The 139,061-nt window shown below is 41.0% G+C and overlaps 1 protein-coding gene across 1 annotated transcript; it reads right to left on the reverse strand.

Moving 5' to 3' along the window:
- Window positions 1-27,411: 27,411 nt before the first annotated feature.
- Window positions 27,412-106,395, reverse strand: ANO6 (anoctamin 6). The gene is made up of 20 exons (XM_055808972.1): window positions 106,287-106,395; window positions 77,492-77,568; window positions 68,872-69,000; window positions 60,214-60,279; window positions 58,303-58,581; window positions 57,833-57,946; window positions 55,854-55,969; window positions 55,286-55,420; window positions 53,851-53,956; window positions 52,524-52,584; window positions 49,252-49,397; window positions 47,223-47,300; window positions 45,533-45,758; window positions 44,494-44,663; window positions 43,834-43,931; window positions 40,780-40,910; window positions 39,801-40,006; window positions 33,653-33,852; window positions 33,080-33,185; window positions 27,412-32,152 (listed from the first exon to the last, which is right to left on the reverse strand). Exons 1-20 carry the CDS (start codon window positions 106,372-106,374, stop codon window positions 31,946-31,948), a joined length of 2,739 nt encoding a protein of 912 aa, XP_055664947.1. The 5' UTR covers window positions 106,375-106,395; the 3' UTR covers window positions 27,412-31,945.
- Window positions 106,396-139,061: the final 32,666 nt, after the last annotated feature.

Genomic DNA, 139,061 nt, shown 5'->3' on the forward strand with positions numbered 1-139,061 from the left:
AAAAATATTGATGATTTCTCTTTTCATTTTTTTTAAAAAATCAGATTTGTATACCTTGGTTCATAGTACGTCTTAATCTCTGATACTAAGTTTATAAATCATTAATTAGAAGCAAATAATGTACACATTTCTTTTATATATTATCTAGTTGCAGTTACTTTATACTTTATACTATCTAAATTACACATGCTACTATTCTTTTCTTCAAGATATACGTACCATTTAGCTTCCACTTTGTTTAGTTTTAGTTAGCAAGTAACTATTACAGATTTATTGCTTCACTGGTCCGTTTTTTGGTGAGGGTATTTTCCTCTCAAAACCAGGCTCATCCATTTTCCCATGTGTAGCTGCAGATAGACCTCTACTACTGCAGAAACTGGAAAAGTTGTGGTGTTCTCATTCTCAGTGATCTTGGTGGGCATACCTTATTTTAATAGGACTTATAGGAAATGCAGATACAATTCAATAGGAAACATCCAGTTTAGGATTTAGATTTCCAGTTAGACCTTGAAAGGGTTTGAAGAAACTACAATATTTCATCAAAGTGCTGGAAGATCTTATTTCCTAAAGCATGAGGGGAAAAAGATAATATTTTATTAAATAAGCTCTGAACCACAAAGGTTTAGATCATCCAGCATGACTCTTTGAACAAAGCAGAGGCCAAAACTAAAAAAAGATGCAGAGACTTTGTGCTCAGTGTTCCCATGGAAGGGCTGGGCAAATTCCGGTCTCTGTGCTGAACATTTCAACGTCAGCTGTGGCACGGTGGGATCCAGGGGGAAGCAGAGCCACCACAGCCAGTGCCACCACCATGGCTGTCCTGCTGCGTGCTGTCCCCCTGCCCAGCCTCTGCTCTCGCTCCTGCTCTGGGAACAAGTACTAGAAGGTCCATAAAGAAAACTGAGCTTGTGCCTCTTTCCAGCAAGAAGGATTACCTCTGTGTTTCTCCAGACTCTGCAAAGGTTGTGGTTAAAGTACCTGGTTTAACCCCACATTAGTACAGGTCTGTTGAATATTGAGTTGGCTCTTTTATTGTCTTTCAAGCAGGACAGAATATAATCTGATGCGGTTCTAGGTGGTTGCAACAACTGGAAACACATCTGCTTTCTTTCCTGCATGTAGCTGTTGTCTATCCATTGCGAAGGACGCGGAGGAAGATTTATACTACTGTTTATTTTTTCTTCTGCCATGTTTCATAGTCTTATCTGTGTTTGGAAGTTCTCCAATATGGAAACAGCTAATTCACAATTTTCTGTTGCACATTATTGGATCTGCAGTTTTGGCAGTTCTTAAGAATCAATCTTTGATCAGCAGCTTAGATATTTTCCCAAATGCCTTTATTTAGACTTAAAAATATTATGCATTTATATAATGTATGCTATATATCAAACAAAATTCAGTTTTGCAAGGTTTTTCTGAGGTTACTTGCTGTGGAAGGATCACAGTTCTGATCAATCTGTTAGATCTACAGGTGTTTCAGTGTTTCCTGCCCTCTGCACAGTTTGCTGTTTTGTTGTGCATTTTTAGGACCCTTTTAAACTTTGTCCCCTAAATGATGCCCCAGGTGATTACTCCCTGGCCTTGTGCTAAAGGCAGCTCTGGATAATCTACCTACAGCAAGGGAACATGCTTCCCTGGAATTCACAGTTGACAGCCCAGCAAGTATGCTGTCTTTCTACTTAGACACTGTGCTGTTAGAAGATTCAAAAAGGTTTAAGAAAACACATGTTTATTTGACTTATCTTCTATTACGCACAGGGTTTCTCCAAGCTATATTTCTCTCAGCTCTCCGAATCCTTCACTCTGCAGAGCCTCTCTCGACAGCCCCCTGCCTCTCCAGCTGCATGTTGCATGGTGTGCAATGACCCTTCTTTTAGCTTTTCATTTGTTCTCTCACCTATAGTTTCCCCCGAAGGTTGCCTTTGAACACCTTCCTTCTGCTGTTCCCACCCACACACCACCTCCTGGGAGCTGGCTGCAGTGCAGTACAGTGTTTCACAGCTTTCACTACTGTTGTCAACAAGCCTGTGATGACAAGCCGGTTCTGAGATTTAAATTGTCTTACTTCCTTTTATGTTGGTAGAATTACAAAAAAGAGTGAATAAGCAAGCATTGTCTGCACACCACTCCTGATTTTACTGACCTTACATGTCTCTTCTCTATATAACGAGTCTGGCTGATTTGATTTTCCCCCGTTCAGAAGGTGTTCCAACCTTTGGACCATCCCCATTGTCTTTCGCCTACACCTGTACCATTTCTACAATGATTTTTCAAATTATGGGACCTGAAGTGTTGCCAGTAAGACAGGGTAAATTCACACCACCTACACAATGCCATCATTTTATTTCTGGTTTGTTTTTTATTCCTTTCCTATATACTGACAGTCTACAGGCTGGGTCTCTGCAATCACTTGGCGAAGCACAAGGGAGCAGAGGGGGCGATGCTGTCCGAATGTTTTCTCCCTATGATCATGGTTAATAAAGCTCTTGCCTGACCTGTCCTAAATTATACTTGTGTTATTATGCACTTGGAGTCCACTGATCTCTGACATTTGACAAAGCCATGTATCTTTTCTGGCTGCTGTTAACAGTGAGCTGAGAGCTTCCCACAGACCTACCAGCAATGACTCCTAGTTCTCTTTCCTGAGCAGTAATAGCCAATTTAAAATCCATTAAGTTATATATGTCTAGTTAAGGCTGTTTCCCTCCATATTTATTACTTTACATTTATTGACATTGAATTTTGTCTGTTATTTTACTGCCTGCATACTTAGAGCATGTTCATCCGACTAAATGTAGATGAATGGGCCCTGAGCCACTCACCGTGTGATCCTGTTTATTATAAGCAGCAGAAAGTGGCATCTCTAGGGCTGTGATTCCTCCGGTTCTAACATATATATCACATACAGACCAGGGGAATCAAGCCTTAAAAGTACCTGTTTCTCTCCACTGAATACGAAAGGACCCTCAGGTGAATCTTGCTTTCTCTAACAGCTCTCCATTCTAGACATCTGTGGTTAGGTAAGATGAATCCCATGTATATCATATTGCGAGCTGTCTATGTCACATTACAGTCAGCTTTTTTTTATATTGCCCTAAACTATTTTGTATCATCAACAAACTCTGCCATGCTGCTATCCACTTTTCTCGGATGATTTATGGGTGAATGGAGCACACAGCTTCATAGATGGTGGTGGGGCCACTCTGAAAATCTCACTTTTTTAAAAAAAAATGACCTTTTGTTCGTACCCTTTCTTTTTGACTACAAGGGCGCCTTTATTTAAAAACCTTTTGGGAGGGACCTTGTCAAAACCTTTTTGGAAACATGAGTATGTTGCATCAACAGCACTACTGCAGTCTGTGCTCTCACTGACCCATTCCAAGGAGCTCAATGGATTTATGAGGTAAGATTTTTTCCCTACAGAAGTCACAGTAGTTTTTTCTCCATTGTGTCACGTTTGCCCGGTGTCTCTTAGTTCTACATTTTGTGCTAAGTTTTCCAAGTCAGTGTTCCTGAGTCAGAATTACAGGTCTGTAGATCTCTGGAACTTTTCTAATTTTCTTTTCCAAAACTGGGTTCACATCTGCCTTTTGATTTCCTTAGCATCTTTTCAGTGATGGGTTGTGCACTGCAGTTAGAAGTTCTTTTGCAATCCTTTGCAGTCCTGGGGAAATACCATATGGTCCTGCTGATTCATTACTACCTATTTTATTGATCTGCCCTAAATCTTCCCCTACTACATTTGAGCTGCTCCTATTTGTTCTCACCAGGAAAGCCCGTGCAGTGGGAATCTCCCGGAGATCCTCTTTCGTGGTTACTTAGCTTTTTCTTAGTCCACTTAGCTTTCCTCTTTCTGGAAGCCCTGTGGGCCTTATTGATTACCCTTATTATTACTGTGAGCAGGCTGCCAGCTCACAGCGTGTTTGAGAAAGGTTTGACTACTTTTGATTCCTTTAGCCGGTTGTCTCTCAAAATGTTTTTCTGACCTGCCTCCTTATGATTTTACCTTTTGCTTACCAGAATATATTCTTTACCCACCTCCTAGCTATTTGTCCTATATGTTGTTTATATCAATCAATTATTTTTCTTTCATTTTGTGTTGTGAAAAACCCAATATTCTGTTCATAGAGGATAAGTGAAGTAATGACCTACATTAGGCACATATTATTTCCTGACTATTATGGCGAAGAGGTAGTTCACCCATTTCTGCTCACAATCTATACTTTTGCTAATGAGAAAGAATTTCCATTAGCCTGAGATGACTGAATGTGGGCAGCAGAGGTATTTGTGCTCTGGTACCTTTCCTTTCCATGCCATTTTTAGAACACACTCTGCTCCGTTAAAAAAAGAAGAAACACCTTCCATTTTTAAATGAATTGAGTTAATACTGTTCTCACATGATAGGAGCTTCCTCAGAGGAAGGTCAATAACATAATTAGCAAAACATAATTAAGAAAGTGGTGCTGAAGGACCAAGTTGCTGGCCAGATGCTTCCCTCAGTACAGCTGGGAGACCCATGGGGCTGTGGGTGACGTGGGTGTATCCCTGACACCAAGGGCCAAAATCTGCCCTTTAGAGAGCACAGCGATGCAGGGTGAGAGGCAAGGTCTGTCCTTTGGCTAGGCTTGTGGAAAAGACAGAATTTGGGAAAAAAAAGCTCTTGGGGCTGAATATCTGGCCCTTGAAATTCAACACTATTACATTTAAATTTATAAGCACTGGACCTTTTGATCAAAATAAGTACACAAAAGGCATCATTTATGTTCTTTATTTCAAAAGTTAGTTTTTCATCACATATTCATTTGTAATAGTCAATGTTTTTAATTTGTACTTTGATATTTATTTGGAGATATGAGCCTGACTGAAGCCTGAAGTGACATGTAGCCTACCAATGCAGTCCACACCCTCAAATTTTTAATCTTAATGAACCCTCTAATCTCTGGGAGGTTTTTATAGAGGGAATCACAACTAATTTAGAATAATAACCATATCTGAAAGTTTGGACCTTTGTGTCTGACAGGTCATAAAGTGAAAAATCAGCAGTTATCCAATAAATTACTAGCAATGAATTGTTGTCCTTGATCTATTAATTATCACAGGAACAGAAGAATTGCTGTATTTTAACGGACCACTAGCCTGATGAGTCTATTAAAATTTGTTGCACAGTGGCCGATTCTGTATGTTTCAAAGAAATATTCAACAAATCCCATGAAAATATTAAATATTAACCCACCCACAGGAACAGTTCTTAACTCCTGGCAGCTAGGGCCTGATTTATGGCACCAAGCATGGCAAAAGAAATCCTAAATGCTTTCCCACATCTTTTTCAAAAGTAACCCCTCTGAGTAACTGAAGGACCAACACATGGGTGCCACCTGCACATTGTGGTTTTGGTTTTGTTTTTATTTTTAAAAGAAGACTTAATAGCATTTCAAGTATTTACTTGGTATCTTCAGAAAAAGGACACTTGTATTTATCTCTGTAACAGATACTGGAAAGGCAGTAGAAAAGGGAATTTTCCCACACGGTTTTGTGGGGACAAGTTAACCACAGCATTAACAAAGGGAATGAAATCTATCTTACCTAATTTCGGCTTCTCAAACTCCAGCCCTTGCTCCATCAGAGCACAAGAGGGTTTAATAATACAGCTACCTTCTCAGTGCTGCTAACTGGATTAAGATCAACAACTAATTTTACATACAGGAATGTAATTTTCCAATTGCTAAGCACTATTACCTTTCAGTCACTACTATGTAGAATCATTTTTGTTAACAGATCAAAATCTCTGGGGATTTTTTTGTTGCTTGTGACCTTTTTTCCTCATATGATTCAATTCTCACCTGGGTATATAATACCAGTGAGACTGTAAACTCTAATAATTTGGTCATGCAGAGTGTATCTTAAGGTGTTTGAATACTCTAAGTATGGTTTTCCTGATGTTCATTGACTAACACGTGGTTCAAGATTTTATTTAGTGGCCTATGCCTATGATTGTTTCTATAAATACATATTTGGACATGGATTGAATTAATTTGGCAACACTACTTAGGCATGGATGACTGATGGACCATTACAAGTCATTGACTGTGGAGAAGCTTAATCAGACAAATTTCTCATTAACCTGAAACTGATTTTCCTCTTCATTATTGAAAGCCAGATAATTTTAATTTTCACTGTGAAGTTAAGGAATTAGTTATCTTATTGTGAAATATGTTTATATACATATTGAGTGTGTGTGTAGTTTCTATGAGACATTTATAAAATAAGGAATATATTGCACAAAAACATTTTGTAGTGCTCTGCAATCAGAAAGAAAACCCCAGTACATGTAAATGAACAGAATACTGTTCTTTTCCAGTGCACAAACGCATGAAAATGCTTTTCAAAGACTTCTTTTGTCAGCTGATGACCTTGATGGCTCTTTTTCTTTTCCAGAATTTTTCTATTTTCTGTGTTCGTGGGTTTGTTTTTTTATCCTGCCCATTTTTTTTCATTGTTTTATGTAATTGTTTCATTTTCCTTGAGCTGCTTCCTTTCTTAAAATACATGATTTTCCATTCCCTTCAGTGGTGGTCCTCATATTATATATAGGTTATCCTCAGATATATATATACACACAACCTTAGCTAGTAATCTTGCAGGTGGCACATTCTTGCCTCCTAGTAGTGTATTTATGTTTTTAAACCAGATCTGCTCATTGTGAGCTTTATTTCTCAGACCACTAGGTAAAATCCTATTTATTTATCATATTTGGCAAACATGCTATGCCAATATTCCATGGTGAGTAGTATGTAGGTAGCAGGTCAGCTCATTCCTTGTGTCATGCAAAAATGAAATAGTTACTTACATATTTTTTTAATTCATAACAGTGTGCTACATGTATGCCTCCCTCTACATGTGTGAGAGGGAACAATACTAAATGAGTCCAAGGTGTCCTCTTTCTTTGCAGTTGTTGGGCTTCCCCATAAGATTCATGTTGTAGGGAAAGCTGGAAGCCTAGCCCATCCTACATGCATATGGAGATGTTAAACCATAATTAAATACTCAAAATCTTGTCTTCACTGGTAGCTGATGCTGGCAGAATCTTAAGCCTCTAGGCACCTAAATTTCTGCCAGTAAAGTCCTTAATTTCTTGAATGATAGTTTGGGAATGTGACCGACACTGTCTCATTGCTGAAGGAAACTATGTGTTCTCAGATATCCACTAAATGTGATTATTTCTTCTATCAGATCAAGGTTTTGATTTCTTCTCTGGTCAATGTTTCATATCAAGTAACTGAATAATCATGAGAGCAGAAACCAGAATGCAGTCCTCTTCCACTCCTACTCCAAGTGACCAAATTAGAGGCTAATTTTCTGGCTTGCTAACCCAACAGAAATGCAATCGTTTCATAAAACCAGGAACAATTTCCTGGGAGGAACTGGGAGAGTGCCATCCATTTATATGCCGGTAGCCACAACGAGATCCAGGTTAAAATTGCCTTGGGTGGAGAAGAGTGGCCAAGGCTCCAACAGACCTGGCTGTGTGTCCTCACTGCTCCTAGAAAGCAAGGAAAGAGAAAGTCACATCAGCAGCTTCCTGGGGCTGAGGGAGAAGAGGCTTTCACCCCTAGCCCTTTAGAGCTAGCTAAGTGAGACAGTTCCCCATTCCTTCTGGTGCTTTCCTAGATCCTATTCAGAGGCATGGGGATGTCTCCACTTATTCAACAGGGAGCCTAGGTACATAATCCAGGGCTGGTTATTTCTGTGGGTGCCAAAATCTTGGATTCATCCCATGTAACAGTGAATCTAAATTACTGCCTGGAGCTCTCCATTGACTTCAGAGGAGCTCAGCAAGATTTTTCCTCCTGGCTGAGATTCCCAAAGTTAGTGGGATGAAGCCAGCCAAAAGTGCCAAAAGTTCAGAATTGCAACACTTGATATTGCAACATCTAAAGCCTTTTGTGGACTGATCTGCTGGGGAAATTCTGGTTAGGTAAACGCAGTGGTGTTTTACAATTGACTTTAATGGCCCTGGAAGTCATTTAAAGAATTCTGTACAAAAGCTAATGCTGCTACTCTAGAAGTAGGCATTAACTGCCTTTGCTCTGATAATATTGAGGGATCAAAGCCATTCCTCCTAGGTCTTGCTGTAATGAAAGATGGGTTTTAACCGTTCTTTAAAAGCAGTGAATCTTTTCAATTCTTTTTCTCCTAAAAGCTCTTTCTATCAGATGTATTTCGATAGAGTTAGAATCATGTCCCTGTTTTCTTACTAAATGTTCCTATTTATATGTTAAAAAACCTGGCAGGTTTGCAAGTACTGAAAAAAAATCTCAAGGGGACAGCATTTTTTAAATGGAATGGGATTTAAAGTGAGAATTCATGAATATCCCTTTGGCCGGGTATGACTGCAAATCTTACAGATTTGTGACACGTTCTTATTCAGCAGACTCCAGCTGGGAACTGGCAGGTTGTGCCTGTGTAGCCCTTTGCTCTCTGCATTGGTAGAGAAGGAGGTCAGTTCTTGAGCCTGGCTCAGCCCAGCCCTGTGGTGGGGAAGGATGTGGATGCTCTAGTGCAGGTAGGAGCGGGGGCTGGTGCTTGCATGGTGGCTGTAGTTACAGCTGGAGAGTAGGCTGTCTGCAGGGGTTCATAAAACCTGGATCACTTTCATGAAACTGGGCTACTGTCAGCCTTTTGGTTTGGTTCTTCACGAAGAACTTAAAGATCGTGGAAACCTTTCTGAGCTCAGCACTAACACACACATCACTAGATGTCTAGTTTAAGTCTTGCTGGTTACTTCTTTTTTAATGTTGACTCTACAGGTATCTTGAGAATATAAATCACCATATTACACCATGTGTCCTTAATGCAGGAAGCAATTACAACTACTAAGCTGAAAACATCTGCCTGAGGGAAGATCTTGTAGGCCGAGAACATGAAGGTGTTGCTGTGAGATAGACCAGTGATGGGTTGTTCCAGCACTGCCCTGTTATGTGGTTCAGCTCAGCTTGCTTCATCTGATCATGCCTCCATCTTACTTTTTTTCTACAGTGCCCTTAAAATAATGGATGAAAAGGGCTCCAGGAGCTGAGAAGGGCTGGAAGAACTACTGTCAGATGCCATGGGATTAGACCAAGCACTGCAAGGGTTATAGGCCAGTGTAAAGGATGGCACCACTCAAGATACTGGTTCAAATTTGTATGCCTGATTGAAAATCACTGAAACCTGAGAATACAGGCAAAGCTAAGTCATTATTACTTAACAGGAGGTTGGTTGTATTGCATCAGGTTTCCTTTATGTTACGGAGTAGTTGACAAAGCAGAGTCTTGCCACACCAACAGGCATAATCTAAAAGCCTGGAAATACTTCTGTATAAAGATGGAGGGACCGCAGCTGCTTGATTCAGAAAGCAGATAAAAATGTAAATGTATGAATAGAGTCAATACGGGGTGGAAGATGCACAAAATAATAAATGTACAGAAAATCAAGGTCTCCTACTTATTCTTGAGCATAATGCCAAAACAAGGCAATTTGAAATGGAAGTGAAAAGCAGCATATCCTGAGTGGCGTATTATTAATTTATGGTATTGATTGATGCATCAAAATGATGGATTTAGTAAAAATAAAAACAAGGAAACATCTCTGTATGGAGAACGAGAAGATCCAAACCCTGTTACACAGCACTGGATGACACAAGCCACAGTAACAAAAGGCAGCCCCTAAATAATTGCTAGTAGATTTCTTTTCCCTTCCTTTTGCCAGTGATCTGAACAAAAGTCTGAGATGGCCAGATCATTTCTTTGTTCAGGTGTTGCAATGCTGTACCGACAGGTTTAGGCATGATTTTGCTAAAGTGCTCAGTACAGCTTGCGTATATCCATATTTTCAGCTAAAATGTGTTTGACGTGCTTTCAATTGCATGCAGTATGGACAACCTGTTGTCAGCAACAGTTGCTTTTCACAGCCTAAGCTATACTGAGGAAAGTGAATTTGGCAAGAAACTTAACAGGAGTACCCTCATTCCTGAGGTAACTCCACTGACCTCGCTAGAGCTGCTCCAGAGTTCAGTCTAGCCTTGACCTGTTTTTCTGTGGTTTGCAAGTCATGTGCTCAAGAACTGTTTTTGTTTCTGCTGTTCCATCCATCTTTGTTCAAAGTAATAACAAGAGAATTAGAAAGGGTTCAGGAAAGGGTGACAAACATGATTGGAGCAGAGGAAAACTCTCATATCAAGGGAGATTGATAAAGTTGGAGTTGTTTCCCTTAGAGATGAGAAAAATAAAAAGGAGACATAAAAAAGGAGGCAAAATAATAAATAGTCTAGAAGGACTCATTCACACACCTCTTGTGATCTGCTAAAGGACCTTTAGAGGTCCATGACAACATAATCAAATTAAGCTGCTGCTACCTGCCTCTCCCTGCCAGCTGGCTGCGCAGTCAGGCTTCCCTGCCCTGTGCCTCTTCTGCCTTTTGGGCTATAAAGGCTGAAAACCATTAGTATAGGGAAGGTTGGGCAGGGACAGCTGTTGTCCCTGTTTCCCACCCATGGAAACAGGGGTAGACACAGAAAGTCAGAGAATATTCCAAGCCAGAGGAAAGAGAGATACTTTTCCACATAATACACAAACATCTATGGAGCAAGGCAATAAATAATATTTGAAGAGGCTGTGCTTTATTACAAGACTTTCCTGGGTTATAAGAGTTGCTGGTAAAGCTGGGTGCGGCTGTGCATGCTGGGGGAGGCTGCACGCTGCTTTCTCCATCCTGTAAGCGAGGCTGGGTGCCCAGGTGGGTGGTGGTAATTAGAGGACTCCTGCCCTCCCAGCCTGTTGCTGTAAGTCTGCCCCTTGTTACTGCTAACAGGTATGCTAGCGTGTTTACAGCAGCTCACAGCAATGGGGGCTTAGGAGGAATCATAATGTGGCACATACACTATGCCACCTCTGCTTAATGCAGGGGATCTCATATCTAATGCCAGCTGTCTGCTGTCGGGGTGGGATGGACAAGGTAGGATGGACCATGGCCGCAGTTCCTGTGCTCCTGGTTCTGCATCTGCCAGCATCAGGGCCATGGGGCCACCCAGAATCCGTAACAACTAATTTCTTCCCCAGTAGGGAAATAGCTCCTACCTTGACTCCAAAACCAGCTATGTGTTGTCCAGAAGAGAAGGTTTTGCAAATAATTTCATTTTAGAGAGGGATCAGTGCTTTTAAAATGGGTGCTCCTGTGCTGTTTCAAACTCCATGCTTTCTTAGTTACATCTTGTTCCTATGGCTCAAAAGATGACCTAGTACCTTTTTGGATCAGTTAAGGACCAATGTAACACCAAAGTCATCAAAGTTTGAAAGCCATAAATGGAAACAGGCAAAAATAACATGGCATGTATTGAACACGTATATGTGTATGTTATGTATCTGTCATATGTATATTGACATGTATATGTCTCCTTCTCTGGAGACATTCAAAATGCACCTGGATGCACTTCTGTGCAACCTGCTCTGCATGAACCTGCTTTAGAAGGGCAGTGGACTAGATGGTCTCCAGAGGCCCCTTCCAACCCTGACCATTCTGTGATTCTGTGATGCCGAGGGAAAAGCAAGGCTGAGGTGATTGAGGCTTCAGTCACCTGGGGAGTTAGCTGCCTGAGTCAAGCCATTGTCCTGCGTCATCTGAGCCATGCAAGTAGACCTAGAGTGTGTCAATGTGGAAAGCAGTAGTATCTCACAGAGGATGAAAGTGGGACAGAGTAAACTCAATTTCTCATGCATTTGCAGTGAACTGGCAGCAGAAACATGTAATCATGTTCATGAACTATGGTTCAGTTAGTGTTTGGTAACTCTGAGGGTGACAGTGAGATATTGTGAGACTAAGTCCTAAAATCATGCTACCTCTCTATTTTATAGGAAACAACCATCATAACAATCTCTGAGGACTCACTCAAATGAGTTCCCTAAGCAGTCGATGAAGCAGTGTACTTTCTCAGTAAATTCAATTTCACGTCAGTGTACTTCATTCAATGAATTTTTTTTTTTGCTGCATGGCTTCAGCAGCAGTGGGGTTGAAGAGTGCCACGTCCTTGCCTTTTCCTTGCTGATTTGCTCACAGCACACCTCATTTGTAACCCAGCAAGCCCCAGAGATGGTAAAAATGCATCTCTTGTGCCTGGGCTGGGTGCTCTGGCTGGTCCCTTACGGCTCAGCAAACACCTGCAGGGGTGGCTGCAGAGAGAAAAGAGGTCATTTGGGAAAAGCAAAGAACCAAGGCAGGTGCCAGGGCATCAGGACCCGCTTGCAAGGACCAAGCTCTGGAGATGGCAGTGGATGGATCGCGGCTCCCAGCCTGCTGGGAGATCTGAATCTCTGGGGCTTTTCTCTTTAACTTCCCTTTCTTCCTTAGAGAGTCTTCGAATTCCAGGAGTTTATTCTTGTTTTAATATGAAGGGACTTACACTGATCATTCTTGTTAACAGCTGATAATGGGAATTTTATTCTCTTGAATCTCTTGTGTTTTGAAGTACCATTTAGTTTTCAAAGCAAACTCAAATTTCTAAGCATTCATGGGAAGAAAAAAACTACCAGGCAACCTCTGCACTGCCTAGCTGATTTTATACAGCCTTCTCTAGTTAGCTTAAAAAAAATATTCTGAGTTTAAATATGTAGCATAGAGCCCTAGACACAGAGCTTTACGGTGCTTGTCACTTCAAACACGGTATCAACAACCTCCCTCTAAAAAGAACAGATTGTAGGAGTGCAAGGGACTCCCTTTTTTCCTTCTGCAGAGGGTCTTTTAAAATCAAAAGGCTCAGCTGCAGCAATTCCCCCAGCTGCTTCAGCCAGACTCCAGCGATGGCTGAGGCTGCAGGTGAGCTCCCCACAAAAACTGGGGCATCTCCCATGTTCAAAGAAGAGCAGCTGGAGCTGGATGGGGCGCATTCTGCAGACACATTTCCTTTAATTATTTTTAAAATTGTCTTTACCATATTATTTTTCCATATTTCTGTTCTATATTTCTTCTCATTTTTCTGACCCAATTAATGTCATTTCACTTGAAATGGTTTGTACAGTCATTAAGAGGGAATTTGGGGAGAGATAGCAGCTGTAAAGTAGATGCTGGGATGTTTTATCTGATAGCCCTCTGTGACTGCCCGTCTTTGTGCTCTCAGAGGCCTTTGTACACACTAACCTGACTTAGGTAAGTTTATCTAAGGAATTTAGGCAGTAATACAGACCTCACTTTATGGGGGCTTGGGTGGATTTGGGATGCTTACATGAAAATTGAGTATATATGCAGACAAAAATAATAGTGGAATAGAAGACTATGTAAAGGAATTGCCTAACACCCAGACAAAAATAACAGGTTTGTGTAACCTAGTATACATAGGATGAGCTTTCTGATGACTCCGTGCAGGAATGCTTGTTTAGGCCCCAAATATCAGGTTGCCAGTTTTTTTCAATTTGAATGTATCTGAAGAAGTGAAAGATCATTTGTAAAGTCAAGTGTAAAAATAATAGTGTTGTACAACAACTGCAATATTTTTTTCAGATGAACTGAAATTTAGTGTTAATGTTTCATTTTTTTTTAGAGCTATGATTAAGAATACATAAGCTTTTCCATCCTAATTCTGGCTCGCAAGTATTGAGCTGATGTGTTGCTTATTTATTCTTTTCTAGACTTTCACTTGCTTTTAAGAATGACTAAAAACTTCTCAAGGAGTCTTCAGTAGGAAAGTCACAGAAAACATGGCATAATCATCTGCACATATTGTGAGATCTTCCCAACTTGAAAGACTCCTAAGCCATGCTTCAAAATATGGATGTAAAGGTTAATTTATAAAGATATCTGGCAAATTATTTTAATAATGGCATTAGAAAGCTTCCCTGCATTGCTGCAAGTGAGGAGAGGCAGCTCTTTAGCGCTCCTGTCATACCAGTCAATCTCTAGAAATGTGTTTGGCCAAAACAAAAGAAGGAAGACAAGTCTAACAATCTGTATTTGTATTTTATTAACATTCCAAGTGTGTTGCCTTTTCATGTTAATAGGCTTTTAATGACTTTGCACGGGAGAACGTCCTGTTTAAAGAAAGAGGGAACAGCTGATAAGTTCAAATATAGGAAAAATAATCTAACATAACTTGTGTAGCATGGCAGCATATTGAAATTTATAATGTAACTTGTACTGCCTCAGTTGTGAAATGACCTCATCTTTATTCCTTTCCATACAGTTTAGTACTCAGCTGAAAGACTGTTGCTAATAACTGTTTATCTTTAATACCTTCACTAACAGCATTATTTTGCAGCCCATTTTCAACACAGGCTGCATTTTAGAAATAGACCTTATATTACACCACATTGCAATGGCCTCTATCCCAGAGGGCAGAAATAAGCAGCTTAAATAATTTCATTATTGCCTTTGTGAATGTTTATATGGGCAACTCTGAGACTTGTAGTTTGTTGGATGACAGGGCTGGATCGCTGAAGTGTGGGCAGGCAGCCGTGTCTGATCGCTATTGACAGCAGCAGTGGGGTTTTCGTCACATACCCCCCTGCAGCTGCCAGCAGGACCTGCCCCGCTGTCATTAGCATGGTGCCATTTGGAAACGTGTTGATGGTTGACATCAGGTTTGCTTCTGACGTATAGGCAGTTCTGGACTTTATTAAAGCAGCCTTCCACTTGAGCTGAAGGAACGAAGGATTGAGGGCTGGGGGAGGGCTAGATTCACTAAAAAGGAAGCACCTCAAATCAGAAGCCCGATAGATAAATGAGTACAGAAAAAAGTAATTCAGTTGCTGCCTTGCTCCTGTTCACCCTGTCTTTTGAAAGCGCAGTGGAACTCCATAGTGCACCTGTAGATGAAGAGCAGAGAGGTGTGTGACTTACAGGCTTTGCCTTACACGAGGAGGAACTGCTCTTCTAATCCATCAGACAGGTAGATTGCATTGCGTTTAGCTAGTAAAAGGTGGATATTGGAGGAAACAGTCAATTAAATTGCCATTTACTAGCCCTAGAGAGGTGTTTCTGAAGAAATAGATCAGAAAGGTGTGAAAGAACAGCCAGGTCTTTCATCGGCTCCTGGTTTTGAGTTTGGAAAAAAACCAGCAGCGCCTGTCTCTGGGTGAGTCACACAGCTTAGAGTAAGTCCCTTTAAAATCTTCTTACTCATTGCTGCACAGACGAGAGACATACACGCTACACGTGTGTGCGTTACGTGCCAGTGGCATCCTGGATGCTGCAGGGGACCTTTCCACAATGGAACCCCCCAGATGCCTCCTGGTAAAGCGGGGTCAGAGCCAAGGGCAGAGGGGAGGCTGCCTCCACCTCAGGACAGCCTGCAGCAAGCACATGTGCTCTCAGCCACCCCTTCACCGGCCCTGGAAATAAAGTGGGGTTGGGGTTATCCACTCCTTAATCCTATTTTTGGTTTTGCCAGTGTTTTGGATCCCAGCACAGGCCGGGTGAGGTGGCGGGGCCGGGGCACGGCTGGTGGTGTGGGCTTGCCACCTCCATGCCAGGGGGTGTGGACCCAGAGCACCCCGGCCCTCACACCTGCCCTCTCTCTCCCTGGCCCCTTCAGGAGCTGCTTAGCTCATTAGCACAGCAGATGACTAATCAGGCGCTGGCATTGTCTGCTTTTCCAGCTGTAGGGAAAAAACCAAAACAATTTGGATTCTGGTCTGGGGTCTCAACCTCAGGTTGCTTCTTCCAGGTGAAGCTGCGCTGTGGAGCTGGTGGTTGTTGCAGGTGAGGGTGTTGTGTGGGGCCAGGGCTGCCTGTCTCTCAGGACTCAGCAAGAAATGCCACCTTCTCAAGAGAAAAAAAGTTGTTTTTTCTTTTTCTGATTTCTTCCACTTTTCTCTCACTGACAGGTTTCTGCTTGAGGTTTCCCTTTTGATGAACTGATATTTTTTGACTGATATTTTTTCCTGAAGAACAATAGGTGGTGGTGAAAAATTCTCAGCCAGCTGTATCCAGGACGATTGCAAAACCTCCCGGAGAGCTGGTCCTGTTAGAGCAGCTTGTGGTTAGAAAACCAGCTTGAAAACACAGCCCTTGGGACTGGAACAAGCTTTCAGAAACTGCTTGGGGGTGTTGCAGATATGGTGGGTGAGTAGAGAGAGGGAAGCCCAAGGGCAGGAGGTCATCTGTGATGCCATACTGGGCTCCCACTGTCTGCCAGGGGAAATGGGAGGGGGCTGTGGTGAGTGTCTGTCTTGGGGTGGGAGCAGGGAAGGGCAGCGACCAAAGGGTGACTTCCAGCACTGGGACTTGCAGCTCTGATCCTGCTGGCCATAAGCTGGTGATGATGGGTCTGAAGGATGAGTTTGAAGGATGGGACCTTCAGTTTGTTAAAAAAAAAAAAAAAAGGAAAAAAAGGAAAAAATGGAAAGCTTGACTTTGGATGGTCATATCTCATGGAAAGAAAATCCAGACACTGGAGCAGCCCCCTTCTGCCTTTCATCGTTGGAAAATGCAAGTGGCTAGTGCCACAGCTGGCTGAAGTGCTGACCCCAAATCCCACCTGCAATGTGCCTGTGGGAGGAGTGGGAGCTGGTAGCTCAGTCTTTCCCCCTGCTGGCACCCATGCTGCTGTCCCCCACGGTGGGAACATGCTTTGCCCTGGGCCTTCCCAAAGCAGAATACTTGTGCTGGTATTAGTAAAACTAGTCTGTTTTTACAATGAAGATATCAGCTTCTAAAATAAATCCAGTCTTTAAAAAGCAATGCAAATCACTACTTCATTTCATGCAGTATAACACATCTCTTTTTATTTCTAAGCTAAAACATCAGTAACAAATGTAAACTATGTATTGGAAAATATTGCATACCTTTGTAACTGATGTAAATATCCAAGTGGGTTTTTTGGTGGGGTTTTTTTGGGGTTTTTTTTTGTTTTTTGGTTGTTTTTTTTTTTGTTAATGGCAAGATTCTTTGTGTGTTGTGCTTTTTCCTAATTTACAATCCTGAAAATTTGTTCAGTCACATTTGGTGTGTACCTAAGATTCAGATCTGAAAGCACTCAGATGTCTTGACTGAAAAGAACACCTAACATCTATGTAGCTTTTTTACCGATTGCTACAAAAGTGATGGAACTGTTTCCACCCTTCTACAATTATAATAAACACACAAAGTACTGATCAGGTTTTCATCAACCCCCCCAGCAAGGATAAAAACCAAACACACTTCTTGACAGATACAGAATACTGAAAATCAGCCTAAAATCAAAATGAAAACAATCTTACAATCAAATCTGTTTGACAACTAAAATTTTCAGTCCTATCTGCTATCAGCTTTTAGACAATAAATGATCCTAAAGAATATATATTAATATCACTAATGGGAAAGGGTCACATAAACTCTGGATTTTTTTATTTCAGTCAAATTGCATGACAAAACTAGGAAAAAATAAGCTTCTAATGTTACCTGATCTGCGTTATGGACTTGGATGTATTTTAGCAGCAATACTTTGGTCTTAGGGCTTTGTAGAATTATGTTAATTTTCACACTCTGAGATCTATGGATCAATATAAACATATATATATTTACTCATTCACACACTTTCTATGGAGTGAATATCTTTCACACTTTTTTTTTTGTCATCACTAAGCTGATTAATGTAAATTGAATCTGTTAATGCAAAATATATATTTTTTCTATTAACACACACAAATCCTTGCATAAAAGTTCTTGGCTGAAGTACAGTATTTCTGGTCCAAGCTAGGAGGAAAGAAGAAGAAGAGGAGGAGGGAAAAGGGGAGTAGGGAGAAACAGTTCTTCCTCCTGCCATGGGTGAGTGTCTGGGGCCCATCCTGGGATGCTGAAGGCTTTGTCTCAGATCAGACTTCCTTTGCTTCAAAACTGGCAGGAATCCACCCCAATACTGGATGGTAGCTAGGATAAGAGTTAGCTGGGAAGGACTGTCTGAGTTTCTCCTGATGAAATAAATTTATACTGTCATTTTAGATAATTACACATTGGCATAGGAACCTCAGTCTGCTTTCCCCAAATTGCAGGTGAAAATGCTTCACTCCAGTCTTTTCCAGGCTTTTAAATCTGGTTGTGGAAAATTTCCCAAGGTTTTGGGTTTGCCTTGGGTTATGGAATATAAAACAGTTTGAACTCTTAGAAACTCTCTGGGGAGGGAAAATATTTCCCATTCAGCTCTATTTAAAAACCCAACACAACAAACAAACCGACCAATTTTTTTTTTCCTTTTTTACTCAGTTTTAAAGACAGCTAAGAAATAGATAATTCATTCCTTAAAGTTGCCTTTTCATGGAGCAATTGAGGTACAAATGTTAACAGGTTAAACAAGCTGGTCTTGCTGTATTGGAAGGTGCTGCAGACAGCAGTCCCGCAAATAGATTGAAAAGAAAAAAATGCAGGGAAATGCTTGCCTTGAAATTAATCAGGTGTTTAAATAGGAGAAGCTGATTTCTGTAAAACCAGGAGTGCTTTTTAATCTTCCAGAGTGGTTCAAAGATTCAGTCCTCAAGTGGAAGAAGTCCTAGAGGGCTGCTCTAATGTGTTGGTAAGCAAAGGACACGGACCAGTGAATAAGAAGGCAGTGTCTGTTTTATAAATACATAGAGACAGCTTCATCTCTGTAATGCATTCATCATGCAGCAGTAAAAGCACTTTGGCCCCATGACTTGAGGAACATTCAAGTTTTACTGTTATAGCAGTGCATTGCATGTCCTGTTTGGTGTTGCTGCACACTCAATGTATCTCTTAGGCTTGTAAATGGGATCTGTCGGGGAGTATTTCTTTAGACTTAAATTATCACAGGCCAGATTTTTGAGGAGTGTCAATATGTCTGGCTGTAATGGAGTCAATGGGACCAAAGCACTTTACACTAGCTAAGGATCTAGTCCTTTGTGCTTAAAAATAACCTAATGAGGGAAGGGACCCATCTACCTAGTGCGAGGTTTTATGACCTACTTCTGCAGCTCACCTCTTCATTTGGGAAGGCTCTGCTGGACTTCTGCTTCTTCATCTCCTTGGTCTCCCCCAAACTGCTCACAAAAGCAAGTTCCACCAGACAGAGAGACAGCTGCTTCTGCATATATTAATAATACACAGCTCTATAAATGATTAATAAAAGATACCGGTGACTTTGAGTTATGGTGTAGTAATTCACACTTAGCTGTTTAGATGGCTCTCAGCCTTCATCCTGACATTGCACAAGGCACCCGGGATGAATGATTACCCTGTCATGCAGACTGTTGTTTCTAGTTGCTTAAATTGAGCACTGCACATATCAGACAGGATCATACAGCTGATTGTGGCTCACCAGAGAGACCTTGCCCACCCCACAGATGGTCAAAACAAAATGATCAATTTTTCAAATTGCTTAACGATGCATCTATGGTAATGCTGTTAGCCATAGACTGCAAGGGCTCCATCCTTTGGCATGCTGGAAACCTAGAGCTGGGCCAGAGAGGTATTTAAACTTGTGAGCGTATTTAATCACATGTGCAGACATTTTTGAGGATTCTATGAAGCACCTAGTGCAGAATGAGGTCATGCTGGCCCTCTGGTGCTGGATGTGGTCATGTTGTCTTTTTCCAGCTGTTCTCCACAGGAAGTCACTGCACTTTCTGCTGTGACTGTACATGTTCTCCACGATGTTTGTGTTTATGTGAGATCTATCCCTACAAAGGGAATACTTCATTTTGAAAAAGCTTTTCAAAGATGAGACTGTGTTAAAAAAAAAAAAAAAAAAGAGGAAAAAAGAAAACTGAGAAGTTGGGGTCTTAGTAAATTAGATTGTCCATGTGTGATAGAGAACAGAAGCAGAAATATAGCCTTGCCTAGTCACCTGCAGGCAACTAAGCCCGTTCTGGTTTACCTCCAGGTGATTCACCACATTCAGATGTCCACCAAAGTGTATCAGAAGGATCACACCTGAAAAGTGCCAGTTTTTCTCTGTTAATTACAAAAGCTTCCTGGGCTGGCTTGCTCAGATATAGATGTCTATGCTCCAGAGCCCTAAAACTTGGGGATGTGAGGCTTAACCTTTAAATCCCTGTTTTCCCATCCTCTATCACTTTCTGTTGGGGTGACACTACACAGGAGATGTTTTATATGCTGTGTCCTTAGCAGAGGCAAGTGAAAGGCCACAGTCATTGCTAACATCGTGTTCATCGAATAATATTCAGCATTAAAATGCTGTATTTAAAATGTGACTCTGCTGATGCGGAGCTTGTAGGGTTGTAAAATCCCCACAGAAACCTTGTCCCTGATGATGGTCTGCAAATGGGAGGTGGAAAATCTGGTTAGGTTGTCCCAAATGGAAGGATAAACTAGATCCACAATTGAAGCCTTGCTCCTCTTCAGAGGAGAAAATGGGGCCTCCGGAAAGAGTGTGGTGCCTTTGTGTTGGTTTCTGAGTGAAACAAACCTTTCAGGGGAAACAATGCTAATAAAGTCATCGCTTTGGCACATGAGCCCTGCTGGAAAGAAAGTCTGTTAATCCCCTCTATAGTCTCTCTATTTATACCCTTAGGCTGCACATAAACTGGCCAAGTACAAGAACAAAAGCTGACTAGAAATATCTCCTGTGACTGTTGTTCTCATGAGCTATTATCCCCTTTATTAAGGATCAGGCTAAGAACAACCTCTGTTAAGGACAATGTCTTGCGAAGAAATGTGATTATCATGCTGATTTAGGTAAAACTTGGCCCTGTGGCTGGCCTCTCCCTCTACTCTCACTGCTCATTTTTCTTATTGTGCTTTTAAGCGGTGGTGCCATCAGCCAGGCTGGAGGAATGCCCTGATCCCAGCCCTGTGCCTTGCTCAGGGAGGGGAGAGAACTTGGGGGCTGCAGGGCTTGCACTTGCACCAAGATCAGTATCAGCCTAGAAGTACAGTTTGTCTCTTCAGCCATTACTGTAAGATACTCGGTAGTATAGTTTTTACAATAAAGAGGGAAAAAATAATCTTGAACTATGTACTTGCGTGTCACCTTAGAGATGGGATCTTCTAGAGAAGGGCAAGGTGTGGGACTGTTCACCATAAAACTGGTGTCCTTTCTTGTGTTTCTTTACTTACAATCATTCTAGAAATTATTGTATTTTATATTTCATTTGTTTCTTTAATGTACCTGAAGCTCATTAATAATTGTTATTATCTTCTCTGAAGTTTTCATTTCATGAAAATAAAAATCCACTCCAGTGTCCAGTTTCACCATGACTGAATAGACATGTATCTGCTTGACCTGGAAGGCAGTAGAGCCCAGGTTCCTTTGTGTCAGTCAAATCCAAAGAGGAAAGCAGACCAAAGATGGCTTTTCTGATCTTTCTGATAAGTACATTTCCAGCAGTTTTTGGAGAACTTTGTCCGTGGAAATACATCATCAACTGGGAAGGTGCCTAGGAAATGTAGAGTACAAAAAAATCCAGTGGTTTTGTTAGAGAAAAAGGAAGGGGGTGGGATTCATCATACTTTGCTGTATTGAACATGAAATTTTGTCTTTGCAAAGCTGTCTGTCTCCATCAAGAATAACTGTGATGTACCTTATGTTCCTACATTTAGAATTGTTGCAAAGATCTGATTGACTTAATCTGTAACAGTTTTAAAAATGTTTGAAAAAATGTAATGTTTCCATTCACGTTAGAAGTATGATTGAGGATAAATTATTAGATAATGTGGAGTTAAGTAGTCTATGAACTGAGTGATAGAGATCCTTGAAGTAAACCAGTAATTAACTTTTTCAGACTATGTCGTTACAATGTCCTAACCCTTCCAGTACTGGACAATCAATAATTTTATATACAGGATGCTCTGACCTTTCAAGTTGCAATCCCATTTAAGGCCAGACAACAGGAATAAACAAAATCAATGCAAAGAACAACACATTAATTTGTGGGATTTTTGTACCTCTTGAGCCATGATGCTCATTTGCGAAATGAAAGTAAGCTACTCTAATGATAGCTTAACCATAGACAGGCCAGATGAAGCTCCTGGTATTTAAAAACAGAGGATGTTTATATTTAAAGAGATTAAATTCCTGTTACACTGGCAAGATAAAGCAAAAGATAATGAGATAGAGTGGCAAGTGTTTAGGCTTATGTCTGAGGCTGACCAGGGCCAGATGTTGAACTTAGATGTGGTGGTGCTGGATTCAAATGAACATGCTGCTGCTGAGAGAGTCCACCAATATGGGGTAGGGAACTGCCCTGATGCCATTTTGACCTTAAGATGCAAAGTGCAAGTATAGTCAGTCTTCTTTCTTTGCAAGACCAACTGAAAATCAGAAGCAACTGGAGAAAGCAAAGAAAAAAAATAATTGGAATTTTTGTACAAATGTGTCTCATTCTGGGATTTCAAAGTGGGTGAATTGGGTATTTCAAATTTGCAAAAAGCAATACAAATCAGAGTATGTTTACTAGGTCATGTACACAAATCAGGCAGTTCTAAATCTGGAGTGGGGAAAAGCAATCCGCCTCAGACTCAAGGTTAATGCGTGCTTCTGTCTTATTCCTGGGTGAAGAAGAGGGAAGTTGGAGACCCTGTTGTCCACCACACTGAATATTGTCTCTTTGGGCTTGACCATCTGAATCCACAACTCGTCTCTTGCCCATTAAATGAGGAATGATCTCCCAGGAGGGTGTCATACAGAGCCACTAACATCCATGTAGGAGCTACAGTAACAAATATGGGAGAACCACTGGAAATACCCTGACTGGTTATTCTAAGGAGTTTCTTTCTCTACTAAAAAAGCCCTATTTAAATATTTCATAACTTCTTTTACCCCTGAGAATTCAATTCAGCTTTTAATTGAAGGGAGATGTCTGGAAAATGGAAGTATTCCTCCTGAGCTGGTTGTTTGCCAGTGTTGTTAGCATCTCTTTGAGAAGCCACTTCTGAGAACCTCACTTCTTTGCAGGTCATCCAGCATCCTCCTGGACAAGCCTTGGTGGATGTTCAGTTTTCTTGGGGTTTGAATTCAGCCCACTTTCACTTCCCTTCTGGCCTTGGCTCTGCATTTTGAAGATACGTACTCACAAGTTAAGACATCACATATTGCTCACTCCTGCTCCAGCACAAGCAGGATTTAATATTAATCTTTGTTTACTCAACAATAAAAGTTGTACTTAATCTAAGATCTGTTAAATTTAATACTGATAAATTGAGCACTTTCTTAACGTATGTTCACCTTCTGTCTTATTCTATTATATACATGCTGTACAAATGTGATGCATTGGCTTTGTAAACATACAAGAAAAGACAAGGAGAAAAAAAGCATTTGCAAACCAAGTTACTTTTCTGTGAAGAAATGGAGCTGTGAGATCTGCAGTTCATCCTGTGCAAGGCTGAGGATGTGGCCTAACTGTGACACCTGGTTTGCAAAAATCTCTTTTTACGCACAAGATGCTGAGAGGACCCTACAAGAAGAAGAATCTATCTAAAGAACAAAGGTACATTAATAATTTTAATAAGATCAGGCACAGACATGAAAAACAAAACCCACATCACCAGCTCATGTTTGCTTATCAAAAATGTCCACAGCTGGTCCAATTAATTTGATGAGGTACAGAAATTAGCAAACAACTTACTTTAGACTCTGATAAGGATAAACCGGGTTGTAAGAAATGGATGGACCTGTATATCCAGGCCCATCCATATGGCAAGTACAGCAGCGAGAAAAAGTTCCAGCACTGTTCCCATATGTACCACAGATCATACTTTAACTGCTTGCTGCTTTGGGCATCCTTCTTGTAGTCAGGTCCCCATACTTGATGGAGTTTGTAGTGCAGGTGATACCTTGGTGAGCTATGCACACCTTCTGTGTGCCTAGGGCTGCTAAAGGCCATTGGAGAACTAGAGCAGTCATTGTCTTTGATTTAGTAGCTAAACCTGTTTTCATTATTTGGTCTCAAGTCCTGGGGACAGCCCAAATCCTCCAGTGCTGGAGCTTTCAATAAGACATTGTTTGTTCTGCTGCGCTGTCAATAAGATGTCATTACTTTAGCTGCAAGATAAAGGATTTGTTAATGGCTTCTCTTGGGGGATGGTGACGTTTTTTTCCCACTTATAGATCACTGGGGAAAAAATATGGGAGCAGGAAAGAAAGAAGGAAAGAAAATCAGTTCAGCTTATTTTTTATATTTTTGCTTCCGGTTAAGGCTTTAAGTTATGAAACAACACAAATGCAGCCTTTTTTATACAATGTGCATATTGTATACACCTTTTTAAGAGAAAAAAAAGTTACTTTAGTGTCTCTTTAAAAGAAAACTGCTGTGAGCTGTAACAGGTCTACAATTTATCGTTAATCTGGAAGTACGATACCCCACAAGAGGCAGATCAGATTTTGCCCTTCCCAGATCTAACTACGTAGTTACTAATTAACAGCAGATACGGCAAGAATTTTTCAGTTCTTGCTTTGGCATAGCTGCCAGTGCTGTAACCCGTGGGCTGCGTGGCTGGGGATGGATAGCTGCTGTCGCCCTCACCCCACACCTCTGCCTCTGGTTGAAACCTCCTGCAAATACCCCTGTCTGGTGTCACCTCTGCCCCAGCTGCACAGCAGGCTTCTGCCTTCTGCAGGCTGCCATCACAAAACTCCGTGGTCATCCTAGGGTTTTCAGAGACCAGGTGACATTTTGGCAGTTTTAGAAGTAACAATGCTGTATTCTTTGCAAAACCGCATTTAGGACAATGGGTAAGTGCTCAATTCTGCCAATTTTTAGCCATCTATATAATCTTCTACGTAGCTGGAGTTATGAGCATCCAGAGGGCGTGTCTGAACTTGAAAAATTCACTTGGCTTCAGGTGAAGCCTGAGCTCAAGGCACAATAGCAGCCCCTGAAAAGGGATATTCAGAGACCCAGACCAGGTGCCAAGGCCAGCCCTGCCTGTTTGCAGTTGTGCAGGGGACTCTTAAAGACACAGCCCTGACGGTTCAGCTGGATAACCAGCTCAGGCAGGCAGGCAAGTCCCTTTCTTTTTAACTCATTCAAATAATCCTGGGATAAGGAGTACATTTTAGTTGCATTTCGGTAGATTGCTGGGGCCAGAGGCTATCCTGCTGCTGGGCTGCCTCTCTCACTGCCCCATCCTCCACTTCTCACCCTGCATGACCCCTGCCAGGCTTGCCATGCCAGCACAGCCACCCATGTGGCCACAGCCACCCGTGCCAGCACAGCCGCCCCTGCCGCCATGCTCCCCTGCCCAGCATGCAGCTGCACAAACAGGACCTGGCAGGAGGCACTCCAGCGTGGCTGGGAGGAGGCAGAGCCCCTGCCTACTTATGCTGGCGTGGTCACCAATATATTTTCACAGGACAAGTAACCTTAAACCCTGGATCAGCCCTTGGTAGGCAGGTTGCTTTCAGCTAGATAAAACCAAAGAACATGACAAACCCCAAGTGCCGTTGCCCCTTGGTGGAGGGCATGGATGCTCAGGGCTGAATGACGGGTTGGGGGTATCGGTCGCTATTTCCACCGGCTTGCCAGGCTCTGGCAAGCAAAGATCCTGCAGTACCTTTGCCACAGAGGCTTACATGTAACTCTGCTCACTCAGAGCACCCAGACTGGTTTAGAAAATGGCTGCACGAATGCGCACAGCACAACTGTAACAGGAGACCAAATGGGATGGCAGAGAATGGGGAGGTAAGGTGATAGCCGCAGGTGGCTGTGGCTCCTGGCACAGCTTATTTAGCCACTTGTTGTGTCATGCCCACCCAGAAAATGAATTAAATTATTTGAGAGGCTCATGTGGATACTGTGTGACTACCTAATAACCCAGAAATCCTTGATATTTTGTTAATGCTATCAGAGTTGGGTGCAATTTCCCTTGTGTTGCACAATTTAGGAATTTGAGTTTGGTTTTTTTACCCCTATAAACTCTCTCTTCATATGCTAGAGGTGTTTTTTCGGTGTCCTGGCCTGTGCTTGCTGCACCATGGAATGCAGCACCATTCTCTCCATGGTCTGTCACGTGCTTTTTCTTCATTTTCTTTCTCTTCAGCATTTAATTACCATAGCCTACATATTTATAGAGAATAATATATCTTGATACAACTGGATGGAAGGCTTTTTTTCTTCATTGGTATAGACCAGGGGTCCTCAAACTACGGCCCATGGGCTGGATATGGCCCCCCAGGGTCCTCAATCTGGCCCCTGGTATTTACAGAACCCCTCCCCCCCACCCCGCCCCACCCCCCTGCCGGGGGCTGGGGGGGGAGCCAAGCAGCCGCAGGTGACTGCCTGCCACTGGCATCCGCGCGCCGGCCCCCTGGTTAAAAAGTTTGAGGACCCCTGGTATAGAGCATCTTGCAGTGTGAGACAGGCTGGGAGTTAAGTTCTTTACAGTTGGCAAAGCACCCATCACTGTGTGTATGTGTACTTGAAAGAGGACAGAGGATATGTGTTCACATGTGCACTTCCATACCCTGTGCTAGGACTGCCTGGAATAACAGAGAATAGATGAATCCATTCTAAAAGCAAGAGAAGTGATTTAATTTCTTTGCATTATTGCTGGCTGATAAACAGTAACTTTAATCTCAGTGATTAGCAGTGCTTTTACAGGACACTTGTATCAGAGAATGCAATAAAAAATGTAGAAAGCAACTTTAAAAGGCTCTTGTTTTGATACACTTCCAGGCTGTAAATAAAAAAATGCTTTCTTAAACTTTCCTGGAAAGAATTTATTATTATTATCAGACTATTAAGATACACTATTTTCTTACGAGGAAACTATTGCCCCAAGCCATGTGGAGGATATTTATGGCTAACTACATCCATATCTTTTCAATGTTTTGTGTACTTGTTACTGATTCATGGTTGAGGTCCATATAAATGCAAATAAAAATAAAGCTTACAGGTACCAGCACTGCTCCCCTGTATAGGAAATGTGGCCTTATTTAGTAGACTGCAAATGACAGGTGGGCATACCAGAGAAAAACTGAGGCTTGGTGTGAACTGCTGACATCCCTGGTGATGTGCAGGTGGAGCACAGAGAAGAGGTGGGGTGTACCAGGCATGGCAGAGCACAGCTTGCTTTCATCCGGCACATACCGGCTAGCCAAAGCAAGTGCAATTCATCCACTCGGTGACAGAAAGAATTAAAATTAAGCAAGCACCACCAGAAGTAATATGCTACTTTGGCTATTTATGTATTAAGCAGAAAAAATACTAAAGCCTGTTCTTTGAAGGGTTTTAAATATATCAGTCAATTTGAAAACACACCTTCCTTATAGATTTGGTCTGTGACAACACCAGATCCTGCCTGTAGGACAATAACCGTTGTTATGCTTCAAGACAAAGTTTCTTTTGTTCTCAGTCTGACAAAGGCAAATCGATGCAAGAGTGGCAGGACAGCTTGGGTACTGGCATTGGTATGACACATAACCCTGAGCCAGCAGAAAACAGGTTGGAAGTGGTAGTACCTCTGCTTCCACAACTATCATAAAGCTACTGAATGCAGATCGTGGGAATCCCTAAGGGAAATAAAAACAACACACCTCAATGCAAAAAAAGGTCTCTGTTTAAAATTACTCTCTAACCTTCCTATTCGCTAAATCTTAGAAAAGGATTTCCTCAAAGTAGAGAGGAAGAGTCAGAGCAGAAACAGAACGGATGGCTGGCTGGTTGGCTGGCAGGGAAAGACAGAGAGAATGGACTGCCTGGAGGTGGGAGCATCACAGACTCAATTCAGATGAAGAAATAAATGATGACTCTGAAACATAACACAGGGTTTATCATGACAGGAGTGAAAGGGTATAAAGACCTGAACTGTTTATTTGTATGAGAACATAATGGTCCTTGTCATCTACTTGGTGTGGAAAGGAATGACTTCCATCTAGAGGATGCAGAAAAAACAGGAGATAAATTTCAGTACCAGTAACAGTTTAATGGAAAAAGATTGAAAAAGAGGAGGAATATGGAAATTAGACAGAGATGACATTGCAATAATTTAAATGTGGCATTTGGCAGCAGCACTATTGTTCATGGGAAAACAATGGTAGTCAACATCAGATGTATTTTTATTTTAAAATAGACTTTATTTAATGACAATAAATATAAAGAAATCTTATTATTCTGAAACTAATAGCAAACATTATTAGAAAAAATACAAAAAATACATTCTTATATTATGAATTTTATAAACATACATGGAGTCTAAAACAGTGGCAACGGTCTGTAATTTATGGTGCTTGTTAAGGCAAGGAAATGGTTACTGGTCCAAATTCACCCTGACTCCAACAGATCTGTACAAAGTAAGAGTCTGGCATACATATCAAGTGTAAAAAAGAGTGAAATTGATTCATAGTTTAAAACAAATGTTAATTTTCCCTTCAAGCAGATTTTTAATTATTAAAGTGACCTAGTCTAAAAAAAAACCAAAGAAAGTTACAAATGCTCATATTTTGGCATCTGCCCTCCCCAGCATTTTGTTCTGATGCCTACGCAGAGCTCCCTGTGTACAAGCAGAGCACATTTCAGCAGTTGGAGGTAGAGGCTACAGAAACTACACAGCTTAAATCAAACTATTAAACTGCAATTATTAGGCACTCTGTTGGTTTTCCTCTTCTTTCTCTCTCATTCAGAATTGTGCTGTGAAAAACACTGTGCATATGGCAAACTGAACTGAATTCCTCGTATAATGTCTTCTGAAATGAAATGTTACAGCTCCATTAGCAAGGAGCATGGCTCTCCAGAAGCAAACCACTAGAGCAAAAAGTTATGTTCACTAGGTGATGCCCATGCAGTACTCACTGCTCTCTTCAGCCTAGCTCTGGTTTTAGCTTTCCGGACTAAGTGCCTGTCAGGGACCATTAAGTGCATCTCTAAAACCTGCCTTCTGGTTCAGTTTAAACCAAGAGGAATTCAGTCCATGCGCTCGGAGACCAGACTGTGATGGGAAGCACTGCCCAGAAAGTGGGGACAAGTGGATGACTAGTTTCAAAAGCACACCTTTGAGCTGAACAAAATGGTAATGTAGAAACATACTCAAACCTGATCAGGATTTTATTATAGGAGGATCCCAAGTCAAAGATACACATGCTTTGCTGATGTAGTATTTTTTTTTTAAATCATTATCTTAAAGGCAGGAATATAAACTCTCTCTGACACCGAATCAACTCCACCTTTAGGAAAAGCTGACAACTGATGTAAAAAGCAGCAACTGAGAGAGGCCACAGGAGCCAAACAAGGAACAGAAAGACCAGACACTCCTGAAAATCACCCTTAAGCTCTGCCACTGCTCACAGTGTGACCCCAGGCAAGGAACTCAAGGCACTCAATTCCTTTGTTTCCTAGTCTCTTTACCTCTCAAAGAGGGCAATAAATGCTTCCTTAAGACCAAACAATTGTCTGAAATGGTCCATTTCATGCTGCTTTTTTTTTTTCCTTTATCACAGGATGCCTGCTTGCCTTCCCCAGCCCTCCAGCACCACACCTGAAAAGGTACTTAAGGCACACTGGTGCTGTGATCACCGATGGGCAAAGAAAATGAAGATGGCATCTCTCAGCTGAACACAACTGCAGATGGGGAAGGGCCAGTTCAAAGCTAAAGTCAAAAAGCTCCAAGTCTGAAAGGAGCTGACTGGCCTTTCTAACTCATTTTGCACTGGGAAGTCCCGAGTACTTCACTGAAAAAATTGTGCCATGAAACAGTTTTGGATAAAAAATTGTTTTAAATACAAGTTTGGTATGCTATGCAGTGACAGTACCAGAGGCAATGAGCACAAACTGAAACACAGGAGGTTCCCTCTGAACATCAAGAAACACTTTTTCACTGTGAAGGTGACTGAGCACTGGCACAGGTTGCCCAGAGAGTCTGTGGAGTCTCCATCCTTGGAGATACTCAAAAGCCGGGCAACTGGCTGTAGGTGGCCCTGCTTGAGCAGAGGGGTTGGACCGCATGACCTCCAGAGGTCCTTTTCAACCCCAACCATCTGTGATCTGGGGAAAAGGTCAAACCAGTATTGAAGGGGTATAATTTGATAAGAAATTCTGTCTTTTTTAGAAACTTCTGAGTGTTTGTCCATCTGCCCAATTTATATTTTCTTCCTGGTAAATTAAAGTGTTGTCATAATTCTGATGAAACCAAAACAAATGGCAAAGGGTAGAATTTTCTGTGCAAAGAAGCACTGGTTCCATTGCTGCTCTGGGTGACTGCAATTTATGACTATGGTCTATCTTGGTTTTCTGACCTGTGTTTTTTTGGTCTTCAGGTGGAGTCTATACAACAGTGCCAGAAATGCAAGTGGTTCTCTGGAACCTGTGAGTTTCTTTCATCATCACTTGATTTTTGAACCAAGTTTTATTCTCACAATCTTTCATGCAATCATGCAAAGTCTTGCTGAGTGAAAGCTTGTGTACCATGACTGCTGAAAGGACTCCCTTGATGTGCTACCTCTTCTGGTTTAAATGTTGCCATTTCAAAGGATAGGCTTGAAGTACACAGCAGTCAGTATTTGGAAGTTTTGCTACAAAAATCAGATGTTTGTTTTCTTCTGATTATTAATGAGATAAAATACATCTTATAAATGCTACTTAGTTTCTGCAAATGAACTTCTTAATATGTAAAAAGCTATATGAATAATCTGCCTAAAAATTCTTCGTATCTATTACATTTAAGATTAGCACAAAATTACAAACACAACAGTAATCTGGTTTACAGAGTACAGGCATACTTTTGCTTTTTTAACAAGATTTTGTTTTTTTCAGAATTTGTAGAAATTGGTCCACAAAAATTGTTAAAAAGAGAAAGCAAGTTAATAATGTGGAATATCACTGCTGCAGACAAAAAGCAGAGCTCTGCATGCATGCTTAATCTGTAATTCCTTAACAGTTTGCAATTGGAGCCAAAATAGCCAAGCAGATCTGGAGCCTAATTTGAAGATGACTGATGGCTCTAGCACATGCATTCACATCTCATCCTTCCTAGTTATTTAAAGCCTCACAACATGGTTAAGGCATATTGAATGGTTTATTCCAATCTCCAGTTTGAATAGGTTTATGGTCTTGTCAGAATTCACTTTATTATGCAATGTCGCACCACAACAGGTCCAGCTGCTCATTCTTCCTATGTCAAAATCTCGGGGAAGAGCATGGTACCTCTGGTGTGGGAGAAATGTGAAGGACGGCCCTCTACAAATATTGATTTAGTATGTGAAAAGACTTTTAACACTCATTACTGTTACAGGTAGGAGAACTTCCAGGCTACGGTCATTTAGAGCAGAATGGGCAAGTGAACTAATGAAAGTACATTGACTGGGAAAAGAAAATGCCCAAGTTTTCTGCTCACTCAGAGTGCTGTAAAGTCAGTTTGTATGCATTGATTTCAAAGGCAATTCTTGTGTTTACAGAGAGATTGATGAACAGGATGGGCTTACAGTCCTGCTGCTTCTTGTGATCCAATTCCATGATTAATTGAAATATCTTGTTATCTATTTAAGTCTCAGTATGCATAGCTAATTCAGTGCAGCATATACAGCGCTTAGTATGTCAATTCCAATGGCTTAACAACATGATTTTGAGTTGTAGTTTCCTTCTCCTTCCTTCATGTTTTGGCTCTTCCTCTTCATTTTTTAGTTGGGGTTTGCATTAGCAAGTAATCAAAACTCCTTCAGAAGATGTGATGGTATTCTTATAACAAATCATTCTTGTTCTTAAGTTTTTATTCAAGTCAAACGAGATCTAATAGCCCATGTCAAATAAAATGGAAAGCATTTTATGCATTTAAGAATTAATCTGCATCATCTGAAGAGGATGAATAATTTTTATCTTCACATGTTAAAAAAATGTCCTACTAAAGCTGTTTAAAAAATTGATAACTCTTACATGAGTTGCAGTGGTTGCATTTGTCCAAAGGAAACAGGTAAATGAGCACGTAGCAGTTGCAAAAAACAATGTTTAGTCAAGGGAATTAATCCAAAGTCTTTGATTAGCTATTGGTAATATCTGGACAGGTAGTAGTTGGCTAAATACTGTTATTCCATAAAAAAACTAACTTATTCAGCTTTAGGTCGGAAAGTGCTGTCTACTCCTCTGATAATTTTGTCGGCTATTTTCCCCATGGTTTTTTTCACAACTTTGAGATCATTCTCATGCAAGAGTTTCTGTGTTAGGTACTTCTCTCGTTTGACCTTGCTCTTGGTCTTTTGTGATACATCTGGAATTACGTATGAAATAATAAACTTCACGAAGTATATGACATGCTGGGGAAGGTGAAAATTAAAAAATGTCAGTCAGGCTGAGCAGCTCATTGTTATTATTATAAATGAAATGTCACATTATCTCTTAAGACTCAACTGGTTCTGTACCAGATCTATCACAGTGGAACAGTATTTTAAGAAACAGATGACTAATGAATAATTGTCTGATAAACAAGAATTACTGATTTTCTAATCCTGGTTTTAACAAGGGCTTCTCTACCTGCTTTGGGGGAACCCTGGTATGCAGTGCTTTCTCCTGCACGGAAATATTGGTTACAGTTTCTTTTAAAATTGTTTTAGGTTTGTTCAAATGACTCTGGGGCAATGGGCTTTCCTCTGCTACAGGAACTCTGACGTAACCAGTTGCCTGTTTCTGATGACTTTAGTAGCCCTTAGATCAGGCCCTAAGTGCATTTTATAATGAAATAATATTTAATAGTCCTCTCCCTTCATCTTGGACGAACTCCCATCTTTTGTAAACCCAGATGGTAGCTGCAGAGGAAGAAGCAATTGCTTTTTGATGCTCAACTAGAGATTCACCTCTTGTAGTGACCATCTTTATAGACTTCACTCTGCTACTACATGTGAATTATGTATATGTATTCATAAAGCCGTGTGCAAACTTTGTCTGAGTAGATGTAAAAATATTTTTGGTGTAACTGTCCCTTCTATTTCTGATACTAAAAATAATTTTACAGTTCTTGAGAAAAGAAGCTGCAAACACATGGGGCAATTCTCAGCTGATGTCATACCTTCAGAGACTTTTTTTCTAATGGTGCTACACTTAATTTACGTCTCCCAATCTCTTGCCCATGCTAGCATACATAACCAGCTCTGATGGCTGTGCCTGGACAGAATGTCTGTGAAGGAATTTCTGCATGGATGGAAGAGAAGTTCAAACAAGTAAGGCTCAAAACCCTGTACGCTTACCTCCATGACAATGATGAAAGCCAGCTTGGCTGCAATGACATGCCAGTAGTATATGTTATGCTCATATTGGTGCTGGTGACCAGGAGGGTAGCGGAGATCCCGGTATCTGAAAGCAATGTGGGAAAGTCAGGAACCAGTCTCGGGCATCAATCTGCAGTACGGCGCTGTGGCCAGAGGATGGAGCAAGACATGTCCCAGCTTAATACATCCAGGAACAGTTAGCTGCACCTAACTACAGTAACGTGCAAAATCGTGGCTGAGAATAAGTTATACTTCACTGAAATGTCCTTTTTTTGACACTGTATTAAGAATTACTTATAGAACTTTAAAAGTGCCTCTTTTTTTTTTTTTAAGACTATCAATTATGAGAAAACCAAAAATAAAGTAAGAATTTTCTGAGCAGCACAAACTTATGGGTGAACGCTTCTACTCAGTTCTGCCATTCAAAACATGTTGGCTTCTACTGTCTTTTAACGTTTCTTACTGGATATCTTTAACTGAATTCGATGATTTAGATATTAAAGAATTATATTTATTTTTGTCATTGGAAAAGAATGGTTATTTGACACTTGCCTGCATGTTGTTTGGTTCCCAAACAAAGGGGAAAATGGCTTGCTTACATTCTTGAAGTCTGATATATTGAAGACAGAAAGTGTACTATTTATATAGCCTTTCATAGTGTGACCGCTGTGACTCCCATAAGGAGGGACCGAAAAGGACCAGTAATAAACCAGACGAGGAATCATGTCAGATGTAAAAGCAGTGATCATAGCCTGCATTTCAGAAAAAGATGACAAAAAAGCAGAGCAGCATTTAAGAAATAGGCCTTAATATGCATGGCTTTGCCATATACTTAGTATCTCACATGTTACAGTATGAGCTAAAAATAGAAAATACGTGCTTTTCCAGTCAGTGGTTCCCTCTGTAAATGAGCACGTAGTCACTCACGGGCATAAAACAATCTTTCTGGAATGTGCACTCTGTACAGTTTTTAAATTATGCTAGCTCTGTTGGATGCCTTAAAAAAGTTACACTGTAATACACTTTCTTCTTCATGAGCATGCAGTGGAGGTCAGCAGCCAAACTCACCTTAAAGTACTCTAAGGTAACCTTCTGCAAATGTGTTTGCTATCAGATGTACTTATGAGATGCTTAAATCCTGCCTGATGAAACTCATGGAAACAATGGAAGAGTCCTTCAGTAATATAACATTAAATTTCACCAGGAACCCTGAGGTTTGAGTAAAGGAATTAAATAACTTATATATATAGCTGATCCACCTCTGACCCTAGAAACATCCCACTCTTTCTGAGGTGCTAGCCAGCCCAAATTCATCTTGGCAGTTGTTGCCTCATAAATTTTAATGTCGGTACATGTGGAAACTGCTCTTGACGCCAAGATAATTTTTTTAGTAGCGGCTGCATAGTGCTGCTTTACATATGACGTGACCATTTGTTTTTATCTTGCTCCCTGTCCTACCCAGTCTGCTAGTCACAAACTGGGTAGGAAATTGGATCTGTGGGTTTGTTGTGGGAAGTCTTTTCTAAACTCATGAACTTCCCAAAACATCCTATTCTGCAGGGCAGGTTAACTATGTTTATTCAATCTACTCCTCTGCTATTGCAAATTCAAAAGGTTTCCCTGAGAGGAAGACTTTCCACTGGCAAGATCTGCAGCTGAGTGCCTGCAAGAGGCTGCCTGGCTAGCTCATGACAACAGGCGTCTCTGGTGGCTAGCACCTAGGAAGGAGTGATAAGCTGCACCCTAGGGCTGAAATAGAAGTCTTTTGTCCCATGGCAGGGGAAAAAGAATAATTGACAAGATGGATGGAAAGAACCAAGGCAGAGACATGGAGGAGAAAAGTGTCGAGTAGGGATCTAATGAGAGGCTTAGGCAGAGATGCATAAAAGGGAAGAAAAAAGCCATAGGAGAGGTATGGGACAGAGGAAGGTGCAAAGTTAAGCAGTAATGGGTAACAGAGGAGCAGAACCGCTGGTAGTATCTGTATTTTATTCCCCTTCATGCCAGTTTGCAATTCATGCAGTCTGTATTTCCTTATTTTCATGAGATGGGGCAAAACCTGTCCACCCTTGTGCAGCATTCCCAGCAAGACAGCCCCAGCCTGAGGAGATATTTCTAACAGTTGTAGGTAAAGGGGAACGGGAGAGGAGAAAGACCAAAAAAAACCCACGGACCCCTCTTGGACAGTTCTTCAACCACCACTTTGGTGGCAGTGCTAGCTAAAGCAACCGCTGTCCCTGCTGCCTCTGCACCTAGCAGCTCCCTCTGCCCTGGGCTGGCTCAGGCATTCCTGCCTGAGCGCAGCAGATTAGATCCTGGCACTGATCCGGCTGGGAATCCCCATCGCGTGTTTGTCAAAGTGCTGGTGCCAGGACAACACAAAAGACAGTAACAAGGGAAAAGACAGGGAAGGGAAAGGGCAGGGAGCTGAAAACGCTGCAAGATCCCCCTCCGTGCCTCAAGTAGCACCACTGCCAAATGATGAACATTATCCTACCATCTTACCTTTTGGGTTGGCTTACTTTGAAGTATCTAAGAAGCTAAACTCTAGTTAAGACAAAAGTTGCAGAAACAATACTTTTGAGACCGTGGTCCAAGATCTATATTTGGTTCTCCAGAATATTGTTACAAATGAGTTCAGCTGTGAGAAAGCTGATTTGGCAAATGAGAAAGAAAAGGGAGGCATCCTGAGACTAAAATAAACTAGTTTAAAATTTCCAAGATATTTTTTTTTGTACTGTACTCTGGCTTAAATCAAATGTAGTTGGCACGTGCTTTTAACAACTCTTTTTAAGCATTACATGCCAGTGTGAAATGGAGTGAAAATTATGTGTTGTTTATATTTACATGCAGAGTAGGTATTTTTGGCTGACAAGAAAGATACATTACCATGTCTTGCAGTTGCAGGGAGATGACCTCACACCTAGAATACTCTTGGTTTTAACTGATGTACAAGCATAAAAAGTTTTAGTTAATTTCTTTCTGTTCATTAGCTCACCCAGTCAGAATATATATGAACTAATAGCAACTGAACAGTAAGGCAAAAGAATCCCTTCTCCCTTTGGACCAAATGAGTTTGCTGCTGCTTCTTTGTATCATTTATGTTATTTAAACAACTTAATATTTGGTCTTACTGAATTTTTTTGCAAGGCCCCAGGTCTCTCATCATCCTAAATCTATCTCACTCTCCTCCCTGTTTTAGAATGATCTCCAGATGTGCTGCGAGGACAGAAATACAAAAGCTAATCTTACAGCATCCTCTCAGAGGAAAAACTTTTTTTCCTCCTGAATTATGGGCCGCACTTCAGAGTACTACACTGGAAAACTACAAACAAATGGGACATTCTCCACTTCCCAAGCCCAAACTGCAAAAAGTTTCCCACTTATACCATAACTAATAAAAATCAGTCTTCAAATCAACAACAGATGCTTTGGTATCACGCAATAGCAAGTCCAGTGCTAGAGTAGCAAGTCTCAAAACCTATGTTTTTGTGCAAAAGTTGCTTGCAAGTTACTAGCAGGTGTTTGCAAAGGTAATGCATGAAGGAGAAGATGATACACTACCCAAGTCTAATCAGCTGTAACACATAGAAGAGAAGAAACAGTTTCTGTGCACTAAGGAAAAATCAAGGCAGGGATGGTAAAGGAAAGAACGAAGACCTATACTAGATTCTGGATGTCAAACAAGAAAAAAAAAATACTTAAAGGAAGAAAACTGCTTTTAGCATTTACTGTTGTAAATGTACATGGTTTTATGGCCCACACTTCATTAGCAAGGAACACTGATCTCTTTGAGGTTCTTGCAACACCTGCAGCAGGGCCTTTTGAACACGATGGTCTCTGGTGCTGTGCCTGTTGCACGCTAATAGCCCCACCAATGTCAGCGGCAAATGCACTGCGTTCACACGGACCTTAACTGTTATCTAACACATGAGGCCTCCAAAAAGGGTGACTAAAAGAAACATGCCTGCAGTTACAGTCACATTGGGATTGAATGCCTGTCAAGGAGGACAGAGAGTAAAACCAAGCTGTAAATATATCTTTGTACATTGAGAACTCCATGATTCCAGCGATGCCTTGAGGGGTGTAGCACATAAGGAGGAATTTGGAGGGAAAAAAGTTGCAAATCAAAGATTAGCCTCAGGTGGGCTGTGACTGGGTAGTGACAGACACTTATCGCTGGGTCATTTTTCTGCAGAAAGCATGGCATGAATACATTCCTAACAGAAGCCTACACATGTATGAGTCACTGTAAGGTCACCAAAGCCACTTTAACTCTGCCCTGAATTTCATAAGAACTATGTCTAAGGTATTCATAACAATATTTTAAAGTTATCTGAAGATCTATATCCAATTTCTTATTTCACAGTGGTACTACAAGATCCAGCTGGATTGACTAGGAAAGAGAGCTTATCCAATAGCATAACATATTTGTTTTTCTCCCAGGGCACCAGAACTTTTTTTGCTTTTTAATAAGTTTTCTAGCAGCATAGTTCAAGAGAGGATATTGAGGCACCAGTAATGTTGCCTCTACTTCTAGCTAACCTGCTACGATTTGCATCATTTGATAGAAGAATTATCATTAACAATTTTTTGCACAACCAAAAGGGCCCCAAAGTATCTCTGGTGCTGCCTGACGTTTCTAACAATTTGAACATGTGCTACCAAAGCTGCATCTTTTTTTTTTCTTTTTTTAATTTTAACACCGGATTTATTAGTAGGCCTTGGATGTTCACATGCCTATGGAACAGCTGGATTTATGTTTGGCTTGCCTCAGCAGAGCAGTGCGAAACAGATGGAGCATATGCTCAAGCTTGTTGTCTGTCGCCCAGATTCTCTTGTACATTTTCCATCCTCGAGTTTCCTTTTTTCTTCCGACATTTCTCTGTGCTTAATTTTCTTGTTTTACATCCTCCTGAGTCTGCTCTCTACATCCTAGCTATGTTTACCATACCTGTTGAATTGCTATAGTGTGAAATAAAGTTCTGAACAAGAATAATGGTCATTTTGGGAGACCTTTGAATACCTGAAAATACATCTGGTAGCTGAGGCTGACACATGAAGTTTTCCTTATCACTGAAATCCACCCTGGGCTCCTATTTCTATACGGTACCACTCCAGCACCCCAAATAATGAAATCAAGCTACTGAGAAGATGATAACCCAATAAGCAGTCAGGTCATGGAAGCTCATCTATCAATTATTCAAAAATAGCTTCATCCTTCCAGCAGTAAAACAAAGACTTCTTAGAGTGGGGAAAAAAAGAGGGAGGAATATGCAGGGATGCTCATCTGGGTGTGGGAAAAGAAGGTACACATACTGCCTATCCCTATATTATTTCTGTAAAGCAGAATCCCTGGGGCTGAGACCCCAGACCAGCCAAACACCTAATGACTGCAGAAGGTGCCTGAGATATAGGAATATAAGTTCACGTCCTTACTTAAATTTGAAGTGCTCTCTTACTTGAAATAAAGTGCCCTAACTATCGAGTTAGTATCTATAGTAGAGTGCTCAGCTCTGTCTCCCTCCTCTTACCCAAAGTCCACCATTCTCCAAACAGGCAAAGCCTCCTGTGAAAGCCTAGGCTAAGACAAACTCTTGTCTTCAGACTCAACTGCTTTCTCCAGAAACTCCTATTGAGCACAATAAGGTACTGTTACTGTGACAGTAAGGTCACAAGAAGGTCCTGGAGGAAGTGACTACCTTTAAGTGTATCAGAAGGAACCCCTGATCTCACCCTTAATAGCAGAAAATGGTGACCTTGTTGAAAAAGGCTATGAACCATGGACAGTGTGGTGTTACTGTCCCTGCAGCAGAAACCAGTGGTCCCCGCTTTTTTCAGAAATGCCAGCAGTGAGAATTTTTTGAAAGATAATACATACTAGCTACTGTTTAAGAATAAGCAATCAAATAATTCACAGTGGTAAAGTTCAACGTATTATTTTTCTCCCCACAATGCTGGCTATCTGTAAGATCTTGGTGAATTAATGATATGGGAAATTTGAAAGGTCTGAATTTCATTGTTAGGAGTGTATTAATCAGAAATATTTTCCCCCTAAATATTATAAAGAAACTATTTTAAAATTAATTTTAAATCCAACTGAAAAACAGATTAACTTGCAAAGTATCAGAAGATTCATTCTGATCTCAAAAGCTAAGTGCTGCAATTTTGAGCACACATGGCATTATTAAGCACATAAGAAAGAAGCAGATTTTCTGTTTTAGGAGCAAAATTGCTTAAAGCCAAACTGAAATATGAAGGCATTGACCATAAGAATTGTAACAATTAGAAACAACAATCAGTTATCACTTAGCTAAATAGTAACGTATTTTTTTTTTTCAGAATTCAGGCATTTAGCTGTGACTTCTGAAAAGATCTCTGCACTATGCACTATAATTTTAGGAAAGATGCAGTATGGTCTTCATATGTAACAGATTTTTCTGAAGACTCTATCAGCTCTAAATAAAATCTATTTTCTCTAGATATACTATTTTAAACAGTAGCCATATTCTGTTTCCAAAACATCTGGAAAGTTATTGAGAGCCTATTTCACAGGCGCTGAAGCCTTAAGGGAATGATGCTCATAATTAATTTAGGAACATTTAAGTGTTACATTGCCACACATGGCATTCCCACATTTGGATTTAACGCCTGCAGTGCAGGCATTTAAACCTTTTGCAATTGTTGGCACCGTACTTACATTGGTGACCACTGCAAGAATGGCTATGCCTTGCATGATGGGCTGCCAGGCACCGATGTCTTGTGCCTTCTGTGGAACCATGCGCCTGAACTGTGTTGTCAGCTTCCATGCATCCAACCGGATTTCCAACATGTTGTTCATAAGAGCCAGGAGAGGAGCCAGAGGAAACGATGCCACAAACAGAGTGACAAAGCCAAACTGTATAACTGTCAAAGGGACAGGTTACATACATCGATAAGGCTTTTACTTACTGGAGATAAGCATGTATACTTTATATACTCCCAAGTATGGGAGAGAGAGAAACAAGAAAGGGTGGCTGAATTCCTAGCAAACCTTCTGTATGAGGAGATAGGAGCACAACAGTACGGAAAAAAACCTGCCAGGTGAAGGGGACAGGAAAGTGTTACAAGTCACAACACACCAAGAGGACCTATTCTGGATATTTAAACATCCATTTCTTTCTCATGTCTTCATCATGAAGACCTGGAAATCTAATGACTGTCTGTCTCAGTGCTGTGCTGCAAAGCCTGGACTAACATCTTATCGGTCCCCAGCTGCTGTGATAAGTATGCTGGCAATGCTGTGATGGAATGGATGGTGGCAACAAATTGGAGATCTACCAGCTGCCAAGAGACCAGCAAAAAGTCCTGGTGCCTGCAGACCCCTGGCTGAGCAGTCTAACACAGGGCTGTGTAGTGGTCAGGCTCCTGGATACATTTCTCAGAGGATGGGGCAAAGATGCAGCAGTACTCCTCCTTGTACAATCACGTACTCTTTCCTAGTTATAAACTGGATTAAGGCTTAGCTGCTTAGTAAAAGTTTGCAGAAATATCTGTAATGGTTATTCAAAACTTGTCTTGGAAAGCAGTCATCTCTCTTCTGTTTATACACTTAATTAAGCATTGCTTGTATGAAAGTTTTCTTTAGAGCATGTTTGTATCCAGCAGTGATAGTGAATCCAAACAAAACTGTTACTTACCCATTTCAAGATACTCATAAAACAGTCCAAGTTTTCCAATGGGCTGCAGGTGGTAGTCCTGTTCCCAGCGTGGAACAACTTTTTCTGATCTAGCAGTTGCACAGTATCTTCCGATTAGATTCTTAATCAAACTATCAGGCAGGGAGAAAAAGACCACTAACATTGGTAAAATAACTTAAAAAGCTCAGTAAATGGAAAAAGTTGACATTTGTGCCATTATAGCTTTGAAGAGTGGATTTAGTTATTCTTGAATTACTGAAAACTTTCTTCAAACATGTGTATAATCTTCTGTTGCCTTATCCTGAAATCAGTCCTATACAACCATCAATAACAGTGTAAAAGGGCAATATATTAGATTCATAGTGATTTATACTTATGTGGTACAGGTGAATGACCACATAAAATTCACGGTAATAAAAAATCAAGTTAAATGTAGGCCTGTGGATAGACAGATTAATTCCTTCTGATCACAAAATTCACAGAATCATAGAATAGTTGAGGTTGGAAGGCACCTCTGGAGGTCATCTTGACGAACCCCTCCTTGCACAGGCAGGGCCACCTAGAGCTGGTTGCCCAGGACCATGTCCAGATGGCTTTTCAATATCTTCAAGGTTGGATGGAGACTCCAGAACCTCCCTGGTCAACCTGTGCCAGTGCTTGGTCACCCTCACAGTAAAAAGGTATTTTCTTATACTCAGAGGGAACCTCCTGTGTTTCAGTTTGTGTCCACTGCCTCTGGTCCTGTCACAGGGCATTAGTCACTGAAATTAGTCTGTCTCCATCTTCTTTACCCTCACCCTTCAGGTAACTGTACACATTGATGAGATCCCCCTGAGCCTTCTCTTCTCCAGGCTGAACAGTCCCTGCTCCCTCAGCCTCTCCTCATATGAGAGGTGCTCCAGTCCCTTAATCAATGTTGTGGCCTTTTGCTGGATATTTTTCAGCAAGTCCATGCCTCTCTTGTACTGGGGGCCCCAGAATTGGATATAGTACTGCAGGTGTGGCCTCCCCAGTGCTGAGCAGAAGGGAAAGATCACCTCCCTCAACCTGCTGGCAACACTCCTCCTAATGCATGAAGATACCATTAGCCTTCTTTACCATAAGGGCACATTGTTGGCTCAAGCTCAACTTGGTGTCCACCAGGACCCCCAGTCCCTTTTCTGCCAGGCTGCTTTCCAGCTGGGTGGCCCCCAGCATGTACTGGTACATGGGTTGTTTTTCCCTGGGTGCAGGACTTTGCACTTCCCCTTGCTGAATTCTCTGCCCATTTCTCCAGCCTGTCAAGGTCCCTCTGGGTGGTAGCACAACCCTCTGACTTACCAGTTTGGTGTCATCAGCAAACTTGCTGAAAGTGTACTCTGTTCCCTCATCCAAATCATTAATGAAGATGCTAAACAGGACGGGACCCAGTAGTGATCCCTGGGGTACAATGCTAGTGACTAGCCTCCAACAAGACTTCATGCCACTGATGACCACCCTCTGGGGCTGGCCATGGAGCCAGTTTTCAGTCCACCTCACTGTCTGCTCATGCAGCCCTTACTTCAACAGCTTCTCTATGAGGCTTTTATGGAAGACAGTGTCAACAGCCTTACTGAAGACCAGGCAGACAATATGCACTGCTCTCCCCTCATCTACTGAGGCAGTCATGTCATCATAGAAGGTTAGCAGGTTGGTCAACCATGACTTCCTCATGGTGAATTTATGCTGACTACTCCTGATGACTTTCTTGTCCTTCATGTGCCTGGAAATGGTTTCCAAGATTAGCTGCTCCTTCACCTTCCCAGGATCGAGGTGAGGTTGATCTTCTCATCTGAAAGACTTGCATGAGAATTTAAGAAAACTGATGAATTGGCTGTAGCCATTTTCAGCAGTCAAGGAACCATATTAAAAAAAAAACAACCCAGGGTTGGAGGCAAATGTGTATTGGCAGAGAAAACCCCAAAATGGTTTTCTTTATACTTGCAGAGATGCAGAACGAGAGAGCAGTAAAGAACCAGATCCAGAAGTAATACTCAGCATTTCAACACCTAGATGTTACTTGTCATCCTGGGAAGTAAATTAAAAATTCTGGTCAGACGAATATATTCCTGTACACAGAAGGGGGAGTCAGTTCTCTATGCCTGGAGCTGACCTCTACAGGCATGCTTATGTCTAGGGGCCCTTCCCCAGGTGGAAGAAGACCTTGAAAGGAAGGACAGGTCTACAGGTCCATCCTGCAACCAGCAAAATATACGGAGCATTGGGGACTGGAGGAACCATAGCTCAGCGTAGCAAGCCAGCCTCAATCCTACAAAGAATTCATTACATGCTTTGAAGTGGAGTCACTGTGCAGCAAATGAACACAATTCGTGGGCTTGGAAGAACCACTGCCAGAGGGAACACAATGCTGTGAGCTGATGCTTACAGCATTCAGGAGGACATGAGCAAACTGGGAGTTCCCTACTCCAAGCAACATAACAGCCACCGATCAGCATAAAATAAAAGACAAGACCTGGGAGAAGGAACAGAGTCCTGGATAGTACCTTAACCTAAATTAAATGGAGACCATTAGTGGTTAGCAATTTGCTTATTGTTTACATTAAAACATGACATTCCAGAGATCTGCCCCATTGAAAGAGAATGTATAGGCAGTATGAATATAAAATATGACTGTAAAACTAAGCGAGTTAAATTAGTGACTTATGTGTAACTTTTAAAAGCCCAATGTAGAACAACACATCGTTCCATTCAATATTAAGCAACAGCCTTTAGTATTTTCAGAGCTTCTATTGCCTCAGTTTTAAATATCCAACTTGAAACACATTGAGTCTGATTTGCAGAACAAGGAAGCATTTCTGAATAGAACGAAAATGAGTCAGAATGACAGAGACAGGAGCTCAGAGCTATCAGACCTAAAATACTGAAACTGTCTAAAAAGGCCCCAAAAGACTAGTCTTACTCTTTTAGAATACAAGATGCACCTATCAAATTTAGTGACCAAATGCCTGAGCGCATCAAGCAAAAGCAGTACCTTTCAAATATAAAAGAACAGATTACTTATTTGTTTGAACTCACGGAAGAAGCACTTCTTGAATGTTGTTCCAGATTGCTTTACCTCCTACTATGATGGCAAGCTGAGTTGTGAGTTCAAGGAGACATCCACCTGGATCGCACTGAAGGTTGGGAGAGACGTGAAGAATTTTTGAAGTTTGACAATTTCCCAGGCATGAATGAAGCATTTAAAATAATGCATTCCTGGTTTATTATGATAGCATTTCTTAAGGCAATACAAGAAGACTATTTAAGCAAACCTTTCCGGTAAGGTATGCAAAAGCCAATTCCAGGCCACATACGGTAGGTTGACAGGACACCAGTGAAAGAGTGAAATACCAGGTGAAGTCAGGCAGCTCTGTACTGCGCTATCACCAGGTGAGGGTCACCCAGTGGTACAGGAATGCTTCTGGTGATGTTCTGCCCTTCCCATGTGCCAATTCACAGAATGCTGGACCATGGGAAAATAAGCTTGTCTGGGCACATGTAATACATTTCTAAGCCCAACTGATCTCACGTGATATATGCTAGGGGTCACTAAGGAGGCAATTGGCTTGGGAGGCAGTCACTTTTTTAAACCCTCATGTTAAATATGTACAAACACGTTATACATTCCCAACTGCAGCAGAAAATCCAGACTAGTGGCTCCTGCTGTTTAAAAACAAACATGTCATACATTCTTACCTCTTCATTGCGATACTTTCCTAGCCAATAAACTGGATTTCCAGGGTGACCTACAAATTTGCCCTTAAAGAAGGCTATGTAGAAGCATGAAGAATAGTAGTTGACAAACTGAAACAAGAACATCTTTGTGGTCAGACTGTTTTCATAGTCAGTCTGTGTCCTTGGAAGCTCTGCAATTAAAAAAAAATAAATAATAAAACCCCAAACCTACAAGTAACCTACAAGCTTCTTTACAGCCTCAGCTGAGAGTATGCATGTGTATGCCTTGTATTCCTTAATATGACTGAGAGCATTATAAATTAGATTGTACATAATCCCCATGTATACTGTTACCATTATGCTAATTCTAAAACTATATGGGTTGTAAAAAGGAAAGACAATAAAGAAAAAGGACAAGCAAAAATTCTGATAACTCAGGGAAAAAAAGCACCCAAATCCAGCACACTCAGGAAAGATGCAAATGTAACACTTTGAACTGATGAAACAGTATCAAATAAAACTATATTAAAACACCGCGCTACTTCACACATCTAAAGTAAAATAGCTACTTTAATGTTGATGGTCTGGGTATAAAGAATAATAATATTTGTGACTGTTTATCTATTTAATAACATGGAAATGGTATCTAGCTTTGGAACAGTGACCTTATTTCATTTATTTACAAGAAAATAGCTATTTTCCCCATAAACAAAAGCTAATGTAATTGAATGTGTTATGCGTTACTGATCTGTTTTCATAAAACTTGGTTATTATAGTAATTTTCTTTGCTTTGTCTGTTTCAAAAGCACAAAACTGTAAACAATTGATCTTTCATGCTGGCTATACGAGGAATTTTCAGGCAAAGAGCTGAATATCATATGCCTTTGATACTGAGAAAATCTCTATTTGAAAATTTCTAGGTGGTATTGTGTGATTTGGTGGGAAAATTCTGAAATATGTGGTACAGGTTCATTTATTGGAATTCTTATTATACATCTAGATGCTATTTTTTCTTGCTATTTTACCCCAAGTTTCTATGTGAGGTACAGCAGCAGCTTACCAAAGTCAGTAATCAGGATTGCCACTTTTTCATAGATGACATTGAGAACCATAATGACTATAAAGCTGATGAGCGAAGCAGTTACTGAAGTAGCTGTCTGTGGAGTCAGGTATTTGCGGATCGCCTCTGTTCCACTAATGTGCTGTGACAACGTTGCAGAAAATGCCAGGAAAACCGAGAGCCTGTAGACAATGATTCCAATAACTGAAGCAATAATCAAAAGAATCTGCCAAGGGAATGCAAGAAAGATGTTAATGTTGAACCACTGGCTTTAGGAAAAAGCGAGTTTGAAACATTTTCTACAATAGGCAAAAGAAAACCAATTGTGTGCCTGTTATTCCATCACAAGAGGATGATCAAATAAGATAGAAGGCAATAAGTATAGAATCCATAAAAGAAGCCTTTTTTTCTTGCAGCATAGTCAATCTGCTGGAAAGAAAAGAGATGGTCTGTTTTATGACTAATAACAAGGTCTGTACCAATGCAAATCAAGACATTGAGATGCATAATCAGATCTTACGCCTTGAGGCATGTGATGGAAGAAATTTCCCTCTTTTGACATCAGGCAATTGGCAGGATGGCAAATGTACTAGCAAGTCTGCACTGATTATGGAGGGGGCTGTACCTTCTCTTTCAGATGATAATACTACAGACTACAGACCCCTCAAAGGAACAGACAAATTTTAAGCCAAGTCATGTAATCTGCAGGAGTTATAATAATGACCCAGGTACCCCATCTTCTTTTTCTGTTTCTCCTCTTGCTTTTATTTCTGGCTAGTTCTCTAGTTTTTATTCAGATTGAGGTCCATAGAGCTGTGAATCTTTTTTTCACTATCTCTGCAAACTGCCATGAATCCACCTACCTCCCCTTACCCTGCACATAATAAGAGTGTAGTAACACAAAAGACCAAATCTCTTCCCTTCAACCCTAAGTCCTATTTAAATGCAACAGCAAGCTAGCCTTCTTTCCTTTGTGTTTCAGATGTGTTAATACTGAGGGTCTCCTTGGCTGCCAGCCACCACTCTGCCTCCTATCTGTCTGTTATCACCTAGGAAAAGTTCTTTTCCAGCTTCTGTTTGTGCTACAGGTGAGGAGGACATGCAGCATACTAAAACTCTGAGCTTTTCAAGGTAACCTCTCTGGGCATGTTCACCATGTTATATCATGGCTGCCTGGACTGCTTTTAAGTTTTAGTTGCAATTAAAGCAGTGGCTCTAGAAGATTAGAAAGCACCCGGCTTTGCTCTGTTAAGTGAAACGAAAAACCTGAAAGACGCCCAGGACTATGAGACACAATACTGAAGCAAAAAGCTGGAAAAAGTAGGATAGAAATTGGCAGGGAGGAGAGCATATAAACCAAAGGCTTTCCCCTGCTTGCCCCCGCAAAGACGTTAGTCTTAAAATGATGAGGGAAAAAAACAATGGAGCACATTTGCAAGCACAACTCATGAGCTACAGCTGCAGGATATTTTCATACATATTTTCTATTCTATTGACTGTATGCTAATGAGTATTTGGTGACTACAGCTATGTTCTTCTTGTGGGCCCATACCTTATGGGCTTGGTTTATGCATCAGATGGAAATCCAACTGAAACTGTTCCATTCTTTCATTCAATTCAGGATAATTGTTTTTTTTAGATACTTACTAGAGAAGTGGACTAATGAGGTGAACAAATAAGAGAACTTTACCCAGAAGAAGACAGCACTTGTACAGAAAGCCATCCGTATGCACTTCCCACAGGCAGTGTATGGCACATGTTCTTCTTGCTGTAAAAGATTTAGAAACAGATCAAGGATGCACCCAATCTTTTCTTCATATTTTTTGTTTTGCTCCAATTAAGCCCTTTATGATATTAAGGGCAGAAAAAAGTAACAAAGTCCCCGGTTTTGTTTCCTTTCCTGCTTTATCCTGGAAATTCACATTTATTCATGATGTCAAAAGTCTTGCCTGATTATAGGTGTCTTTTGTTTGCTGCTCATTCTAAGATAAAAATGATTTCCATAGAGTCTGAGTGTCCTCAGCTCTTACTGATTTCAGCTATGACAGGGTTTCTTGGCTGATCATGGTATCCAAGGTCATTACCTTTCAAATTAGTTGTCAAAACATTGTCTAAAATTAGCAGGCACTAAAATTTTGCTCCTTGATCTCCATATTTCTCAATTTATCCCACAGAAACAATGGGATGGACTTGGAACTGTGTCCAGTTCTGGGTTCCCCCATTCAAAAAACACAGGGAACTACTGGAGAAGGTCAAGTGGAGGGCTATGAAGATGATGAGGGGACTGGAGCATCTCCCTTAAGAGGAAAGGCTGGGGAAGCTGGGCCTGCTGGGCCTGGAGAAGACTGAGAGGGGAACTTATCAGTGTCTACAAATACCTTAAGGTGAGTGTTAGGGGGATGGGGCCAGGCTCTTTTCAGTAGTGCCCAGCGACAGGACAAGGGACAATGGGCACAAACTGCAACATGAGAAATTCCATCTGGATTTGAGGAAAAACTTATTCACTTTGAGTGTGACAGAGCACTGGAACAGGCTGCCCAGAGAGGCTGTGGACTCTCCTTCTCTGGAGACTTTCAAAACCCGCCTGGGTGCGATTCTGTGCGACCTGCTCTGGGTGAACCTGCTTCAGCAGGGGCTTGGACTAGATGGTCTCCAGAGGTCCCTTCCAACCCCAACCATTCTGTGTGTGATTCTGTGTGTGAAACAGGAAAATGCCTACCTCAGTATGGTGGCATGAAGATCCACTGAGTCTTTATAGGATCTCTGAGGATCAAAATCATGTTTTAGCATAGTCTTCACTCTTTGAACTGTCTGAAACAAACTTTCTAGCTATGACTTTAAACATTAAAGGTGGCATAGGTTTATAAGCTTTTAAACAGAACCAGGTTTTTTGTAGTACAAGATATAAAAGATCTATATAGGATAGTTTCAACTCTGGCAGTTAATTTTGAAACTTTTCAAGTGCTCTCTAGTAAACATTAGTATAATGTGCATGGAATGTGAAAGCAATGCAAATGATCAGATAAACACCGGAGTAATATATTGACAGAGAATAATAAAAAGTGAAGCTGAGCTGGAGTGAGCTACAGAAGCTAAAGCTACTCAAAATGTATAATAAACAGAGATCTAGAATCCTCATAAATATGAAACCTATTTCATTGAAATGAGGATTATCCTCGTCCCAGTGAGTTTGCTACTATTAATCATAATTGCATCCACATGTACCTAGCAGTACCTATTTATACATGTTTGAAAGAGAAACATCTTTGGTTAAAAAAACAGTCTTGGCATGATATATAATGTAACATCTTTCCATCTATTTCACCCTTTTTTCCTGATGCATTCTTAGGCAAAGATAGCAAATGCTCTGTGATCTTGGCCTCTGGCAGCAACACTGAAATCATTTCTTGGGGGATTTAATAAAGTAGGCTTAGTCTCCTAAGCTGGGGATGATGCCTACTTCTGTTTATTTATGACACAGGAACCTCAGCAGTGCAAGCTCCTCGAACAGGAAACTACTCGAAGGTGCCTACAGTTAGGTATAAATTCCCTCCCAGGCATCTGTACTTTATAAGTTCACTATTTCCAGGCCAGCTCATCAACTATCCTTGAAGCACTGCTGATTTATACAGCTCCAGTCCAGATTCATCATTTTCATAGTGTCCTCCCACAACATGTCTATTGCAATAGGCATCATCAGTTATCAAAATATTCCTTACCTGTGTGATTTCATTCATTACTACATGAGTGCACCGAGCTTCATACTCAGGGCGAACTTGTTCTTCTTGTTCTAAGTACTCAACTGTGTCCCATTCATATTCCAGTTCAGCCTGCCGTCGCTTCCAAAACTCCAAAAACAAAGTAACTATCCAGAGATGGACAAAATGAGCAATACCATGTCAGTATTGGACACATCTTGACTCCCTGGTCTACAACACGTGGCTCACTTTTCCATACAGCTTTCCACAGATACAGAATAAAACCCTTCTTGGCTAATGCAATGGTGAAGATAACTGGATCTACTCCTTTATGCAATTACTGCTTTGGATATACATATACTTTAATAAGAGAAACCTGAGGTAAATGGTGTTGTAAGCACATGCTAAAAAATGCATAAACATTTTCATTTGCTTTCTGCCTAAGGCCAGAATATGAGCACTTTGGATTTCATATTATAGACTGCTTTTGGGAAAAGTTTATCATGGGATGCATAAGAAAGCAAGTTGGTTGGATAAGTGAAGACAAAATGTTGGAGAGTGCATGACTTCTGGGAAAGAAAAACTCAGTCTGCCAAAAATTGCCACAGGGAAAAAGCTCGTGTTCCTTCAGTCTGCAACTGTATGGACACATTATCAGTTTGCAGAGTACAAGAACCAATAATGGTTCAGGTAAAGCTGCTTAAACACAGCTGTCTTTCTTCCCCTGCTAGCACGAATCTGAAGGAGCTGCAGTTTTTTTGCATGGCACGGAGCTTAGAAACTCCCTGCGCTGGGCCAGCAGTTTCCTTGGACTGTGCTCCTACAACGGGAAGCACTGGGGGGAGCATCCTCAGATTAAATGAGTGCTGTGGCTCTGCAGCGCTGCCTCCAGGAGGAGTTAGTATCTCATCACTGCACTCATTACTACAATTGTCTGGGAGTAATTAACCCTAAAAGTGGTTTTTTTATTAGTTTGGCCCCCTCATCCTGAATGATCAAACATCAATGGCATGCAGTTACAAGGTTATTTCCAAAATCAGGTGTGGTCAACAAACCCCAGACTGAAGCACTTAAAACCCAGAAAACGCCGTGGGCTGGGCTGTGAGATGACCTTGGCATCTGACACAGGCAAAGCCCCAGGAAACCCTCCTTCCTCGATTATTCAGGGGCCTCTTTCACAAAGCCTTTGCTACTTTGAGCTTAGAAGCACAAAGGCCATTCCAAAGCAGTGGGCCAGAGCATCACACCCGCCTTCTCCAGCGGAGCAAGACCAGTCTTACAGAAACCTCTAACTGCTGCCCAGCCCCAACCACGGGAAGCTACAGGCTATACTGATTTGCTCCAGCTGCAAATCCAGCTGCTGCTGGGGAGTCCAGAGGTGCAAGGCCTCCTTCTGTGACAGCCTCCATGTTAACAGCAAAAGAAAGGCACGTAACATGGGGACAGCTCTCAGTCCAAATACAAAGAAAACCTGCTAGCTAAAATAAAGCAGCAGCCGAGCTGCATCTTTCAGAGCAGAGAAGGAGCTGCTGCTGGATTTGACATTTTTCTTTTGTTTTGAACTAGTGTTTTTTAACAGTGGAAACAAATAATGTTTCAGAATCAGGAGATCCAAGTACTAGTTCCACCTTGCATTGGTAATTGGTGTACCCTTTTGTGTGTCCCTCAACACTGCTAGTCAGTATGGCCCAGGCACTCTGCCTCTGAAGCTGTGTCACCATGGGCTGAAAAGAAATGCCTCTATTGGAGAACATTTGCTTGTTTAACTGATCTTGTTAAGGGAGATGATCCAGTGAAGTGGAAGCTGCCTCTTGTTTGTGACCTTTGCCAATTTAGTCACACCATCATGGGAGATGTGGCAGAAGTGTTGGTCCAGAGCATTAATGTATAGAGGCCAAATTCCCTGGTTTTATAGTGTTTTAAGACCTTTGAAGGGAATACACTATAAAAAATGCAATTATTAAAAGTGTATTGATGATAATGATGCAATAATATATCTAAAAATCTAGTATTATTTTAATTGTTTTGGACCAGGAGGTCTACAAAAGTATTAAAGCAAGATGAAAATTACAGCTGGAACTGCACCAGGACCATGGGTCATTTGGATTCATTACAATTTTGACTGAATTCCTGTAATATAATTCACCTCTTTATATAGTGGACTTATGACAAGAATACTAATAGAACTTGCAGCCATCACTATAACCATGCAGCTTAACTTTGTAATTATTATTCCTGGAACCATTCTTCAAAACAGGAAACACAATTTTAATTAAAAAGCAAATTACAAATAAATTAACTGTTCAGATGACAGGAGAAGATTACATTAGTAACAAACTTTTTCATTTTCTTTTATTTAGAGAAGTTTCTGCTAGTATTTTGATTTTAGCATATATATTTAAAACAAATCTCTTTGAAATGTTATGTTTCATCTTGTATTTCTTTAAAGCAGTAGCTATTTTAAAGCACTTTAGGTCATCACAGGAAAACAAGAATACAATGCGTTTTACAAAGAAAGCAGATTATGTATTCCTGTCAGCCTACATTTGAATTTAAAATGTTACATGAGTTTGTTACATGGGTTTTTTTATCTATAGTGTCCTGTATACTGATGTAACATTATTTTGGTAATTCCTGGATAAGACTGCAATAAAAGCCAGTTAACAAAGTTGCTAGTATGAACAAATGAAATCATTTCTGGGAAAATAAACCCTGCCTAACCCTTTGAACACACCACAAAGTGGTTTCACCCATGGGAAACATCCTGGTTTAAGATACATTTTCTCTGCTAAAAGATAAATATAGTGCTTGTAACTACTACACTTTTTACGATCAGTTTCTTAAATAAAGTCAGGAGGAAAAAAATCCTGGGAAATAGAAAAAATGACTATTTTTCAATTGCCTTGCACAGTCATGCAGCTGTTAATAGGCACAGGAACCTCCCAAAACCCTCTGGAAGAAAACCAGCTCCTCTGCCAGATATATTTCAGCATGTGGCTCGCTCCTGCTGGATGAACACGAGACAGCTCTTACCACTTCTTTGAGATTTTTCTCCAAGTCAAACAAAACAAAACAGACACCGAAGGCCACCTTTAAGTTCTGCAATTTTTTGTTTTCTTATGATGCTAAAAAAGAGTCCCTGTGAATGTACATGTCTTCTATGGAACTACCTACTAGTGAATTCCTGAGTGCTAGAAAATGAAGTCATTGCAAATTTATCTATGTTTTCTTGGCTGATGCTGGGGACTTGGCCAAAATTAGATGACAAACCACAGTTGTTGAAATCGACTTACCCCATATTCCCATAAATACTGCAAAGACCAGTGTTCCAAAGCTATCAAATATACAGAGTTTCTGAAAAAAAAAAAAAAGCAAAAAAAATGCTTAAAATATAACCAACCATTTTTTTATTTCTACACTGACCCACAACAGAAGCTGCTTACTGAACATGTTGATTTTTAGCTTTTATGTAGTTTAATAAACAATCTTTATTGACAGTGTTTCCTCAATTTCTGTCAATGTACACTACCCTCCAGTAAATTAAGGAAATTAAATGCAAAGCCCAGAATCCAAAATACAAGCCAAATATGCAGCGAGAGGACAGTAAAATGCATTGCTATCAAACTTCCTTCCATCTGTTGCATCAGAAGAGGAAAAACAATGCTTCTGGTCTGGGAACTCGGTATAGAGTTATGAATTTTTAATACAGCTACAAAAAGGCAATGGACACATCTGGTTCTCATGAGCAGGATGACAACAAATCAAGCTAGTTAGTAAAAACACATTCCGATGAGATACCTCTGTGGTCACAATTTGCCTTTCCTTTCCATCAGAGCCTTTTCCCTGTATTCTTATTATTTTTACCCTTTAAGTGTGCTGGAGCAACACATTAAAGCTGGGTAAAATATTTTGATGAATAGCTGGAAAATTGCAGTTTTGGGAGTGACTAGATCTATGGAAAGGAATTACAAAAGGCTAACATTAGCCTACTGAGACAAGGCAATGGAGAAAGAAAGCGAGGTTCCTCTAGACAGGAACTCAGAGCAAGAGTCTGGCTGTGTCGTTGTTAACAGGACACGGCTGTGTCACAGCTTCTGGCATGGCCATCATCAGCTTCTCCTTGTACCCATCTCCTCCTTGACAACAGGGGTCAAATTCAAGGCACAGATCCAGATAACTTCTTTGGGGACGGAGGGGACAGAATTCAGAATATCAAAATATATTTTAAATATTTCCTTAGCAAAATTGATTCAGAGCAACTGAATCAAGACTTCAGTAACTGAGTATTTTTTCCCCCCCAAAAAAGGAAGAAGTACCCCCAAGTGAAATTAAACGGTTTCATTTTCAACTAAAAACCCACTTTAGTCCTGTATTGAAAATTTGGAGGCTACGGGAAATAAAAAAAGCCCAATCTTTTAAATCTTGGATCAGACTGAAGCGATTAATGTTGTTGGTTTTACTTTTCAAAGTTCAGTCACTGTATCAAAAGGACCAACTATTTGCACAGTTTCAGCAATTCTGCAGGGTATTAGTGGAGGAACAACAATGGTTTTATACGTAGTACTAGAGGAAGTGGAACTACAGTTCAATAGCATGTCTGTAAGCTGTAAATGTAGTTACCTTGGATGATTCACAGGTGATGCTGAGGTTCCAGTAGGTACATACTTTATCACACTGAGGGCACATTAAGATATTACCTCCTATGTTGGGATCACATACTTCTTGGCTAAAAACAAAACTAGTCAGTCACTCACCAACACTAAATTCTTCAGTCCTTTTTTGCACGAGGCCACTGCAATAATCTCAGGGAATTGAGAGATAATTTACCAGTGATGTGCTCTCAAGAATCTGCCCCCACCCACCCCAGCAACACATCCCCATTTCCATTCCTAGTCCTCATCTCAAAAACCGATGACACAAAAGGAAAATAATTTCTATCCCCTGTACATGGTGGTAATTCTCAAAATTGTTCACATTAAAAACAAAACAACTCTTCAAAGATCCCATGTTCTTCAATAGGAAACCCACACTCGCATGCTCACACGTGCTGTTACAGCAAGTCCTAGAGGAGAAGGAAGAGGAACACTGACTAAAAGAGCAAGGAATAGCTGCAGGACCAAAAGGGCTACCTAGTCCCTGTGGTCGTCTAAAGAGGATCAGATTCAAAAACATGCAAAGGGGGGCTGCTAGGGTGATTCAAGGAATGACAGATCTGTCTCCTAAGGGATGGCAAAAGAGTTGTGTTCTAACTAGTACATACAACCCTACTATGGTGCTGGCTGAAAGGTGATGGATGTAATTGCCTTCTATAAATATATCAGTGGGGTGAACACCAGGGAGGGAGCTGAACTATTTAACTAAATGAAAATACTGGCATAAGGCTAAATGGGTATAAATTGGTCACTGGAGTGGAGGTCTGGAACAGCCCTTCATCACGTTTAAAGATAAACACAATTCCAGAAGCAGGTACACAGTGTGATGGCCTGTGGTTGATTTGGCACAATGACCCAGGTGTTTTTTCCTGGGTCATGGTGCCATGGTTGAATTTTGTCATTTTCTGATGAGGGAATCTGTGACATGGCTATCCCTTGCCTCCCAACATATCCTGGGCAGCTGAAGCCCCCTGTGCTGTTGCTCTTCCTCTATTCTTCTCTCAAAGTAGAGGAAAGAAATTTTGGGGGTTTTATCAAGGTCTTTGGATAAATCCTTTAAGGATTACCACAGTGAAAATAATGTGTTATGGCAATTTGTATCGACTTCTGATCGCCACTCTTTTCTTCGTGTTTCTACAGTAGGTGTGGTGAACCTAGTGCAAAATATAAATAAAACAATGAAATAACAAACTTTTGGATGTCTATCACTGCAGTGGTCCATGGACACCCTTTATTCTTGTTATCTCAATTTTATGCCTTTACTTCAAATCCACACCCACTGTTCTCAGGCCCTTTCATTTTTTTCTCTTTTCTTATGCAGTGTCTTGCAAACCCTGCATGGTCCCTTTTGCAGGGGACTGATCAAAATTGCATGTGACATCAACACAGGCCTGATCAGGTACCTCCATGTGCAGTCGTCCTTTGTCAGGCATCCATACAGAAAACAGCCAACTCCTACAACTGCAGCCACGATCAGCATATTAGTGTAAAAGCCCAGCCAAGCAAAGTAGATTCCAATTTTCTCTCCATAATATTTCCTGTGGAAGAGAAAGGGTTTTTCTGAAATGCAAGTAAATTCACATTTCTGTTTCAAATGGCTCTTCATTTCATACACCTTGTGTCAACTCTTATTGTCATATTCCTCTGGTTTGAACATGGGGATTGCAGAAGTATTGCAGCCAGGTATCTCTATCACCACTTTTATGCTTTTACAAAAGGATAGGAAGACGGCAGAAAAAAGGAACAAAAGAGAAATACCATGCCTTGGGGGAAAAAAAGTAATTGAAGTGGTTGCTTTTTAATTAACTGGCTTATCATGAAACCAAACTCAAAGTATGCTCCCATGCATGAGCTGATATAGATGTACGTATCTGCCCTCAGAACTGAGCTGTCTCTTTGAACCCCTCAAGCCAGGCCCGTTACGTAAATTCCTAGTTCCATCTGCATTAGTCCAGCCCCAGTCACACCAACCTGATGAAATCCAGGGGCTGCAGCTTGAAAATGTTCTTAGGATGAGCCCATTCCCTGTAGAGAAGATACCGTTCACTTGGGCAGTTGGGATCAGTTGACAGGTGCCTAAAACTAGACTGCAAAACAGAAAAGGCATGAGAAGAATACACTGTTAATCTAACCAGCACAAATCAGCTCCCATCTCCACAGATCCTATGCCATGTAGCCAAAGCCTGGAATAGTCTTTTAGCCCAGTCCAACTGCCAGCCAGGAAAAGGAGCAGGAAGGCAGCTCTGGGACTGCACCAGGATTCAGGATAGAAGGTTGTCAGAATGGCACTGAATGCTAAAGCAAATGCTTTACATATGTGAGCTGAAAATAACAGAGACTCATCATGAACTTAAATCAGAGCACATGTCATCATCTTGGCACTTAGGAATAGAAAATAGCAAAAGGATCCATTCTAATTAGAGAACAGGACCAAATTAAAATGGATTTTAAGTAGCTTTAACAGGCTAACATGCTTTGCTTCAAAATAATATTGTGCTGGACTGAAGGCTGGAAAGTCTGAGTGATAAATCCAGGGCTTCAAGTCTCTGTTTTAAATTTAAAAGAGAGTTCACATGGAGATAATCCTTGTGGGTTTTACAAGGTAATTTGAAAAACTATTTCAATAAAGCCTATTTTATTTGAGGGAATTCTCTGTTCTATATCTGTGATGCAACAAGACAAGTGACATTTGTAGAAATCTATAGGCTACTTTTGCTTTTCAGAGTAGCTGTGATACATAATTTTAATTGTATAAAAAGACAGTCATTAACTACTAGTCATACTGAGCCCAAATTCCCCGTGCCAAGATAGAAGTAGCCTGCAAGGCAGGTTTTAAATCTTTAAAAGGAAACCTTAAAAACGGATAGTCACGAATTATACTAATTCTATCCTGTAAAGCTTTGGGTTACTTACAAGAAACATGATTTGTCTTGATTCTGTCTTAAAGATTTCCTTGAAAGCCTTGGAGGCCTCCTGAATATTTTAAGCCGAGTTCAAACGGCTGAAGCAGTTATCATTCCTGACCTCCGATGTTCTCAGCGTCTTCTCAACAGAACACACCTCAGACACAGAATGGTGGCTCTGATGGGGAGGAGGGGTGGGGGTGTATAATAGATATAATGCAGAAAATCAGCCCTCAGTCTTTGCTTACTGTATGCCATTTGCAGCCTCACATGGAGTTTTTCTTTAATCAAATATTCTGAAATCTGATTTTTTTCTCCTTAATTTTCTTTTCCTGTGTTATTGCTAGCCTTTGTATACAAAACATTTTTCAGTATAACTTCCTTCTTTAAATGCTGTAATTTAAAAAGCTTCAGAAGTGTAGCTATAAAAGCTGGATTTCTTATTATTGCAAGGTGAAATTCAGCCTGGTTAAGCTTCTGCTTGCATGACACTGGCATCACCGGTGAGGCGTTGGTCTGGTTGGACAGAGCCTTCCTGCAGAAACCCGAGTTTCCCTGCATGTATGTTGCAATGTTTGGAAACTGTGGGAATGTTTCTCACTGTGTGAGACTGTCATGCATCCTAAGATGAGATTTGTAGTCTACATCTTTATTAATAATGCTGATATTTGATAGGAAATTTCATGATGAAAACCTGAATGCTAGAAAAAGGGGCAAAGTTACAATTGATTTAGAACTGATGATACAGTGCGTCATGGGAACTATCGCTCAGGCCAGGCACTTTGCTGAACTACGCCTCCCAAAGAATATAAGTTTAATGCCTCCTAAATGGAAGATATTGTTTTTCAGTTATGGAGCTATATTTTTAACCAACAGTGCTTTGGAAGAAAAACCCTTTAGCTGAAGTGTCCTGTTCTACTATGTGGATATAATAACCAGTCAAGGAGTAAGGCACTCAATAGTGCTTGTATCTTTAGGTACAAACCCCACAGACATAGTTCAGAGCCCTATTTCCAAATACGTTTTAGTTACAAGCACTGGACTTACGTCATGGAGGGGAAATGCTGCTTTGTAGATTCCAGTGTCCAGTAGTCTGTTAATGCCAAACTTTTTCACCTTGTTTTTGGTTGCATATTCAACACGGGACAGGATAAAATGAACCTGAAATTCATAAAAATTTGTTGTGCCTCTTGCAAATCTGAAAGTAATCATACACAGCCATACCTGTCTCAGTATATAATCAAGTTAGGAGGGGGTAAGCAATGCAGACAAAAGTAATTGCACAGGGTATATGAAATATTCGAATTCCTCCTCTAAATTTAGGTGGAACAGAAATGAGACATATGCAAGGAATGTTTTCCTTCTGGATTGTCCAGGCTGTTTCATAAATGACACGGGACTACTGCATTCTGAATATTTCTAATTTTTCAGGATACTTTCATGAAGATAATTGCACTGATGGGATTAAAAGAATCTTTTTTTAAAGATTAAATGCTAGAGATACTCCATGAACTTACAATTCGGCTTCTGGTTGCAGGATTGAAAAATGTGTCTTTGTCTTGAATATAAAAGTTGGACAAACGTTCCTTTTGAAAAGGGGCAGTGAAAAACTCCTGCTCAGGTTTGATGATATTTTCATCCACTCTGAAGAGTCGACTAAACCAGTTGAAAGCTGAGTTTCGGGTCTTCAGGTCATTGGGTTGCAGAGGCAATTTGATGTGCATAACCTCGGCATACGTGCATAGCACTTCCCAAGGTGCATGCACTTTCACAAAAATGAGTTTTTGATCCAAAACCTGAAATGAAAGAATATTAAAAATATCTGTGTAAGAAAATGAAAGAAAAGGACTTTTCATAACACTTCTTAAACTATCCAGAATTTTTTTTCTCTTTACAGGTCACAAATGACCTACTCAAACTCGCATTCATTGTCCATCTTAGCAAAAATATCATTAGCTTCTGTAAAAGCACTGACATGAGGTGGAAACACTCTGGTATATAAAGGTATATAAAAAAGACACCTAAATCTTCCCTTAACGCTTAGTGTTTACACCTCTGCAAGGTATTTTACAAAGCAATTTAAGTTTAACAACGCTTCCCCCGTATGGGTTCATTAGCAGTGTTTGTACCTGTAGCCTGGCAGGGAAGCTGTGGCTTTGGAGCTGTCAGTGGCTCCCCAGCAGCTCAAGTACAACCCCAGGGTGATGTGACTTGATGGAAGCAGGTTAGGCACCCACGGGTGCTCCTGGGAAACATGAATTCCCAACTTCATTGGGAGAATGGGGAGAGGGGAAGGGAAATCAGCTGAGACTGCTATGAAAGACAGCACGGGGCGCATTTGCTCCCAGTTACATGCCCAAACCAGCACCTGTATGCAGTGGGAACCCTGACAGCCACTCTCCTCTCCTGTATACACACCACCTGTAGACTTTCTATTGATGCCCTGCATTAGTGAGCCTCAGCCACATGAAATGACATTATGCAGTGTGTTGGCTCAGGAACATCAGTCAGATGACCTAGCCTGGGGAAATCCAGTTTCAAAGGTTTTTCTGTCATGATCGTGGAAGAACTATTGAAAACTGCAACATGTAAGCAAGCAAGGGGGCCATGTCAGACTTCCAGCAAGCGGTTTGCTTTCTTACGAATGTGAAGAGCCAGACTGCATCCCTGCATGTGCAGCAGGAGCTCTCACTGAAGAAATCAAGTAAATACCATGATGCCGTGGATTCTGAGTCTAATCTGGGAGGAAGGGGCAAAGTGACCTTTTCTGGAGCTCAGTATAGATTACCAAACAGCAAATACAGACTGAAAGTGATTGTCCTGGACGGAGAGACCCGGACGGATGGCTGCAGCCCTGCAGGACAGGAAGGAAAGGGGCTCTGAGGGGCTCTAACCCTCCCTGCAAGAGACAGGAGCTCTGGCAGCTGGTGTGCATTACAACAGCAATCTTGAACTGCCTGCAGGTGACATCACGGCCCAAAATATACAAAGCATGAGAGTTACAACCACTTGCATAGTGCCAAGCCTTGCGAGGAGCAGGGTCATGTACTGGAGCCCTGTGCTGCTCTTCTGGCAGGGGTGCTCGGCCCTGGGCACCCACTGGCTTCCCACGCATCCTACACAGCCAGAGTAGGGGAATAACCTCTCCTCATAGTATAGCCAGTAATATTTATCTCACAAGTGCTGAGCAAACATGACCCATTCAGTCTCCCAGCTTCCCATCATTCATTTTGCAGAGGAAGGAACAGACACAAAATTTAAAAGATTTTGCATCAGACCACAGAGACGCTAGAGACAGAAAAAAAGGTGGGCCTTTTTCTCCTGAGAGGAGAGAAATGTTACAGTAAATTCATATATATTCAGTTTCCTTATTCCCACAGGAGCAGCTTAGCTCTCAGACACAGCTGTTCACAGAGAAGAGCACTCACCGATCTCGTTGCTTCAAGTTGCAAGCCGTTGCTTATCAGGTTTGATTCATATATTTGTCTCTTCCTCTGTTAAAAGGTATTGAACACTGTAAAACACCTGTTCCAAATTTCACAAATATGTATGCATAGAAGAATGGAATTGCCTCCCCAAATGAAAAATTGTTGAGTTGTTATCTCTATAGTCTACGTAACAGCTAATGTGGCGATAGGTAGTCTCACCTGCTTATCCTGACCAGGTTTCTTTTGTCTAATATGCAACACTGCTCTCAAATGCAGTTGTGGGGAACTCACCCTCTCATTTTCTGGTACATTACAGAGGTAAAAATGTGCCCCACAGTTTGAATTTTGAGAGCAATTACCCCCAGTCTTCTTCACCTTTAGTCACTACGTGAACTACTGACGGCAGCCTCCCTCACCCCATTAATCTGCCCTTTTGAAAGTCTTCATCTCAAGGGCTTTCCATTCCACTTTCCTTCCAACAATCTGTAACTTTATTCTTCTTTCACACTAATCATGAGTTCACACAGTGGCTCAGACTGCAGTAGCCCTCTACATTTTAGCCCATGGATAAGCATCCCCAAAGGAAGAAGCTGAGAGCTGTAGCACTTGCAGAGTCAGTGGTGCTATTCTAGGAGCATTCAATGTCCCCGGAAGGACATCACAAGTTTTCCTTGGTAAACATGAAATTCATGGATCATTTTAATTTCACTTCACAGTTACTAGCACTTGGCAGGTAGTGAGTTACAAAAAATATGAAATGTCTTTGCAATCTTGAATTTGCTTCTCCACACACATGACCTCCCCGCAAAAAACACACAGAGACAAGCAGCCTGTCTCCCCTCAATATGCAAAATATACAACTCCATAAAGGATTTATAAGAAATTTTGAAACTTAACGTGAAGTAATCAAATTTAAAAGCTATTTGCATCAACTGGATAGTTCCCCAATGAGCTATTTGTTCATGTAAGTCAAGGGTAGCCAGCTCTCCCTGGCCTACGGAATGCATGTACCCTGTGCTTAAAGGGTCCTACACCTACCACTACAGCAACCTAAAAGAATGGTCCAACAGTTTCTGTCGCCTGGTTCTCTACATCCAGACTAACCCCCTTAAGATATGTGCTTAAGATCCAGACCTGTTGCTACTGTGAAGGACCAGAGTTAATGAATGACCCTCTAGATAAAGTCTTAGGAATTTTGATAGGTACATGGAAACTGGTCTTCAGGACTAGACACGACTCACTCGCTTGAGGGAGCAAAAGCCAGATGCTTCAGCAAAAAGGGCAAAAATCTTCAGGAGTTCCATGAACAGGTCAGTTGTATCTCCATGTAAGTTTCATCCAGTTCTTTAATGTTTAAAGACTGTTGTAAGTCCCCAAAGAATAAAAAACTATTTTTTCAAAACTCCAGCAAGTCTTGGAATTAATAATAATAATAAAACTGTATAATAATATAAACAGCCGACTCCATTTATACTTTGTTAGTTCTCAGCTGCAGCACCTGCATGTGGCAACAGTTACAATGGACTAATTTCATATTTTGTTAAAAGGTGGGGGTTTTATCCCTTTCAGGTTTTCTGCCTCTTTATTCTACTGAGTATCACCTTATTCTTGGGTTAGGGACAGGAAGATCTAAATCTTGCCATCTGTTTTCTTCTTTCATCAATACTTACCACATTTCTCGTTATTCCTCTCTTTTCTCAGGGTAAAACCACAATTCCAAACTCTGATAGCATTCTTCATGGAGGTATTTTTCCATGTCCCATTAATCCACTTGTTTACTGGTGACAGTATAATGCTCTTTATATTTTTTTCGTTGTGTATAGAACATTGTACATCTATATGTAATATGCACATCTATAATATATTGTATGTATCTAATGCTTTCTATTGTCTAGTATTTTGATGGTAGCTGAACCTTGAAGAGGACACAGTATTTCTGTTTCCTGTGACATCCAAGCATCTTCCTTGTACTAACAGCACTTAGAATCCCAAATGAGAATGAGTTTTTTCCTTGCAGTAACATATTTCCTTGTATTTTTCAATGTTTCACACATAATAGTGCTCTTTATTCTCCTTCAAAGCTAAAGGTTCACAGTCATCCTGGCTTCTAAGGAAACTACATAATGATCTCCTTTCCAATTTTTATTATGTCATAACTTTTTCCCCTTACCAGATCATTAATATATGTAGTACACAACACAGGAGTTGTTACTTAACTATTAGCTCTTCTGCCATTTCATCTTACCTCTCTGCTTCTTCCATACTCACATGGTTCTTTGTAAAGTGAATAACACTCAATCATGAAAATATTTCAACCTGAGTTCTGCTTTGTTTCAGCAAACAGAAAAGACAGGGGGCAAAATACCCTTTCATTTCTTCCTAAATAGCACAAAGATGGATGTGGGGCAATTCTCATTTGTAGAGGTCTAATACTTTTTTTTTTAATCTTACCATTCAGATTGCTTTAATAATTTATTATGGCAAGGAGTTCCCCAAATTAATTTTGCCCTCCATATCTTAGAGGAATGTTGACAACATTAAGGTTTCTAATAATGCATTAATGCAGGTAGTGAGAAACAAAGCCCCTGGGAGACTTTGCTAATTAGGGGCTTTGCTATTTTATATAAATGATTGAATTATGCGTATGATGATCTATGGAGGAGCTAGACTTTTACCCAGAGGAGTCTATAGTGGTTTTGCATTGACTGGGGAATACCGCATAAAGACATGATAGCATATTATGTTGGAAGGTGGAGACTGTCCAAAGTTTATTTTAGTATCTGCTATTTTGCTAAGCTACCTGCAAGGCTAAGTTGTAATAATAATGTAATCATGATCTAAAGCTGACACAGATTTTGATGACTGAATGGCTAGCCAACAGACTAACACCCTATGGGATGCATAATCATATACAATCTTAAGAAAGTGAAAGCATAGTGTAAGTAAATGCCAAGTATTACAGGCATGCAGAAGGATTAGCTCTTGGGAGCTGCTTTTCCACCATAATGCTTTCAATGTCTGGTGATTGTCTTGCCAAGCTGAGGAGACTAAAAGATTGTGGGTCTGGAAATTGGTAGCAGACCACTAGCAGTTTTTTCCCCTGTGTTTTGTAAATGGTAGGGAGCACTTGCTTCGATTACGGTGACAGAAGAACACCAACTCCTATTGTTGTTCAGTTTCTTTTGTGCAAAGAGAAAAGTTCCCCAAAACAATATCTGTGTGGCTTCAGGGGAAAAATCCTAACAAGGAAGCAGTGCTTGAATAGCCATCCCTGTCTTACCTGACAGGCAACAGATAAATCACAGTCAGTAAGAAAAAGAGCATGGGGCCCAAAGCCTCCCCCATGGAGATCAGCTAAAGGGAGTGGAGAGGATCGCTGTATCAATACCAGCTGCCAGCTCTCAGTTTCTTTGATGGTATTTGGAAGCCTTCCTGAAAGTCCCAGCTGTCAGCATCAGGAAATTAATTGATTGAGAAGCTCTGCTTCTGTAAGCTTCTTCCCCTTATGTTTGAAGATAATCATAGAAATGTGAAGCAGAATATGCTATAAAGGCTGACACAAAAATAGTAAACCCAAAGAACTCCAAATACATATTTTCTGAGATACCCACTGATTTTAAGCCAGCCTCGTGATTTTCTGAAACTTGATTCATGACCACACAGAACTGGCCATACTGCTGTCTAGCCCTGCTCTCAACAGTGGCTTTTAGTTACCCTGTTTGGAAAGACCCATTTCTGGGCTTATGAATGTATGTTGTAACTTCAGAGTAACTCCCTCTTTCCATTTGTCTTCCCATCCTTCTGTCATCCTTCCTTCCATCCGTCAGGCAAAGAAGTAAAATTTGCATTTGGGGTTGCCTCAGGAGCCGAGGTTTTATTTCAGTGAGTTCCTGCTTCAAAACCAATCCAGCCAGCAGAGACCAGGGCAGGTGTGGCTGCTCTCCTCCCAGTGCCAAAGGTCCCTTTCATTCTTACTGTCAGACTTCCCGGTTAGGTTGGCTGAGCCCACCACAGGCATGTTGAGCCTCATCCTCTACTGCCTCAAATCTCTGCACAAAATGGCATGGAGGTACCTTTCTTTCTGTAAACCCAAGCATTGTTCTCTCACCACAAGAATGACACAGGCTAAATAGTGGAAGAAATACAATTACTTTTTGAAAAGTTATCAAAGCTTTTTTTGTCGTTGTTTGTTTATTTAAACTAAACAAGACTAGAGGCAGGGACTACTCATTGTTTGCTTACAAAGTAACCGTGCTGACATTCTCTGTAACACTGTACTTAAAAAAAAAAGAAAAAGTGTGCAATACTCTCTGTGAATTATAGTTTTCATTTAAATTAAAAAAAAAAGTATCTGTGTATTTCTGTGAGGCACAGGTTACTTCATGGCTGGAAATGAAGATTTTTCCCGCATTCCTACTTCAATTACTGACAGTCTTTCTGTTTATTTTTGTTGGGGGGAAGCAGATGATTAGAATGACATTCTGCATCCATTCATTTTGAATTCACCGTTCTGGAGCTGACCCTTTAACTTTTGACAATGAGCTCCTTGAGGACCCCAACAGATAAAACTGGCATTTTGGAGCATTCCTGGAAAGACTGGTGATATTTAATTTCTATTCTGATGGTAACTTATCCTGACAAACAGGGTACATAAACTGTAGATTTAAAAAACATGCTTTGTGCAGGAATTTCAGTTGCTTGCAAGGTACAGTTTCTGAAATCTGCTCCTGACAGTTTGATTTTTGCTAGTGCTTCCAAAATTAATTGTATACCAACTTAATAAGGTTTGGAGTTGGAACCGAGTTGCAAATATGAACCTTATCTGCTAACTTTTGGATCTGTAAATTATGTTAGAAACTTCCATGAGGATGCCATTTCATTAGTTTGACTTTGCTTTCTTTAAACTAGATTTCAGAAACAAGTGAAAATGAGAGAAGCACAGCACCACTGAGCATCTCCAAGAGCTTCAGAATCCCGTATTTTTGTTCCTTCTACCCAGATCATCCCCATGTTTTTAGTTATTTCCTTATGTCCTCTGAGATTTTTTCCCACGAATATGGCTAATTAGCATAAATCAATGCTGGGCCATTTTCTCAGTTACACTCATACAATTATTTCGAAAAAGGGTGGAAAGCTATTCAAATCAAATATAACAATGGTCCCAGGACCCAACTTCTCTTGCTGCAGAAGAATAGATGGATCTGTGCCCCATTTCTCTCAATCCAGTAAATTGGATACCTAGGCAGAGGTCTGATTTTCAAGTCCTTCTGACTAAACTCAATAAGCATTTCGGGACTCTCCACTCTCAGTATCATACAAAACCACACAGTGCAGCACCCAAAACCTTGCACTTCAGAAATATAGATCTATAGATGTCCACTAAAAATTTAAATTCTGCCCTGACTTCCACATCATGGAATCAGGTGTGGTGCAGAGTGTGTCAGACAGAATTTGCCCCAGCGACTACACTCGTGGTCCCTACATGTCACAGACCTGTAATGTTGCACATGGCCAGTGGAGACCGTGCTGCTGACCCCAGTGAGGTGAGGATTTCACCCTATGAGAACAGACTTCACTGGATCTGCTATTCTTTAATAAGGTGGGGTTTTCAAATCTGTGAAAAATAAAGCTCTGGATAATAGCTCTATAAAACTGTCAGGGGAGTCAAAGAATAAGTAGCATGAGTAAGGAACCTATTCAGGCTTAAAGCACCTTGAATTACACAAGATACTGATTATAAAATTTGACATTTTCAGTTCATCATTGATCAGAGACAGACATGACGTATGCAATATTTAAAGCTGATAGTAAATGTCAATACTCCTCATTTTGGTTGTATTTCAGCACAAGGGTAGAAGTCATTTGCCCCAGGAAAAAATACAACCAAATAAACAACAGTGTCAGTAAAGACAAGCTATCAAGCAGGTTTTAAGCCAACACTGTATAAAACCTGTATATATCTTGGGCAGCATCATCCCCACACCATTCTGGGAACTGTAGCAGGCCAAAATGTTAATTTCCTCCCTGGAATTCCAAGGATGCAAATCTTCCCTTTCCATCTCAGACATAAGGTATATGCGTTTTGTTTCTTCTTTTAAAATACTCTGTTCATATTTATTTCTTTTGTTACTTCTCAGTTTCTCTCAGTCCTAGTATGAGTGTGAGGTAGGTCTCAAGGCAGTGTCCTGCATCCCACTCAGGAGGAGGCGCAGGAAGAAAAATGTTATAGTGTTGCCAAGTCTGTGCAGTATTTGCTTAGGGAATGAAGATCTGCAGCGCACACAGCCTCCTCCTCTTGCATAGCAAGTGATGTCAAGTGAGACTAAGGACCTCTCTGTATTTGAGCTGATTAAAGTGTTTGTGTGCTTGGAGCTGACCTGTACCTGTCCCATCCTAAGAAGTCAGAAAGCTTATGCCTATTCACATTTTAAAAGACCATTCCTCCAACAGATAAAGGAAATGCATTTCTAAACTGATGACAACCTGTATGTGAGGCATTAGAGAGCCAGCCAGTCTTTCTCAGTTGTATCGCAGGAATCTGGTTATGACCAGATGACTCATTTCAGCTTACATGACAGACTCATTGAACAAAACCCTCTCCTCACTCCCTCTTCTCTTTCCTCCACCTTTAGGTGCCCTCTGGCACTTTACCTTGTGTGCAGTGTTTTGTCTGTTTCGCGGACAGCTTTGGATTTTTTTCATTAGTTTTCCAGCTCAGTGTCTGTCTGTTCTTGTGCTTGGAAGTCCTCTGTAACTGCCATTTCATCCTTGTCTCTTTCTATGCTTTCTGCTGCCCTTTCAGCACTGTACCCATGCCCAGTACCAAAATTGTTGCCTGTGCCTTCCACGGTACCCCTATGATTTCAGATTCTCCCTGTACATGGAAATCCTGGCTCTGGAAACTGCTGTCACCCCTGTTTTCAGCTTCCCTCTGACACATCCACATCACCCCAATCACGTGTCTCAGTCCCCTGGCCATATTTGTGTCCACACAGTCTTTGGTGGCCACCCTGCTGCCAGGCCGCGCAGCCGGCTCTTGTTCAGCTTGCTGTCCACCAAGACCACGAGGGCCTCTTCCACAGAGCTGCTCTCCAGCCACGCAGTCTTCACCTTATCTGATCATTACCCTAATGTACTCGTGTTCTCACATCTGTTGCATGTAGGTAGACTGCTTCCTCTTCCTCAGTGTGCCACTGAACCAGTGTGGCTGCAGATCTTTGTAGGGCTGAGACCTTTGAAAGTAAACTTTTTTTTGCATGCACTAGCACATTACACACAATCTCCTGGTCTAATTATTCATGGTTTTGTTCAAGCTAATGTCCTAACATTAATGCTGCACTAAAAATACTATTCCACTGCTCACATTTAATTTCCTGTTTGGAAAAGAAACTGATTATATTTTTTAAGTACATTTGGGCAATGGCCAAATATTACAAACATAAATGTAAAATGCTAATTGATAAAAACAATTGTTTCCAAAGGGGCAGCTTTTTGTTTCTAATTACTTCTTTCAATTAATTTTTATTGCTGATCCTGTGATCATGTGTAATATAACATCCACCCACGGCAGGACTCCCTCAGACCCTGCTAACGACATTCCTTATGGCCACCCTGTTAATGCCAACGACAACACTGTGTAATGAATATCAACCGACTTAGCTACAGGCCTTTTTACTCCTACTCTTTCCTAACTGCAAATCAGTATTTGTGTATAAGCTGCTTTCAGTGATATCTTTGTCCTTGCCCGTCTCTACCACATGCTGCTGCTGGAACATGGGGAGCTGCTAAATCCGAGGAAGAAGTGGGTGAGTGGGAGAGTGCAGACGCTGAGGGGACTGCGGTCCCGTGGATGGGTATTTCTCAGGCAGTTCACAACTAAAATAGCTCAGTCGCATGGCTGAGCTTGTTTCTGTGAATGTAGACCACTGACAGAACTATTGAAATAATGGAAACATCATAGTTACAAATAATCTGTGATTGTTGTTCGCAGGTGCTAAGGAGCATCAAGCAGTCACTGGCCTGAGTCAGAAATTGTTTGCAAGGTCCCTAGGAAGGGCCAAGCTGTTGAACTGTGAAGGGAAGGAGTGGTACAGGGAGAATTTCTGGTGGCAAAATGCTGTACAATTATTTCCCATAAATGACTTACGTACTTGAATGTTACGTACATTGGGCAGAATGTCAGCAGCTATGTTTGTAACTGTGATCTGGAGCACCTGGTCAGCTGCCTCCTAGTATGGGTTCCTCTGAACACCCTGATTTTAATACCAAAGTCCACTAGGGGCCTTATTCAATCACTGTAGGTACAGAAAACTGCTCCAAGTCTGCAGATCTTGGTGTGCAATTCTAACTGGGAACCTGACCCCAGCATTTTTCTGCTCACATCTCCTGAAGGGTTCCCTCCCAAGAGGATGCTCTGAGGTGACTGAGCACACCGACAGACAGAGTGTGCCACGCTCTGCCCATTTACACAGCAATCTGCTGGCTTGAGCTCACCCCTGCCTGTTTTCTGCTCAGTTTGATGGGCTTCAGCCTCCCAGCTCCCAAGAGTGCTGTGAGGACAGGGCAATGCAATTGCCGTTCTGGGTGAGGGCACTGTCCTTTCTGCCCACTGCTCTAACACTCAACAAATTATTCGGATTTATATGCAAAATAACTTACCTTTTGCTTTTTACGATCACTCCTCTTATGAGTAATTTTTTTACTTTCATCTTCATACACCAAAACAAAGTCAATTCTTCGTTGCCCATCACTGAAGAACAAGGAGTCAGGCTTATCATCAAAATCCACCTGGAAGGCAGGTAGCACAGGTTAATATGAAGACTTTTACTTGCCAGTTCCTTACTTGCTTCCTGTTATACAGTATTTCAGTGAACAGAGAACTTCAACATATATCAGACTCATATAACAAGAAGCTAAAAAGGACAACAAAAGTAGCATGGAGTAGAACAGAAGAAAAAAATACATCCAGAGGAGTTTGGCAGTTCTCTGCATAACATAAAATCAACAGAACTTTGACCTAATTTCGTTCTTTAAAAATGGTGTGTTAGCTTTTGGCAGTGGGAGGAGCACTGGGATGCAGCACCATTACCAAATAATGCATCTGTCAAATAATTTGTATGCCATCACAGATACACTGTTAGTTTGTCTACAAGACATGTTGTTGCCTGATGGAAGTCTCAGAATTAGTGCATTCCCATCTGTGCCCTTACCTACCAGAAGTTTAAGCATCTCTGTAATCAGTAAAAAAAAAAAAAAAAGAAAAAAAAAAAGAGCAGTTTTATGTATGCTAATACCCAAACCCATCATTGCCCAAAGAACAAACAACATGGCCAGGCTGGAGATGAGCTCTCAAAATGGACACATTCTATGTGGATTTATTTCTCTTTTTATTTGCAATATCTCAGCAAGGAAAAAACATTATTGTATGCCTCACATCCATCATGTTATAATAGATGCCAAAATCAAAAGGATTAATATATCCATAAGCCATTATCTAGTCCCTGGAGGAAAGTAGGATAGATTGTCATATCCACTAATAACATCTTAATGTGTTGTTTCATGTGTGAAATGATACAGACATTGATGACAGGGGAACCTGAATGCTCAAGTAATGATTTTGTAGTTTCTTAGAGTACTCTGAGGGCACTGTCACATGTAACTAACCCCCCTTTCAGGCAATATATAGCTGTAATGTTATCAGAATCATCATGTTATGCAATGAGCACCAAACTCTCAGGTACTTGGCCAAATCCATCCCTGGTGTTAACGAGGGCAGTGCCACTGAAGTTTATAGGTATCAAATGTTTGAAATGGGACTCAGCATTGCATTAGTGATGGTAAGACCTCCAAAGCTGGCATGACTCCCGTACTGACTGCAGAGGAGCCTTGGCTTCCAGATGGCTGGGCATGCAGGGTGGCCTAAGGCCAGGCAAAATGATCCACAATAATCTCTTGAACATGCTGTGCCTCTGGGGACATGGAAAAGATTCTCAGATGTCCTACTCCTGGAATTTCCCTGTCAGTGCAGGCCAAACTTCATGAGGGATGCCAGATCCATTTTTGTGAGCTCTGGGATGTCTGGTCCACAGAAAGACACATGGAAATGTGGTTATGGTGTCAGAAACCCCTTAAGTACAGACTGAAATGGCTGTTCTTCAACTGCGATAAAACTGGGAAGAATGACAGTCTACAGTGAGGAGCATCCCTGTTCCAGGGAGCATACAGTGTTTTAGGAACTACATGTGTCAGTGTTTCCAAAACAAAATTTCCCAGGAGTTTCACTCTAAACCTCTCCCTGTAGGCTATTTTTCTACTGTTTATTGGCTGAGTCAAAACAGGCAACCAAGATGTGTCTCCCCATAATTATGACACAATTTCCATCTTTTAAATAAACACAGGGGAGTTTAAACTCACTGTTTTTTATGTTGTATGTACAAAGGCTAGGACCTGCTGCAAAGAGGTCCTGTTAACTCAGTTGCTTCAAACAGTGTGAGCAGATTCTTGGTTAGAACAGTTTTCTCTGAATCCCACCGGTGACTAGAGATTTGTGACAAACCTGACATCAAGCAGCTGCTGACATACACACATGCATATATATATATATATATATATATATATATATATATATATATATGCTGACATACAGCCAGTATACACACATATTGCACACCACTTCCACAACCTGTCCTAGGATTCAGAAACTACCTAGGCAGTCACCAAATCAACATACAACTCCATACAGTGCGAATAAAGTTTTAGGGAAAAAAAAAACCCGCTCCAAACTTTCAGATGGCATCACCAAGCCACAGTGACACTGAGTATCTCTATCACCCAAAGCAAGTCACAGATGTGAATTTCTAAATTCTTGAAAGTTAGCGTTGGCAAAGTCCCATCAAGCAATTTGACTTGACCCTGACAAATTTTCCTCTTGTGGAGGACTACCCATGGGTATCAAATGCAGCCCCTGCTGCAACCATTTCCAGTCTCCTTTAAACAACAATCATGATGACTTCACGTTGACTAGATTCCCACTGGGAGGAAAGCATTGGCAACAGCCAACAGCCCCTGTTGGGAGGCAGCCTGAGAGGTGCTGGGGCAGCAGCAGAAGAGGGGGCGTGGGGAGCTGAGCCCAGCCTTGCACAGAGCACTGTCCTGCAGCCCCTGCTCTTCCCTGGGCTGAAATTGCTCTGTGTCACAATGCTGGAGACACAGAGCCCAAACCTTGTGATAATGAGTAACAAGGGCAACTGTGGCCACTGCATAAAGCAGAAGGTTTTTTAATTGGGCTTCTTTGTCTTTTGAATCTTAGAAAAAGCATTATAGTAACTTCTGTTTAACAAGACAGAGTTTAGTTGTGAAATTCAAGCACTCCAAAGTGTACAAGTAGTAATAGCTCTGAGGGTTTTCTTGCTACAGCTTTCAGCTCTTTTTCCTGTATGACCTGTCCACAGGATAGAGAAGAAATGGCAGACAGCAAACATCAGATCAAGTTTTGATCTAACAAGTTTTGATCATAATTTGTGATTGCATAACTTTACTGTCTAAATAATTTTCCTTTAAATGTAGTCTTCTTTAAGCTTATAAAACCAGTATGGTGCAGTGATGCTTAGCTTAACTGGATTGTCACTAACCAGACCTGTTAATCAGTATTCTGACTCATGAATTTACTTGCATACTTGACACATACATGTTACCATATACATACACCTTCCTCTCTCTCTATATATATATATATATATCAAACTATGCATGTATATTTAATGGAATATAGGGGATAGAGTAATCATTATTGGACTGCATGAATCCAGATACACAGAAGTTTATACTTACAAAGCTAACTTCTTAAACGTAATCTCTACTGCTTTTAAACACAAGGGTATTGTTCAACTGACCTATACATAGATGCTTTATACATCAATAAAATAATAAAGAATTGACTCATTAAGCCTGAATACTTAAGAGATCAAGATTAAGACCCACACAAATCAATCGTAATGTAACATTAAATGTTGCTCAATTAAAAGTAAGACATAAAATACAAAAGGGAATGTAATAGTCAGGGTTCTGATGGCCACATTAACTTAGATGTGTGATGTATCTTGTAATCCCTACTGGATAGTTTGTAATGAAAAATCATATATTATTCAACATAATTACCAGGGGACAAACAGGACTGGAAGCCAAAAAGATGTGCTGTACTCTGAAGTTAATAATTCCTTTGAGACAATATTTGTTTTTTAAAAAATATGTAATATTATTTGACAGTATTATAAATGTTATTATCATACAAATGCACACAAGCTTGTGTGCATAGAAACATAAGTTAATGGGGCTGAAATTCCAATATGTAATTTTTCTTAAGTATTAGCAGCAAATTAGAACCCAAAATAATGAACAGGCCCATTGATACTTCTTTGTTTTGGAAGAAACAAACACAGGGTCTATTTACCGCGCTAATTTTCTTAGCCTCAGGATAATCACATTTTAAGTACTGATGGAGACAATCAGTTGTGTACTCTAATGTTATAATAACACCCTAGTGGACAGCAGGTTAATATTGATTAACATCATTAATAACTAAAAACAATAATACATTTAGCTGTAAAATACTAATTATATTTAGCACATACACCGCAGTGCTTCTGAACTCTCCAGGTGCTGTACAATCAACCACTTGCCTACCTCTGAGAGACAGGGAGCCATTAGCTACTTTATTAACAGAAAGAATCCGAGGGAGAGGAGGGCCTGGCTGTGGATAGCTTTTTGGAACACTTAGGTTACACCTATGTGGGTTAGCCACATTCATGTAGGTGTACCTCTGCGTTTCAGTTCAGAGCAGGGTCAGACCAGGTGAACACCGGTGGTTCTTTGCTCCAAGGAAGAGACTGGAGGTAACAAAAAGCCCAGAAACATGTACAATGCAGACACCACCTCCTCAGCACCAGATGCCTTATTCTACAGACCCACTGCTTGGGGCCTCACTACCCGTGGATGTACAAGCAGCAGGTGGGATCCTGCTGGAACAGGGAAGTTCTGCACTGATGTAATCACACTGAAGGTCTCCGGGCAGCCCTGAGCAGCCCTCTGTCATGCACACTCCCTTGCTTACACCCCCTCTCTTCATCCTCCCTGACACTGGCCCCCTGCGGCAACCTCGGCAAAGAAATATGGAGCTTTCTGTGCTCTTTGCTAACCCAGCACAAGCAGTCGTTGGTAAGCAGCATCTGCTCTCCCAGCCCCCAGGACGGAGTGGCACTTGGAGAAGGGACAGGTGGGACAAGGAGACAGGCTTGCCCCTCCACACTGGGCTGTAAATACTGAAGTAACTCAAGCGACCACACCATGGAACCAACCTCTTGGAACTCAGCCCCTTGTTTCAAAGTTCCTCAGCAGGGAGACTATCATGTGCTCCTCCACACGTATAACCAGGCTTGCCGGTATCTAAGGGGAGTTGCCGTGTCTTACTCTTGAGACCATTCCTGTAGTCATGGCTACATGTGATGCCTGCAGCTGAAGATGAAAGGAGTCTGTGCTAGTGGAAAACTCCCATCAGCAACAGCGATGCTCCATGCCAGGGAAGTGAAAACGGTGGCGTTACAAAGAAACCCGTCTTCACTTTTCCAGGCTTCTCTGGGCATTATAGTGTTAAACATTCAGTGGGGGTAATGGTGGGAAGGGCAGCACGGAGAGAAGCATGAAGAAAAATATGTGCACAGGAATTGCAGTTATTTATTGTTTACTACACACTGAACAAGCACAGTATTGTAAGCCGATTTTTTTTAAATAACAAGAGATTCTGCAGGAATGACTTATCTAACTGTAAGGATAAAAGGAGTGCTTTATTTTGTCTGCATAAGCCTTTGGTGTGACTGTCGATAGCACCAAATGAAATCATTACTGGAGGGATAAACTACTTGTCTGCAATCTCACATAATTTTCAGATACGCTTCAAAACAGCTTCCTGCAGCACACCAGGGAATAAATCAGTACTGGGAAACAGGAGAGCAGAGTGGAGCCTGTATTACATCACCTCTGCTGACAGGCACCTGTAAAAAATCCTCCCACCAGGGCACGGTGACTGTCTTGCAGGTTACACTTCTGTTGTGGGGTTTACGTAGGTGAAAATTTCAGAGTGCCTGTTTAGGGGCAGAGTTATTTCTCTCTACAGGTCTCGGGGAACTTCAAATCAAGTAAATAAAAAGGAAACAAATTATATTAACAGAGTATCATGAAAGATAATTATTTGTAAAATGCTTTGAGATCATCTAAAGAAAATGTCACAGAAATATAAAGTTCTTACTATCACAGCTATATAACAAGATCTTTCATTACTTCATGTTCTGAGTGACCAATACAGACACCTTTCTGACCTTAAGACCAGCACAAGCATTTACTTCTGGAAGATATAAGATATATATACAATACATGACATAACTTCCGTAAGGTAGATCTTTATTTGCATATCACATACTAACGTTAGTCTGTCTCTATAGGGCCATAAAACCCTTGTGCCTCTTGTGACTCATATTTACTAATAACAACAGATGACTGTTTTAGTTCTGTTTTTAGCAACAATGAGATTATTAGCAAGCACTTAATCAGAAGATTTTTTCATACCCTCAACATGCAAAGAAAATTTTCCATGTAACAAAGTGAACTGAGACAAAAGACAAAGCAGAAAAATACAGGGCATCGTTACAGTCATACATTTCTGTCAGCAGAACGTGGTTGGTGACTGGCCAGGCATCGGGATGCCTTGTCCCCTGAGCTAAGTTTGGACCAGACACCCACTTGACTTCCTGTCTGAGCGTCAGGTCGCTGCTGGCTGCAGGAAGAATTCCAGCACTCCTGATCAGAGACAGGCCAAACAGCCCTAATTTTAAAGAAAGGTGAGGACAGTATTCTGCTGAAAACCTGCTTTTCAGCACCTCCCATCTTTCTTGGGATGTAAGAGCTGGGGAATTCACTTTCCTGGATTTCCCTAAAGCTTTCTTGCTGTAGAAATAGTATTTGAGGGGCAGTACATAATGGACAATTTGAAGAAGTTATCCTCCCCTCTGCATATGCTGACTCTCAAAAAAAAAAATCTTCCTGTTACATCCAAATTCAAACTATCTACCCACAAAGTAAGTAAGACTGCACAATGAAACATCTGGGAGCTGGAAAAAGCTCAAATTAATGCTGTCTATGCAGTTTAGCCTTCCTTATACATATTGTTTATGATCCATGACTTAATTGACAGCCACATGCCATACTTCTACCCTCCTTGTAGTAGTTATGGAATACTCCTTTTTCTCTTCCTAATTCAGGGTCTTTTTTTGTTACATCTCATCTAAATAGCCTGAATGCTTAAAACAGGGATTTTGTTCTGGTTGTTCCTGTGGCATTCTCCTCATAGAATCTCAATGTTCTGTAAATTTTGAGAAATTTAATTTTATAAGATCCCCCAGAAGAGAAAGTAACAGTATAATCCTCATTTTAGCAGCGACCACATAAGGCCTCTGGAGATCAATACCAAAGACTGTTTCCTAAATCTGGAATTCCAGCTTGAGACGCCAGGACAGTGACATCTTTCCAGAGAGCTCAGCAATTCCCTCTTCAAAAAGCAATCCACTCAGTTTCAGGTCCGTATGTGACTATTTTGAACTAATGCAAACAGGGCCACAGATTTTCCCCTTTGACACTCAAGAAATAAAACAAAAGCTGGATATGACTTTGCAAGTCTTGCACAGAACTCTGTAGCAGAAGCAGGGATAAAATCCAATTATCTAGGACCGAACACAGTTTCTTTAGCTGTAAGAGCCTTTCATTCCTTCCCTGCAACTTCCTGCCACATTTACACCTTGCCGAAGTAGTACAAACAACATCCTCACAGAATTTGGGCTTTTTTGGAGATTAATACCCTACTCATGTGTCAAATGAGGCACAGAGTTCTCACAGCAAACTTAGCATGTGATCCTCTAATTACAGACAGCACCATAAGAAGAACAGGACCATTTTTATTAGCCAATAACTTACTCAGTCTTGGCTACTCCAGGACGACTTGCAAAATCAAATCAAATTTCCAGAATACTTCCAGCTGCAAAGCATGACCTAAGTTTAGACAAGAGACACAGTATTTGCCCTTTGTTCAATCATTTAAGGTCAGTTTTCCACTTCAGTTTCCATTTCTAGCTACAGTTAGCACTCACCCATGTAACAGCCAGGCTCAGCAGATCTCAATTTTATCTTTCTGGCCTGTTCGACCCACTCTAACTGCCCAGTGGCCAACAAGGCAGACCTGACATGGAAGGGGCAGTGCAGAAAAGATGCTGCTAAAACAGAGCAGAAATTACAACTGCTGCTAAACATGAGTAACCAAAAATAAAAATTGATTCTGACAGTCAATTTTTGACAGTAGAAATAAAAATAAATTCTACCAAGACTGTTTGGAGGAGGCTGTTCTAACCACAAGGTATAGGACATTCCAGCTGTTTTGATGCTATTTCATTTCATATAAATACGTAAAAAAATATTTCATTGAACCACAAGGAAAGTCTAAGAAGGATTTTTATAACACGCTAGTCAGGGCACTCAGATGGGAAATAGAAGCTCTTGGTTCCACCTCATGCTCCAAACAATGTTTAAATATTTTTGCAGACACTGAAGCAGCACTAAAGAAAGAACACTCTGCTGCAAAACACTGGGACAGGAGCAGAGGCAGGGAGGCGAGGGTACCCAGCTCCCAGAAGGAAGCTCATTTCCTGGGACTCTGGGTATTTGTTTCCTGCAGCACACCTCCAGGTCTTTTTTCTTCTTGCCACTTCAGTCTCTGATTGGAGCAAGGAATTTCTTGGTATCTCCAAGCTTTCTGTAAAAACGAACCCTGAATTCACAAGTTGGGCAACTAATACCTGTGTATGAATCTATAGGGTAGGTGTGTTTCTATGTAGGGTGTGTTCATAATTAATCTTTGTATACACACACAGAAATACTACACATGCATGTACAAAATTATATATAGAAAGGAAGTGTACATGTGTGTATCAGTTTATAGTGAATATATTTTGGTCCCTTTTAATTGAGTCCAGTGCCTGTGTCAAACTGCACTTTCACATCTGAGTCAATGATTTCAGGTACCTTTAGGGAAACAGATACAGCAACTCTGATTCAGTCATGCTGATGAACTGCATGTGCTGCGAATGCAAAGGAATGCTGACCTTCTGGAACAGCAACAACTGACTGTTGCATATCTATACGAGAAAAGATTACAGGTAGTCATAGTTAAAGAAATACCCACCCATTCAGGAGTATGGAGGTTTTGCTGATCCGGCACAGTTCCGTAAGTGGGAATAATCACCTGGTTCAGTTCCAAGACTAAAAATAAACATAAAAAATCAAAACAATTTAGCAATTTGTGTAGTAGGCAGTTGTTTTTTTTTAAAAAATTATTAATGGTTTGTGAAGAAGCCACTTTATTGCACTTAATATTTCAGAAACAGAGTGTTTGTGTCTCACACTTCAGTTATAACCAGCAGAGAGCAAAACATAAAATTCACCAGGATAAAAAGTTAATGCTAGGAGAGCATCCTGACCAAGCTACGGTGATGCAAAACATCCCTTTGCTAGTATGTGTTATTTAGTGCTTCAGAAACTCTAGCAGTTGTTACGCCTATTTTCAGTGAATAAGGGTACCAGAACTGGCCCCATCTGCACAAATGACCCTAGCTCGTGCTGATTGTACTTGTCAGGCAATAACAAATAACAGCACCAGAGAATTATTCAGAAATCCTGGAATGGCTGTGATACAGGCAGTGATGCTGTAACATTCCCTCTGTAACAGGAATGATTTTCATATAACCTAAAACCACACCTACAAGTTCAATGTGTATTGAAGTCGCAGTTACTCCTCACCCATTTTCCCAATACTTCTTAATAACCAACAACCTGCAAACTGAATTGGTTTCTTGAAATACACCATAAAATAAAAATGATATCATTATCAAGCACACTGGGAAAACTGGCCACCAGATCAAGCATTGGATAACACACAAATTCATCCTAATGAGGCTGCTGGAAATAAGTTACAGAAGCTCTACAATCACTGCAAGGCATTGGTTTTACTTTCTTAACAAATATTTTGGGGTTTTAAGAATAAGTCAGATATCCTAAGGCTGAAGATAACATCAAGCAGCTGAAGGGAGAACGCTGCTTTCTGCCTATGCATGGCAGGCAGATGGACTCCATGTGTTATTTTTAGACCCTTAAAATAGAGAGGTGTCTTAGCCAAGTCTGCCCTACGCTGAGGAAAGGGTTGTGGATGTTAATGGTAGCTAAATGCCAGTGTTTTCTGGAAAGGATAGCTTCAATTTATCAAAAAATACTGTAATACTATAAGAAAACCCCCAAACCCTAAAATAATCTAATCTATAGTACTCTTAGGATAGCTAAACACTCATTAGACACAATGCCAGGACAAACATAACTGATATGCCTGGTTTTGGTTGGTTTTGGTTTTGCTTTCGTTTGGTTTTTATTTTTTTGCTTAATTTCATTGGTATGTGGCCAAATTCTCAAGAATTTTTAAGAACAATTTTTTTCACTGATGATGCTAATTTATACCAGCTGAAGATAAATCAAAACACTTAGAAACAGAGCACAACAAGAATGGTCTTTCCAAATCAACAGAATTCTCTCATGGCCTCTAAGCAGCTGAATTCTCTGGTTTAAATACTCTTTTCATAGAGTTTGGTAGGCACTTTGTTCCAGATGTTGAGCTGTCAGTTTCCACATCTCTGCTGTGGTGATAGTGTATACTCTAGGGAAGAGCCAAAAGCCAGTCCATTCATTTTTCCATCAACATTGCTTCAGAAACATTTGAGTCCTAACCCAAAAGTTGGCCCAGTTGAATAACCAAAGTCTGTGAACTCTCAAGAACATTAACATCTTTAGAAATGTTTCCCAGAATTTAAAAAAATGAGCAGGAAAATATGGACTACTGCAGCACACAAATGTCACATGGTCAGACCATAATATGAGGACTCAAAAACATGAGCATATCTCAGGAGCTACTGCAAGATCTCTGTATATGTGCATCATCATATTTTAATGGATCCATCTCAGACTAGTGAGACAAGGGTAAATATATATTCCTGATGTCAGTGTGATGGGCATTCCTTAGGGCATTCTTTATTCTCTGCCCGCACACAAATACATTCAGATACAAAGTGCTTCTGAAAACCCACAGAAGAGGAAATATTTCTGCCTACATGTAATGGGCAGAGTGGAGGAGAAATACAAGCATCTTGCATCAAAATACAGATATCTGCTCTGAAGCCTGGTGTGCCATTACACCAAACAAGCAGATGTGGACATAGACATGAAGACTTCTGCCAGCCACTGAACAAGAATTACGAGCCACAGTAATGAGAATCATGAATTAAAATGACCTTTCTGCTAAGTCTCATGATGTGTCACTCATCAGTGCTGCCTAGGAAGAAATCTTTCCAGCCAGAACTGAAGAGAAGGGGGAGACATGGCATTCACACCAGGAAGAATAACTCGAGTTCTCCGTATCCTGATGGATCTGAGGCTGGCCAGCAGTATCCTCTGAAGAAATTTATATATGAGTATAATTTGCTTCTATCTCAGTGTCTGTGGTCAGTATATCTTCCCCATGATATCTATGGTGTGTCACGCATACTTTATTGTTTTAACAATATGTACCGTCTTAACAAATTTTTACTTGAAATACTGCTTAGTACCTGGACCATTGATCCAATGAAAGGACTCATGGAAAAGCGCCACACTTATTTCTTATAGGACATCATCCCAGAACTTCTCTCAAGTTAAATATAGATTTATGTTTGTGTGAAGCCATAAATACAAAATCTTCACACTACCTGAATGTGTACTTCAATAAGATTCGTTCTGGCAGTGGTTTGCAAGGACAGCTGTGCTGATCTGTGCAGTTTTTAGCTGGAAGAGACCATTCCAGTCTCTCAGAAAGACAAGAATGGTACCTGCAAACACTCAGCTTTAGTAGAAAAAGCTGCACCCACACAAAGTGCTGCACCCCCAGGATCACTTCCTTTATTTCTCTCACCTCCCCTCCAGCATTATGGTAAGGTTAGTTTTAAATATGGAGGACAAGGAAGAAAATTGCAGCACAGAAGTTTGGAGCTGGACATTAGGAAACACTTTCTAACCGGTAAAACAGTAGAAGAAACTTCCAGGGAAGGCAGATGAGGTCTTCAATAGCAGAGATTCTTCAGCACTGGTTAATTAAATGTCCTGGAACAATTTAGGCCAAGTTGCACCTGGCATGAACCTTAGGAAGATGGCCTAGATGAGCTTCTGAGGTCCTTTCCAGACCCAGTTTCCTCTGAGTGTAAGCCTGGTCATAGTGTTCTCATAGTTAAGTCCAAAAAAGACCATTGTGCTGAGATTTTATATTAAAATAATAGTTCTGCTTACCTATTTCTTCTTCAGAAGCATTATCACTCTTGTTAATGCTTGGGTCAGAGCACATCAAGTGTAGATGCTTATGTTCTACCACCCAGCCAAGTAAAGCAAAGAAGGTGCAAGGGAACAAAAGAATCTACTGGATTCGTGCCAGCACGCTCTGATTTTAATTGACTGATACATTAAGTTCTATCTTCAAGCAATCCTGGCAACACATGCTTTTGTCAAAACATTTTACCTAATTTCTTGGAATTGTAATCATAATTTTGAGTTCCTGCTCAGTGATACCAGTTGGTCTTTGATCTAGTCCTTACAAAAGATGCTGTTGTAAAAATTGTAAGCACTGAATCTGTGCGTGCTACTTTACAAGAACACCTCAGTTGTCTCTGAACTGCCAGTATATCAGTGGTATTTCCAGATGGCCGGAGACTGTTCTGCAATCCAGGACACTGAACTGCGCTGTCAACATTTCACACCTTACCTCAGATATGCCTATACACAAATACTAAGAAATCTATGTTTATCCCATGCTGCTGCTTTACAACCTGTGTACATCCCATGCTTTGGGCCAGGCCATGGAAAATGAATCCTGCTGTTGATTCTACCAGTCGTTTATTTTATGACCTTTCTGTATGGCTTTGCTTTCTCACAGGTTGGTCAGCATTTCTGACTGGATTGAATAAAGACCCTAAAATTCCTTGAGGGTCAACATAAAAGGCTGTCTTTTCGTTAGTTAATTGATGTTGACAGTGAATGACTTTGTAAGTCCATGATTTTCCCATTGAATTTTAAAGGCTTTCATGAACATTACTACTAGCAATCTCTGTCTATTGCTATGGCAGAGGTGAGATGCTATGGCACACTGATAGGCATGGAAGCTGCTCTCCCTTTGGAATAAATATAATTAAACCTTTCTTTGGAGTCTGAATTAATAGAAGCTTCCCAAAGCACAGGCAGCAGTTTTGAGACTGTAAATTAAAGAGCACTGAGAATGGACAAAAAGCAGTACCCAGAAGTGAAAAGAAACATGCTGTCCAAAAAACCATTAATGACAAGAAAACCACAAAGATATTGGATAAGATGATGTTTGAAAAGACCACTGGGCTTCACTCTATAAGCAAGGACATTGCCAAACTTGCCTGAAGTTGCCAAACTTTCCGTGCCAAAGCAATTCTTGGCTATTATTGATTTCATCTAATGGAAATAATCAAAGGTGAAAAAGGTCAGCAGCACTCTTTAAGCCTGTGTATCACCTACATAAGCCAAATTAATAAGCACAGAATTATTCTGAGAAGTCAAAAAGGTTTTACACCACCAAACTTATGGTATCTGGTACTTCACTTCCCTCAACAAACCTGTGAGACATTGCAAAGGACAAGATCTCAACCCTGGCACTCAACGTGGCACCTCATGAGTAATCCTGAATGTAAAGCCAGGAAGCTATGTCTGCAATCCCCAGGCATTGCTGCTTTGCTGTAGACTTTTACTTTTTTTTGCATGTTACCTTTTACTTCTCTCAGAGTATTTTGTAAGAGTACTGACTGTCTGCCACAGAAGTTTTAAAAAATCCCAAATCCTGTTGTTATAGTGGGAAAAATAAATTAATATAATATTGTGCTCTTCTAAGTACAAAACTTACGGGTCCAAGAATATCTGCTCAGGCCCTCAGTGGGATTCGGCTGCTGCACAGAGTACCTCCTCCATAAGCAGGGACATTTATGGTTACAGAAAACGAGCTGTTGCAAAGCTAGACCGCAGAGCTGGGGCATATCAACTTATCTGCATTACCTGGCTGCACGCACAGGCTGTCCCTCAGGAAATGCAGGTGGAAGGCATGGGAGGAAAGAGTAGCAGGCATTTACCAAAGGAGAACACTGAATAGGTGGCGTGCTTCAAACCCACACTCTAGCTTAGCTCACAGAACTGCCCGCACGTAGCCGTGCCTTAGACAACAACAGTCACTGCACACAGAAATGTAAAAACAGAAGTACATAATTAGACACACTTAGGTTTTTTAGACCTCAGATAGATTGCAAGGAAAATTAATACAATAACAAAATACCTAACTGACTGGAAAACACCAGGAAATATTTATATGCAATTGTTATCTAAAGAGACACATTTCCTAAAATATTTGTTTGACAGCCTCGTCACTGCATTAGAACAGAAAAAATAGTCATTAGTAATGTCTGTCTGTTCTAATGAAAATCAGATGAAAAGCACATATCAGGTTTGTCACTGTGAGGCTCAGAGACCTGGCTGGAACCACTTTGTTCCCATCTGCTGGGATAAACAAGAAGATCCAAAGATGGTGGGCTTTGCCCAGATACTGCTTTCTAAGCAGAGCTGATCCTGCTCACACGGCTCCTCAGAAAACAGACCAACATTGTGGTTGTATCTCCCCACCTTGGCAGGCTGCAGTCGTGCTAGCAGAAGATCAGTTTCATGATATCTTCATGCACGGCACCCAAGAGGGAACCAAGCAGAAAGCCCCACCGCACAGGTACTGTCTCAGAAGTCATGAGAAGGCATGAGGTAAAATAATTACAAATTTATGCCGTGTTTTTTTAAATGCCCCAGAAGATGCAAAAGGCAGAGAACTGACAATATGAGGGAGTTTCCCTACTGAGCAAAGATTTTGTTTTTCCAAATCTTAACACTTACCCAGAAAGTGAAGACATTGTTATAAACATGACTTGGAGCTCTGGGGCTATGAACAAAGAAAACTTTGAATATATGCTATTCAGACTAGACAATTGCTTTCCTTCCTGTTAATGTATATCAGATTTTATATATCAATATATTAATTAAATATTAAAATTAAAAGCTTATCAGATCAGAACCTGTCTTAAGGGCTGATCATAGAATAAATTTTTTTTCAGTTCAATGTCAACAATTCAAGCCATATGTAATACTTGATGAAATCTGAAGTGAAGTAAAACCATTGCAAAAAAAGTCGAATTTTCCTGGAAACAAAAACTGTTGGACTGCTATACTGCCTTTTGACAGCCATAATCTCTTGCTGGTGCAGAATATTTCTTTATTGTAGTTCATTTCATATGTTCAGTTCTTTGTATAGGAATACTCTCAGAGTTAAGAACCTAGGAGTTGAAAAAGCAAGAATATGTATTTTCCTTTGTAAATACATAAATCAAAGAAAGAAAGATACAATGAGATCCATAGCTCCAAACCAAAACTAATCAAGGCCTTGAAGTTCAATGTGCTAGAAGAATTACTTTTAAATGTAAAATATTCTTGATAGCCCTGATCCTTATATATCAAAGCACATATATTTTGTTTAATCACCTAAATAATTTTAATAATTTTAAACAAAAAAACCCCCATCAAATCTCCTTAGCTAGGATGATATGTTAATCTAATTTATTTCACTTTGCAGACTAAATGAATAAACACAAAGAGTTAAGAAAAGAATGTTTTAGGTTATCCTTCCAAAATGTACCTCCGATCTTTTCACCTCACTCCTTGCTAGCTGGAGACATTGTCATCATCGAGACCTTTTTGATGGTTAAAGGTCTGTCTGGTCCAGACTGGCTCTTCTCTGGGATACAGTCTTTTCTCCACTCACATATGAGGGCAGTCACTAAGATCATAAATTATCCATGGTTTCACCTCATTCCACCAAAATATCATTGGCTTGCATTTAGTAGCATTCATTCTTTCAAGTTCAGTTATTGATTGGAATGTGCTTAAATTTTTATTTAATATCTATAGGCCTTATTTGAAGAATACATGCTATGAAACCCCATATTCTTCACTTTCTGAAGTGATGTATTTGAAAAGAAATTATTTTTTTAATAACAGACTATACTTTATAATCTATTATTTGTAGCTAACAAGAGAACTGTACAGCTGCTTTCCATGTGAAAGTCTTGTTCTCTTCTTACAGTCACCTGCAGTCTTACACCACGTGAGGAAACCGACAACAGTAACGCCAAAATGGCTTCCCAAGCCACCAACAAGTTATGTTCCTTGTGCACTCACACAGAGCAGATCTGCAGGTATCATCAATCCAAAACTTAAGCTATGCCACAAAATGAGAAAAACCTTGATTTTAATTTTAAACGCCCAAGCATACCCAATATGAAGCTATAGATGTTGTTGGATCACAAAGGATGTGAAATGGCTATCTCGGAAGATGATTCTTTCTTGTTTGAAAGACTGTTCTTTACATTAGATCATTTTATTTTACAGCTGTGCAACCAAAGGGCTGGGAACATGTGGTATGAGTTTCAAAAATAAGTACTCTGTCATGACTAATCTTAAACAGAAAAACATTTCATTGGGAACACAATACAGAGTATTGCTAGTCCAACACCCCATGTCCTGAATCAGCCAGCTTAGAGTCGGGGTAGCTCACCAAAAATAATAAAGCAATTATCAGTCAGTACAGAACAAGAAATTAGACTTTGTGGAAGTGATTCTGCTGATATCAGTGTCTAAATAATTAAGAGGCACTGGGCTGGAAGGTTTAAGGGGCTCAGTAACAAAATTGTCAGATAGTTCTTATGGGTTCAGAGATCAAAATGGGACACTTGCCCCAAACCTGTAGCAAAACTCCTGAATCATTTCAGTGAGACCTGGACTAGCTCTAGCTTCAGTTTCCAAAAAACAAACACCGGGCTAATGATATTTTTGTTACAATTCTGTGAATCCACAGTAATCTGCTGAAATGCAGATGCTGGCTCCTGGTTTTCACTGCTGCATCGCACACATGCCAGAGCCAACCTGTCTGCATCCAGCCTGCATATCACACACCAGCTGACTGTAAATCGCTGCAGAAATTCAGTTGCTAATTAGACTATTCTAAATGCTTTTTCTGAAGCTAAACAATTTACCCACCTTCAGCTGAAATAGCTGTCAGGAAGAATTATTTTGGCTCTCATCTGTCAATAGGCAATATATAGATACAGAAACAATTTTTGGTTTCAGAATGTATTAACAAGCCTATCTGCTATAATTTTAAACAATACTTGGTACGCTTTTTGGTTGTACATGCATACATGTCAAACAGCTAGCTAGCTTTGTCAGAATATAAAATAATGGAATAAACTGATTAAGTCAGAAGGCTTCAGACTGATAATTTTTTCAGGCATTAATCTCAGGTTGAATATGGGCTTGAATCATTCTCTCTTATCCACATACACCTTCTTATAATCAGTTAAGTAATTTACGTATACTAAAATAATGCAACAAATGAGCCTTCTTAAATTTTTCAGTTAAGGGCTGCTCTGTTTTAATTATATATGGAATCGGGTAGAAAACTGCTGTAATGATGACTGCCAAATGAGCTTGGTTTGTTACTGATTCAACCTATGTCACATTGTTACAAACTGAGGCACACATACATATATACTTTATTTCTTTAATTTTTAACAATAGTGCAAACATCATAATTCCTGCTACCAAAAATGAAAGTTCTTAGTTTCTAGGGTTAAGAAAAATAACTACCTCAGTCGCAATAAAGTATCAGCTAGGTCACTGAAACCAGCACCAGCTTATAGACAACTTGGATTTTTAGTTTTGTTAGTAGGTTCTGAGATTAAATTTTCTTTATTTGGAGTAATCTGATTAAGTCTGAAAAAGGGATCAAGAAAAACATGCTGCTGTTCTTTTCTTGCAGTAAATAAAAACCAGGTGGCAGGGGATGAGATCCACTAATTCTAAAAACCCAAAGGGCATTTAGGATATGCAGAAGGTGTTAGGCATATAAAGTTACAGATAAATTTCTGCTGAGGTATTCAAAAGTGTCCATGCAGATTGACAGTTTTTATGCAAAATTATCTCAAACGTGGCATATGGCCCTTAGTGACCAGAATTAATCCATCAATTTCATTAACTACAGTTAATGTTTCCCTTGCATAATAAATAATTCCAAATGCAAAATGTTTTAGACATGCACTTTCTTCTTAAGTATACAGCATATTTAAGGTATCTAATAAACATGTTTGCATGTTGTTTTTCTCTGTGGTTAATTAACTCTATTTACCAACAAGATGCATCTAAAGACAAGTTCAGACTAATTAGTTATCTTGTAGATAAGAAAGAATTCATTCAACAACAAATTAAAAATCAGAGTATCATTGAGCTATATACTTGCTGAAATGATTGCGTGTCTATGGAACTAAAGAAGGGATGTGAGCACCTAACGCAGGATTTGGGAGTAACCAAAACATTCAGGTCCAGACATACAAACCAAAATGGTGGCTGTGCAGCTGCTGGCTAACAGGAGCCTCCTGCCTCACTGTCACACACTGTGGGCATTGCCCCTGAGAGTCACTAAGGACCTGGCTGGGTGTAGCCCCTGTGGTGCCCTCAGCAATGTCATTATTCAGCAGAACCCAAGGGTTTTACTGTCTTAGCTGCTCTACTAATCAACAAGAAAACTCTCTTAGAAAGCCTTAAAAAAACAAAATTCCAAACATGATTAAAAACTCTATACAGGTTACTGCTTATTACAACCCATAAATTAAATCACTAACTTCAATCATTCCACATTGATTAGTACTGCTCTACATGGTAGAAATTGGTTTTCAGCGGTCTTAACCGCCCCCCCCCCCCCGAAATTTATAGTCAAATGTGACAAGTGAGCAGGTCAACAAGACTCCAAACTCAAACCCACAAACACTGAAATAGTCCTGGTTCAAGACTGCCTGTCATCACTGATGCTTTACTTTAAAGACAAAGGAAGGGGTTGGATCCTGGTCTTCCCATTTCAGAAGTGGTTCTTATTACATAAATGGTAAAAGGTACACAACGATACCAGTTGTTCTAGCACATGAGATACTGGTGGATTTTAAATCACAGAAAGTAATTTTTCATTATAAAGCCCAATTCGTTATTGTTCCTTCAGGACCCTACCTTCTTTTGTAGACAAGTTGGGGCTGCAGAGGGGATGACTGCGGCCAAGGAAAAGAACTTGTCTGTCTAGACCTTTAACTTGTTTTTGCAAAAGATGGATAGGATATAGAGACTGTAAGAAGACTGAAAGGAAGAAAGGTTATCTGATTGTCAAAGAATTTGTGTGTGGCCTTGGAGAAGTGGCCTATGCCCCAGCCTCAGGATCTAATACACGCGATGCTGAGCAAGCTACTTGAACAAAGTTTTGCCTAGCTTTCCACTGCACAGTTTTCAAGCAAACTCCCCAGGGTATTACAGCTGGGAAGCTTGGCACTTTTACAGCAGAGCTGGGCATTTGTCACTAAGTTAGCTGGAGATGTATGTTGCAGTACTTGGAATTGCAAGATTGGGAAATGCTCTTATTTCTGAAAAATCAGTCCCAAAGCTTTTGTGATTGGTGAGCACTTTTTGGACAACTTTGTATGAAACGCAGAGAGTTTATCAACCACAATCCAGAATGGTGTTAAGATCTGATTGTACAAAAGTGGCTGAAAATGAATTATTTTCTTGTGGCCTTGCAGCAGACACGTTCTAGGGAGGCCTGCCGGTGGGATGTGGGTCTCTCTGTTCAGTGTCCTGTCTCTGCACAGCCCATTCAGAAGTGTTTTACATTCCCTACATCTTATCACTTCAGCAGCCTGCATTCCTGTCACTGGGGTCTGGATTCCTGAAACTCCAGCTCTCCCTAAAAAGGGAGTAAGGCAACCTGATACTCACATCCCTGTCGGATACTGTGCTCAGATGTGGTAAGAGCACCATAGAAACACAGAGGAGGAAAGGAATTAAAATGTACGCTGTGCAAGGCTTGGGTAATTTGAGTTAAACAAGGCTTGGAGCCATGCTCTTAATGAGGAAGATAAAAAGAAATCTGCAATTACTACCAGTTTACTGAATGAGGCTGTGGACTTAAGAGGGAAAAAGAACAGTGAGTGTGTAATTAAAAACTGTAACATGCATGCAAACCAATGGTAGGAAAATTGAAGTTGCCTAGGCAACACTGATGCTGATGTTGCCCAACTTCTAAGTGCTTGACTTTGTAACCTTGATGTTAATATTTTTTAGACATAATATATAATTATCTGCAGCCAATTAGGGATGCTATGGCTTCTGTTGGTAACCGGTAATATTTACATTTAAATATAGAGAAAGATTACTGCTGGCTATACTGTATTATTTAATTATACAGTTAGTTTAGAAATGAAATTATATCTGAAGCATTTGAGAGATTCCCTTGAGCAGAAGTAATGGAACAATTATTACTGCAATTTGGCATGAGGAAATTTTGCTGAAAGTCTAGAATTTCACCTAATCAGAAAATTTGATTAGTGGTCCATGTGTAGGAGCACTCTGCGCTGCTGCTGAGTGATTTCAAAATGCACTGTAAGAAAAGTAATCATAATAACTATGGACACCCTTCCTTATCAACTTGTGAATCAGATTTATTAAGTTTTAGAAGTTAGTTCAGAATAATGTAATTAGTGTAAATTCAGTACCATGAAAAAACCCAGTGTTTTAGCTTATTACAAGCACGATGAATAAAAGGTTCTGGTTTCTGCTGACAATTCAATTCATAATGCCTAGCAACTACAGCTGGGCAAGGTCTGACAGCTTCATGCCAAACAGCTGTGGCTTTGAAGACACAGAGGTTTCTAAACTACTTTCTGGGTAAAGAGGGATAAACAAGAAAGACGCATGCATACAGCTTTCTAGTAACAGTAATGTGGGCAGACTGATGGAAAGTAAGAATACGCTCTCAGTCTGGCATTGAAAAGTCCACTGTACAGGAAAAAAACAGATGCATGTGAAAATACCAACTCAAGAAACTTACACACAACACATCTGGAAAATATGAAGGCAATAAAAACAAACTCCAGAGTGATCACAGGCATTTTTCCCTGGACTTTGAGAACCTGGAAGTAGAAGGCGATAAGATCTCAACAGTCATTACAGTCCTCTTACAAGACAAGGATGGAAAAATGCAGTGGATTCCTTGGGAGAGAGGATCCCATGCTGAAGGTCCTGGTCATTTCAGTCACTGGTAAAAAGCCCCCAGCTTTAGGTAACATGAATGCACAGATCAGGCACTGCACATCTACCAGACCACACTTTGAGCTTAGCAGGGTTGGTAATGCTACCAGCTTTCCAAGGTAATGCTACCATTAGACCGCACCTTTGGCTACAGTCAGCCTCTTGTTGGGATGGGTGATCTCTCATCTGGCTTGTCAGCCTGACTGGTGGCTTGCTTTTTCTATCAGATATAAGAAAGGAATGCACCACTTGCCTGCAGTCATTGACCTGCAGGGCTTAGCGCTAGTGGACAGACAGCCTGCTCCCAGTCTGGAACTTTATGTTGTAAAGGAGTCTTTGGCTTATAGCTTGCCTTCTGTCCATGTTCTTGCCTTGCCTTTTGACTGCAAGGTGGTTTTGACTGCAGGTGGTTTTGTGCAGGGTCAGTGACTTTTAAGAAACAGAGTGTGTGTGTGCAGCCAGAGGAGAACAAGGGCACCTAAGAACACAGGAATGTGCTTATGGATCATCTCAGTGGTCCACCTAGCCCAGCCTCCTGTCCCCAAGGGAGACCAATGGTGCTCTGGGCCAAAACCACCACTTAATCTTCTGAAGTGTAAGATGAAGGCATGGAGACAGTGAAACTCCCATACTACACGATCAGACAGAAGCCGTGTGTTTTTGTTTTACATCACCTTGTGGCTTTTTAATTCATACATTTCTCTCTACAGCTTTTGAACCTGCAACTGCTTCCTACACTTCTTGGCACTGGGAAGAGTGAGGAGTAGTAAGTTTTTATTCACCTCCACTCCATGAGGTGGCATATTAGAAATCTTCTCAGATATCTTATGTATTACTACACACTCTGAGGCAGATGCCACAGATACCTGAAGAAAAGTATCAGCAGTGCTGCCCATGGGATACTGAGAGTTTTTTGAGTGCTTGATATGCCGCAATGTTAATAATGTACTGGGGGTATCTAGTTATTATGTCACCCAAAGATTGGTGCTTGTAAGCGGCACATATAGAAGGATCATTCCCTGTGTAATGTCATACTTCAGATTTCATTATGGTCACCCACCACTATTGTGAACAGCTCTTTCAGAGTGGGAATGCTGGAGGCAGCTTTAGACCCACCAAAGCAAGCACATGACAGTGCGGTATAAAGTGCCATTTCTAGTTTTCTCTAACTATTGTTGCACCTTCCTCGAAGACTGGACATCCCATAGCAAGTAAAATTTTAAAGTACAAGTCTCCTTTTGATTGGCAGGTAGCATAAAAATGTGGAAAATAGGTGTTTTGATAGTTTATCTCAGGAGGAAGAAAAAGAAGTCACTAATGATGCTGATGAAAAATGACTGGCTTTGAATCTTGGATACAAGTCAGCCATAACAAAAACAAGCACTAAGAATAAGTAGGAAAAAGGCAAACAGATATTCTCTTCTTTTCCTCCTATCCCACCTATACCACAGTGTAATTCCAAGAAATCTTAAAAAAAAGCCCACAAAAGAGGAGATGCAAGCTTTGCCTTGGAAAGCATGGAAAGACATTTTACTTTGGTGCCTATAAAGAGTCCTGCTAAACTGTTTTATGATGTTATGAACATACGAAATGGCAGTAACACGGCAACAACCATCAGGCTTGCTCATTTCATACAACACACAGATCTTCATGAGAGTGCAACCAGTGCTGAGAGACCCACCCATACCCCTCTTCACAAACTCATTTCCACTGAGACTCTAATTCATTTCTTCAAAACTGTGGAAGTGAGAGGATGTAAAAAATCTGTTTTCAGTTGAAAAAACCCAAGCAGCCTCTAAAGAGTTGTTTTTCATTTAAGCTTAGGTAAGATTGCTTGCACATCTCATTATAACAGTAGGGAAAAAACAAGTGTGATGGGCTGGTAGGAGGCTAGTCATAATCCCCTGACATTGGCTATGCTGAGTTTTGTTTTATTTTTTAAGAGGACACCACAGTGGCTGTACTGCAGATTCTATTTTTTGTGTCAAGGGGGACAAAAATAACCATTTGAAATGTGTGAATCCAGCTCACAGACTGTAGGGCAACAAGGTACCAACGAGGCCATCCTGTCTGGTCCCTGTAACACAGGCCAGTGGATTTCACCTTCTGTCTCTTGCGTCAACTCCAACTTCTGGGTGAAGGCAAATAAACTTCTCCATTCCAAGGATTTTACTGAATTGCAGACTGAAAGAATGATATCAAGGAGATCTCTTAAAATACAACAAATTAGGATCCAGTAAATCCATCAAGAAAATTTTCTCTTTACATTTTATCCTAAGTATGGACCTCATAAATCAGTAACTTGACATATGGAAAGACTCATTTATAACTTACTGAAAAAGTACACAAGCTGTGAAACAAACGCTGCAAGCACACGTACAGAAACAGAAGAATCCAAAGACAAACCAGTATCTGCATACTGGGGTTTTTTTTAGGTCTAACTGTACTTATAAACCAAAACTCACTGTGACGTTATATTTAGAGCTCTGAGTTTAAATGCAAACTCCATTTTGGAGGGGTTTAGCACTCAGTCCTTCTAACTGGTTATTAGCTGTCTTGAATGTTGAGTTAACATGTTGATGGAGATGTTGCAGCACACTAATCAATCCCAGTATTATCTGCTACAACAGTGAAAACATGACATGCTGCTTTCCCTTCATGTGGTGGAGGCAGGACACAGAAGGAGGAGGAGAAGAGGGCTTCAGGAGTAGCAAACACCAAAAAGTGACAGCAAGGAGATGATAGCTGTTTAGCTGTGCCAGCTACTCTGTAATACATGCTGAGGGAACTGAGAGGGGCAGTCCCAGGTGGAGCATCTCTGGTGGCCCCATCTCCAAGCTCTCTGCAAGAGGCATGACCTAGCCTTTAATGAAAAATAAAAATATCACGCACTTGAGGAATATTTGAGGGACAGCTAAACTCCAAGCCATATTTTTGTGCTTAGAATGAACAGTGCAAAGTATCTCCACTAATCTCAATAGCAATGTACATTCTAAAAAGCAGGGATACACATTTGAGACCAAAACCTTTATTGAGATTTGCCTTGCGTGACTTCTTACTGTCCCATATCAAGGGGACATATTAGACAAAAGTTCACAGATACAGAAAAACACACGTTTAGAGCAGTACTGGCACTTCCATTTCCTTTGTATTATGAAAACCAGCAAAAATAATCAGTTTAAAAATGTGGAAAATTCTGCTCATACGCTTTCAAAGAAAATGAGATAAACAGCAGTGATGATCCTAAGAAACATGTATAATTTAGCATTTCAACCTCCCTGAAAGTAAACTTTGCTCACTAGAATGCAAGGATCTTTTTAAATATCAAATATACTTTTTCTCACTTCTGAGACTTCAATTCTCTACATTAGTACAGTTAGAAAGCTGCCTGATCATGTAAAACAGAAGCTTTTAAATCTTACTATTGTCATATTTTTGACCTGCATTCTACATAGACAAAACCTTAAAGGCTGTAAGTGTTTGCTGTACCAGCCCCCTGCTGCACATAGCACTGATGGGATATGCTCATGCTGAACTTGCACAGCTAGATTTCAATGGTCACCCTTCCTGTAGCCACAGACTTTGGTTTAGTTTAGTATCTGCAAAGTGGAGCAATAGAAGAAACATGAAATCGCCAAATGACTCCTCTGTCCCTGTTTGCTGCAGGTTGGCACTTCAGCTGTGCAGTCTGGACCCTCAGAGCACCTTATGTCACTTCTGAGTAATATTTCTCTTCTGCATGTGCCAGATTTGCTCATATGGAGTCAAATGGCACTCTGAAGGCCAAGAGAATCACTGACCCTAAAGGTGACACAATAAAACAGCAAAGAAATAGTGAAGGCTATGAAAAAAACCTGAAAGATTTATCCTGAAAGTAAACAAGATTTCTATGGAGTTTATTTTTGAGTACAAGGTGTTCCTAAGAAGCATCCTGCTGAGAAGAATGGCCAATGGGTTTGTTCAGTGAACTGGACACACTGAGAGATGCAGAAACTCCTCTGATGGACACTTTGGTCTTATCTTAAAGTGCAGGATAAACATCTATCCCCAAAATGCTTGATGAAACTCACCTCCATTCAGAGCAAACAAACAAAAAGAAAGACAAGGATACACTGACCACAACTGATAAATGGAGTACCGTTGTTTAGACAGATATGTATGTTGCCATCATGAATAGCTTTGGAAAACAAACCGCTGAAAAAAATACAACGGTGAAAAAAAACCCACTGTGAACTGCAATATGCAGTCTCTGGGGTCTGAGACTGCAACATTTACACCCTTAAATAACTTAATGGATGCTGATGGTTCCACTTAACTCAAAAGGATTGTTCTTGTGTTTTTGTCACGTTTGGCTTGTAGTATGTCCCTACATAGACTGGCACACACAGATGAGCTACAGCCTGCTACCTCAGAAGCTGATGCTGTTGTGTGAGGACTATAGGAGCAAGCTGCAGGCAGTCCTGTAAAAATCAGGATTCCTATCATGTGCTGAGAGGAGTACATGGAATTGTGGCAATGTAACAGCTATCAGAAGCACTACACTACTTGGGTCCAAACATAATAACATATCATTTGGTTTATGTGTTTTCTTTCCCCGGGAAATTTCAGAGGAGTTGTTAGTGATGTCTTGACTTAAATCAGCTCTGTTAAGCTACAACATTGCTGATATTTTAAGAGGTACAAAGGATAAAACCAAGAAAGCTGTTGATCATGTTTGTGTAAGCGCTCTGCCCTCCCTGCCTAGATCACATGTGTGCCCAGCACCTGGCCTAATAAACTTGCATATCTCTGAAGGCAGATTTGCTGCAGCACTGTGACCTAAAGCTTTGGTCAGGACTGTAGAATTAACCCTCTGGTCAAGAGGGTTACATAAGCTGAGGGGTATAGAATGTTTTTATATCTGCTCCAGCACTGAAGCACATCATTACACAAATGTGCCTGGAGTTCCTCCAGTCCCTGAGCGCTGTCTTGAAACTGAAGGGGGTTTCTTCATTGCTTAATATAATGTGAGGGTTTGGTTGGTTGTTTTTTTTTTAAAAAATCCCAGAGCAGCTAACCCAAACCAGCTGTCCTTAAGCAGGATACACAAGAAGACAAGCCACTTTTACTTTTGCCATGAGACAGACTTGCCAAGACCAACTCCAAGCATACTGTTAAAATTACTGACCAGTTACTAGGGGAACAAGTGTACCCTGCCTGCAGTGTGTTTTACAGGAGGACAGGCCATGTGCAGCAGCAGCTGCCCCAAGCTACAAACACAGCTTTTTTTAGGGGCCAAGCTGATCCCGTGGTTTTCCTCACCAATGCCAAGCCTCCAGGCAGCTATGGAGCCTTTTCATTGGGACTGAAATGATTAACCAAATTGTAATTGCAGATCACTGTTTGGTTAGACTTCAATGCCTATGGATCAATAAGCCATCTAATTAGAAATCTTAAGTTTGAAATATGTTTAAAATTATACCCATTGCTATTAAATCTACATGTCTCAAAGGAGATGTATTTGAATTTCTGTAATGAGTTTTTCAGCATGTTTGTTTTAAAGTATTTCCTGCACTTAGCTGTTATACAGTGTGTTTACAGGAGAGTCCCAAAAAGACGCTTTTAATTACTGTGACTATGAAAATACTGAGTTTAAAGTAAAAGCCTACAGGTATTTTTGAGATACTTTGTAGGTACAAAGGCTTGTGTATGTAAGCATTCTGTGTTGTACCCAGAGCTGAGAAATAAACTGTATACTTTTTTTTCCTAATCAGGAAATACTCTGTAGTTTTAGCAGTTGAAGGACTCCTCAGATTTTTCTTGGAACAGCTGCAGCTTAACAACCAACTTCTACCTAAAACCACCTTCTTCTGCACATGAGAGAGCTTTGCTCTTCTTGCAAACATCAATAAACCTACAAAAACCTACAAAAACATCTGGAACTCTACTTGGCCAGACTGCATTGCTCTTTAAGCTTTTTCTCTCATGACCTTATTATCAGTATTAGCAAGGAACAAGATAAAAAAAAATTAAAATCCAGCATTGACTCATTTATTCTTCAGGTTACATTGATTTATTTTTTTTTTAGGTTTTTATTTTTTTTTTACTAAAGAATGTATTACACATTTAAGTCTTACCAAATATTGTAGGAGTTTTTTCTGGACTGTTTGTCTTAAGCACAGCCATCAGTTTATAGATTAAATTGTGCTTTTGTGCAAATTCCTTCTTGTCTTTTATAGACAGCAGAATAATTAAATGAATTTAATTATTTTTCCTAGAATAAATCAGTATATACAGACACGATGAAAGATTTAATAGAGATATTTCCTCCATTAGGGATTAGTTCTGCATTCTCTACTATGAATAGCATTTACAAATATAATGCTATTCCCACTCTAGCCAACAGGACTGCTCACAGGGGTAAAGTGTGCATTGTTTGACCTCATCCTTGTTCATTAATGCCTATAAAAACTCCATTAGACTACTTAAGGAAAAAACACATAGAAAGAGAACACTAATAATTCTACTAATATTGCACACAAACTAATAAAACTCTCTGGCAAGGCCAGAGCCCTCTGGATCATCATCTCAGTCTTGTTTTGTTAAATGTTATTATCTCTAACCGCAGTGCCAAACCTACAGCAGTGGAAAATTTTTGCAGATAATTAACAGTATAAAGATAGTCTTTTTTTCCCTGCTGGATAAATTACCATGAACACATTGTGATTTTTACTGTATATTAAAAATATGCATGAAAACGCCACAGATTACTTATTTCAATTCAGTGCACCTACAGTTATATTACCTTAGTCCCTTGCTGTAGCTTATTTTCCTGGTGAACTGACTTGAAAGAATCTTTATGCCACTGCTTATGAGTTCCTGGCCAGATAAGTAAGTGAATAGCTACACTGGTTGGCTATACACTTGCAAATACTGTCACAAGTTCTTCCTCTTTCCCTTTTACTTTCTTTCTTAGCCTCTACCTGGATCTCAATGGATGTTTTGCCTTTACATCCACCTCCTTACTCTTTCCATCACTTCCTTATTGTACCAGACCCTTCAGTTAAGGCCCCGGTCTGTGCTACAGGAGTCTTTCCACTGATGCAAGTTCTAGTCTGGTCAGCACCACCACAGCATAGGAGACTCAGTGCCACCCCAACACAAGTGCTTCTTTCTCCCACTCTTCATTACAAATTCTCTTCCCTGCCCAGTGAAGATTCCTCATCTGACTATGATTTCCCAAAGTAGTAACAGTTGAGGGACAGGTCACGAGTCTCTGCTGCAGCAGTGGAGCCAGAACCAAGATCTCCCTGTAGACACTGTGAAAGCCAGATGCCTTAGCAGAAGATCCACCCATGCTAGAAGCCACAGGACAGAAACACACCATGGAGGCTCAAGTTATCAGACATTTAGCCTGCTGCAGCAACTGCTCTCAAACAGTACTTGAACAGAACAGAGGTGGTGGCTGTTTCCTACAGAAGAACACTGGCACAGCAGCTCATTCTGATGACTGTACTGTAAACAGTCTCCCATGCAAATATTTAATGTCCCATAATAAATCACACCTAAAAAATGCCGGAGAACCTGACTAACCAGATTAATAGGGTCAGGGGAAATCCGTCAACAAAAATCTGAAAGGAAGGAACACTAGAAAAGCAAAGCAAAATCTGCTGTTTGTGGCAGCTCCTACACCACTTAGACACACACAGGTCTATGAGGCCAGATGGGATCCACCCCAGGGTACTGAGGGAGCTGGCAGAAGTGCTCACTGAGCCACTTTCCATCATTTATCAGCAGTCCTGGCTAACCAGAGAAGTCCTGGTTGGTTCGGGTTAGCAAATGTGACGCCCATCTGCAAGAAGGGCTAGAAAGCGGATCCTGAGAACAGGCCTGTCAGCCTGATCTCAGTGCCGGGGAAGGTTATGGAGCAGACATCTTGAGTGCCATCATGCAGCATGTACAGGACAACCAGGCGACCAGGCCCGGTCAGCATGGGTTTGTGAAAGGCAGGTCCTGCTTGATGAAACCTATCTCCTTCTGTGACAAGGTGACCCGCTTAGTGGATAAGGGAAAGGCTGTGCACACTTAGACATCAGTAAAGCCTTTGACACCATTTCCCACAGCATTCTCCTGGAGAAACTGGCTGCTCACAGCTGGGATGGGTGTACTGTACACTGGGTAAAAAAACTGGCTGGATGGTCGAGCCCGAAGAGTGGTGGGGAATGGGGTTACATCCAGCTGGTGGCTGGTCACAAATGGTGTCCCCAGGGCTCCATATTGGGGCCAGTTCTGTTTAATATCTTTATCAGTGATCTGGACAAGGGGATTAAGTGCACCCTCAGTATGTTTGCACACAAAAGCAAGTTGCGGGGTGAGTGTTCATCTGCTTGAGGGCAGGAAGGCTCTACAGAGGGATCTGGACAGGCTGGATTGATGGGCCAAAGCCAGTTGTATGAGGTACAAGAAGGAGAAGTGCTGGGTCCTGCGCCTGGGTCACACCAACCCCATACAATGCTACAGGCTGGGGGCAGAGTGGCTGGGAAGCTGCCCTGCAGAAAAGGACCTGGGGGTGCGGGTTGACAGCCGGCTGAACATGAGCCAGCAGTGTGCCCAGGTGGCCAAGAAGGCCAACAGTATCCTGGCTTGTGTCAGAAACTGTGCCCAGCAGGACAAGGGCAGTGATGGTCCCTCTTTAATTGCCACTGGTGAGTCCACACCTCCAATACTGGTTTCAGTTTTGGGCCCCTCACTACAAGACAGACACTGAGGTGCTGGAGCGTGTCCAGAGACGGGCAACGAAGCTGGTCAAGGGTCTGGAGCACAAGTCTCATGAGGAGCAGCTGAGGGAACTGGGGTTGTTTAGCTTGAAGAAAGGCAGGCTCAGGGGAGACCTTACCACTCTCTACAACTGCCTGACAGGAGGCTGCAGTGAGGTGGGGGTCGGTCTCTTCTCCCAGATAACAAGCAATAGGACAAGAGGAAACAGCCTCAAGTTGCACCAGGGGAGGTTTAGGTTGGATATTAGGAGAAATGTCTTCACCAAAAGGGTTGTCAAGCATTGGCACAGGCTGCCCAGGGAAGCGGTGGAGTCACCATCCCTGGAGGTATTTAAAAGCTGTGTAGATGTGGGCTTAGGGACATGGATTAGTGGTAGACTTGGCAATGCTAGGTTAACAGTTGGACTTGATGATCTTAAAGATCTTTTCCAATCTGAAGAATTCTATGTTTCTATGAATAGTGGTTTAGTTGGAAATTATTTAAGGTAAACACCAAATTGAAGGGTTCAATCTTATTCATCTTTATACAATATTTTGAAACTAAGCTGCAATTTCTACCACATGAAGCATAAAATCAATTAACAAATGTTTATGCTCCAGCAGACTTGTAACTACACTGCTTAAAGTTCAGTCATTTTATGTTCTAATATATTTTTGTTAGATTTCCAATCTGAATCTGGTATTTACTAAAGAAATTTCAATGTGGTCTCTTTCCCAAACCATTTGGTCTTCCTGGTTCTTCCTGCTAACGGCGTCTATACCAGTCTGAATCTTAACCTTTTACAAGCATAACTCACACATTTTATTAATATGGCTATTTCCATTAGCAAAACTATGTAGGCTCTGCCTGTTTTGCATTCAGTAATGTTGTGCCCTTCAGCAGGTCAGCTGCTGCACAGGAGATGGCCCATCTATACTGATAAAGTTTGGAACTGAAAGGCTTGTGAAGAGGAGGCTGCTCTGACACGGATGCAGGGTAGGAATGGGAAAAAGGGATCACAGTCCCATTTGATGGTATCATGCAATGGAAGGATATGTGTTGGGCTGCCTGGTGTTAATGAAAGAGCAAATCTTCTCCTTTCCCTGCCCTTTGCCACTCAGCAGTCCATCTCTGATAAACCAACAACTGCTTTAGGTCAGTTATCTTCTCATAGGCATAGTACAAAACTGTGTACATACAAACGTGGGGCCTGAGCACACCTCTTGAGCTCCTTGGGGAAGGTACCTCATGTATACGTAATGAGTCTGGGGAGTGAGTCTGAGTCCTGCAGAGGAGTGGGGACTGCCCAAACACTAAATCTTCTTTGTCATGAGGTTGAGGACTTTTTTTTCTAATCAGCCCTAGTGATGCTTCAGGATCTCACTTCTGAAGTCCATGCAGGGAATTGTGCCTACATGTCTATTGCTGTCATCAAATGCTTGAGTTTGGGACAGGTGAGAACAACAGTTAGAGATAGTTCCATTGAATCAAGCAATTCAATCATCCTTTCAGATGCCTATATAATTCCTCAGGAAGCAATCAAGACACTCCTCCTGTCATGAAGCCTTCAGAGAGATGTGGGACGTCTGAGTAAAGTGTGAGGGGTGAAGACAAAGGATTCTGTGCTCAGACATCTGCATTCTTAGACTGACTGATCAAACAAAATTTGCTATTTGATGGCAATTTGTGTGACTGCCAGTTTTCATTTCCCAGAGACACTGGCAATAAGAAGATAAAGGGTACGTTGTCCTTCTTTACAGCTTTGCATTCCTACTACACTGCCACTGATACACTGCAATGAAAAATAAGGCCAAAGCACCATGAAGACTTAAACTGTCGCTGTAAGGCGGTTTGGGGGGGATGCTCCTTTTGGTAGCCAAGCTAATTTGTGCTGGCTTGACTTGTTTGGGACATTACAGCCTATGGCTTTCATTTCAACTTCCAGATTCATCAGATCTGAGCCCTAACAAAATGTTAACAATGTCCTAGCAGGCTCTCGCTGCGGCCAGCGCAGCAGATGAACACATATGCTCTTCAGTGGGAAAACTGTTCTACCTACATTCACAGTGAGCCTGGATTTGAGTCAACCCCCCCTAAAAATTTACAAGTGATATTAGGTCCATGCCTCGGTGAATATTTTTAAAAATTTATATTAGAAATATCAACCAAGTATCAGCGTAATAACATACATATTCTATAGAGCAATACTTCAGACTGTTAGAAAGGACCATGCCAGAGACCATAGCAATAGTGACAGTCCTGCAAAAGCAAGCTGGTTTTTTCTACTCACTAAGATACCGAGCTCAGCACTTGCATAATATTTCTGTCCCCACCTTTGTTTCCTGAATATAAGAATAATACACAATCCAACCCATGGCACCATTCTTCACTGCCCTCATCCTTGACATTCATATCCTGTTAAATGCATTATCTTGTTAAACACAACTGCAGCAGCTCCATATGCTTAAGGCCTGCAGCATCTTTTTTAAAGATCTCATGTCAAGCACAGGATATTTAGTTTTATTATTTGTGCGTTATTTATAACGCACAAAACTGAGTAACCCTTTTTCCTGAACCAACCCCAGTTAATCCCAAACTTAGGCTAATGCTTTTTTATTTGACTTTTGAGGGAGGTACAAGAACGTATTATCTCAAACTAAGAAAAAACAGTAAAAGAAAAAATTAATCATTTTTTATAAGGGATAAGCTGGAAGGCATTACAAAGACTATTTAATTTATGACAAGTAATTGCTCTTACAGAAAAGCACCCTTGTGTTTGTTCCTTTTTTTTTACCATAGCAGAAAACATCCATTTTAGTATCAGTTCCCCCTTGGGGTTTGCCACATGTCTAGTGGCAAACCAGACCTTAATTCCACAGCATGCAACCCATCATTTTCTAGGAAACAGCAGGTACTAAGAAATACTAGGTTGAAGTGATTTAAATGATAACAACTTTTTTGAACTTCCTATGCATATAGTAACAGATGTTATTACGTTTGAAAAGGTCCATTTGTGTGGAAGCACAACACTTGTTACAGCATGCATACATCCATTCCTTCCACATCTCTGGTCTCCTGAAATTCAAGCTCTCTACCTGCAGTTTCATATACTGCGTAAATTGCAAATCAGCTGATAACTAGGACATTCTTTGTGCGTTTTCGATTGCATTACTTTCAATAACTGTAACACTATGGAACTGCTGGAGTTCTGTACCATGTAACAAAAGCCTGGCTGTTTCCTACATTATCAGCGTTGATAAGTTTTCTTTTTTACAAATGATAATGCTTGAAAAGTAATTTACAAAATCTAAGATGTTGAGGATAAATGTGTATCGGGTATTTGTCCTTTTAAAAGAACTTGAGGGTTATGTAAATAGAGGAAAAACTTTAAGGAATGACCTGTGATAAATATCTGACATAAAATTAATGACTTAATAACCAGGAAAAGAAACGAAACTATTATTATTAAAGTTGTGCAAATGGCACAAGTTGATAAAATTGCAGATAACAAGTCCTCCTACAGATTGTAGACTTATCTGTAAACTGCACTCATATGTTCAGTACAGCTAAATCCAAAATACAGGAGCAAAGAATACTATCAAAGTACAGGAAGTTTTTAATGGAAAACTGGGGATTCTGTTATGGTAGGAGAACTTTAAAAAGAGGAAAATCTGTGAAGTTTTTCAGTTTCCTGAATTCCTGCCTGATTCTTGAAATATTCTGGTCTCTTCCAGAGTTTATGAATTATAAATAGCTGCAAAACTGTAATTATATTGTATTTAAATATTTATACTCTCACTATTTGCTTTTTAGTAGTTTTATAGAAAAATCATTAAATCAGAATTAAAAAGTGAGTGGTACCAGCAGTGTACTGTTCAAATGCAACCATACTTGGTGACAAGGTTGTTACTCCTGCGTGACTTGCATTTGGTAAAAGTGAAGTGGGTGCAAGGTCAGAAAATAAAATTACTGAAGTATGAAGAGAGGAAGAAATTAGGTAAACTATCAAGGTAGCAGATATAAGAGGAAGGACATGAAGGCATGAAAGGTAGTTTTCAGTTTTGACCACTAGTACAGGCCAGTGTTTCCTGGACTTCACCATGAAGGGTCTCTTCTTGTCTCCTAGATGTTGTACAACAACAGCACAGAATCAGGGAGCAGAAATTCTTGATTCTCAGCTCATCGGATGTACCCATCCCACAGTCTTCTTCAGGACAGTGGCTGACTGAAATGTGCCCCAATAATTTTTAAGTTGATTACAAGACAGAGAAGAAAAAGAAAAGAAAACCAGGTGTGATAAGAATGGACTGAGGTAGTCTTACTCATTACTGTAGGTAGGCTGAAAAGCAAGATACTGTCCTTTCAGGAACAGAATCACATTTTTTTAAAGAAGCTGCTTATAAAGCCTTGCATATTACAAGACTATGAGATCTGATCCCTGCACCTGCTGATGAGTAGACCACCTTTAAATTCCCCACAGTGTGGGGATTACAGTAAATAGATTGCAGGACAAAGCCAGATTTTTCAGTCAAGGAATCCAACTGTTCAGACTTTCCACTGTCTTCCGAAGACTTCTACAGAGAATTGACCATTCTGCAGCATCATGAAGGCAAACACTGGAGCAATTTGTAGAACACTGTTGGAACTCTACATCCATATTGGAGTACAGTATATGATATCAATAATATTTGTAGGGTCATATGAGAAGTAGGTCAAGTTAATGAAGCTATCAAATAGGAAAAAATAGAAGCTCTAGGCAGACAATATGATAAAATTCAGTATATGCCATGAGGAAACAAGCAGAGGACAGAACCGTTAGCAAAACTAATGAGGTGAAGAATAGCTATACCTGCTCTTCACCATTTGGATTACAACATCATCCCTTAGGACAGGTTTCCAGTGGTACAGTGGGCTGCGCAAACCCGGTTATTTTAGGGTGCAACTCCACAACCAGTGTTGCTTGAATAATGCAGTACTGTTGTACTTTTTTTACTGTAGTTGGTAAAAACATGTGCTGAACAGCAGCATGAAATCCTTTTCAGAAAGAAGAGCAGGAATCTTCATCAGCACAGTATCTACATTGTATGACAAAAAAATGTCAAAAGGTGGGGAGATGTTGTACACTCAGGCTCAAGGAACAAGTAGGAGATATATTTGAGCAAAACCAAGACCACAAAGAATGAGCAAGATGCTAACATATCCCAAATAAAAGTATTTCATGCAGAATGGTTAGTCAGAGTGGATGCGTCTGGATATTGTCTGCAGAAGTTAATTTTCAGAAAAGCACACTCTGATATTCTGTAAATCCCCAAACACAAGCAAACTAATTTATATATGGTATGAGGTTTGGCACCAGGGAAAGAAAAAACTTCACAGTTTATGGAACCGTCTGACAGTTTCTAGGTGGAAAATAATGGGTTTGGAGAATTTTAAATGCTGTGGCAACTGCAGGTCAACGTCCTTCCCACCATTTCTGCCTGGTAACAAGATATCTCAGAAACAAATTGGTTCCACTAATGTAACAATCCTCTTGAAAACAGTCTGACTCCAGAAGAAAAAGTTGCCCATCTAGTTTAAGCACTGGAAAAAAAAAGGGTTTAAACTTGTCAAAAAAGCCTAACCCTTGGACAAGACTCTCAAAGCACAAGTCTGACTGAAATAATCCATTTCTAAGCTATGTATGGCAGGCAGCACAGCCGTGGTACCTTCCTGCGGATTGGGACTCATGAGTCCAGCTCTTTCCCTCAACACCTAAGTCTGCCTCTGACGTGAGTGGTTTGCTAGCCATCAGCAAGGATAACCAAAACCAACTGTATGCCAATATGAGCCAGAGCACTCCCTTTATGTGCCATGACTACAAACTTTGATATGCCATAATAATGCTTTCCTGATGAGCCATAAACACTTGGGATTGATCTCGAATACAACTGGAAAGAGTTCAGAAGTCCTACTTACTTGCTAAAACAGGGATGGCTGTCTTGGGAAAATGCAGATGCAAGTGGTACAATAAAATTGGAGATAATGGATGATTTGCCAGTTCCTCAGGCTAATAAAATAGCTCTCCTGTAATTATACATAGCGTAAAAACCTCGATGCATGCATTTTGCAAGGCAGAGTAGCATATGTGACAGACCTGGGCATGTAACAGGCTTTGCATAACAACTCATGAAATCATCACTGCTCAATTTTTAGCCAATTTTGCCACATAGCATGAGTTGTTCCTAGCTGCTGTATCCTGCAAGCAGAACACGCAGCTCATTATTTGCTGGCTCTGCGAGCCAAACTAACCCCAGATTTGATAGTCATGAGTAGGAAACAATTCAGTTGTTCTTTGGAGTGAAGAATGGAAAGAAAAAAGGCATGTGTTGGTTAATAAATTGCAGTCCTGATTCACCCTTTAATCTGGGGAGTGGAGTCAAAAAATTCCTCTGCCTCACTTCATATGGAAAACTGAATTTGTCTTTTGGACTGTTACTGTAAAGCAAGGGATACTCCCACGGCATCTGAAACAAAGGCTAGTAATGTTGGAGGAAAGACATCCCCCTGATTTCCACAGACCGTTGGGTGAGGCTCAAACTTTATACACTTTTGGAGGGAGCTAATCGAATAAAGGAGGCAAACTGTAGTGGCCATTATTAAGGATTAGTATTTAGAGGCCACCAGAGTATCAGAGAAAGCTAATCTCACCAGAAGTTTTTACAAATGCAGAAATCCAGCCCCAATATTAAAATAATACCAAAATCCTGTACTTCTCTGTAAAAGCATTCACAACCTTTTGAACAATAATGAGCAGGAACCCTTTTAATTTGTATACACAAACCTACCTCCTACTTGCTTGTCTAACTGATGTTTGCCTGCACTCCTTGTTTGTTACATCCATTTTAACCGGTTAGGTAGACGTACAGGACTTCAGAATGCCTTGGGTACCACAGCTGAAAACAGCTTGTGACCTGAAGTAAATCTGTGTCTCTTTAGTGAAACAAACAGACCCCTTCAGTCTGACCCGGCCGAGAACCAGCCCCTTTTGGGCTGTTTGCTGGAAATACTTTAATAGAATTCATTCCCACAGTAAAAACAACTGTCATTGTCCTGGGCTGCTGCTGTTGGGATACTGCTGTTGGGATACGAGTAACATACATTTTGAATGTAGAACTCTCAGCTTATTTTACGGTCTACATTTCTGGCAGACAGAATATGCATTCCCTCCCCCCCCCCCCCCCCCCCCCCGCTTTGTTTAAGAAATTACTATCTTTCTATGCTTTGCCAATTTCCTCCCTTACGTTGTTTTTTTTGGGGGGGGGGGTTCATCTTCTCCCTCCGTTGCTTGGCTGCCAAGCTAAGGCAGCCAGCCGGCAGCTGGGGGGATACAGCCGCTGCCCGCCGGCGCTGCCGCCAGCCGCGGGGCCCGGTGCGAGGCGGTGGTGCCCCGCACGCTGCCCGGGGACCGGCGGGGCGGCACGGGCTGTGCCCGGGCTGGGGGCTCCGAGCGGCGCCTAGGGGCTCCGGCACCGCACTGTGCTGGCTGCGAAGCGCTGCCCTGTGCCACCTCACGCCTGTGCCTCCCAGGAGAGGGGAAGGAACGGGCAAAGTTTTCGGTGCTCCCCCGCCAGCTGACGCTGGGCAAGCAGGAGCGCGGCGGCGGCGCTGGGCGAGGGAGCCCCGCCTGGGGCGCGCCGCCGGCACGGACAGCGGGGCGCGTCTTCCGCGGGGGAATCATCAGTTGTAGCAGCGGGGGGCGAGCTGCGGGGCGAGCCAGCCTGCCACCCCCCGGCCCGGTCACTGCCCGGGGCGCGGCGCCAGCAGGTGTCCTCCCCACCCACGACACCGGTTCCACGAGGGCACTTCCCTGGCTGCAGCCCCCGCCGACCCCCGCCTGCCCCGGGGGGCGCCTCCGCCGCGCCGGTCCCCGCGCTGTCCCGGGGCGCCCGCCCCGCGCCACCCCGACTCACCGGTCTCCCCGTCATCGTCGTCTTCCTCCTCCTCCTCCTCCTCCTCCCCCTCTAGATCCAGCAGCACATCTTGGTTCTCCGCATTCATCCTCCCGAAATTGCGGCCCCCCGCGCCCGCTCTCCCGCCGCCGGGGAGGCGAGCCCGCCCCGAGCCCTCCCTGCCCCGGAGGCGGAGCGGCAGCGGCGGGGTGGGGGCGGTGGGGCGGGCGGGGCGGCCGCCGCCACCTTCCCGGCCGGCGAGTGTGCCCGGTGCCGGCCGGCGGCCCTGCCGGCTGCCGCTTGCTGCCCGGCCCGCTGCGGGCGGCCTCGCACTGCCCCTGCCTTGAAGGGCTCGGCTGGAGGAGGGGGCGCTCGGGGGTCCCGGCCGGGCAGCGGTGTGCCTGCCGAGGCCGCACAGCCCGCCGCCTTCCAGCCAGCAGCTTGCCGGAGCTGCCGGGACGCGTGGGAGGCACCTACCGCTCCCTGGGCAGAGGGGCAGGGACCCGTGTTAAAACGGTGCTCTGTAAGCGGGCACCTGTACGTACTTCACTGGCAGCATCCTGAATGATGGAAGGGGAGAAGCTGGAAAAACATTAATCAGTGTGTGTTCTGTTCCAGTTTTTTTGCAGTTGGCCCTATCATAGAATTCATACCATGATAATATCATAAGCCGATCAAAGGCTATCTTAAAACTAATTAGTGAACTTTCAGCAGGATCCAGGCTGAAGATTTTACAAAGCTTTCTCTGGTTTCATCCACAAGTTTAACATCTGAAAACCGGGTCAGGAGCGAAACCTCTGGGTCTTTTAAAAATATGTCAAATTATGCACCCAAGTGCTGAAGAACTCACCATTACTAAATACTTCTGAAAATGTGAAGCCCACATACATAAAAAAAACCCAAACCAGTAAGTAATTGGCAGAGCTATTTGGAGAAGGTAGCAGAAGTTGGAGGGGAGATGCTGAAGGACTGAATGAAAAGCCCATCTCTAGAGCTCCACTGATGGGTTCAACCCAGCTGACTGTTTCACAGGGGTGGGGTTGTCCTCATCCCCATCTCTTTCTCCACATGCAAACTCAGATTTTGCAACACAGGGAATGCAGGGTTGCCAGTCACCGTGCAGAAATGCTGTGGGGACAAAAGTACTCCTGAAAAGGGCTTTCACTGCTCGGCAATATGCCAATCTACTCACATGTATTGGTTCCAGGGGGAAAGTAGAGAGTACCTAAAACTGAAAAACATCTGAAGGAGTGCCCAGAGAGGAACTGGACTGAGCTTTAATAGTGGGAAGAAATGGAAATAAGACCAGAAGAATGGATTGAAGAAGTGGGGGAGTTGTGTTTGGGGAAAGGAGAAAATAAGAAGGGCAAGGTAACCTTCCCCACCTCCCCCAAGCAATAAATACCCTATAAGCAATCTACTTTCAATCTCTAGTCTATTGCTGATATCAAAATGGCCCACAGGACCCAGGATGTCTAAAATACACAAACAAGAATGTGGATGAGAAGCCATTTGTCAGATAAGCTGGTCACTTGCTAACATGGTTATCTGTTCTCAAGCAGCTGTGGGTTAGGGTTACAGCAAGTCTAGGTTCAAGCAAGCAAGTCGAGAAATTTAACTGGGAAGTTTTGGAGCAACTCTGCTTAGAAAAGACCCCCTCACACTGATCGCTTGAAGACAGAAGTGGTCTGCGAGGGCATAGAAATCATCAGAACAGAAACTACCTTCTTGTGTCCCAAGTCAGAAACCTGGTCACTGCCCTGTGAGGCTGCCCGTCTGTCTCTGACCATCTCAGCCATGTGCCTTACTGTTATGCCCACTTGTCAGGTTTCACACTCAGTGAGGTTACAAGGAGAGAGTGAATTACGCCACCCCTTGCCAGGACCATTTACTCCAGGCTGACTCAGCTGCAGACACCTCATGGTTTCAATGTGTCCAGCAAAAGTTGCCATGACATCTTTATATTGTGTAATACTCAGCTGCCAGCCTTCCTTGTGGGTCCTCCCCAAAATATGGTCCCATTGGTGAGATCTTACTTCATAAATGATGGGAGAAGGTGAGAAGGGATTGTTACAGACAAGGTACAGCTCTGTTTAGGACTGTGACATGAGATTTGTGCACTCTTGGATACACACCAGGGACATAATTGTTACTTTGGTTATGTACTTCCCATTTTCACATTTAATGAATGAAAATGTAATCAAAAAGCTGCAAAGTGCAAAAAACCAGTGTACAAAAGAGGAACATTTCAAAACCAGGCTATACACAAAATGTGTTTTTTTAACTCAATCCTACTAAAAAATACAGGTAGAGGATCTACCTCTTCAGTCCTGTTCTCACTGCAGGATTTCTCCCAGCAATTACAGAACATGAAGATTTTGTAGGCTTCATTCAGACTGCAACAGCTGAATGTTCACTTTCATAGATTACTTCAGAGCCAAGTTTTGCAGTTATCTGAAAAGGCAATGGGAATACTGTGTGTCTAAAGTTCCCATAAAACCTTTTGAAAATTCATAGCTATTTTTTTTAAACTTCATACCCGATGCAAATATTTTCATGTGTACTTTTGCTGAAGCACCAAAGCTTCAGAAGCTCGGTTTTGTTACTCCTGAAACACAGATATCAAAGAAAAACAACACAAAGGCAAAATGCAACAGCACCACCCTGCTGCCATCTCTTTGTCAGATGGATAATAACTTAAGATCCACTCAAAGAATTGCAATTGTGTAACCTCTAGCCAACAAATATTTTTTCAAAAGTAATCTGAAATGAAAAAGTTGGGCTGAAACAAATTCTCCCCCCCAACCCCGTTCTAGCATGGCTGTTTTCGATTTCAGAAATAAAAATTTTTTAACATTCCTGCTAGTGAGAAACAGAGCAGAAGTCTACAGAGCCGGCAGAAAAATCGCTTCCACAGGTAAGGGTTTCATAGCAACCATAACAACATAGGTCAGGAAGAGACTAAAAGAGATTGTTTAGTCCAGTGGTGACAAAACTTTGGCACAGGCACCAAGTCTTTAACTGACATGGATCTGAGCTGGCACCAGGGTCTCTGAGTCACAGGGTCTTTGACAACGAAGCTGGCGCTGAGCATCAGAAATAACTGTCGATTGCTGGTCTGCTCCAGCCCCCAGCAGTCAGACAGGTTTGAACATATCCAGACACTGGTGACAAATATTTGCCGGTCATGTGCTTCACTATCTCCGGTGACAAGTCAGTGAGGTCCCCAGGTAAGCTCTTGCCAGAGTTTCACTGCTCTTGATACACAGCCAAAATAAAAACAGCAATTGAAGCTGTTTTATTCCTGTCCTTCTCCCAGCATCTATGAGAACAGCTGGTTGCTGTCCTCTTAATAATAAGATACTACACATGGACAACTATCACTTTAATTCTTCTGAAGCTTTTCTCATCCAGACTAGACAAACCCAGGTCTTTCAACCTTCCAGCACGTACGACTATCTGTGCTTTCCTCTCTGCTAAGAAGTTAGTGTAAAAAGCTCAGCGTGAGACTCTGGAAGGAGAAGACAATATTATTTTATTATCAACTAATTAACCCAGCTTCATTCTTCTACACTTCCCATCTTCCTCTTCCTTGGGGCTAATTCTTCTGCTGACAGGCAATGTGTGGTCTTGTTTTACTGGAGTGCAGGCCTCCTGGGCTCAACACTGGCAACGGTCCTCAATCTTACTGTTGTGGACTATGTCCTCATCTATGAATATAGTTAATTTTTTACATTGTCCTTGTTTCTATGCAACTGTATGCACTCATACTTCATTTCTGCCATCTTAACATTTCCATTACAAGTCAGTACCTCTGTACAGCTTCTTTCATTGCCTAACCATTCATTTTAAGTACAGCGCCCAACAACAAATGCTGTATTCTAGGTAAGAACTCAGCCACAGTTGCCATTTCCCATTTCATTGATTCGTTGATTTTCTGCTCCTAAATGGACATTTTTGCCCTTATCTTTGTTATACTTCCTCATTTGATCAACTCTTTCTCATCTGTCAAGATCATTTTGAATTCAAATATTGTCTCCCACAGTGCCTATGAACTGCTGGGAGACAAAATCCATACTGCTTGCACCATAGTCCCAGTAGAATAAAGACCATGAGCATCAAGAAAGCAGACAGTCAGCAGATTTGGAGAACTGGTAGGTCAAGCGTACTTGGAAAAAAAAACAACTTGGAAGAATTTTGTGGGAAAGCTATCAGTTATTGAAAGATACTATATTAAGGCCACTACAACAAATGATATCAGTGTAGAGAAAATTTAGGAAGAATAGCAGGAGACAAATATCACTGTGTGAGGAATTATTTAAGGATAGAGAGGTCAAAGTGGTCCATCACTGTGGGATTCATTGCAGAGCAGAGCACACAGCCATCTTTCATTCTGCATTCTTAGTTGGAATGAAAGAAGTAGTTATCCCAGAGACCAAACAAAGTCTATTATTTCACATTTCATAAAACATTAGACTTCTTAATAACTGCTGGAATATCATACCTTTGTGTCTCAAAGCGGTGAATTTTAAAGCATTACTGAAACTGTTTGAAACTCAGGAACAGAAGAGAGACCATTTGAAATACTCTATTAGATAGCCCACAAAGCCCCTGTTCTGATGCAGAAATAAAATCAGAGAAAAAGTAAAAACAAATAAAATAGTCATTCCCTACAAAAAAAAAAAAAAAATCCCTTAAATTGTGCAGAAATTTGCTGCGTTAAAAGTCAGTAAAAGAAAACGTAGGAGAATATACTTCCAGGTCACCACACCATTCTTTTTTCCTGGTACAGTTAAGTTAGTGCTTGCAATCTATTCAAGTCTGGAGAAAAATGACTGTGAAGAGTTTTGAGATCATTTTGTTTCACAAAGCTCTTGTGTTTGTTTAGTTATGATTCACAGACAGGGAGAGCGGTGAAGCATTATGGGAAATTAAAATTACCTGAAATCTGTACAGCTCTAGTATTTTTCTTTTTTCCAATTGTATGTAATCCTCCCAGATTTCTTAGTTCTCCCTTTTGCATGCAACCTCTAGTCTGAGATGACAACTTCAGTCTCTTTTGCCCTCTATTGAAGTGAATTGGTAATAACAATTGCCAATAAAATGTGAGCTACAGTATATAAAAAAGGGTATAAATAATTGATCTCAGACCAGTAGCGTGTGTAATTACTTTATGTACAAGTCTCAAAAGTGCTGCCAAGTCTTCTGCTGGCTCCTACCTATGTGTTCATTTTACCTTCTTTCACTAGCTGTCCTTAATATGGGATGTAGACATGGTAACTACATGGCAAACTTTTTGTCTGTTATTTCTAACCTGTTTGATACAAAGCTTTTAATTTTTAGGAAAAGTCTATACATGGCCAATCTTAGAATAATAGACACAGAGTTCAGGTACTTCTATTTTTCTAACACAAATGTTTGAACTCAGATAGTTCAGAATATTTACATTTCAAGGAGTTGATCGAGTTATTTCAACAGGTGATTTAAAAAAAATTGCATACAATCATTTTATTTGCAGTGTGCTATACTAGTTTTATGACACTTTAATTATACTTACAAAAAAACCTAGTCCCATTTCTGTCTGGATATCCTTAAGTCACAGGAAATGAGTGTAGCAAATCTTACCCATTTTTCAAGAGAGAGCATGTTCTCAGTCATTCTACCTTACTCTGCAAGCGCACAGTAGACTACAACATTACCATAGGTAGGTAGTGTGGAAAGCGGTCACCCACATGGGTTAGTTAATTCAGGTATGGTACATTACTAAGATGACTAGTCCTTTCAAAGCTGGTGCTAGTATCTCTGCGTGTTGCTGATCTTTGCATGGGGATGTACCAAGCTGCTCCGATTTAGCTGCAGTATCTGGGCATCATGTCCAACTGACGGAGAAGGTATGTCCCACACTTGTGGGACTGGAAAGAGATTTTGTCTTAGTGCTCTGAGAAGATGCAAAGAGCTATGGTTAGCACTGACCCGCACCCCATGGAAACTGTTAAATTAATTTGAGCAGTGTAGCGCAGCATTGCTGTGTTCAATGCAGGTACAGTCTGGATGGGAAGGTAATGGGGAGGAGTACACACAACCACATTGTGTAACTGAGTGCTCAGACTACACTGGGCAGTGCTGTCAGTGGGATATATCTCATCAGAGTAAAACCCTGAATTTACCTTTTGACAAATTTGCATATGGAAGTTTAAGGTCAGAAAGGGTTGTCTTGGCACAGTCAGATTAACTTAAATCACATCCCGTCATCATTACCATCTCCCCTTACTGCGGTGGCCAATGCACCCCACACCGCAGCTAATGTGCATTTTTACTGTTCTTCCAGTGGGACAAGCAAGTCCTTCCTCCGCAGGCTTTCAGAAAGGCTTTGTGTTTGTGATAAGCAATGTGCTTTCAATGACTGCTCTTGTACATCTCCCCCACCACCTGCGAGCCCAGATTTTCCATTAAAAGTTGAACTGAGAGGAAGAAAGGAATTCTGAAATCAACCCCACAATTAGAGAAGTGAAGCCTTTATGTCAAAATACTTTACAGCCCTTTTAAGAATAATTTGGTTCTATCCTGTGGCCATGAAGCAATCTTAAAATAACTTGTCAATACTATATCCTGCAGGGATAGAACAGGACCTTCTGGCTTTCATGAAAAACCTGGCAATCAAGCTTCATAAGGCTTTACTTATATCTGAAAGCATGAATATAAGCACACAAGAAAACACTTAGCAACAGTTTCATTCACGTCTGCAATTTTGATAATCAGTGGTTCCCCCCAACAAGTAGAGGAAGATTCAAATTCTTTTGGCTCCTTCTCTTCTGGCAGAAAGGAAACAGCTTTCTGCTATTTCTGATCAGACATGTTTTATCAGGATGGGTAGCTTTCTTGCTGGGGATGGTCTTAATTTGCAACAGTCCCTCATCTAATCTTTAGTAACATCCCCGTTGCTGGGTTGTTCTGCTGATAGATGCTATGCCTGTACTTGCTTGTGGTGATGTAATGGGTGTACATTTGTAGACTCCACAATGCATTATGTGAGAGTGTTCTGTGACAGGCTTCAATGCTGGCACAGGAGTTGCAGGAGCACATATGTCTGTGCCTATCAACTCCTCTTCCTCTCCACTGCAAATGGAAAGGGTCTTGCCACCAGTCCTTTCTTCTCCTCCACTGTGCCATGTTGCACGTCACTGTATTTCAGCTTTACTCCAAGAAGGAATTATGCAGACAGGCAGATAAGGAGAGTCCTGGTCCTCCTGAAAGATGTTGAAGGTGGAGTTCTGCTCTGTGCTGGTTTGGAGCCCCAGGAGGAATATCAATGTGCTCTGCAAAGTCTCTTTATTGCACTGGAAAGAGAAATTTTTCCTTCTTCACGTATTTTCCATGCAAGACGCAGGATAGGAAATAACTTTTATTTACTGCTATGAAGCATTAAAAATATATATATCTACAGAGTGTGAGATTTTCCTAACTTCAGGGTATGACTTGGCTTTAATCAGTTTCTTTTTTCTCTCCCTGTGTCATTTTGCTCTTTTATTTTCTGTTGAAAGTGAGCTTATATGATGTGGATAACTGGCTAGCTGAAAAGGGTCACATAGACATAGTCCAGCTGGCTGGACAAAAATGCACATCGCTCTCAGCTTATCTGAAGTAAAGCAAAATACACTGTCTTTGGCTGTCCTTGTTACACAATAACAGGAAGATTTTGGTGGGAAAAGAATGTTGCAGGTGGGAACAGAAAACTACAGAAGAGAAACTAGGGGTGGGCTTGGTATTTAGGCAACTAACCAATAATGAGCTTAACTTTTGTAATATGTATGAGCTAATTATAAGAAGGCATAAAAGGTGACTGTAAGGGACAATAAACGAAGTCTGCTGATCACTCATATTGAGCGACTGTGTCTTCCCTCCGTCGCAACAAATGGCGCCCGAACAGGGACCCTAGAGAGGGCTGAACCTGCGAGCCACGGTTCGACGGAGATTCGGGTACCGGTCCTGAAAGCAGCGCAGGAGGCGGAAGGGCACAGTCCCCGCGCCCGGGAGCACCTACAGAGGGTCCCGCCGGCCACGCGTCGCCGAAGTCTCGCAAAGGCTGCAACAGCGCTGACGAAGGTATGGAGGGACAAGCGACGTACGATTCGCTCATATGCTTTTTAGAAAAGCGGAGCGTTCGGGACATAGATTGTAAAAAGGCATTACCCGGGTTATTAGCGTATGGGATAGCATCCGGGTCCCCCGCGGCAGCGGCGAGCGGCGGCGCGCAGCCCGGCAGGCCCCGTCCCGGCCGCGGTTTCTCTTCAAGGCGCCCCCCCCCCCCCCCTCCGATCGGCGCCATGGCGATGCAAGCGGCCAAGCGAGCTGACATCTGGCTGCCCCCAGAGGTCAATCGGATCCTTTATATTCGGAACCTGCCGTATGAAATCACAGCGGAGGAAATGTATGATATTTTTGGGAAATACGGACCTATTCGACAAATCAGAGTTGGAAACACTCCTGAAACAAGAGGAACAGCTTAAGCTTCTGAAGGAAAAATACGGAATTGAGTACAAACCCACCAAAAAAAGTGCTTCAGATGTCCCCTACAAGAAATGGGTTTCTGCCTTGAACTAGCAAACATCTCTGTGCTTAAAGAGAAGCCTTTTTGCCTTGATGGAGATAATTTATTCTGTATTCTGTATTTATGCTGTATTCTGAATGTGGAAATTGGTTGGGACTAGGAGGCTGGCTTAAAGGCATTTTGCAAACGGGATTATTATTTTTGATCGTTATTGTAATAATAGTTTCTTGATCAAAACCAGCCAACACTATTTGTAAGCATTAGGCATATCTGAAGAGAATGCCTTTATTTGAATCAGCAGTTAAGGTGTAGTTTAATCTGAGGCTGTGGTTTTATGTGCTTCTGGTGAATTTTTGAAGTGATGAAATCAGAGATACAAGGTATACTAAGAGTTATGAGGTAATAAGGTAATAATCTAAGTAAGGGTGCTGTCTTTTATATCTACAAGTGCAACATGCTTTTATGTAGCAGAGAGAAACTTTAACAATAATGTTGCTTGAGCGAGATGTGCATGTGACAACTTGGGAAAAGGGATATCACAACTGGAGTGCAACAGTGTTTCTATGTCTGGCAGAGTGAAATCTTTCAAGCCCTGAGTTTAGACAGTCTAAAATAAATTGTTAGTATTCAGAAAACCCATCTTAAGCCTCTTTTGCTTACATAGTGTTATGGAAGTCAACTGCTATTGTAGAGAATTAATGATTTTTTAATACATATTAACAAATACTACTATTTTAACTTGAGGCAGTTGAGTGAGAAATACTCACGTGTAGCATTTGAGGGAATGTCAGCATAAATCGCACTTACATTAAGACTGCATTTTTAATTACTGTACCCGTTAAGATTCAATGATGCCATAAGGCTAAGGCCTTTTATCACAGATTGGTTCTGAACTAAAAGGTGTGTGCACATGTAGATATGCACATTTGTGTTATTTTCCTTAATTGGCTACAAAATAATATAATTAGGTTGGGGACTAGATCTTGGGAATTTGTCTATTATACTTCTGTTTGTTAAGGAACGTGCATAACACACAGCACCCATGTAGGCTTGGCTTGTGGCATAGTTGTCAAATTTAGCATAGACATTCAGACAGATAAGCAACGTACTCTTCTTGTGTGTATCACCTACAAGCCATCATGGCTTAGTGTGTAAATCTGTATGTAACTATTGAAAAATCCCCTTATGAATGTATATAGCTTAGAACTAATTTTTTCCCTTTGTTAATTCTTTGATATCAATGAGGTATTCTTCAGAAAATGTATGGACTGGTTGGTTGCATAAGGGCAGTTGTTATTTGGACAGAAAATTGTTAATGCTCAGGGATTTTCCACTAAAATATTTGCAAATATTCCTAGTCAAACATCAGTTTGGTTTCTTTTGGGGTTTTGAGCTTGCATTAGTCCATGTTCAGAACTTTAAAATTACCTTTGAATTTTTTAAACTTTTTATATCACTGGAACAGAAAGAGCATCTAAATTAAAGCTTCAAGCTAACTTTATTTTTCAAGTATTTCAGGAATTATACTTCTGAACTGAGATTTTATAAGTTGGCTGGGTATTTTCCTGTGTTAAAACGCTGTTATTGAAAATGGTCAACCAAGCCTATGTCGCCCAAAATAAAAACGGGGGAATTGTGGATAACTGGCTAGCTGAAAAGGGTCACATAGACATAGTCCAGCTGGCTGGACAAAAATGCACATCGCTCTCAGCTTATCTGAAGTAAAGCAAAATACACTGTCTTTGGCTGTCCTTGTTACACAATAACAGGAAGATTTTGGTGGGAAAAGAATGTTGCAGGTGGGAACAGAAAACTACAGAAGAGAAACTAGGGGTGGGCTTGGTATTTAGGCAACTAACCAATAATGAGCTTAACTTTTGTAATATGTATGAGCTAATTATAAGAAGGCATAAAAGGTGACTGTAAGAGACAATAAACGAAGTCTGCTGATCACTCATATTGAGCGACTGTGTCTTCCCTCCGTCGCAACAATATGAGCCTTAAGATGTTAGCTGGGTAAGACCGATATCGTTCACTGGACAGAAGCAAGAAAGGAAACAGGTAGATATGCGAGGAAGTTGGGATCACAGGCTGAGTTACCCATCCTTTGCTGAGCGTTTGACACCTACGGTGAATTTAAAGTGAGGAGTTCGCTCTGTTTGTCTCTGTGGCTTCGGCCTCCTCAGCGCAGGCTGCTGCATCGCCAGGAATGTGGATGCTTTCTGGTGCCGGGGATCCTGTTTTGTTACTGCTTCCTCCTTTGGCCACTTGCCAGAAAATCACCTTGGAAACCCAGGCACCAGTTTCCATGGTCACTTGAAGGAGTGTACGTTTCCTTCCATTGCGTTGGGTATTAGGAGAAGGAAACCCACAAGGCTTTTTTGCCAGAGTAATTTCAGTGGGATTGGGCTCAAAGAGCTGCATCCTGACCTTATTTCCTCCACTAAATCCCCAGTGAAACCACTGGAGCTGCCAAGTGTAAACAAGGGCAGAATGTGGCTTTACGTGAAAGTGCTCACAACTGAGCTGTGAAATGACATTTTAAAAACAACTTGCCTCTGACTTACCACCAACCCAGCGAAACTCAAGAGTGAGATAAACAGGAATAAAATGGAACCTTGTTCTCCCCCCTACATAACATTCTACAAACAAGAAATAAAAGCCTTTCAAAGCACTCACCTGATGGTTGAGGTGAAACCCAGCAGTAGTTGGTCAAACCAGAAGTATGACTGTGCCAGTATCCCACACTCAGAAATGGTTTTGGGGCTGGTTGTGGAAAAAACTGCAAGAAGTGGTATGAGGGGTTTTCCTGACTCCCAGGTTCCTGAAACCAGCTAGTTGGGTTTAGGCACTGTAAGATCAAAGGCTAAGCATGCAGATGGAGAACTTGCTGACCTCCTCTAAGGAAAAAGAGAGATGTTCCTCTGGCTGGTGTGTGAAGGCCTGAAGCTCCTCTCCGTGGTGTCCACATAAGCTGCAGCAGAAAAAAAATCTCGCATCAGGTATTGTATTCAGGCCAGGGGAAATACAGTGGAAACATAAGACTCTTCTGTGGCTTGAACTTTTCCAGGTAAAGGTTGTCATTGTTCCCTTCCCGTCTCAAAGCTAATTTCCTTTTGAAAGATGCCATATTCATCTAGTTACTTACAGAAACAAGGTGCCTAACCCCAGGGTCCAGGATGCTGATGAACTGGTATATCACAAAGTGATCAAGGCCAGAGTGTGATCCTACAGAGCATCAGATCTATTTAACACTCTGCAGCAGTTTTCCAGATCTGCAATTTGAAGCCATGGTCGTTGCTTTGTAAATGGTAACTCTGCTTGTTGCAATTGGAAATTAACGTTTCAAAGCAAGAAATCTTCCTCATTTACAGATTTGACCATTCTCAAACGTGGGTCTGAGACACCAAATCACTACAGCTCCAGCTTCTTCATTCTTACTTTTCCTAACATTCCATTCTGAAGGAAATTAGGGAAACGGTAAATCCAAAGTCAAATACCACAAGAATATTTTCTGTTAAACTTGATGTTTCAGTACAGGGATGTGAGTGGAGACACATCACTGCCAATGCACAGAAGGGTGTGAACAGATTTGAGCTTATTTTGCCCAAGCTACGAGCTGACTAGATGCCAGACAGCCAGTCCAGAAGCTACATAAACATGGTAGCATGCCTGATGTGTTGCTATCTCTCTCTAAGGCAATAAGTCCTTGCAACCCAAAATAGCCCTGCATATTATTTTCCACATTATACTGAAGTATGTAGAAACTAAATTATATGATTGCATTGATTATGAAGTTCAGTTTCTAAACAGATACAGTAAATTCTGTGGAAATACTGCAGCACAGCCTTCATCTTACCATAGGAAGTGTGCAATGAGAATTGGACCCTTTCCTACACCTCAAGACTTCCCAAGAGGTTGTGTTCACTTTCAGTGATTTTTTTTTGTTGGCCAGACACACCAATTGCCCTCTACATTAACTGTTCCTGCAAAGTATAATATTAGGCCTGCCTCACTAACTTACTACTTTGCTAACAGATTACCTTCTTTCTAATTATCCATGCCTAAACTGCAAACATCAGTTTTTCTTTAACCTTCCTCTCTTGACTGGGTAAGACCAGTTCTGTTTATTAATTCTGTTAGTTTCTGCTGAAGTTGTTTTCAATAATCTATTATTTTCTGGTGCAGTTATTTAAGCAGGAGCAACTTGGCTTGACTGTAGGGATGTGGCATGTCAAATTATTTATCACTCTTTAAAAAAATGATATTAAAAGTAATTAAACAACATGAAATAGCTGAGATATTAATTGAGGAGAATTTAGGAAATCCAAAATGCTGGCTGCCTGCACATCCTTAGAGGGTTCACTCAGTGTATGTAATTTAGTTTACACTCCATAAACCAGCATATGTCACTTTTTTCCCAAAAGTCTTATGGGAAAACACACACACACACACACACCACCACCACCAATAATAGCAACAACACAATAATAATAATAACAACAACAACAATAATATAATAATAACAACAACAACAACATAATCACACATAATTATTATGTGGACAAAACCCCACAAAATAACTAGTGCTCTCAGGAAGGGAGCCTCAGCTAGCTAAAAATAAGGTAACACTAGAGCCTTACCATGGGAAGCTGTATGAATTAGTGCTTGTGACAAAGTCACTTCAGAAAAGGAGTGTTTGAGCAGAGTCCATAGGAAAATTAACTGAACAGAACCCTGCACATGAACCATGGTAGATGCAGGATAGCATGGCTAAAGCAAAACACTGTACGGTTTCTTCTCTGAGTGGGTCCCACATTCTGCCCAATGAGTGAAGCAAGGGTCCTGTGGCAAAGGCAGTATTTTATAATGGAACTGCAGTTAGTGTCAAAATGTAAGTCAAAAAAGACTTTTCTAACTTGGAAATCCCTGACCTTGCAACTTCTAAGTTTTTTCAACAGCAGCCTTTGTGCATGTGTAATACAAACCAGTTTATATCCATACAGTATTTACATTTACAACAGAGAAGAAAACTTTATAAAATAATTTCGCTAATCGTTTCTGTGAGTGATGACTTGCTGCCACTGAAATGCCACAGAATATATTGTATCCAGTTTTATTCTCAGCCACTGCATATAAATGTCTTGCTCTATGTGGGACTCAATTGCCTCTGCATGGTGATTTTTCTGCTTCCAAATGTGACCGGCAGCTCTTGAGAAGTCTCGTCGAACAACATACACATGTTGCAGCTACCTGCGGATGCAATGCTGTTAACTTCTCTCATGTTTGCCAACGCACGTTTATGTTTTGTTGGTTGTTAAGACCTTTATTCCACAAGGTCATGCATTAGAGAGAAGGACATGGCATTTTAGCCAGGCACATGGACCAGCAGTGGGCTACCTTGGCAGTGACCAACCCTCTGCGTTTGCAGCAAGAAGCTCATGCTGAACCCCCACAGTCTCTGGTCCATCTCAGCACAGATTCAGCACAGATAAAATGGATTTTGATTAAGTTTTGAGGTTTGGTTTAAGACGCAGGAGGGTGTACAACACAGAAGGAAAACACCCCATTGCTCTAGTCCAGAGGGCTGTGAACAGCACTCCAATATTTCAGGGAGGAGATTAGGATTTTAAACCTTCACACCCCATTCCTGGGTAATGTGGCAATCCATCCATCTGTCTTTTAGCAGCGGTAGAGGAGGGGGCAGCCCTTGGTGGGGCTCACCTCTACACTGGTGTGAGGGACATCTGGTCCCTTTTCATCCATTCTATGCGTGCCTCTCTGCTTAGGGCCCTGGAGATCCGCCTTCACATGTGTGTGGTCCTTCTGGCCTTAGAGCCACACCTCTCTCCTAGTCCCACAAAGGGTCCTAAATGTGCTTTTTCCTAGATGTTTCTGCAGATCATCCTCCCAGTGTGGCATTCCATGGATAAGGAACAGTGAAGCTCTGTGACACACGAGACATCTGAGAGTGCAGGTGAGATGCAAGGGACGCCACTGCTCTTTAGAATTACAGCCAGACACACCTGGCTGTGAGTTGAAACTGATGTTCTGATGGGTTGTTTGGTGGAGGAAGGGACTCAGCTTAAAACAGTCTCCTTTGGCCATGAGGGGAACAAACTGAGGTGCTGAGCTACGCACAGCTATATGCCTGGAATTCCCAGACCGGCTGCAAGTCTGCCTTGCAGTAATATGATACAGTGTTTTGGTCTGGTTTTATATTTCTTTTTGTGGAAGAAGAACATTATTGACTCTGTAGTCTGAACTTTCAACTTTGATATATCCAATTAGTCCAAGAAGTTTTCTCCAGGGACCTCAGACCTTTGTAAAGGTCAAATCTCAAAGTCAGAATTTAATTCTGAAAGGTGGTTTTAGTGAGGGTTAGGGTGCATTGGGCTAGGACTTGGACAAAATCTCCTTGTAGCTGTTGGTCATAACAGCTGGTTTTCATTCGGAATAAAATGTAAAAAACCTTAAATCTCCTTCATGGAATGAGATAGCTGAAACAAAAAGAGCTATTACCAAGAACACAGCAATATACACCAGTGTAAGGATCCCACATAAAAAAGACCGTTTTCTTTGGGCTGCATATAAATGCAGAGCTGTGGGCACTGTTTGATGGAGCTAGACGTGAAGAGAAGGAGCAAAACTATCACAGGCTGACACAGAAACATCAGAAAAGCAAGTAGATAACCATAACAAGTATTAGGCATGTGGCCTCATAAAAAGTCTATAGCCAGAGGCGTCTTTCCATGAAAGCTCTGCTGAAAGGATTTTGAAATTGAGAATAAAGTGCTTGCCCTTTTTTTGGTGACTGGTTTTAGTCTTTGCACATAAAAGGTACAAAAGTCAGAAAAAAGATCTGACTTTAAAATCAGTTTTTCTTCCTGAAGGAAACTTCCAGTAAGTTTCCAAACACTGAATAGCAGTTCGTATCTGAGAAGGAAAAGCATCTCTCCCCAGAATCTTGCCATTGTTTCAGCCGGCTCTGTCTGGGACAGTCACAGTCCTGCCAGGCAGAGGGGACTTCAAATTATAACCATTTAAAAAATGTAAAAATGGTTAAAAAAAAAGATAAAAAATTTAAATTGTAACTATTTAAAAAAACGTGAAACTCCTTCAATGCACCATGCCGCGAATAACTAATAGGACAGCAACAAGAACAACAGGTAAAAATCGTATCCTGTGCTTCATATATAGCTCCTTCATACCTCAGCTAGGACAACTCCACCTCTTCTCCCAACTTTCACACCAAGCTAAGAGAGATCAAGTGGGCAGTGGTAGCCTCTCCACAGAGACGTGCTGTGCCCAGCCAGCAAGAGCAGGATGTCTTGCCCAGGTGCTCCTACCTCAGTCAGCCTGGAGGAACCTCCCTCTGCCCCTTACTGGGAATAGTAATGCTGTTTTCACACTAAATGGCACTCGGAGCCTTGAACACCAGAAACAGTTTCTTTCTGGTCCCACAAGGACCTATAGTAGGTCATGGAAGTATCATGGAAGTCCAGCCACTAGGTCTAACTGAGTTTGAGCATTAGATTTTCCTGTTTTGGTGGGGTTTTCACTGGTACGGTAGCTTGGGCTTCCTTGAGAAAACCCTCTTCCTACATAATCTGCAAAGCTTCCTCATAGCTTCCACAGAAGAGAAAAATCTTCCTTTCCTGTGAGGTCAAAGGGCCAGCACCTTTGGAGCATCTTTTTGACTCAGTTGCTCAAGTTTAAAGACACTCCATACACCACGATGTATAAAAGAGAAAAGGGTGGTTGTAGCAGACGGCCTTCAGAGGTTTGTGCAGACAAAGTAAGTCACCAAAGGAAACTATGTATTAAAGTGAAAGTAGGTAGGAAGCTCCAGCCTGGAAGCACGGACTAGCAGCTCCTGTGAAGTTTGTTTGTGCATTTGTTAGCCTGAGCCTTGTGGGACTAGTTAGTTCTTTAGTGAATTTTCATTTCCTAGAGCTCTTTGAAATTTTCTGTAGTTGCACTCATCCCTGAAAATGCAGGCTAGGCATAGTATGTAAAATGTGTTTATAATTTTTGAAGTGCTGAACATGGGAAGAGGGTGCTGACACCAACAGGGTACAGACAGAAAACAAAGCAAAATGATAATTTTCTAAACATATGCTTTCATTAAGAATGAATTACCAGATGGTTCTGGCTGCTTTCAATATGGCCAGTGGTACAATGCACTCACAAATTCAAACAAGAGCTGCTATCCCTTGTGAATAGAACTGCTTAGTAGAAGAAATAGTCTCAGAATAAATACTACCAGTACCAAAGAAAACAAGGCTGCCCATTAGCTCCTAGTAAAACAGAAAATAGATGATTGTTTTAAAGAAAATAAGATTGGCCCTTGAAATTTGGCTGTTCCTATTTACATCTTGAAACAGTATGGCCATACAAATGTTATGGGCTTTGAATATCTGGACATTGAGAAGTTGCCTCATCCTGGTTCAGGAGAGGTGCCCATCAAGTTAGCCAAACTGCTGGGATTTGTCTGGCTTTTGGGAAGGGCATGGGAAGGCAGAGCTATGTGCACAGGCAAATCATGTCTTCTGGCTGCTTCTGGGAACTTGGGACCCTTCAGCCATGCCTGCCAACACACAGGAACATTATGCAGCTGTCCCCATCTCCTGCTGCCACATCGGCCACCTTCAGATGGTCTCGGTGTTCAGTGAAGGAGCAAACTGTCTACTCGGTAGTATGGATATTTGAGTGTTTTAAGGGGTCTAGATGAATGATATTGCTAATCAGAACTATAGAAGAGCCCTTTCCCCAGTCATACCTGGGCTGGCTTTTCATGGAAACGTAGGTCATTTTAACTAGTGTTCATCGGGATCTGTAAAACGGTGTGTGTAATAATGGTACCGAAATGGTAACTGTGACAATGGCACTTGTAAGCTGCTTCACCCCTGTAATGTCGCTCACCACTGCTGGCAGCAAGCTGTTACTAGAAAGCCTCAGTGGATGCTACCGCACTCTCCAGGGAAAGGGATGCCATTAGGCATTTTGGGTGGAGGGAAAGGCCGTGACGCTTCAGAACTCCCTTCCAGTCCCACAGAGGTTAATAATTCCCAATGATTATTTAGTTGATCTTGATCTAAGGATTACAAGACACCGCTAGGCTAAGAAACTCTCTCAAGATCACAGGTCAAATCACTGACAGGCCAAGGAACAGCAATGGAAAGAATCCAGACTTATGGATCAGTTAAGATGAGTATGTTTTATTTACAGAGTACTTGTGCCTGCCTATAAAAATGGATCTTTATGGAAAAGCTTAGCTGAATAGACCTGGGTTGAATAGTTCGATTCTCTAGAAAAAAGAAAAATCCTCATTAGCTTTGGATAAAATATTTTTTTGATGTATACCTTTTTCCACAAATAACATTAAATACATTATCAGAGACTGTGAGGACAGCATGTAGCTGTAGTACCAGCATTTTTCTACAGAGAAATTCTTAGGGAAAGCTCTTCAGCTGATACACACTGAGGTAGCTCCAGTGACTCCAGTTGTGTTAGGAGACTTACACCTGTCCAGTATGTATGTATCTGTATGTGAGCTAGCAATATACTTAAATCATTACTGAAAGTAACGGAAATAAAAAAATCCTAATACAAATATAACGTGTTACTAATAAGATTAAATGATCTCAAATTGTCATGATCTTATAAGAAAGCACACAGTTATTTCACCTGGGCACTTCTCAGTTTCCTGATTCTGGTTTGAAAGAGTCACCACTAGCGCGGAGTGATTCCCACTGCCGGCTTTAGCAGCGTGTGGCAGCTCTGTCAGCGCGGTCGCACACATTCACACCCACCTGCACTCATGCGTGCCCAGCGCAGGCACTAATAGCTACTTAACTAAAGTCGCTTTTAGCCATAATTTATATGCAGCCCTGGGGTAGCTCGTTAGTTCTTTCTCATTGCTATTTGTATACCCACGAGCATTGTCAAAGAGCCGGGGATAGTTTAAAGCTACCTTTGAAGCAGAAGGCAAGCCGCGGGAGTGGAACCCGGAGCAAACCCGGCCGCCTCCGGGGGGCAGCACGCCCCCATCTACCGCCTCAGCCCACCGCTGCAGCCGCCGGCCCGCCCGGCCCGCTGCGACCGGCAAAAGGGCAGCGGTTACCGGGGGGCGGGGGGGTGGGAAAGAGCGGAAAAAGGAGAATAAGACGAGGGAAAAGAGAAGGAAAAAAAAAAAGAAAATAGACACCCCCCCCCCCCCCAAAAAAAAAAAAAGGAAAGAAAAAGAAAAAAGAGGCTTGTTATACTCGCAGCTTGGGGTTTGGAAATGTTACTAAACAGAGCAGGTTAGGTGACATTTCTCTAGGAAAATAAAAAGGCATTTAATTATTGTTTCAAACCTCTGGAGGCCTTTCAACAAAAAATTAGACACTTGTTGACATTTTGATGTAAATTTGACCACACACAATGTAAGGAGGAAAACATTTTGTATGGTTTATGCACTCTGTATTTGAATATACTAATTTATTTCCCCTGTATGTAAGTTCCTTTAGTAAACAGAATTTAACTCATAACTTACACTGAATAAGAATGCTTTGCTATTTTTAACCATGCAAAGGATTAATACACAAGAAAATACACAAGTGCTGGCCAGATTTTGCCTCTCAGTTACCCTATCAGTGTATTTGCCTATCAGTGCCCAGTGGATGATTTTTCAAAGGAAAGAGAAGCCTTCACTTGCACAAATGAACCTGTAGTATCAAAAATTTAAGTTTGCCAGCCCAGCATGGGGGGGTGCAACATGGAGCAGCAGTCCTGTTCACCACACAAGAACTTGAGAAACAGACTCCTGGAAAACTGATGCCTCAAACAGGTGGTGTTTGTCACAGGGAATCCTTTATTGACATCTGTGTGATGGAAGCAAATTTGCAAGAAGCTGCCCTGGTGCAGTGTAATCTTGGAGTCTCCATCCATTCCTCCTGCGGATCCTCATATCAAGAATTAAAAAGTAAGCAAAACTAACAAAGACAGAATAAAGACTGAAGTCCTGAACATTTCATTCAACTTGAAACTTGTTTTTAGATTTATTTTCTTTTCTTTCCAAACCTTAGCAGAGCAAATCTACCCCCCCAAAGAGAAAATGGCATTACCCCATGGGTTTTTTAAGATTTTTTTTTTTTTCAGCTGGGTCACTCCAAGTTTCATTTAGTACAGATGAGCAGGAGAAGGAGGGTAAAGTAGAAGCTGTCAGGGAGCCTACAGTAATTCCTTGAGTTTCTTTCTCTTACTGCTGTTAGAAACTCACATTCAGAGACAGGAATGTCCTGTCTTCTGTTGAAGCAATGTCTGTCTGGATCTCCCATCGGTGGAAAACCGAAGTTTTGAAGTTCCAGCTTGCTATACCTAGCTGCTCTCAGTTCCTGGCAAGCTCCTTCCTTGACCCCATCCCTACAGGACCCTTGATGGGACCACATTTCACTGTGAATCTCCTCAAGTTCTGTGTGCTGAAGGACCTGGATTCAAAGTGTTTGTATTTTAGTCTTTTTCCTCTACTCTCAGTGACATGAGGTGTGTTATCTCTGTTTTCACTGTGACAGACTGGTACTTAATCTGACTCACTAGACTGCAAATCCATTTGTAAATAAAAGGAATTCAGACAGGATGCAATCATTATGCAGGAGTGATTCAGATGTCTGATTTTGTCTACAAGGGAAATGGTGTATCACGGGCTTTAAAATCAAGAGGAAAGTTAGTGGTGCTCACATGTCCCATGTTGCCATTCAGAGTCCTGGCAAGACTTCTCTCTAACACAATGCAAACCAGAGATGATATATTGAAGTGATTTTGCTTCAAGTGTAGAAGTAAGAGACCTTTCTGTACTTAACTGGATGGGAAAATATTTGTTGTTACACGTTTTGCACCTTCACGCTAGGAAAAGAAGATCCATTATTCTGATAATTCAAGTGTAAAGTTTTGAGGATTTGCTTAGGTTTGAGATTGGAGTAGCTATGCTTCACTTTGCCATTGGTTTAAATTCTAAGCAAGTAACTGTTAGTTTACAATTACTGGAGAAACAATTTAAGCCCAGAACACTGACTATTGAACAGGCAGGCTTTCCCTGCCCAGGTTACCTATACTCTTGGAAGTATTTTGTGGGCAGAGCTCTTGCTGCCGTTGCTATACTGATTTTTATTTTTTTTTTTTTTTTTTTGTCACGACGAAAAAAACAGACTCCACATTTCCTGGAAAGGAATGGTATTGCTATTTTCATCGTTTACACTATAACTTTCAGCAGATGCAAGCCTTTTGGTTTGGGCTCACATGTACTTGTACTTTTGACTATTATGAGTTGAGCTTGACGTTGAATTAGCCTTATCATACCCGTTCTTCTCCACCTGGAAGATGCAGTCCAGAATTTTGGTGGCAGTTGGATGAGAAACCTGGCCACAGCCTGAATGATTCCTTGCCAGCTAGCTTGTCTGTTGGCGTTAGCATGCATCCTTGTCTGAAGGCTGTTCCTGGAAATGCATTTACTGAGCTCTGTTGTTGCAAAGGAATGTAACAGGATAACAGGTTATCACTATATTTTTCTTCCGTCATCTTTTTCAGGGAGAAGATTGTACTGTTTGCTGTCAGACAGTTGCAAAATGGCATATGTTATTGATCTAAGTATATTAATATGAGAACATGCATTAGACACTATGTCATCCCAAAGGAAGGCTTCCTACAAAGCTAGAATTTTGTATACTTCTGGCTTTTGCATCCCATTTCTGTCCTCTCCATCACCAGAAGTGAGATATACCACCTCTGATAAGATCTGTTCTGGACTCTGTGAGCAGTTATAGTGCTTCTTTGACTGCTTAGAGTGAGAAATACCTCAGCTAAAAGCTGAACACAGTATTGGAACTAATACTTACAATGTAAATAAAAAATAGTTCAAGATCCAAGATATGCAGCAATGCATGTTCTGGAGAGTTTGCCTCAGTTGCTCAGAGTTTGCTAGATCATTCTCTTTTATTTGTAACAGTGTAAACCCAGGTAAACAATGGGGGTTTTGATTTACAGTAAAGCAAGATAAAGCAGCATCTGGCTAAGTGACTATTTTATTAATAGTAGTAGTGGTATAAATATTAGAATATAATTCAGAAGTTACACAGCTCCGGGGAGAGAAAAAGCATTATAAATGCACATTCCTTGCCTATAAATGCAATGTTCTGCTTCTGTTCTGTAAGAGACTCCAGGTGTGTTTATTCTCCTGTTCTTCAGAGCCCTGCATAATATAGTAAATTTTCAAAATAACTATTTCCTTTTTAAAACTTGCATAGACACATAGGTCGAGCCCTCATATATAGGCAGAAAGATATAGACTGGAATAAAACTTATCATGTATAAACTTCAGATTCCTGTGTTTTGCAAGGTTTACAATTTTTTATAAATATGTTTTATATTATATATATACACACATATACATACATGCAGTTTGTTCTTATTCCTTAGAAGGGATTTTTATTCCTCACAGAGAAGCTGGGAGACAGCTAGAACAGTATCTGGAGTCACATCTTTTGGAGTTCATTATTTTTATATTTTGATTGCAAGTCTGCTGCATGCTAGACTGATGTCTAGTTGAGTGTGTGCCTGAGTATGGACTGTACTTTCTGAGTTAGAAAACCTAGCACATAGGGGTTTTTCTGGAAAACACCAGTGTCTTCAGGCCAAATGAGAACAGCAAGAAGCCACATACCATGCCAGCCTGAGGAGCCTTGTGATTAAAGTAAACTGCACGGTATGAGATATCAAACAGAAATGAAATTGGCTGACCACAGCTCTGACTCTCATGGTCCAAAGACCGTGCAATCTGAAGATGTTACCTTCTTCTTTAACTAATGCATCACCTACACAGACTTCATGAGACAAGCGGTGTGAGCCAGACCATCAAAAATAAGAGCGTAAGTCCCCATTCAATCAGTGCATCTCAAACATGCTACCTGAAATCACTGTGATCTCGAAGACCTAAATGATGAGCAGGAAGCTATCTAAGCTTATCCGTTGACAAACACAAGACAGAAAAGCCTAACCCTCCTACTTGCCTATTTAGCTAAGGCATATTTCATATACTTATATATAGTCATATTTCAGTACTTCACATACCACTTGTTCAAGAACTGAGAGAGCAGCTTTCAAGTCCTCCAAGTTTGTGTTGCATAAATTCATGGTTTAATGCACACAGTCTTTCCTTGACGATTTTACCCACTGCTCAAAATAATTTGTGACTTCGTAACATTTTATTTATACAATAATTACTTTGATTCTCATTAAGCTTGATTCATAACTGGATTGTTTCATTGTAGTTAGTTTTCCTAAAGTTAGAATACTTTGATCAGATTTTGATTAACTTTGAATTGCTGGCTTCATAATTTTTCAATAAAAAGCTTAAAATCCTGCAGTGTTGTTGTTTTCTTTCAAGGCTGCAACATATGTTCACCAACTGTGGATGGTATGAAGTAACCTCAGATGATAAACTTAAAAGTCACTTTGTTCTCCTTCTGATCCAATAGTCTCTGGTCACTTTGCTTACATTGCAGTGGGGAAAAAGGCACCTACTGTCCTGGATTTCTGAGTATGTCCTCACTAACAGATGTGGGTGAAGTTGTTTTTTTAAGTGCCTGAGTCAAAATGGAACACAGTCCTAAGTCAGGGAAGATGTTTTGAAGATGTTACTTTAATTTCAGTCAGTACAGATAAAATTTAAGCTCATAATTTGTTGCAGACATGCGTACTCCTGCACTAGAGCTATAGTGCCATCCAGCGTGGTGGCCTAGCAGGGCTTCACTTTCTTAACTGTAATTTTGGTGACCCTGTTCCTGAGGTAACTTGCCAGCAGTGCTGCTGCTGGAAAATGCCTGGGTCAGCCATATAGAACTTCTCCATGCAATGCTTTGAGCTATACCAAAGTATACAAAATGATATTAGAATGCATGAATTCAGTGAGGTTTCCTTCCCTACTCATAAACACATTCAGCATTCAAAGAATAATTTTAAAATAATAATTTAAGAATAATGATTAATATTTAAACTATGATTATGTTTTGTGATGTTTCAATGATTAAATGAAATGTTGAACCACTTTCAAAAATGGAGGATGAGCACCAAATACTTTTGCAAGAGGCAGCAAATAGTAAAGTCAGTAATACTAACCCTTTTTGGGTGCCTTGGCAATTCCCTTGGTTTACCATCTTTCTCCAGCAGTCACAAGACAGAGGTCAGTGAAGCAGTTTGTCTCTTTGCTTTGCACGGCCTCCTCCTTCATTGTACAGCACGGCTCACTATCCCGGCCTGAGAGGTCTGGAAATGTGGACAAGCTCATCAGCTGGCTTTAGAAACACCACAGTCGTGGGCTCAGTTTTTGTGCTGAAGAGTCTCTCGGCGAGACAACCGCAGTTTTGTGCAGTTTCTGCTGCCAGCTCTGAACATTGGGCTAGCCCAGCTCAGCATCTTCTGCCATCTCACTGCCCAACTCAGGGAAAGCTCAGCAGCATGTGAGTTTCTACATAAAGTCTCTGTGGGAAGAAAGGCATCCCCAGAAGAGGACCTGTTCTCCATCAACCCATCAACCTTTAATTAACCTCAGAAGGAAGAAAAAATATCTGTATTTTAGATAACCTGTTTGCAACTGTCCTATGGCAGAAAAGCAGGCAACACTGCTCCATTATCTTCATTCGCTCACCAAGAGAACAGACCAGCCCTTCTGTCCCTCTGAGTCCCCAGGTAGGTCAGCACCATTCTTCATTCCCATCACTTGCAAGCACACACTGGTGAACACCAGGTCAGAATGATGTCACGTGTCTACACATGGGAAATTTCCTTTTTTTTTCAAAGTAAAAATAATTTTTTATTCAAATTAAATATAATTACTAACTTTACCAATATTTGGTTTGCTTAAATTTTCTGTTTCTCATTTCAAGCATCATAGATGTGTGTGGGGCCTTATTTCAAAAGGACAATACACACTCATAGAATAGCTGCTCCTTGAAATATATTATTGGAAAGTATTTTGCTCTCAGTTAGTTATTAAAAGAGAATGTAAACTCTTCCCAATGAAAAATAGTTTTTTCAGAAATGTCTTTTTGCCACTTTCAGAAAGCTCACCAAATCACTATTTATATCTACATTTTAATTCTTCTAACAATACAAAGTGGGGACAATAATAAAAGCTCCTTAGCTACAAATCATGTTTAATATAGGGCTATTTCAAACTTAGTGTTAAGCAGTTTGGGGGTTAAAAATGTGAAAAGAAGTTAAACAATCATTAAATAAGGTTTTGAATTACCGATCTCTGTTGATCCTAAGTAACTGTATTTATTACTATGCTTTAATTAAGGCTTTCATTAAACATCCTACTTTATTGTTTCATGTTAAAATGAATGTTAGAGTCAAGAAGACTCAGGCCCCACATTAGTTCATAATTTAGTGTAAGTTACTTTACTTCATTAATCAGATGAAACATTATTTGCACAAACAAGCATTTCAGGACTAAACTAAACGTGAGAAATCTCACTCACTTTCCAATAAAATTGTTGATCTGCCAGTACTGGAATCTCAGCCACAGAATGAACAAACCCTTTGCTTCTCATATGCAAATAATTCTCTTACTGCAATCTGATAGAGAGATTTTCTTACACATAGGTTTTTCAAGGTCCAAGATTAATGAGAAGGTCTGATGAATATTATTGGCCAGATATGACATCTAACACACATTAATGTAATTAATCATTTAGGGCAGGTAGGTAAATTGTGGTGTTTATAATACAAGGATGCATTGCAAAGTTATTTCATACATGGGGGATTTTCAAAGTCCTGCATGATGACATTGATATAGTGCTACTACTCTGTTATAATCTTTGTATATTATTTAAGTGTAACAAATACTTCATTCATTGCCTGCCCTAAACTTTGCATTTGGTGACATTCTTGCTGCTGTGTTAATATCGGGTCTATTAAGCTGGACCTCATGGTCCATTACCCTTTCTTTAGGCCTGACCCCATGAAGTTTAAGGGTCTTGAGCACAGTGTGAAAAAGCAAAGGGTTTCACTCTCACCCAAGGAGCTCATTAGGACTTTATAGAAACACAAAAAATACTCACACAGTACCAACATTTGCACTGAGGGATACTCACCAGACAAACAGCCTGGTGTCAGGAGGTGTTCATTGTTCTCTTTTTCCAGGCCTGCACACCAATTTAGCAGGCTAACTAAAGGGATCGCTCATTTGTAATCCCCCATTTCAGCCTTTGTAGCAGAGATTCATTTGCCAGCATTTTTTAGCTTTGCTTCCTTGAAATTCTTGTTTCACTTAGGAGAGTGTATTTGAAATGAACTGAAATATGCTGGCTAGAATTACACTTGCCAATTGCTATAGTGGGATTTGGAGGTTGTCTTTGTTTGCTGCCTCAAGGCAAGTAAACAGTCATTCACAGTACATTTTTTTAAAAGACCTTTCTGCAAATCACTTATTGACTGAGGGCCAGGTTCTGCTCTGTTTACCTGCCTTGAATAATGCTCCTTGTCTCCTGGATTGCAGTTGAGTTACTGAAGGAGTAAGGCACTACAAAAGCTGCAGAAGGCTGTCAGAGTCTGACCCTAACCAAGATAAGAATAAAGAACTGCTTGCTTTTCTGCCATTAACAAAACAAGTTTGCTCTTCTTGGGCCATAGTCCATCTGTCTACCTGTCTACAAAGTGTCAGCATCTTTGGCAAATATCCTGTGTGCCATTAGTGGATGATAACACAGTTCACTATGGCTTTGGGTTCAGTATAAAACACCTCTCTGTATAAGACACTGGATCATTAAGGCTTTTGCAGTGTTCGGCCTCTGAGCACAACGATGTAGGTAGTGTCTTGACCATACTTTAATCTGTTTATTTATTTATTTAATAATCTGACGCGAAAACCTGGAGTACTGATTTTTAAATCATTCTGCTTTCTTTGAAAGCTGGTGCTCGTTGCCTTAGCCAGCAGCAGGCAGCTTGCTGAGGTGGCAGCCTTCAGTGTAATTTTCAGAATTTCCACACTTTCTGTAAAGACGGTAACAACAGATTTGCAAACCAAAGGGACCGACCTTACATCAAACCCTAAGTGCTTTTTATTTTTCAGGGAAACAGGAAAATTGTGTAGATAATTTTGTCTGGCAGATTCCTTTTAATATTTCACAATAAGGTATCTTTCCATCAGGAGAACCCATTTAGATTCCTGGCTGTTTCCCACATTCGCTGTGTGAGGTTTTGCTCTAAGAATGGGCAACTGACATTAAAATAAGTACAGCTTTGGGTTTGGCCAGGTGTGGGAAGCAGAAGTAAGAAAATCGTTGTTTGCACATAAATGGCGTCTAGGTGGGGTATTCCTCTTACTCCCTCATGCTGATTGACATTAGGCTGTGCAATTAGTGGAGAAACATATGGCAAGTGTTTGTTACTCTTTTAATATAACAGCAACACAAAAGTAGCACTGCATGACACCTGTATATCTTCACTATGAGCAAGATTAGTTTTGTTAGTCAATGTGGGATTTTTCTACTTTAAATAAAGAACTACCACGTAAGTCAATTTAGTGCTGTCAGTGGATACAATCTAAAATAAATACAAACAAAATAGTCTGCTAAGGAAATGTCATATCCCTTCATACTCATTAGAATGGATTTGGGTCACTGGAACAGTGCAGGAGTGCCGTACATTCGCTGACAAGTATGTTCATAGTCAATTCTTGGTCAATGAACCCTGCCTGGCAAATCAGGTGGGAATTATTCACGATCACTGCCTAAAATAGAAAAAAGCCTGTGCCCTGCTTGCGTGAGAGTGATTATGAAACAAAATCCTGGGATTTCCACAGCCACAGTCTAGTTATTTTTTAGTTACTATGCCATCTCCATATAATTGCCTCGACTCATAAGATTACAACTTGCAGTTCCTTAGCTACAGCCCTCAAACGTTTAATTTCGGCTTACCTTTAATTAAGCCAAAATAGTTAATATAATTTTGAAAGGAATTACAGGGGAGAGGAAGAGGCCGATGGAAAATTCTGTGCCTCATTCAAAGGCAATTGAAAGAGTGAAGGGAGATGCTGAGAAGGATGCAATTAGGTGAGAGAGAAAAGGGAAGGAACCACTCACTGGCTGTCTGGGTCACACACAGTATGAATGGGGAATTTTTGAAGATAGCAGCCATCTACAACTTTGGGGATGCAGAGAAAGGGGGCATGGGGGGTAGCGGCATCTAAACAAGCACTGTCATTTCTGCAGTGAATGTCTGATTGTGGCCTAGGATTTTGGCCCTTGGCCTTCAAGTATGTTCAGTCTGAGACATGGTCAAGGCACTGTAAACAGGAAGGCTCCTGAAGTTATCACATCAATAGTCTGGGATTTTCACTTTGCCCTCTCAGAAGCAGCACAAACAAACAAATTAAGAAACTGTTCTTCTAGCTGCTTTTGTTTTTAATTACAATGCAGAGGAAAAGTTAAGTCAGCAGTTAACTGAACCAAGTCCACTAAAAGTCATTGCTCTTTAACAGCAAAATTATATGGCTTGAAGGCTTGTTAGACACATTGTAGCATAAAAATCACCAGTAGGTCATTGACAATTTTAATGTTTCCTGTATGGATTTATTGGCATTCTTAAACAGGCAGAGACTGTGTGTAACATTATTCTTTCAACATTTTTCAGGGTAATATTTTTATATTAGGTTAAATTGTAACTTGGAATAAGCTGCATCTTTACTCTGGGTTCTGTTGTGTTCACCAGAATTTCACTCTCAGGTGCCTAGGGACAAGTCCGTGGTGAGATAGGAGAAGCTAAAAATGAGTGTCTGCTGCACACCATCACAGGTGCAAGAAATCAAGTAATTATGTTAATGAACTCCTAGACAAAAATGATTGTGGTATTTTCAAATTAGTGTCTCCCAACCAAAAACATTTTGTTAGCAAGTGTTTGACTAGCTGTAATGACTTTAATAATGAAAAGTGAATGGTTCTTACATGGTACCATTGAGATGTTACTCATTCTTCTGCAGAGTGAAAATGTAAAACATTTAAATTATGTGAGTGCATGGGGAAGAAAGAAGTAACCATGTACAAGGGAGTAGGTGCTATGCAAACACCTAGCTAGATTACAATCTACCTTAATTAACTGATCACATCCTTTTGACTTCTATTTCAATGAGCTGAGAAAAGGGGTTAAATAGGGGTTACTGGGTGCTGTAATGTGCTTATAGATGGCTAATGCAGAATCAAAGTTTATGTACATAGGACAGGCAGACTGACAAACAGTGATAAGTTAAATAGCACATGGTAAACATGTCAGAGGGCCATTCCCTGGCAATTACATGTCTTTGTAACATTAGGGTATCACCCAAATAATTTCTCCCTGTTGGCCCAGTGTCTCAGTTAATTGATCTCCTCCCAAACAGATGTTAAAAAACACCAGAACACAGAAATTCTTTCAGTAACTATTTGGAAAGATAACTGCGAAACATATGAATAGGTACACACTAGTCAGCATGGATATATAAAGGGAAAACTGTGTTTAACTAATGTGATTAACTTCTTCATGGGAAAGACAATGAAAACTGACAGTTGTGAAGTAGGAGACATCCAAAGTTGACTACAAAGAGGCTTTTTGATTTAGCATCACATAAAAGATTGATATGTAACATCATCAAATGCAGCATTGATGGTGACATTTTACACTGGGGAAAAATGGTTCCTTAAATGAAATAAGAGAGCTGTATTAAATGGATATAAATTGAGGGACATCATAAGAATTTTAATTAGGTATAGCAATTTTTCCAGTAATATATATACACTCCATAACAGATGCACATTTGTGCAAAGCAGAAAGAAACTGTAAGGCTTAATTTTAGTGAAGAGAAAGAAAAGGAATGGTTGAAAGTATTGGAAAAGAGCGATATTTTAAAGTAATGAATCTTATATCACATTTATTGTCAAAATGTATCCTCGCATTTCTGTGAAAAAAGTCAGAAAAAGGTTTTTAGAGCAGAAACAGAAATTCAAATACATCACTTGATACTTGTAAAAATATGGGAAATGGCTTCTTTGCCATTTGTTTGCTTACAGAACAAAATGTAAATGAACATCTACAGCTTGGTATGCTAATTTGGCCTCACATAAGCAGACAAGAGAAGAATGCAAAAGACAGTGAGCACAGGTAATAACAGAGTATATCTCACATCTGAAGAACTTCAAATCTACAGAAGTAACAATTCTTTTCATGCCAGCCTGTAAGGTATGAAAAGAAGAAAAAGAAGATTTCTTATATACAGTCCTGTATTTTCACCACAGCACAGTTTTATGCATACTCTTGCACCCCATGATACTCTGATTCCCATCACACTTAAAATGCTCAAGGTATAACCTTAATCTTAAGTAAAAGCTTAACAGTATTAATGCATGCTTGAAATAGCATTCCATGTCAGGGAAAAGTCATCAGTACACCAAGAAAATGAACACTAATTTGAAAAGAAGTATTCCTAAAATAGATAATGATCTTTTCACTGATGTTGACTTATGGATTTTTTAAGTTAAATGCCCAAATTGGGTAAGACCCCCAAAAAGTTAAGACAAAACTTAATTTTTATATTTGACTTCATAAAACCTGTGTAACTCTATGGTTAGGACAAAAAATACTAGTACTGGTTCATACTGCTTATAAACTAGTTAATTTCCAAAGACCCTCCTCCTCACTGTAATGATTCTAGCTATGATTAGCTCCAATAGAAACCCTCAGAAATTTTAATCATACAGTTTCAACCAGATCCTTATCAGACATAACCTTTGAAGTATGGTTACAGGCTCCTGTGTCTAACAGCATGGGCCTAAACCTCTTACCAGCTTTTTGGGCAACTACAAAACCTGTATTTTCAACAGTTAAACACCACTTGGGTTCTCAGTTCTCCCACGGCTCATGGGAGTCAGTCACCCCCATGGCAGAGGCTGGCACCCCAGTGTCTGTCCCATGCCTAAGGCTTCACTGGAACCCACACATAAGCTTCATTTTGCTGACATCTCTGGAAGGGCCTGGTTTTTTTTCAGCAGAAGCTGGTTGTGTATGACAGGTGGAAAACTCTAAGATTAAATACAGTAGTTAGGGCCTCTTTTAGCCAAAATACGTTCAGCAATGCAGATGATACGCATTTTTTATGCTTTAGCCAGGTGTACAGCTAGACAGACCTGGGCCAGTTGATGCAAAACATACAAAGCAATCCCGCAGCAGAATGTGAGGACGTATCCCCAGGTCACAGAGTGAGGCTTTCTTAATGCCCTCTCTCCTGTCACACAGACCTCCTAGTTCCCCCTGTGCTCAGCTTAAGTGCCATTGCCTGTGATATACGAAATACCACCCCCACCCCCCCCACCTCCCAGTATTTTGGACTAAAAATGGGTATCTGCAAAAATAGGAGTTTACAATCTTAACCCAGCAGATGTCTAAATACAGAAGGACTTGAAGTTTTGTGGATCCAAGTCTTATCCCAGTATAAGGACCCATAAGTAAGGGCCGTAGAATTTCTCCAGAAAGATCTAGGAATATTCTTTCTTCACCACCTTCTCTCAGCTCAGGCAGCTCTGTCTCAAGGTCCAACATACATTGTAAGGCCTTTTAGATGGAAAATTCCCAGTTACAACATTATCAAAAATTCGTTGGACATTACAGCATAGTTTACACAGACCTGTCATCAGGAACTTAATTCCTGAACACCAGAATTGGCTCATAGGATAACTCAGGCTGGAAATACCTCAGAAAGTCTCTAGTTCAACCTGCTGCTCTAAGTAGGGTCGCTTCTGAGCTCAGACCCGGTTGCTCAGGTCTTTATCCAGTTGGGTCTTGAAAACCTCCAGGGATGGAGGCTGCACAGCCTCTCTAGGCAGCCTCTTCCACTGCCTGACTGTCCTCAAGGGAGAAAAGTTTTTCCTTCTATCCAGACTGAATCCTTCTTGTTTCAATTTATGCCTGCTGACTTTTGTTCTCTCTCCATGCTCTGCTGTGAAGAGCCTGACTCTATCTTCTTGCTAACCTCCCTGTAGGCACTGGGAGGCTGTTGGTTGCCCCTGAAGCTGTGTCTGTTTCAGACTGAATAAGCCCAGTTCCTTCAGTTTCCCCTTACTGGGCAAGTGCTCAAGTCTCCAATCAGCTTGGGGGCCGCTGCTGAACTCACTCCGGTTTGTCAATCTCTTTCTTGCGTTGGTCACAGTATCTAGGACAAATGCTGAGAAATGGGGAACGATCCCTTCCCACAGTCCAAAGGCTGCATCCCTGTTCATACAGGAGGCAGCTGGCTGCCCTTGCTGCCAGGGGACACTGCTGCCCACTGGGCCCCCAGGGTGGGCCATTCCTGTAGAGCTGCTGCGCAGCCTGTCCCTTCCCAGGCTGGGTTGCTACAGGGGTGCTTCCCTCTTGGGCACAGAACTTTGCATTTGTCCTTGCTGAATCTCACAAGGTCCCTTTAATTCTTGTAGTTCCCCAGCTTGTCCTTTTTGGGGATGGGTGTGACGTTTGCCTTTCTCCGGTTGTTAGTGACCTCAAAGTCTCTAGGACCTTTCAAAGATGACAGATAATACAGAATCACGTTTTATACGTGAGGACATAGTTAAAACCAATTTGCTCCTATTTGGTACAGGAAAAAAATGTTTTAACAATGTTAGGGAGACATCGTTTTGTTCAGAGACCTCAACTGCAGTGGGTGTAATCTTGGCTCTCTGGAAGCCTCTGGCAAAGCTCCCGTTGCATCCAGAGGGAAAAGTAATGGCATTTGTAGTTCAGTTAGTTCAAAGTAATTGAAAGTAACTTTTATTTTTTTAAATGTACCTGTGTTTCCTCTAAGCATGACTCAAAGTGCCTCAGCAGTGGCAAGATGACAATTTAGTGTACATTAGATCATATATTTAATATGAAAATTTCTGTAATTAATTAACCTTGTTAATCAAGGGAAAAATAAAAAAATCTTCAGGGATCTTCTAGCTTCCGTACAAAGGAAGGTTAATACTGCTGTACTGTGCTCCATATATCTCTGCTATTTTGCATTATTTTAATTGCAAAAACAGAGGAAATTTTCAGAAGATATTAAACTGATGCAATGGGTCATTTTTTCTAATAAATCTTAGGAAACTATGAAGATTTTATTGCTGTGGGAATGCCTGGGCTAGCTAAGCATTTTTTTTCCCTTTGTCTAAATCTAAAAGTTACTTTATCCAAAATTGTCTTTCTACCTGACAATCAAAGAAATT

The sequence above is a fragment of the Falco peregrinus genome, chromosome 6 (genome assembly GCF_023634155.1).
Source record: "Falco peregrinus isolate bFalPer1 chromosome 6, bFalPer1.pri, whole genome shotgun sequence".
Classification (NCBI taxonomy): Eukaryota; Metazoa; Chordata; class Aves; order Falconiformes; family Falconidae; genus Falco; species Falco peregrinus.

Coding starts and splice junctions, on each gene's coding strand:
- ANO6 (XM_055808972.1), bottom strand. CDS start 106,374: ATGAATGCGGAGAACCAAGATGTGCTGCTGGATCTAGAGGGGGAGGAG. Junction 55,970..57,832: donor CAGCATTTCCCCTCCATGAC/GTAAGTCCAGTG, acceptor TCTGTTTTGCAG/TCTAGTTTTAGGCACCTGTC. Junction 52,585..53,850: donor TCACCTGTGAATCATCCAAG/GTAACTACATTT, acceptor TTTTTTTTTCAG/AAACTCTGTATATTTGATAG.